Source organism: Microcebus murinus, chromosome 7 (genome assembly GCF_040939455.1).
Source record: "Microcebus murinus isolate Inina chromosome 7, M.murinus_Inina_mat1.0, whole genome shotgun sequence".
NCBI classification, from domain to species: Eukaryota; Metazoa; Chordata; class Mammalia; order Primates; family Cheirogaleidae; genus Microcebus; species Microcebus murinus.
Window position 1 is genome coordinate 55,881,521 of NC_134110.1, and position 144,179 is coordinate 56,025,699.

The 144,179-nt window shown below is 35.2% G+C and overlaps 1 pseudogene; it reads right to left on the reverse strand.

The window, feature by feature from the left end:
• Positions 1-7,394: 7,394 nt before the first annotated feature.
• LOC142871963 (phosphoglycerate mutase 1-like) lies at positions 7,395-91,746 on the reverse strand (annotated as a pseudogene).
• Between the last annotated feature and the right edge of the window lie 52,433 nt (positions 91,747-144,179).

Genomic DNA, 144,179 nt, shown 5'->3' on the forward strand with positions numbered 1-144,179 from the left:
ACATGGTTTCCAGTATGTACATGTTCTGAATCCCCTGTCTCTATTCATACACATGCTTTCAATCATGATGCATAAACCTTAATACAAAAATCAAATTTTACTCTTAAGTATTTCAGCACCATAAATGGTTTGCATAGCCCTGTGGGTCACCAACTGTCTTAATTTACAGAAAGCCTATGTGCATTTAATACTTGCTGGACATTCAAAGCCAAAGCTAGTCATCATTGGTTATTTACTTCTCTTTTTCCTCTACAGCAAGGGAGAAAGCCAGATTCCCATAGCTGTTTCAACCCTCCCCCTCCTTAATGGAGAGAGAGAGAAAGCTTCTGCCAAAGCAGATTTTGTGCAGCTTTCCCTGCTTTGGAGCTGCCAGCTTTCCTAAGTACAGAATCAGAACTAATACATCATCCTTGAACTTTACATTTCTGATGTGCCCTGACATTTGGACTAACCTAGGAACCAGAGGGATAAAGAAGCAGTAGATGCTCCTTCTTTAATTATTTATCCTTTATTTTTGATCTCCTTTTGCAGTTTGGAGCAGTTTGCTGGCATTTGTCCATCTGAGGCACAAAAAAGGGAAGCCTAGGGTGGTCTTCCTGTGGTTTGGAGAGGAGGCAGGCATGCATATGTTTAGACTATCCTGCAATTAAACACTTTCTATATTTATCAGTAAAAAAAAAAAAAAAAAGAATTGTGATTAATTTCCAAATTTTCAAGTGGAAATATCAGGAACTAGGTGAAATTTTGAGTGATCAAAAACGATGAAATTTCTAAAGTATGACAATACATGGAAGGGAATACCCATATTTTCCAGCTCTCATTTCCAGCAGAAGCTATCTTCTTCCTAGTGAACTTCTGCTTAATTCTTGAATTGAATTTGAATTTTTAGCTTGTTTAATAAGAAGCAAGGGCCCTGGGTTCTGAACTTCTGCTTAATTCTTGAATTGAATTTGAATTTTTAGCTTGTTTAATAAGAAGCAAGGGCCCTGGGTTCTAATCAGAGCACCAGACATGACTGAGAATTAATAGAATTTCAGCTGTGACTACATATTGTCAAATATCAGTGTGAGTCTTAAAAAAAGAGAAAAAGTGTGCAAACAGCAATAGGAACTTTTCTGAAACTCTCTCAAATAGTTAAGCTAGATAGATATTTGAGAAGCAAATGTCTTAGTAAAAACTAATCAGTTACCTAGATGCTAAGGATGAGCTTCAAGATATCCCCCATTTATGTTAAAAATATACCTAGTGATCCAGGGAAAAGGATTATCTTTCTGTTTTATTAAAGAAGCTGCTATCATTTTGTTAACACCACTCTGGATTGCTTAGGCCACCCAGAAGTAAGATGTTCCAATCACATCTTCCCTGTGGAGAACTCCCTGAGATAAGAACAGACCTGTTTTACCAATTATCTTTCTGGGAACTGACAACTACAAATTTAACTTACCACATTAAGGTGCTATGGCAACAGTTGTTTTGCAATAGTAAATAAATATTAAAATTTAAAATATTTAAATAAAACAAGTAATAAATAATTATGGCATGTATATTTCTTTTCTGATGTTGGAAAATATTTTTTCACTTAAACATAGCCTGATTTGAGTTTGTTTCTGAATTCTATTCCTGCAGGTAATATGGAAGAGAAGGTGCCTCAAAGCTTGCCCATATTTCTTCACTTTACTTCTACTCCTCTGACATATCTCAACCAAAGATAATTCAAACTTTTTCAGGTGTGTACAACCAATCACAATGTTAATCTTATAATTTTATAGATGGAGATGTCTATAGCATAAGCTCTGGAGCCAGGTTACCAGATTTGAATTCTGCTTCAAGCACTAAACTAGACATTTAGTATATTCTTGGGCCAATTATCTAACTTCTGTTGCCTCCATTTCCTCATCTGTAAAATGGACTAATGACAGTACCGACCTCGCAGGGTTGGTTTTGAACAGTAAGTGAGCTAATACACAGATAGTACTTAGAACATACTGAAGCTGCCACATAGTGAACACTAAAATTTTCATTCTTAATTTCATCTAAATGTGTTATTTTACAGTAGAAAACTGAAAAGTGAAGCTAATACTACTAAGTTGATCTTGTAATTTATTTTATTTCACCTCTTTTACCTTGTGGATAATTTATGGCCTATAAGTTTTCCTCTAGCTATCCTAATGCCAATTCTTTCCAATGTTCCTTAGAAAGATACCTATTCTCAGAGCCCTGAAAATATCATATTTCCATGCCGTTTTATTTCAATCCTGTGACAATTTGCAACTTAGTTATATGCAGTCTTAAGACACCCTGAAAATTCATCACTTGGGCTTGACTACTTCAGTATTTCATTCCATTTGATAACTAAACACATGGAACACTGCATAAATCAAAGTCTAATTTCTCTCATTTTAATTGTAATATGTTTCTCACCCTGTTCTACATACCTCACCATCCTTTTTAGAGAAATCTAAGCCTGTTAAGATTGAAATGGTTCTACGTTACTTTACAACTCCTTAGGTTAATAAAGTATAATATTCATAATGTTAGAAATGTTAATCATTAGTTAAGTGTAGCATTGATTTTTATTCTTATTATGTGATTTGTTCTGATTTCCTACCAGTTTTTCCCCAGCTAACAGCTAAAAAATAAAACCCTGGAAATATGGTGCTTTTTTTTCTCATGCTTTTCTATCCCACACCTCTGGACCGTTGACTAAACTTTGCAAGTGTTGGTTTCGTAAGGAAAGAAAAGTGCTTATTATAACCCATCAACTGGAGTGAACAGTAGGCATTTTTAATCTGAGTAAAACCATTACAACTGAGAGTGCAGTTCCAAGAACCACGCATAAGCTCCTGAGAATCCTGGCTACGCTGTCAGACACCTATCTTTAAATTGCCTCCTGCCAAATGATGACTGTGGCCTTGTCACCCTGGCCAGCCCCATAAGTCTCACTCACACTCCTCCTAATTGGCAGGCCCTCACTCTGGGCACCTCTATGGCCCTTGTAACATTTTTTAGGCAGATAACTTGACACTGTAAATTTGGCCGGGAGCCTGCTACTGTGGGGTTTCTTTACAGCCGCCTTCAATGGTCGTGTTAGTTCATTCCCTTGAAGTTCCAGCCTAAACATTTTGCAGATTACATTCCAGGGCAGAAAGATGTGGTTGCTTGAATGGGCTGGCCAGCCTCTTCACCTGTTCAAAGATGCAAGATTTGGTTACTGCATAAAGACGGGCTGAAGAGGTGTTTTCCATGGGCAGGAAGAGGAGAGAGAAGACTTATCTCGTATCAGTTTTTGAGGACTTGAGGAAGCCTAGAGTGTGTAGTGTTTGGTTTCCGACACAAATGTGGCATGAGGCTTGGGAAATGTGATAACAGCTTTTGTGACCTTTGGGTCTGGAAACAGTTTCACTGATTGAAGTCATATAAGTTCAGCTAAATTTGAATGTGTTGTAAATATTTATCTGGCAGCCTGACATATAGTTGTTCCTGAAATTATGGGGTAGAGTCTTATCTTTCCTAGCATATAATTTTTGAAATACTCTCCTGGATGGTGTTTAAGATTATAAATATAACTGAGTTATTGTTTGATGCTGAGGTTTTCTCAGGCTTTAAGCACTGGATAAAAGAATAGAGAGTGTTTTCTGGCAACTTTGTTTTCCTAAATATACTGGAGACTGCAATGAAAATCTGCTTAGAGACTAAGCTTTGGTAAAACATAAACAGTCTGCTCTAACTAGAGCAATATATTTTCCCTCACATTTCCAGAGACACTGGTATACAAGAGCTTATATCCAACAGGTTTTTTTTTGTGTGTGAGAAAACTGTTAGTATGCAGCATTCCTTTCCAGTGAATTATTCAGCTGGATAGCAGGAAAATTCACAGAAGACAAGCTAGTCTTCCATTAAATAGTCCTTTGTTGCTTCAAAAGCTACTCTGAGCTGGCCCCACCCTCAGACACTGCTGCATATAAAACAGCAGTAGCACAAATAGACCAGAGCAAGTGCCTTGACAGACCTTCCATCAAATATACCACTCATGCCAATTAACACCACATCTCTACCAGCAGGCTAGTGCTGTTTGGGGAGAATGTGGGGAGAGTCAGCGGGACGCCAAGATGAAAAAGGAGTGACAAGAATGAAAATGTCCAGGGTTAAAACTAAGACCAAAGCTCATGAGATGCAGTCACTGTTGATGGCTAGGCCTTGTCCTTATTGCTGTGGTTGCATCAATTATGATAGCTCATTTAATTATTTAATTTCCTTCTCACAGTCCCAAGCATTTCTACCAGCTGAGACCACTCCTAGCTTCATTAGAAATTCCCAATTTGGTTTAGAGGTGCCATTGGAGAACTTTACCATCTGTTCCAAGAAGACAATCGAGCATGTGGCCAGCTAATACATATATAAAACTACCACAATGAACTCTTTCTATACATGTCTATAGCTCTGGGATATAAACAGCAAAGCCTTTGTCGTGCTCTTGATTCCATTTGCAGTGTTTATATTGGACAATCACTCATTAAAGTGTATTGTATATCATGTTCTCAACAAGTACTGGTGATAGAAAAGGTGAATTAGCAATGGACCTTACTTTCAGATAACTCACAATCTTATAGAGGAATGAAGTTGAAGAGGATCTCTAATCCAACTAACTATGATATAATTTCAAATATAATACACTAGTGAAATATATTTGAGACACGGTCCAGTAGTAATGTCATTAAATGTCTTAGTTGAAGTTGGAGTAAACTTTAAATCAACAATAGTGAAGAAAGACAAAGATAGTCATTATAGGTGCATATAGGAAATGGACAAATTCCTAGAAACACACAACTTCCCAAGACTCAGGAAGAAATAGAACTCCCGAGCAGACCAATAATGAGCAAAGACATTGAAGCAATAATAAAAAACCTTCCAACAAAAAAAGCCACAGACCAGATGGATTCACAGCCAAATTTTACCAGACCTACAAAGAAGAGATGGTACCCATACTGCAGATATTACTCCATAACATTGAGAAGGATGGAATCCTCACCAACTCATTCTATGAAGCCAGTATCACCTTGATACCAAAGCCAGGAAAGGATACAACAACAACAACAACAACAAAAAGAAAACTACAGACCAGTATCCCTTATTAACATACATGCAAAAATCCTTAATAAAATACTAGCAGACCAAATTCAACAGCACATCACAAAAACAATCCACCATGATCAAATGGGCTTGATCCCAGGGATATAGGATGGTTTAACATATGTAAATCCATAAATGTGAATCACCATATAAACTAAAACAAAAACAAAGACCATATGTTCATCTCAATAAATGCAGAAAAAGCATTCAAGAAAATTTAGCATCCTTTCATGATGAAAACCCTTAACAAACCCTCAACAAAGCATGGAAGGAACATATCTCAAAAGTGTAAAAGTCACATATGACAAACCCACAGCTAATATGCTAAATAGGAAAAAGTTGAAAGCATTCCCACTAAGAACTGGAACAAGACAAGGGTGCCCACTTTCACCACTTCTAATCAACATAATAATGGAAGTCCTAGCCAGAGCAATCAGGCAAGAGATAAAAATAAAGGGTATCCAAATCTGGAAAGAGGAGGTCAAACTATTGCTTTTTGTTAACAATGTGATCTTATATCTAGAAAACCCCAAAGACTCCACCACGAGTCTCCTGGAATTGATAAATAAATTCAGCAAAGTCACAGGTTACAAAATCAATCTGCACAAATTAGTAGCATTCCTATTCACCAATAACAATCAAGCTGAAGGCCGGGCCCAGTTGCTCATGCCTATAATCCTAGCACTCTGGGAGGCCGAGACAGGTGGATAATTTGAGCTCAGGAGTTCCAGACCAGCCTGAGTAAGAGCGAGACCCTGTTTCTACTAAAAATAGAAACAAATTAGCTAGACAACTAAAAATATATAGAAAAAAATTATCTGGGCATGGTGGCGCATGCCTGTAGTCCCAGCTACTTGGGAGGCTGAGGCAGGAGGATTGCTTGAGCCCAGGAGTTTGAGGTTGCTGTGAGCTAGGCTGATGCCCTAGCACTCTGGCCTACACAACAGATTGAGACTCTGTCTCAAAAACAAACAAACAAACAAACAAAAAATCCCACAAAAAACAACAATCAAGCTGAGCATCCAATCAAAGACTCAATACAATTCAAAATAGCTACAAAGAAAATAAAATACATAGGAATACACTTAACCAAGGAGGTGAAAGATCTCTACAAAGAGAACTAAGAAACACTGAGGAAAGAAATCACAGATGACACAAACAAATGGAAAAACAAATCAAGCTCATGGATCAGTAGAATCAATATTGTTAAAATGTACATACTACTCAAAGTGATTTACAGATTCAATGTAATCCCCATCAAAATCCTAATGTCATGTTTCACAGATCTAGAAAAAATAATTCTACACTCTGTTTGGAACCAGAAAAGAGCCCAAATAGCCAAAGCAATCTTAAACAAAACAGAGATTTTAATCTTATTATAGAGTTATATTTGGCAAGATGGAGTGTGTTATGCAATAGACTGTCTAAAATAGCACATTTCCATTTAGGGTCCTCTATTCTGTTTGCTTTAAGATTAAATAAAAGTGTGTAGTGTTTCAAACCCAGGGAAAACTTACAATATGCACAAAAGCAGATATTAAAGCTTCGGGGAGGGAAGATCGGTATGTGGCACTTGTGTTTATACTAGTCTCTTCCATGCCTACTATTAATACAAATATGTAAGTCAATCATGGTCTCTTACTTAATGAATCTAGATTTATCCTTAGACTCCTTACTCTAGATAGCCTTCCAAGGAGTCACTGCTAATCAATCCTAGTAGCCATAGTAGGTGAAACTTATGTACTAGCCCAGGTACAAGTATTCTCAGATTCTAATATGGAGATCATTTTATTTGCAGACTAGAAATTCTTGGGAGTGGATTTAGAGTTCCTGCCTTTCACCAACTCCGTTTTCCAAGTATTTCAACTCTACCATCAGAAAATATGCCGAATAGCTAAATAGGTAAGAATTGTATAGATTTTTAATGAAAGAGCTCTATATTGCCACAAATCCTACTCCGGGTCAATTTTATTCTCTATCACAGCATTATGGAGCTCAGAAAGTTCACACTGACTCCAAACCATTGTGTTCATATGTGTAGATTAAAAATATAATAATAATAAATAGAAGTAAATCTAATGGGATTTAAATTACTTCCTTACATATTGTTATGGAGTCAGTTCAGATTTTATGAAAACTCTAATTGTTAGTGTAAGCAATCATTTTAATTTATTTACAAATTAATGCAATCATGTATAACTCTTCTAACATGCCTGTTCTAGTTAGGATAGCGTAAGCTTTGCTGGAGTAATGAACAACCCAAATTTTGGTGGCTTGAATGACAGTTTGTTTACTTCTTTTCCACAGAAATCCTCTGCAGATCTTGGCCACTCTGGGAGGCAGCTGTGCTCTCTGTGGTGGCTGAGCATTCCTCCCTTCACATCAACACAAACGTCCACGGCAGCCTCAGCAAGGGAAGACAGGGGCAGAGTGGAGAACTGGAAATTAAATGGCTTCATCTGGAAAGGATATATGTCACTTCTGCTTACTCATTAGGCAAAGCAAGTCACAAGATGTGCCTAAGTTCATGAAGACAGACAAATTACACAAGCTTTCTATTATGTGCCTGCCAGAAAGGAAAACAGAATATTAGTGAATAGAAGTAATATCTGCCACGGTGCCTCAAGCCTTTTTTGTCTTCTAAACTTTTGTCTTAAGATAAATGTCGCGTAGGGAATCTTAAAGTTTGAGATTCAGACAATGAAGCAGAGTCTGTATGGTTTAAATCAGGGGTCCTCAAACTTTTAAAACAGGGGGCCAGTTCACTGACCCTCAGTCCGTTGGAGGGCTGGACTATAGTTAAAAAAAAAAACTATGAACAAATTCCTATGGACACTGCACATATCTTACTTATTTTGAAGTAAAAAAAACAAAAACGGGCAAAAACACCCACCTGTGGCCCACAGGCCATAGTTTGATGATGCCTGGTTTAAATAGTCAAATACTTCGTTAATTGACATTAGGTGGCTCACAGACTCTCTGAGAAGGTCAGAGAGTCAAGCTTGGAAGATCCAAAGACAGGAACAATGCCCAACCGTGCAGTATGAGACTGTTCACACGGAGAAGTGCACTGCTGTCCGTACTGGGAGAGGAGGTAGACCCATAGCTGCCTTGCTGATGCTTGTGTCTGGACACTAGCATCTCGGTCACTGCTTCCCCCAGGCCTCTAAAAAAAAATAAGTGCTTTAGCTACACCCTTGCCACAAAGTGAGTTCTAAGCAGAAGTGCTGTGTAGGGGCAACTCATGCTTGTGAGGCTATATGCCCTTCTCAGTGGCAAGGGAGTACAGGAAAAGTGAGATCAGGTTTCTTTTTTATAGGAAAGATGTTCAAAAAATGCTGGTTGTCCACCAACATGACAATTGTCCATCACAGTACCCCCACTGTGGCTACCACTTTCTTATCATTTTGTTTTTTGATATTACTAATCTTTGTCATATATAAAGAGAAATATGACATCTTAGTATAAAATCTATTGCAAATTAATATTTTCTTCAATCTCTTTGTGTATAGCTATCTTCCCATTTCTACTACTTTTAATGCCCAACATGGAAACAAAATTTTTCCTTTTTTGTCATCAATATACTAGCTAGAATTTTATGTGGAATACCTGGTTCATATACAGAGAAGACATTCAAAAATGCTTGGTGATTTTTTATGGCTGAATAGTACTCCATAGTATACATATAGCACATTTTATTAACCCACTAATGGATTGATGGGCATTTGAGTTGATTCCACATCTTTGCAGTTGTGAATTGTGCCTCAATAAACATTCTAGTGCAAATGCATATGCAAGAGATTTAAAGTTTAATATGTATAAGCATTAACTATATTCACTAATGGTGATTCTTGTATGAACTTGCAATCAAGTTATTAGTAGTAGGTAAAGAACTAGCCTAAATTATACATTATTATATCAACCTTTTATTAAGAGGATGACATTAAGCTAATACTAAACATACAATGTGATGTGAGTTATTTAATAATTTATTCTAAGGCTACAACTTTGATTGTGTCATTTTAATGTATCAAACTTTGATTTAATAGCATGTTGAGTGATCTCTTGCAGTAATAGGGTTGAGGAAAATTTATGAGAGTTTATGGAACTTCAAGGATTTTGATTGAGTTAATCACAATGGGAAATTCATCACCTTACATTTATCACTAAGATATACAGAAAAAACACCACATAAGAGCGCATATAAATTACTGATAATCTCATAGAGTTATCTGTTAACAGAGTTTCATGTTCAGCAGACTCTTACCTGTCTCTTTGGAGCTATTTGAGGAGACATTTTGGTTATTTTTTTATCTGGGTAAGTACCTTCACCTTCGGAAGTTAAATCAAACCTTTAATAGCTATAAAGAATGTTCTTAAATGGCAGCCAATGAATTATAGTGATCCAGAATATTGCTGAGGGGAACTGGAAGACAAGCTGAAGCATTCCTTGGTTGTCAGGCCCTGTGAGTTCAGATACTACTGTGAATGCTGTTGAACTATAAATGCCTGGGCACATCACTTAACCTTTCTGTGTTTCCATTTTCTTATCTGCACAATGAGGCTAATAATACTGATTGACCTCATAACATTTAATTAGACCATTGGGAAGCTCTTTGAAAACGTTAAGTATCATTTGTTGGCACTTAGCATCATGAAAGGTTTGTGTTTTTAACACACTGTGGTTTGAGGATGTGTTGGTACAACTCCTGCCAACTTCTTGTTTCTCCACCATATCTTTTCTGAGCTCTCTTTGAAGTCAATGAGAATTAGGGTGATTGGAGGCACTTAGCAGAGGCTTCAGGTATGAGAGTGTGTTCTCTAGCATGTTTATAGCAGGACTGTCCTTTAAGGAGAAAATGTTCACTTCTCAATGGAAGAGGAACTTGATGGCTTCTCCATGATTTGTGGGTGGGTAAATTAATGATTGCTCATGGAGCTTAAGCCCTAGAGGAGGAGATTTTTGGCAAAGATACCAAAAAAGTTTAAATTATTTGAAAAAAATTAATACACACACTTTTAGAGAACATAAATAATAACTTAGGCTCCTCTAGGGGAGGATTAGGCCCTTTACTTTCTGCACAGAGCATGCAGTTGCTATCCAATATCTGCTTGCTAAAGAAATACATGATGAATGGGCAAAATTACTAGTAGAATATTATGTGATAATTACCTTATTATATAACATTAATGCAGCATCTAGAATACATTTTTGTTACCTTTTATGCACTTCTTTTTGTGTTCTTTCCTACATTATAGCATTAACCAGAATGCTTTTTGTTACCATTTCCAGAAATGTAGAAATGTGTTGTATGACATACTTTTACTCAAAGCTAAAAAAAGGAGGGAGGTAGTCCCATTACACTTTCAAAATTGAATATCTTTGGAAATATCACCATACTGCCACAATAACCTTTCTAAACTATTTCAACAGCCTTCTGGTTGGTATCCTGATTTCTAATCTTGTCCCAGAACCATTTCACAATCTATTGTCATACTAATCTTTCTCAAACATCATTTCATCATGCCACTTGTTTCAAAAGCTTTCAGTGGCTTCCTATTTCCTATCTTACCTTCAAAACTGTGATTTTAAAACTATCTGTTAGAGGATGAATTGTGTCCCCCCAAATTTCATATATTGATGATACCTTGTACCTCAGAATGTGACCTCATTTGGAGATGAGGACTTTAAAGAGGTAATTAAGGTAAAACGAGGGCATTAGTGTGGGCCCTAAGCCAATAAGACTGGTGTGTCTTTATAAGAAGAGGACATTTGTACACAGGCACAGAGAGAAGACTGTGTGAAGACATAGGGAGAAGACAGCTATTTACAAGCTAAGGACAGAAGCTTCAGAAGAAACCAACCCTACAAACACCTTGATCTTGGAGTTCTAGTCTCCTGAACTGAGAAAATAATTTCTGTTAAGTTACCCAGATACTGGCATTAATAATAATATTTTGTTATGGTATATTTAACAGACTAATACACTATGTACAACATGGAAGCTTTGCATGGTTTTACCACCTTAGTTTTATAAGGGTAACTTAAGTTTTAGTCTCCTGGTTAAATCAAAGCCATTATTTTCACAATTTATCTTTGCTGTCTGTTATTACAGTTTTATAGGAGGCCACACAATTCCCTGCAGTTCAAAGGAAGCACATTGAAGAGGAGACAGAACACATTTTTACTGACCACAGGACCTGGGCATGTCATGTTTGCTCTCCAAAATAAGGAAAATATACCTGTTTTTCCCACTTGGAAGGTCCATAGGCCAGGTGTGCTGGTGTGCGTTTGTAGTCCCTTCTACCTCAGGCTCACACGGGAGGCTGAAGCAGGAGGATCGCTGGAGCCCAGGAGTTCTGGGCTATAGTGCATTATGTCAATAGGGTGTTTGCACCTAAGTCTGGCATCAATATGGTGACCTCCCGGGAGTGGGGACCATCAGGCTGCCTAAGGAGGGGTGAACTGGCCCAGGTCAGAAATGGAGCAGGCCAAAATTCCCATGCTGATATATTGTGGGACTGTGCCTGTGAATAGCCACTGTACCCCAGCCTGGGCAACATAGCAAGACCCAGTCTCTAAAATATATATATATATATATAAAAATATATATATATTTAAAAAAAAAGGTCCATAGGCTTTCAAATAATATGGTGCATATGAAAGCATTTGGAAAATTGGGAAATGTCAGATTCTGACTTTCCAAACTCTGTTCAACTTCAGGTATCAAAAATCTTTAATCTATATGCTCAGTGCCACCCTAATCTGGAGCCCAAATCTGATTGTGTTTTAGAAGCCCCATCTATAGCAGCAGGTCAAATCTGGACTTAGCTTTGCTGATGAAGTTCTCTATGAGCTTGAGGTAAGCTCCTTGTGTGCCTGTATCTTCTCTTTAGTGTTCCTGGTAATGATGGTTCTATGCATATTTCTTGGCTTCAGCCTTAGGTGTTGTTCTGTATTTAAGATCATTGCTAGAAGTCAGGCCTTGCTCCAAATAAATAATCTGCTTGTAGGTATAGGGCATTCCCCCAGTGCTTGCCAGCCTGCCAGAGGGTTAGATCCTTTCTCTGGACACTGACCAAGTTCTGGGGCCCTGCTTTAAACTGAAACATCTGTTCCAAAGAACCTGACAGTACCCTGACATGCTTTTTGATGACACTTACCATCCATAAGAGCAGACCCTGTCTCTGAGTACCAGCCTGAATCAAACCCCAGCCTTACCAGACCTCCTAGAATGATTTAGACCTTGACCCCACTCTTACAGAGCTAGCCCCATAGCTAGCTTAAGCCCTTATTGTATATTGTATTGTATATTGTATATATCATACCTGTTTGGCCTCATGCACTTACTGCTATTGCTGTAATAGTGTGCTCCATCACAACATACTTCAAGCCTTAGTTCCTGTATGGTCCTATACAAAGATAAGGAAATCTTATTTTATTATGGAAAACCGAAACTGAGCTCAGTTTTTATTTCTTCTAAGAATTGTTCTCTGATTATTCTCTCATAAATATTTCCTTTCTTTGAACTCTTAAGTATTTTCGGTCTGTATTACAGAATTTATCCCTTAATTATGCAATTTATGTTTTATGTTCTTTTTGTGAATAATTTCATGTGAATTAATTTTCTTTTGACAACCAGATTATGAAGTCTTAATAATACACTTTTATTGAGTATATATTCTGAGCAAAATATAAAGTCTTAAATAAAGTTTCAAAAAGAAAATACCCATTTTTCTCTTGCACAGTGTTATTTATGCTTTTTATAAATCCAATTTTTAATTTCAGGCTACACAAGTACATGTTGTCATATCCTTTTTGGGATGTTTTAACATTCATGAGTTTAAAGTTTAATGTAATTAATTTTGTCAGTGGTTTTTCACTTTATATTTATTCAAAGAAAAGCCTTCATTTTCATAAATTCATTTGAATATTTAAATGCATTTCTCTTTGGTGCTCATGTTTTATTACCTTAATTCTTTAATTCACACAGTACATTATTAAATTTGTAAATGCATGCACATACTGAATATGCATAGGAAAAGACTGGCAAGAAACATCAAAATGTTAATATGAGTATGTGATCGTGTCTGGGAAGTGATAATTTGTTTTCTTTCTACATTTCTATATATAATTTCATTTCTTTAACTTCAGTTCCTCTTTCATAATTAAAAAAATATTAATGAAGAAGTAACTGAGACATTTTGAAATCTACCCATTTCTGTGCTTTCTCGTACTGTTATATTTTAAAATATTTTTCCTGAGCTTGTAGTTCACTGATCTCTCTGTATCTATATATATTTTTATTATATCTTTACTAGCATTTCTTAAAATGGACCAAGATAATTGTCAAGTTTAAATAAATGGGTAGAGAGGCTGAAAAAATAGAGACAGTAACATTTCAATAATCTAAGCATTTTGTTTTAGTCAGTATAGATTCTGCTATGGTAAAAGGGGGGAAAATGTACCCCCATAATTCTGTGTTTAAAATAATAAAGGTTATTTCTGGGATCACATTATATGTTAATCTTGAGCCAGCAGGGGGCTCAACACATCATAGTCACTTAGAGGCCTGGGTTGAGAGAGAGGCCACCATCTCAAACTTTATGGGTCACCTTGCTGAAAGAGAAGAACTCAGGGAGAGTCTCTCTCATCTGCAGTTCCATACTCAGTCTGGAAGGTGACTTGCATTCACAGCTTGCTGTCAAAACCAGTCTCTGGGGCCCAGAACAAGTGAAATAGGGAGTGCAATCCTATTATGAGCCAGAAGGCAGAGAAATAGAAATATTTGATGAATAGCACTAATCCCTGTTTATCTGAAGATTTTGCAAAGAATATTTCAATGTAAATCCTCAAATACTGTGAATTACATCTTGCATTAAAAAATAGGTAATTTTTTATTGAAAACATTTTTATTTGTGTTACAAAAATAGTGATATATTGAGTGTCTTTAAAATGGTATTAAAGCAAAACTAGAGATATAATTAGTTATGGAAGTAATAGTTTGCAAATCCAGATTGTTATATATTCTGTTTACTTAAAATGAGAAGGTGGTTAAGGATATTATTTTGTCATTATTTTCCATTTTTTATATAGTCAACTAATTTAAATAATTAAGGAAAAAAGATTGCCTTTTATGTAAGCCATTTGATAGACAAAACAAAGATATAGTAGAACATTTAAACTTTTAGAAAGAAATTGTGATGGAATAGCCTTATATTTATCATTGGCGTAGCCAGTTAATTTAAAGAATTGCATGAAGAGATAACGTAAGAAGAAAATTAAATAGTTGGATATAATAAGAAAAGTATTTAAAATCAACTAAGGATAAAGCTAGTTTTCTGAGTCACCTCAATTATATCTGTGGCTTTGAGAGTCAACTTTTAAAGGCTAGATCCTTTAAAAGATTCTCCAAACTGAGTCTTCATATTTTCCCACAACATAAAGGGAACAACTTAGATAAAAATGTTTAGAGGAAAGAACCCAACATGTTCTTTTCAATAATTTTCCACTGAAGTGTTTTCAGTGACCTTGTCAAAATAAAATAAATTTTGTACCTATAGGTTTAATAAAAAATAATAAATGACTGTATCATTTGGTTCTTTTTGCTGCTAAGTAGATGTCTTTATCCAACCTTAAGTCTCTGAAAGCATTTTTTTCCAGGGAGGATAATTGTATGAAATCATTTATAGGCTTTAACTGTCAAAAGTGCTGTCATTAAACCACTAATGTACGTCTATAGGGAAAACATTCTCTCGAGACCTGCTGCTGTTCATAAACCACTTGATCTGTGGTCTCATATTTTATATTTTCAGCAGAACAACTCTTGTATATTATAGTTCCTATTTCCTTAGAGGTGCTCCATTATTCTCCATTTCAAGTAGAGTCAATGCCAAACTTTCTGATGTATTCATTCCTCTCTTTTTGACAATGCAAAGTATGTAGGTATCAGTTTACACTGCTTTGTTAACAGGAATCATTCAAGGGCCTACACTTGACCTCCCCCGAACACACACGCGCGCACACACACACACACACACACACACAACAAAAAACAAATATCAATTCATTGAGAAATACTTGCATTCAGATTTAAGTACTTGCTAGTTGACAAATTAAATTAAGTGCTTGCCAGTTCACTAAATAATAGAAGTTTTGTATTACACGTTATTCCTGAGGGTTAGATAAGAAGTCATTTCAAATATGAAGGGAGAGAAATTGTAGTCACTTGGTAGTCAAGATTTCTTTTTTATATTGTGAGATTGGAAGATTGATGAAGTGTCCAGGAATGGCAAGAGATGGTTCCAGATGTCAGGAGCTGCGGCGAAGATGACTGTGACAAGGAGAATGGCAGAGTGGAGTTCAAGCTCTGGATACTCGGAAGAAGGTGACAAATACTATGGCTTTGATACAGCAGATAGATGAGCCTGTACTATAGAGAATATTGAAAAGGAGGGAGATTATCTTAAAATGGATTTTAGAATTATTGGGAAACCAGGTCTTCATACTTCTGGAAAATGCAACTAGCATTTTTTATGAGGATTCAGAAGCCTTGAGTCTCTTGGAGTTTGGGAGCCTCTGAGGATCACTGAAGTCATAAAAGAGAGTCTTTCAAAAACTACAGCAGACGCGAGGATAAGGAAAAAAGGTAAATGTGAGTCGTGTAAAACTTCCATGGTGGATGGTTTTATCTGTAGGATATAATGCCAGAGAAAAATGTTAAGGGAGCCTTCAGGATAACGTCTAATTTTATAACAGAACCATCAGGTACTAGGTATACAGTATTGAGGGTAAAGGAAACAAAAAAATAATTACATTGATATCAATCAGGATAAAGATGATGAAAAAATGAATAAAATATAATTAACCTACAGATTATTATCTAGTGTTTCATACAGTACAGAAAGACAAAGAAAGAAAATCAAGGACTAGAATAATGGTTAATATAATGCATTCACTATATTGACTTGTTTGAAAAAAAAATTTAGAGTTGTAACTGTGATACCATGTCAGGTCTGAGGGAATAAAAAAAATTGCAAAAAATGAACCATTTCACATTTTAACTGATGGAGGCTGTTGCTGCATAGTTAAATCAGTGCTGAATTTGGATCAAGAAGAAAAGAATTCATATCCTGACTCTGACACAAACCAGATGTGTTATCAGGGATAAGTTACCCTATATGTGTTCATTTCCTCATCTGTAAAAATGAGTTATAATTGCAGCAGAGACTGCCATTATACATCAATATCCATTCCCACTTTCTTCCATAGGAATCAAACTCACAATTTTTAGCTGGCAAATATGTTGTCCCAGATAGAGATTACATTTTCTATTCTTCCTTTTTAGATAGGGGTGTCCATATGATTAAGTTCTGGATGTAATTTGAAGGTCATGCAGCAGCTCTGAGGAACCTTCTATGTTTACCTTATAGTTTATTAAGAATTTTAAATAAAACATTGGGTAAAAACTACAGTAGTACCCCCTTATCTAAGGGGTATATGTTCCAAGATCCCTAGTGGATGTCTGAAACAAAAGATAGTACCAAACCTACATATGAGGGCTGTCTGGAAAGTATCCAGCCATTGTTAATATAATGAGAATGGTTAGCACGACATCTGTGTAACCTGTCAGCCAAGGTGAGTGGACTGGAATGTACATGTGTGAATAATGCCAACTACACAGTACTAGTCAGTGGGGTGCTAGACACCACTGAGTGACCATGTGCACTGTGTGGCTGTTGCATTCAGCATGACTGAGTAAAGCAATGAATTTGCAACAAATTTTGCGTTAAGCTTGATTATTCCTCTGTGGAAACTATTTTCCGGGATGATGCAATGAATGCAGCGCAAATAAAAGTGTAGCACAAATGCTTCAAAGATGGTCAGGAATCTGTTGAAAGTGATCCACGTTCTGGAAGGTTTGCAACAAGCAGAACACCTGAGAATGTTGAACATGTACAGGTTAGGTTAAGAGACTGTGAGAACTGTGTGAGGTCCCAAGATGGCTACTTTGAAGGGGATTGAGGCATCATTGTCCTATCTACAATGTTTCTTTTATCTTCTTCAATAAATGTCTCTATTTGTCATAGTATGTGGTTGGATACTTTCCGGACAGCCCTCATATACTATGGTTTTTCCTAAACATACATACCTATGATAAAGTTTAATTTATAAATTAGGCATAGTAAGAGATTAACAACATTAACTAATAAAAAAAATAGAGCAATTATGACAATATGCCAGCATCACTACTCTTGTGCTTTCAAAGCCATTATTAAGAAAAATAAGGGTTACTTGAACACAAGCACTGTGATACCATGATAGTCCATGTGATAACCAAGATTGCTACTAAGTGACTAAGAGGCAGATGGCATAGACAGAATGGATGCACTGGACAAAGGGATTACTCATGTCCTAGGTGAGACAGGGCAAGATTTTATCATTCTACTCAGAATGGGGAGCAATTTAAAACGTATGAATTGTTTATTTCTGGAATTTTTCCATTTAATATTTGTGGACCATGGTTGACTGCCAGTAACTGAAACCATGGAAAATGAAACCACACATAAGCAGAGGACAACTATACTATCAAAATTTCTGGCACATAATGGTAAGATAACAAACTGTAGCTGATTGAGTGAATCCATATTAAACAAAAATATTTTAACATGAACTTAGACTATCATTAATATATAGCTCATTGTTGTTCAGATCTAAATAAAAAAATAGTCTATTTTCAGCCTGGACAACATAATAAGACTCTGTCTCTACAAAATAAGTTTAAAAATTAGCTGGGTGTGGTGGTGCACACCTGTAGTCCCAGCTACTGGGGAGTTTGAGGTGGGAGGATCACTTGAGGCCAGGAGTTTGAGATTGCAGAGAGCCTCAATCAGGGCACTGCATCCAGCCTGGGCAACAGAGCAAGGCCCTGCTTCTAAAACAATTTTAAAAATTAAAAAAAATAAGCCTATTTTGAGATTACTTGAAATGATTAAGGAAGTGGAATAAATGATGCAGAGAAAAAATAATGAAGGCAAGAGATAAGCTAAATCACAAAAAAGTCAGCTGTCACCTCTTTTATAAAGCCTTCTTTGTTCACCTAGATAGAACTATGATATTTTCCTTTTTGCCTTGAAAATACTTGAATCACAAACTATGCATTGCTGTTCCATTTTATAACTTTATGTGAACATGTCATTCAACCTAGCAAATGACATCGAACACCTATTCTGTGTCAGGCACACGTGTCTCATAGGCCCCACCAGCTAATGAACTCCTTGAAGGCAGAGCTCATTCTGTCTGTAGTTATCTCTGTTCTCATTTAGGGCCTGGTAGCATTCTCAAAAGTACTGATTAATGAACAAATTCCTGTAGTTTTTTTTAATCAAGGACCAAAGCTCCTTCTAGTTTCCTATTTAATTCCATTCCATCCATTACATTTTGCAAAGGGCTTTAGTTCTCAGTCTCAGGATGACTTCTATACTTCCAGACATGAAATCTACATGCCAGACCAGGCAAGTAGAAACAAAAAATAAAAGCAGAGTTTGTGATACTAGCTGAATCTGTCAGTTTTTATTAGAAATGCAACGTCTTCACCAAAGCTCGACCTGGAAATTTCTCTTTACATCCTCATTGGCCAGAATTAGCATCCAGGGAACCTGAAAGATGGAGTATGTTTAACTGGACACATTGCTAATCCAACAAGTTAAAGGTTCTGTAAGCAAGGGAGAAAAGGAAAATGGATTTTGAGTAGATAACTAGGAATATCCACCTATGCATCCATTGTAATTTTTGTTTATCTTAATTACAGCATTAGGCACAAAAGACTGTTTACTTCTATACCTGGCTCTCTGTAAGATTATTTCTCTAGAGTCCCAGACAGGGCCTCAGCAGGAAAAGGGAGGCATACAAAAGAGGTATTTGGAAAGAGTGTAAAGAAAGAACTATTTATAAAGACTTGGACAGGATTACAGGAACTAACTAGAGATGACGAAACACTCAGGATTACCAGCAGGGTGGCAATTATTACCCCTAGACCTAAAGGGGCAAGAAAACCAACTTCTAACAAAACAAAACCAGTGAGAGTTGAAGCAGCAAGAGCTGTGGCTCAGAGTAAGGATTCAGCCTCAGCCAACTTGCAGCCTGTGACATAAGGATCAGGAAGAATAAATACCCTGACCTCTCCTCTTGTTTCTGCCAGTACCTCCCACTGGGCAAACCCAGATGACAGGAAACCAGAGGACAAGTATAGCCCTTCTGATATTGTCTTTAGAGGTCAGCCTCTTAGGGCTCAAAGCAGGATGTAGAGGGGCAGAGGTAAATTTTGAAGAGCAAACAGAGAATGGCCAGAGCAGGTGGGGATCATTTCTGTGCTCTAGTATCTAGTGCAGTGCCTGGAACATTGTAGGTGCTCCTTAAGTATTTATAAAATAGGTACTGTTAAATGAATTAAGAAGAGATAACTACTCTGCCACTGACATGTGACCTAAGAATTTATAGAGCTTTAAATATGAGTTTGGAAGGTACATTTTGGCTCTTGGAAATAAATGCCTTTGGGAGCATTCCAAATCACCAAGTGTCTTCGAGGCTGAATGCTTGAATGATTCTGTACTCAAGGAATATACTGAATAGAATCTAGGATGTTCATACTTCTCTCAGAAACAAGAGGACTTATCTCTAGTAGGCACCTTTAAAAAATCATAATAAATACTTGTAGTGCAGAAATTGCGAAACCCATATGAGCTCAGCTGGGTGACACAAGACCCCCATCCTTTTTCCCTTCATCCATCTTTGCTAAATACATTGGGGAAATTTTATATTGCATGTTGGTTGCTTCACCATGAAAGCCAAGTGACTGAATGCCCCTTTCATTTTTGAGGAGTTTGGTAATCTAAGCTACCAATAGGTCGCTTATAAAATTTCCTGTAAGTAGCTGTTTGAGATCTTAGGTGAATGGAAGGACAAAAAAGTGTGTCCTCTTCAATAGAAAACCAATGATCCACTTGAATTACCGCGAACTTTGCAAAGGATCTTTTTTTTTTTCTTTTGTCTCAGTTGGTGAGACATTTCCTTTACCAAAGAAGCCAGTTTGGTTGAAATAAAATTTTGATGAATTGTTTGCACTGTGGCAGCAAAGCCCAGGTTTCAAGTGGTAGGAAGAGAAGGAACAAGGAAAATTGCCTTCTTTCGGAGTTGGCAGCTGGTAAAGCTGCCAGAGGCGCTAGAAAGAAGACACAAGTTGGATGGATATTTATGAAATTGTATGCTACAGGGCATGTGGCAGAGGTTGATATGAAATCCTCTTTTCCCTCTCCTCTACAAAATCTTTATTAAAATCTGGCTCTCTCAGAAATGTGTTTGGTGCAAGTAGATTCTCTCAGGGGGATGCAAAGAGGTGTTGACTACTGGGAACTGCTGATTTTGAGCCAGTGTAGACATGTGAGATATACTGGCTTTGCTGTATTCATTTTTGAACTATGAGGAAAAGAGATACACACTTGACTGATTTTTTGGAACTGTAAACCAAGTGCAGTAGTCTGAATTTTGACTTAGAAGTCTGAGTGGGCTCTAGAAAATGGTTATGGATAATTAACAAGTGTTTTGATGATTCATCTATTACTACTGTGGTTACTGCTCAATCTGGGTGTGGGAAACAAGAGGAGTACCAGCCCTCACGGCTAGAATGGAGGAGGATTCATTTCCAACTGCATACTTGAATAAATTCCTATTTTTCAAAAAAAAAAAATCATGTTTTTGAGAATTTTCCAGTATGAAACATACAAAATGTGTCATGTAATACTTTACCTAAAAACACAGTTGTAAGCACTTAATACAGACTTTTACAGATATGCATTGTAATTTCTCTTACTAATATATGTATATTATTTCTGTTATTGCCAAGTTACTGCTATAAAAATGGTATAGGGAAATATGTTTATTTTTAAACTGATGTAGTGTGTTGGTACTGTGACTGTATATAACTGTTTATGAAACAGTAGAATGGTTCTAAACCTTTATAGCATTGGTTTTAAATTCCTTGAATTTTAAAATTCCTGAAAGCATTCATTTAGTTTTCAAATGTAGTACAACATGAGTAACCAAACATACCTATTAGATTTTACCAGTGACCATTTAACTGTTCCTCTGTAGTTGTTCATGAAACATGAGAGCCCAATGAAGGGGTTCAGGTTTTGAAGAAGAAATATATTCTTCTTACTATTAAATGTTGGAATACATAATGAGTTACATACTTGTTCCTAGGAGGACTAATCAGGGTTCTTAACAAAAAGAAAATGTCTTTGACCAAGGTCTAGGCTAAAAGAAGGTCTTTAACTTGTATATTCAGTGCTGGGTTGTATCTTTCTTTAAAATTAATACACAGGAAACTGATACACTTTAGTTCCTACACAAATCAGGCAAAATTCAAGATAGAAGAGTCTACATAAGTAAGGGCTTTGCTTTCACCACAAAGACGTGTGTGCGCAATTAGCTTTGTTTAATGTGTATTTAATGTGATTGATGGGAATAGATGTGACTAAAATAGCACAAGTTAAAAACCATCGTAGCCATTTAAAATTTAACTTAAAATAAAGGCATTTACTATAATTCTTTTGGGGTAAGTATGTTTAGATAAACTATTTTCAGCATGATTAACCTGCTATGTAGGAAATTGGTTTTTTTTTCAACTAGTGTCATTTAATTTCCTTAAGTTTAAATATCTCAATGTAGTAAATATATGATACACTATGACACTTTTTTTTTTTTTTTGAGACTCTGATTCTTTTTGGAATGCTTCCCAGAGTCTTCTGGAAAACATTTTTTTTTTTTTATATCTAAGGACTTCTCATTAAATAGTTGTAAATATAGAAAATGTATTGCAGAATAGCTCATTGTCTTTATGTCAGGAGAGTTATTTAAGAGAAGGTCCCACTGATTATTTAGTTCATTGCTTTATATCAACATGAGTTCTGAACATCTATTAATGGAAAGTAGGTCCAATTAGATGACCCTTTTAATATTTGTAACTCAAATCTTGTCCCTACAATTTTATTGTACAGATACCAGAGCCAAAAACACAAACCTGCTAACTTGTAGCAGATTTACTCATGTTTCTCTTTCAATTGAATGCATTGGTTGAGGCCAATAATTTTTTTGCTTTCCATCTGGAAATCAATCCATAAGCAGCATCCTTATCTTCTTTCTGAGTTGGAATTCTTTCAACTTTTCTTTTCCCTAATTAGCAATGGAAGTGAAAGTGTTCAAATAAATATATGAATCCATGTGACTCCCTGTGAATTAAGAGAACTGAACGAAGACTGGTTCACTAAACCCAAAAGTCAGACTAACTTAGATTGGGGTGGGACATTTAGGCCTGGACTAATGTAAAAGATGAAAAAAACCAACCAGATTTTCCTGGTCTTACACACAATACAACACAGAACACTTTACTTCTGGTTGCCAAAATATGTATGTATTTCTCCCCACCAACAGTCAATTCTCTAGTGAATACCAACTGGGTGTCCTCTAATTCATTTCAATTCTTACACTATCTACTAAGCACCAAATCCCACATGTTAAAGATTCATTTCCACAAGACTGCCCCCAACTTCAGATGCCAATCACAAATAATAGATTGTCACCTATACTTCTGACCAACAAGCAAACTCTAATTGGGAGTTCCTGTGACCCCCTTCTTGAATTCCATTAACTTTCTAGGTTGGCTTACAGAATTGGGGGAAAAACTTACTTATTAATACATTTATCAGCTTATTATATTGACAAAGGATATGATGAAGGATACAGATGAACAGCCAGATGGAAGAGATACATAATGCATGGTATGGAGGAAGGGTTGTGGAGCTTCCATGCCCACTCTGGTCAGGTTGGCCTACCCTTCAGGAGCCTGTTTAGCAACACAGAATGTTTCCAAAGCTTGCCCTTTTGGGTTTTTATGGAGGCTTCATTATACAGGCATGACTGATTACATCATTGGTTGATGGCAATAAACTCAAACTTAAGCCCCTACAGAGATTGATGGGTAGGGCTGAAACTTCCAACCCTCTAATTTCTATTGCTTTCATGACATTAAATTGATAATTCATAGCAAATAATTTAATTCATATATGACAAAAACTATTTTAAGTTTTGCAACTATTTTCATTTATTTGTTTAATCATTCATTCACTCATTAATCATTTGTTCTACATCTACCTGCATATAATAAGCATATACAAAAAGTAAAGATACATTTTATTCTCTCTAATAGCATATGGTATAGAAAATTGGTGATAGAAAAGTAAATCAATAGTTATAATACAGTGTAGTAAATGTGATACAAATAGACATAGTAGGTTATAAGGGTATCAAGAAGGTACATTGTGATATTCTAATATAATAAAAATATATATTTGGATCATCCCTTCTGAGGACAACACCTTGGGAAGGACTGAATTTTTTTTTTTTTTTCTATTTGGAGGTTTTTTGGAGGAAAATCAGAATAAATCTGATCAGATCATTTTGTTCTGAAAAAGACGGAACCTGTGTGTAGAGCCTTTCATACAACAAGCACATGGAGTTTCAAAGTGGCTGACTAGATGTAGTTAGTATTAACACAAGCCTCTTCCATGGAGTGGGACCATAATAGCAAGTGGATATTCACACTTCGAATAGATCCTACTGGGATTCTACAGAAAGGTGACTAGAAACACTGAAAGCAAATAAAGAGAGGGAAGCGAGGCAGCCTGCTCAGCTAGGAATGGCTGGGAGCCAGAAGAAGTGCCCGGATGTGAGTAAAGGGTAAGTAGAGACCAACCCCTCCCACCCCCCCTCTACAATCCCACTGTGGACTTTTACAATCCTAACTAGGGAAGAGTCCCTTGACCCCTGTGGGCCTAGAGACTAACACAGGGGACTGCCTAGAGATTGCCCAGAGGCATTGCTCCAGAGAGAGCACTCACACAGGGTCCCACAGCCTCCTGAGCAGCTGCAGCTTGGCACCATTTTGAGAGCCAAGCACCCAAAGGTTTATGTCCTACCTTGGGGCTGATGCCACCACTGCAGCCACTGGGCCAAGGAGGTAAAAGGGAGGACAGGCACTTTCACATGGTCTGAGGACAGATCCCACTACTAATGCTGCAGGCTGCTGTGGACCAAGGGGCAAGCAAACCATGTGCTCTACAGTTGCCTATCTATGCTGTTCCTGCTGAGAGTGTCCCTGCCCTTCCCAGTGCCAAGGTCACAGCCAGAACTATTTTTATTCCCAGCTTCCAAAGGTCTTCATCCTTCCCTGTGGCCAGACCTGATGCTGCCACTGCCACTGCTAGGCCAAGGAGGCAGATGGGAGGCCAGGAACTTTCATGTGATCTGAGGACAAATCCCGCCCTCACTGCCACAGGCTGCTGTGGAACCAACGTGCAAGGACACCACATGCCCCACAGGAGCCTGTCTATGCTGCTCCCACTAAGAGTGGCCCCACCATCCTTGGTGGCAGGCCTGAGGCACAGATGCCACTGCCCCCACCTGAGCATTCTGCCAGTGGCCTAGGAACCACCCTGCCTTTGCCTACCACAGTCAGCATCTGATTACACTTTTAGGGGGCCTGAAAGCCCTGATCCCTTCCCCTGGTACTTGAGCAAGTCCAGAATCCTGAAACCTGGGGATTGCCCAGCCAATCTATTGGCCCCACTATTGGCAACTAAAAATTCCTTCTGGCACCTGAGGGGCCAACCCAACTTGTCAATACTGCCACAGGTGACACTCATTCACATGTGCTACAGTGGGGCCAGGGGACTGTCTGACCCAACTTGTCACAGCCACTGCCAACACCAGCAGGAACCGCTTGGGTTTCAGTGTTTCGCTCCACCACTGCTTCTGCCATGGCCCACATCACACCCACTGCCTAGGGTACTAAGAACCCACCATATGTCTAACCCACTGCAGCCACTATTGGCATCTGAACAAGACACCTGGAGACCAAAGAATCAGCCTACCTGGGCCCACTAACACCAAAGGCAGCTACACTACTCTGGGACTCAAGAACAGCCATGTTCAGCCCACTGATGCCACCACTGGGGCCTGAAGATTGGCACACCTGGCCTCCCAGTCCCCAACAAACTTTGACACAGCTTCCAATAATAACTGCACCTTAAGCCATCAAGGAAATTGCAGATGCCACTGACAGTAGTTACAACTGAAGAAATCATACAGAGACTAAACTAATGAATGCACCCAAAGTCAAAGCCAGAGCACCCTAATAAACCAACAACATATGTACATCTTCAGGAAAAAGCCCTAACCTACAAAAGCAAATTTAAAAAATTGGAAGAAGTGACTGTACAGTAGGTATCAATGTAAGGAAAATGTATCAACACAAGAAAAATGAAAAAACAAAGAAATATGATACCTCCAAAGGAACACAATAATTCTTCTGCAACAGAACCCAGTCAAAAAGAAATTTACAGCATCCTGGATAAAGAATTCAAAATACTGATTTTAAAGGAGCTCAATGAGATACAAGAAAATTCTGAAAAACGATGTGAAATCAGAAAAACAATTCAACATAACAACACTGAGGGTATACAGTGAGAAAGAACATCCTCTTCAATAAATGGGAAAATTGAGTATCTGTATGTAGAAGAAAGAAACTAGAATCCTTTCTCTCTCCATACACAAAAATCAACTCAAGATGAATTAAAAATTTAAACAAAAGTCTTGAAACTATAAACTATTAGAAAAAACATAGAGAAAACACATCAAGATACCAATTTGTGCAAAGATTTCATGGCTAAGACCTCAAAATCACAGACAACTATGACAAAAATAAACAAATGGGACTATATTAAACTAAAAACTTCTGCACAGCAAAGGAAACATTCAACCTTTGGGTGAAAAGACAACATGCTGAATGGGAAAAATTATTTTCAAACCATTCACCTGAAGAACTAACATCAAGAACATACAAAGAACTCAAAGAACTCAAAAATACAAAAATAAAATAATACCATTAAAAAGTGGGCCAATAACATGAATAGAAATTTCTCAAAAGGAGACATACAAATGGCAAACATTTATAAGAAAAAAATGGTCAACATCACTAATCATCAGGGAAACGCAAATTAAAACCACAATGAGTATTGATTTTGTATCCTGAGACTTTACTAAACTCATTTATCAATTCCAGGAGTTTCTTGGTTGAATCTTTGGGGTTTTCTAGATATAATATCATATCATCAACAAACAGTGAAAGTTTGATCTCTTCTGCACTTATTTGGATACCTTTAATTCCATTTTCCTGTCTGATTGCTGTAGCCAAGACTTCCAGCACTATGTTGAATAGAAGTGGAGATAGTGGGCAGCTTTGTCTGGTTCCAGTTCTAAGTGGGAATGATTTCAATCTTTCCCCATTCAGTATGATGTTGGCTATGGGTCTGTCATATATGGCTTGTGTCATTTTTAGGTATGTCCCTTCTATGCCTATTTTCTTAAATGTTCATATCATGAAAGGGTGTTGAATTTTGTCAAAAGCTTTTTCTGCATCTATTGAAAGAATCATGCGGTCTTTATTTTTGCTTCTGTTTATGTGGTGAATTGCATTTTTATAGATTTACGTATGTTGAACCATCCCTGCATCCCTGGGATGAAGTCCACTTGGTCGTGATGGATTATTTTTTTGATAAGCGTCTGGATTCGGTTAGCTAAGATTTTGTTGAAAATTTTTGCATCTATATTCATTAGGGATATTGGTCTGTAGTTTTCTTTTTTTGTTGCATCCTTTCCTGGTTTTGGTATCAGAGTAATATTCGCTTCATAAAAGGTGTCGGGGAGGTTTCCGTTCTTCTCGACGTTGTGGAATAGTTTCTGCAAGACAGGTACTAGTTCTTCTTTGTAAGTGTGGTAAAATTCAGGTATGAAGCCATCTGGACCGGGACTTTTCTTTTTAGGGAGATTTTTAATTGCTGTTTCTATTTCAGCTGTTGAGATTGGTCTGTTCAGGGAATCTATTTCTTCCTGGTTGAGCCTAGGGAGGCTGTGTGTTTCTAGAAATTTGTCCATTTCCTCCACATTTTCCAGTTTGTAAGCATAAAGATTTTTGTAGAATTCATAAATTATATCTTGTATCTCTTTGGGATCAGTTGTGATATCTCCTTTTTTATTCCTGATGGAGCTTATTAGAGATTTCTCTTTTCTGCTTTTCGTTAGCTTAGCCAATGGTGTGTCAATTTTATTTTTTCAAAGAACCAACTTTTTGTTTTATTAATCTCCTGAATAGCTTCTCTGTTTTCAAGTTCGTTTAGTTCTGATTTGATCTTGTTGATTTCACTTCTTCTGCTGGGTTTGGGGTTGGTCTGTTCTTCTTTTTCCAGCTCTTTGAGTTGTTTCATTAGATTGTCTATTTGTGATCTTTTTGTCTTTTGGTTATAGGCATTTATGGAGATAAACTTTCCTCTCAGAACTGCTTTAGCTGTGTCCCAGAGGAGTTGATAACTTGTCTCTCCATTGTCGTTTTCTTCATAGAATATTTTTATTTCCATCTTGATTTCTTCATTTATGAAGTAATCATTTAGTAGGAGGTTGTTTAATTTCCATGTTTTTGTGTAGAAATGTGAGTTTCTGTTAGGGTTGATTTCTAGTTTTATTCCACTATGATCTGAGAAGGTACATGGTATGATTTCTATTTTTTTAAATTTCTTGAGATTTACTTTGTGTCCTAGGATATGGTCAATCTTAGAGAATGTCCCGTGAGCTGATGAGAAGAACGTATATTCAGTGGATTTGGGGTAGAATGTCCTGTAGCTGTCAGTCAGACCCAATTGTTCCAGGGTTTTGTTTAAGTTCATTATTTCTTTATTAATTTTCTGTTTGGAGGATCTGTCTTGTGCCATCAGTGGGGTGTTGAAATCTCCGGTGATTATGGAGTTGAAATTAATCCATTTGCTGAGATCCAGTAAGGTTTGCTTTATGAATCTGGGTGCACCTAAGTTGGGTGTATATATATTTAAAATTGTTATCTCTTCTTGTTGAAGTGTGCCCTTCACCATTATATAATGACCCTCTTTGTCTTTCACTACTTTTGTTGGTTTAAAAACTAAATCGTCTGAAATTACCACAGTTAGAATGGCTATTATCAAAAAAACCAAAAAATAATAGATGTTGTTGAGGTTGTAGAGGAGGTAGAGGTTGTAGAGGAGGTAGAGGAAGGGTATTCTTATACACTGTTGGTGGAAATGTAAATTAGTACAACCAGTATGGAAGAGAGTGTGGAGATTTCTCAGAAAACTAAAAATAGAACCACCACATGATCCAGCAATTCCACTACTGGGTATTTATTCAAAGGGAAAGCAATCTATGTATCAAAGGGATTCCTGCACTCACATGTTTATTGCAGCACTATTCAAAATATCAAAGATATGGAATCAACTTAAGTGTCCATCAACAGATGAATGGATGAACAAAATGTTGTATATATACACAATGGAATGCTATTCAACCATAAAAAGAATGAAATCATATAATTTGCAGCAAGATGTATGGAACTGGAGGTCATCATGTTAAGTCAAATAAGCCAGGCACAGAAAGACAGATATTGTATATTCTCATTCATATGTAAAATGTTTTTACCAATAAAAAAAGCATAAAGAGAAAAATACATGTATATATTTGGTCTCTGCCCCTGGTTCCTGAGACAGAGCTCCTAAAACCCTTGTAGACATGGGTGCTAGGAGAATTTTTTGTTCTAATATTTGTTCTTTGACCCTGATTCATGACACAGGGACTCTATTTAATTGTGGTTAACATAAGGGAGACATGCTAACCATAAATGAATATTTAATAATAAATGATATTATTTAATGAAGATTTACCAATATCAGGCACTGTGTTTAGGACTCTAGATGCATTACAATATTTTTAGTCTTCACTACAGCACTTTGGGGCAGGGGTTACTGTTATTTTCATTTTATAGATGAGGCAGTAGAACTAAAAATTTAGACTCAGGTTTTTTCAATTCAAAAACTGTGTACCTTTAACCACTTCAGTGCCTCTTTCTAACTTTGCTGGATTTGGTACCTTGCTGTCCAATGAGTGGTAGTTATCCTATCATTGTGAGACTTTGGATTTGGATCACCATTAATTTTACTTTCCAATGAAAAAAAATTTAAAAATACATAAAACAGAGCACTCTTTTTTCCCTAGATAAGATCAAGATTTGAAGCACACACATATAGATAGAAAGTTTCAGATATTAAAAAGAAACAAAAATCAAAATGCAGCTACTCATATTTTGTGTAAATGTTTTACACTTTGGAGATTTTCACATACTACAGCTAAATGAGGTACCTTTCTAAGTTGGCACATCTGGAATAGACTGTCACATTTGATCCCTGTATCCTTTTATTTTCACATATTCTTCCTCTAGTTCAACCAAGTGAGTAAAGGAAGTAACTTAATGGAGTGTGAAACAATTCCATAAACTCATCAGTTCCTTCTTTTTGTTAATTTTTTTGGATTATTTACAAAAAAAAAAAAGAAAAAAAAGAAAAAAATTCTGCCTTTAAATTGTCATGTTCATGCCAAAGTCTCTAATTATTTTTATACTTTGAAGTACAGGAAAAAATAGTTTTGAAATTACTGCTTTTGAAAATTCAAAGAAATGTAGTAGTCTAAGAGGTGTGCTATGCTGAAAGGTCAACTACTGGCAAGGTGAAACTCAACAGATTAATGTTGCCACTCAGAAGAGATTTCCCTGTATATTTTGCCTTTCCTTTTAAGTCCACTATCTTGATTTATCCTAGCATGTTCAAGAGTCTCCCATAAACCACCCATGAATACACAAGATTCCTTTAACCTGAAATCTGATGAGTGTATGGAATTGTTTCACATTCCATTAAGATAGCCTTTTTTTTTTTTTAAATTTCAAAATATTATGGGGATACAAATGTTTTTGGTTACATGGGTTGCTTTTGTTAGGGTTCAGTCAGGGCTATTTATAAGTGTGCCCATCACCCAGATAGTGTTTATTGTACCCGTTAGGTAGGTTTTCACCTACCTCTTCTTTCCCCTTTCCCCCTGCTTGATTTCCACTGAGTTTTACTTCCCTCTGTGCACATGTGTGCTCCTTGGTTAGTTCCAATTTAATAGCAAGGATATGTGTTTTTTTTTTTTTCCATTCTTTAGATACTTCACTTCAGATAAGGGTCTTCAGTTCCATCCAAATTGTTGCAAAAGGCTTTAATTCATCCTTTTTAATGGCTGCATAGTATTCCATAGTGTACATATACCACATTTTACTAATCCACTCATGAACTGATGGGCACTTGGTCGATTCCACATCTTTGAAATTGTGAATTGTGCTGCAATAAACATTTGCATTCAGGTGTCTTTCTAATAAAATGATTTCTTTTCCTTTGGGTAAATACCCAGTAGTGGGATTGCTGGATCAAATTGTAGGTCTATTTTTTAGTTTCCTGAGGAATCTCCATAGAGGTTGTACTAATTTGCAGTTCCACTAAGTGTATAAGCATTTCTTTCTCTCTGCATCCACACTAGCATCTATTGTTTTTGGACTTTTTTGTTTTCTCCTTTTATTTCATTATATTATGGGGGTACAAATAGTTTTTGGACTTTTTAATAAAAGCCATTCTAATTGGGGTGAGGTAGGTGTTATCTTATTGTGGTTTTAATTTGCAATAGTGCATGAGAGCTTTCTGAGGATTCTCATAAATGAAGAACTTGAACCAGACAAATGGGAAATGAAAAATGAATACAAAAGTACTGTTGATGAGTACTAAATCTTTACCTGTAGATCTATCTAAAACACTAAAATAAGAATGGGGATAGAATGACAGAGCAGGGAGTGTATGTTATATAACATGGCATTGTATAACAAAATTATAGCAACAAAATTTAGGAGTGGAAGGAGAAAAGAATTTTAAGTAAATTATTTTTTCTCATTTAAAATAACTGTGGTGGGAGGTGTCAAGCTGACAAGTTCAATTAATAAAGGATCAAAATATTTCAAACCACAAATTTGAATACTAAGAAAGATAATTTAATTGATTAAAATCAGATGATGGAGGATAAAAAAGGGAAGAAGACAGGGAATTGTGTACAGTAAAAAATTAATAGAAACTAGGTAAGTAAATGAATAAATAATAATAGACTAAACAGACTACGACAACTAATAATAATGTCATATCAAGAGAGAGCTAAATTTACTTATTAAAATAAAAAGGAGTTTTAAACCAGATCACATTAAAACCCAATTTAATGTTATATACAAGAGCCACACCTAAAACAAATGAGTCATAAAGGCTGAAAATAAAAGAATGGATAAACATATACCAAGCCAGTGAAAACAAAAGAAAGCGAGAACTGTAATCTTACTATTTGGCAAATTGAACATAGGCCCCAAAGTATTAATAAATAAAGTAGTATAAATAAAGAAGGGAATATTTTAATTGTAAGATGTATAATTCTAAGAATGTATAATTCTTAGAAGTTGTGAATGCCTGGACATCAAATAATGCAGCATAAATATTCACAGAGTGAAAAATATAGTATAAGGTCAAAAGATAGTCATAGTTTCTTATATTATGGAATATAAAAATAGCTGAAATTTGTAGTAGAAGATTTTAATTAATCTTACATAATTCATGACAACTGACTGGAAGAAAAAGAGAAAATTATTTAGAACACCTAAGTAACCACATAACCACATACTCACATACCCAAACACACATGCAACTAAAAAACATGTTTTTTTAAATTTCCAAACACCTCTGTAATAGTAACAAAAATTAACCATATACAACTCCACAAGGAAAACCTAAATAAATCCTAAAAAGTGGAAACAGCACATACAACATTCTGTGATCCCAAGACAAGAAGACCAAAAATCATAACAAATGGAGAAAACCTAGGAAAAGGGGTAGAAAAAGCAACTAAGCAACAAGAGAAAATATAAAACTTCATCCCAACAACTCTTATATCAAAAGAATACCCAAATGGAAATTGTAGAATACCTCGAAAAACTGATAATGAAAATACTACATGTTAGGCCTATTGAGTACAGCGCTAAAATTCATGCTTTATGAGTTTTATACTCAGGTGAAAATTCATGGCCTTAAATATGTTAGTAGTCAGTAAAAAAGAAAATAAATGAAATAAGCACCCAACTCAAGATATTAGAATAATAATAACAAAATAAACTCAAGAAAATCTCCAGGAAAATTAATTTTAGAGGCAGAAATTAATTACTTAAAAAGCAGAGAAATTAATGCTAATAAGTATATATAAAATCTGTTTTTTGAGTTAAAAAGGTAAAATAGATGCAAATATACCATATGAGAAATGATAAGGAAAAATTAGCTATAGAGGAAATAAAAAGAATATTAAAAGATAATCAATTCGAATCTATACAAATATATTTGAAACATTCTTCCAAATAAATATAATTCACCAAATTATTTTTATGACTTAGGTATCTCATTAATACCAATAAAGAACAAAGTTATCGAATAAAAAGAAAACTATAAATTAACCTATATTATGAATATTGGTGCAAACTATTAACAAAGAGAATATAGTAATACCTTAACTTATATATAAAATCTCTAGAAGGATATATTTTCTGTGAGGAGGAGAACTGGATGGTGGAGGGACACTATTTTTTTTCCATATTTTGTGAACTCTGAATCAAATGAATGGATTAAGTATTCAGCAAATAATTCTCCTCAAAAAAGTGGGGAATTAAGATCAAACTTGTGTTTTTTAAAGATAAATATTTTTATTCAGATAGCATTAAAAGCTTTCCATAAATATTTTTGCTGACCAGCATTAATGAGGGATGAGCCCTGCATTTGTGCAGATCTTAATTGGTTCAGTTAACTTTAGATATGCTCCATGCTAGTTCTTGAATTATTGCCCTCAATTTGCAGATGAGAAAATGAAGGACAGAGAAAACAACAAAGCTGAGAGCAGGACATAAATGTTTTCCTACAGCCCCTTTATCACTTTCCATTTTACCATCCAAGTACTAACCAGGCCCTACCCTGCTTAGCTTCTGAGATCAGAGGAGATTGGGTGTGTTAAGGGTTATAGGGTCCTAGACTCACCATTTTGACTGCCACTTAGTATAAGAAACCTGGGCAAGTTTCCTAGCTTTCTCCTTTAAAAAATAATAATGTTGTTGTTATTTTATTTTTAAAATTAGGATAATGAAAGATTTTTCGAAAGCTTTTATAAGGATTCAATTAGACGATAGATATAAAATGATTAACAATACACCCTCATTAAGTAGTGGATCTTATCTGCTTATGCAGATAAGGAAGAGTCAGCTTTTGTACTGGGACATTAGCTTTTGGAAAGATTCCTTCAACAAGTATTTATTAGACACCTACTTCATAGTAGGTACTATCCTGGGCCCAGAGGATACAGCTGTGACTGAAACAAACAAAAACTCATGGAATAGAATTCCTTAATATGAGTGATATCAGTCAAGCTTATCATTTTAAAATTTCTACAGTATTGGGCTACACAGCACGGAGAGACTCTCACTTCTCCAGCCACCTCCCCATCATCCTCAGAGAAGAGGAGACAAGGGCACTGGTTCAGACCTCAGTGGCTGTACTTCTGACCTTAAGACCCTGGCGTGTCATTCGTCACAGAGCCTTCTGGAATCACTGACATTCTGATTCTGCTTGTCCTGAAAGCCAATCCCTGGCATCAAGTTAACCTCCCAAGGGTGTACTTTAAGAACAATGTGTCTCTACCATAGAGTAAATCTCATTTTAAACTACAACAAGGGGAAATAAAAATTAAGCATACTTTCTGGCCATTCAGTGTTTGTAATACTGGATAGATGCTATGAAAGGAAGAACACTTACTTGAAATGAACTTAGGATCCATTAGATTAATCAGTTGCTGGGATGCAAAATACCTCCTCTTGTCCAGAAAAACATTAGGATTCTGTAACTTCCCTTGCATGTTTCAGTTGTGCAATTTAAATTATTCTTACAGTTAACCAACACAACAAAATGTGCCTTACTCAATACTTCTTTCTTGAGACTCTTTGACATTTCGTTTGTATAATTTAATTGACAAGGATAAATTGAGCTGGCAAAGGAGTTCTATTTCCTTATTCAGGGAGCATCTGGATTTAGGTCAGTAGTAAAGAAAGCACCCAACTGTGTAACAAGGGTGCATTTCCAACCTGTGCAGTAAAGGAGGAATTTCTGAAACACAATATGGACATTATCTTGGGTTATTATGCATAAAAGTGAACTCATGTCCCGTTTCTTACATGATTTCAGACATTATCAGATAAAGAAGTACCTAGATTCCCAGGGTGCATTTGTAGAACTTACTTACAAGGAACAAAAATGACAAATATGATGGTAAAACTTCCCCCAAACCCTGAAACCAACAATCCTAAGCTCAACACTTACCCATGAATGCATTCATTTTTTTTTGGAAAAAATAGTGAGAAATAAAAATTCTGGCATAGAAAGTTTTAGTCATGGTCATTTCCAAGGTCTGTACTGCCAGCCCTTTTTCCTTAAGTAAATTACTCTGAGTGAGTTTTCTGTAAACAATTACAAAGATGCTTATCTTTGGTCAAAGTTTCCTTTCCCTGATTCAAATTTTGCCATTGAAATGACCTTGTCCACGCAGAAACCAGCAATCTCCTATTATGAGGGTAACATATCTTTTCGATTCCTATTGATCACTCCCAAAGATAAAGCTTTGCTAAAGACTTTGGATACATATTAAGGTAGCATTTTAATGAAGTAAAGTTTTCTCCCTCCCTGTTCATTTCAGGTTTACACAATATAGTTGAGGAACAAACTTAGATTGGTATAACCAGATGAAAACTGTCCCTGGCCCACCAAGTGGTCTAGAAAATTTTACTCTGCACCAAGCAGAAATTCACTCTTAAAATCGAAGGCATCATAAGGCCAAATGATTTTTCATGTGTCAAGATTAAACAAGGACATTAAGCATCCTCTAAATTAAGCAAGAATATTTTGCATTTAAGGCAAATAGTGGGTAAATGAGAAGTTGGGCAACATTTTGGGTAAAGTCGAAAGCATTTATTCTAATAATTATAAAATCTTGGTAATATATTGATTCTTTATTCTAATGACTGATGGCTTGAGTTGAGTGCCTACAGGTTGTATTTTAAAAAGCCAAATCCAATTTGTATAGTCAGGATGAGCATACTTCCTCTGATAATAATAAAGAAATATCACCAATCAAAATGTTAGACAACAGTAAGTTACCAATGATAGGAAAGTTAGCTTTTTGACTGAATTTCTGATTCCTGCAGAGGTAGTTGTAATCTATTTGATTACATACATTGAATAAACACAGCATGTTATTTTACTGAGTATCTTAACTAGATCTTTCTGCCTATAATTGCAATGGAAATTAGATACCAGAAACAAAAGATATTTATATTCTTATTACCAGTTTCAAAAATAGGTATGAAAGAAAGATAATTTAACAGATTTATATTTATTTATCTAAATAGTAGTATTTATTATTACTTTTTAAAGCTCTCTTGTATTAGTACAAGAGTGGCTATAAGAATCATTTATATACTACATAATAATAAAATTTCATTTGAATGAAAAATTAAGATAATAAGCTAAAAGCTTTACACATTTAGCAGTCCATAAAGGCCTTATTTTGTCAGATCAGACAATAATCAAATCCAAATCATCTTTATAATAATCATGAACATACGTTTTGAGCACAAATACCTTGAAAAATGGTATAACATTTTTCAGACTAGTCTCTTTCATTTTCCTCACATCACATAATCATAACACAAATGTATCTCATAGAGAAATAAAAATATCTCTTTTATTATGTGCAGAGATAAATTCTTTGATGTTAAAGAAAATGTGCAAATAGCTATTTGAATTTGAAAACCATTTTTATAGACAATGATTGGATGTGCTGACTAGTAATTGCTGCTAATAACTTTGTCCCTAAGAAATTCAATTTGCATCTCTTTATGTTGATATAATTTCAAACTCTTTGAATTGAACATCGAATATGTGGATACTTTTATTTAATATGAGGACTTTTGAGTGATGTCATTGTAAAACATCTCCCTTAAGTAGTATCATTTAATACATCAGTAAAATGTTTCAGTGTAATTTTATCAGTCTTTTCTTAAAACAATTATGATATAAATAGCTTATCTTTTTGCTGAATAGCTTATAAATCTGGGCCTGGAGCACTGTTAGCTTGTATCAAATTTACAGGATCCAGAGCTTGATGCAGACCATCTTAGGACATGAAGACACCCTGATCCATCAGCAAGATGACCTTCCATGATGCACAAGGCCAGCCTGTACTTTTAAATCATATATTTCATTGCTTTGTTTCTCTTGATACTATGCTATCAATGGTTTTCAGTTGTATAAAGTAAGTCACCAGCAAAAACCATTTCTACAGTACTAGCCTCACCTTTACAAAACATGTACCAAGGTCTATTCTTGGGGAGAATCTTTAAGATTGTTAACAAATATATTCATTATATTGTTGAAATCTATTTAAAGAATTTAATATTTGAGAAGAACAGTTTTTAAAAGCATTGACATAGTCATTTTCCTTTCTATAAGCTAATTAATACTTTCTGAGTAATTAATCTTGGGGATTTTTAATATTCTATTTTCTTAATTAAAATGTATAGTTCAGAAGATGGAATGATTTAAAATGAGCACACTTAAGTTAATTAATGGGTATGTGAGGGGTTAGGAATTCTAGAGAGTGAAAACAGATTTGGGAAGGGGAATGATTAAAGCACTGAGTATTAATACCAAGGAATATTCAACCATCAAAATCATGTTTTAGAAAAATATTTAATGATGTGGGAAACATTTATGATATAAAATTAAGTGAAAGACGAATACAGAATGTATATAACACAATTCCAAATTCTAAAAGAGAAAGATAAACTAGAATATTAACAATTATAATCTTTGGGTTGTAGGATGAAGGGTGATTTTTATTTTCTTATTTATACTATACCTCATTTCCAATACTGTGTAGTGGTTAAGAATACAGACTTAGAGTTATGTCTTTGTTCTACCTCTTACTTGAATGAGTTAACTCCTGGGGTGTTTTTTTCTTCCATGTATAGTATCTACCTTCCAGGGTTCTTGTGATGTCTAGATGAGATGCACATAGCAATGCTTAGTACTGTGCCTTCCATACAGTAAGTGCACAATAAATGGTAACTATTATTATTATGCATTTTATTAAAACATCTGCAAAATAAAGATTTACCATTTTAAAGGATCCCCAAATACAAAGGATATTTTTTAATATAGGTGATAGCAATATGGAGATACCTTACTGCAATATGGAGATAGCAATATGGAGATACTAGTTGAACTAGTTTTCAGTGCCACCAGCAGTGTAGGAGTGTTCCTATCTCTCCGCTTCCATGCCAACATTTATTGTTTGGGGACTTTTTGATAAAGGCCATTCTTACTGGAGATAGGTGATATCTCACTGAGGTTTTGATTTGCATTTCCCTGATGATTAGAGATGTTGAGCATTTTTTCATATGTTTGTTGGCCATTATTCTGCCTTCTTTTGAAAAATTTCTGTTCATGTCCTTTGCCCATTTTTTGATAGAGTTGTTTGATTTTTCCTTGCTGGTTTTCCTGAGTTCTAGATAAATTCTAATTATCAGCCCTTTATCGGATGTGTAGCTTGAGAAAATTTTCTCCCATTCTGTGGGTTGTCTGTTTGCTCTCTTGACAGTTTCTTTGGCTGTGCAGAAGCTTTTTAATTTGATCAGGTCCCATTTATTTATTTTTGTTGCTGTTGTGATTGCCTCATCTATCCATTTATTCATTCTTTCTCTAAACATTAGTGGAGTCCCTTTAATGTGACATGCACTTTGCAGATGTGACATACATGCCTCTTTAAAGTACAAAGGCAAACCAGAAAGACAAAAGTCCCTGACCTCAAAGAACTTACTGTCTAACCAGAAGAACCATACAATAAACAAATCGACAAAATGAAAAGTAAATGCCCTAAAAGAAATTAACAGGATGATGTAAAAAAAAAAAAAAAAAAAGAGTAGTCATTTGTTGGGTGGGAATAAGGATACTTCTGATAGGATAGTCTGGAAAGCTTTTGAGTTGTGACCTGAAGGAGCAGACAAAGCTAGCCAGAAAGAGCTGGGGGAAGAAATTTCCAGACACAGAAAACCACAAGAACTTAGAGAAAAGTCATGACTTAATATTAAATGAAATATAAATGCTAAACTGATTCATTCATACTGTGGGACACAGTCAGAAGAAATTAATTCGATTGACATGCATCAACATGGATAAATCACAAAAAACACAGTGAATGGATAAAGCAAGCTATAATATCATGCTCATCTCAATACAATTTATAGAACCTTTAAAAACCCAAAACAATGATACATATTTGTTATATGCATGTACATAGAGTATGAAACATATGATGATAGATAACAATGTCAGGATTTTGCTTGCTTCTGTAGAGAAAGAGGGACAGAATAGAGAGCAGGCCTTTATCTAAAATGTTTGTTTTTTTAAAAAATTTTGAAGCAAAAATCTAAAGTGAAGGGATGATGACCTAGGTGTTTAAGTTTTTACAATTTTATGTATATTTTAAAGGTTTAAGATCATAATGTCTGACAAAACAGAACACAAATGGTGTGAACCTAATGTTAAAACTAAATTCAAATGCTGAGAGTATGATCCTGTTATTTAAAAACTGAAAATCCTCAAATGTTATTAGTGATTATCTAATGTGTGGTGAGATTATGGGTGATTTTTGTTTTTATTCTTTGCTTCAAATAGCAGTATACTGCATGGATCAAGAATGTAGGAAAAGTGGCCAACTAGGGAGAAGTGAGTAGCTGTACTGTGGAGAAAGAATGGAGAAGATGAAGGCATTCCACCCTTTTGGTTGTCAGGACAAACTTACATCCCCACCCTCCAGCATGACTCACTAGTCTATTTTTAAAATAATCTTTGTTTATTTTTGTAACAACTTTATTGATATAATTGATATAAAATAAACTGCATATATTTAAAGTATACAATTTAATATGTTCTGACTTATGTATATTCTCATGAAATCATCACCACAATCACCCCATGAGCATAAACATCAGCCCCTAAAGTTTTCATTATGTTCCTTTATAATTATTCTCTCCTATCTCTTCCCCCCTCAGCACACTGATCACTTTGTAGACTTTTATATAAATGGACTCAGAGAGTATGTACACTTTTTCAATCTTGCTTCTTTCACTCAGCATAATTATGTTGAGATTTCCAGCTATTGGGTATATCAATAGTTCATTCTTTTCATTGATGAATAGTATTCCATTGTATAGGTATACCACAGTTGTTTCTTCATTTAGCCGTTGATAGACATCTGGATTGTTTTCAGTTTTGTACTATTACAAATAAAGCTACTATAAAATTTCATGTACAAGTCTTCATATGGACGCATTTTTTCTTTCTCTTGGGTAGTAAATACAATCTATTTTTAAATGTCCAAATTAGAAAATCTCCTGTTCTCTTGAGATATAAGCATTCTCATGGTGAAAATGTTTTCTGTTAAATTAGGCCTAAATTTTCATTTTTTCAAATCGATTCATTTAATTAAATTCATCCTGTCACCATTCCTATTTATATTTGACAAATATCTGTTGGCTATCATCATGCTTTTAGTCTCCACTTTGCTAAAAAAAAAAAAAAAAAAAAAGAACCTCAGGTTCAGGATTCTTGATATTTACTTTTTTTTTTTTTTTTTAGCTGAGCCAGTCTTTTTAGTTTTTTAATCTCATGGTTATTCTGATTTAACTTTTCTTTTTTTTTTTTTTTTTTTTTTGAGACAGAGTCTCACTTTGTTGTCCAGGCTAGAGTGAGTGCCGTGGCGTCAGCCTAGCTCACAGCAACCTCAAACTCCTGGGCTTGAGTGATCCTTCTGCCTCAGCCTCCCGAGTAGCTGGGACTACAGGCATGCGCCACCATGCCCGGCTAATTTTTTATATATATATCAGTTAGCCAATTAATTTCTTTCTATTTATAGTAGAGACGGGGTCTCGCTCTTGCTCAGGCTGGTTTTGAACTGACCTTGAGCAATCCGCCCGCCTCGGCCTCCCAAGAGCTAGGATTACAGGCGTGAGCCACAGCGCCCGGCCTGATTTAACTTTTCTAGTTTTAGATGGCTTGTCAATTGCAAAGCCTATAAACATGAAAACTGGATAAAGAGGGTGGTTTTTAATGCTTCATCATATATACATTTTGTTTTTAATTCTACTATTAATTCTGTTCAATTCAGCAAGCTTTTACTGATTGGTTTCAAGACAGTTGTCATGGTCAATAGCAAGGTGAATATAGCAGATCGGCAGAGTGAGGTTATAGCAAGAGCTTTGATGCTGACAGATCTAGGATTGAACCCTGGCTCAGTCATTCTCAATCTTTGAGGTCTTGGGAAAGTTGCTTCATGTACCTAAGTCTAGTTTCTTCATTTGTAAATGGAAAATATGATAGTACCTCTTTTACTTAGTTGTGAGAATTAAATGAAATAATGCAAGTGGGATGTTCAATATTTCTTCTTACTTCCCTTTCCACCAAAAATGATATAGTCTATCATCATGTCTATGATGAAGTACAAACTTATCTGGACCTTCTGTGGACTTACACTAGAATTTCCCTTGAGTTTACCATGCCAACTATGCCCTTCTGCTGGATGTATGGGGAAGATTTACACTCTTGGGTCCTTAAACATTGAAGTGGCTTCTGAGACTGTAGATACAGTCACATTCATGATCTTTTTCAACTTTCATTAATATCATCTATTCCTCTATTTCTCCTACTCATTGTTTTCTTGCTTTCAGTTAATAAATAATAAAAGTTAATAAAGAAAGAACTTGGATGTTAATGGAAGAAAATATCTTTGAAATCCTGCCATCCATTGATGAACTTTAATTTGTTTACACAATTGGAAGCTGTCAGGGTTTTAGGGGGTCACTAAATAAACTCCCTCTCTCCCAACCAAGTGTAGAATAACATTTGGAGTTAAGTGCAGGAATCAGAAAGATGCAGCACAAAATGTCATTTGTTCTGTTCAATTGATAAAGCTGATTACAGAATATGCCTTTAGTCTGCAGGGAAACAGGTTGTTAATCCTTTATCTTATAATTAAATTTACCCCCTTCCCCAGTACTGGCAAGATGGACAATCACAAGCTTCCCCTACAGGAGCAGATTTCTAAAAGCACAGATGGGAGCAGAATAGAAAACACTCTCTCAGCCACCTGGCAAGGCTCAAGAAAATAGGTTGAATGGGGCATGTGGTGATCTGAAACCCATTTTTGAAACTCCCCAATCAGCTTTTTGTTTCTCCTTCCTTCAGAGGAAGGAGTAAGAAGTGATGAAAGAAAATGTTAGTCTAGGCAAAGCCCTTCCACATGGCACAAACATCCCTCCTTTGCCCCAATAAGAGTTTGCTACAGGCCATGGACCACATAGCCTTTTAGAATCAGGGAATGATGAGTTCCTGTCACATTAGATGGTCAGATGCATTTATGTCCCTTGGAGTTGGGGTCCTGATTCTCTCTCCTTTTCCCTCAGCTCTGGGCAGATTACTCAATAGCATACAGTGCACACTGACATGAAAGTGATTTTATTCCTGAATAAAAAGGATATGGCAAAGAATAGAGATGGAGGAATTTGTCCTTGCTTGTCCTGCCAGGAGGGAAAGAACTAATCTTAACAAAACATTTCTCTACTTTCAAGGCTTTCCCTTGGCATTGGAGGAGGCCTCTCACTTATTTTTATATTCATTGAGAACTTTCAAGAAGGAGCATGTTTCTTTTCCCTCTGTATGTGAAGACAGCATTTCAGTTTTACACGACCACTCTTTTAAAAAGGGAAACAAGAAGATATAAAGGTTTAAAACCTGCCAATTTCAACATTTGAAGCTTCCCTGCAGTTTGCTCTGCTGAAGTAATTGATATCAATGGATTGCAAACTGGCTACGTTCTGAAGAAAGGATGCTTGTCTGTTAAGACATTGTTTCTCTGTGTTGGTTAAGCCATCTGACTTCAGCTTTATCTTAATCATGTTCCAGAACTGATATTCTATAAGGAAGGTTATTCCTAAAAAGTGCTTTAATAAGAAACAGGAAAAGAATCAGTGTTTTGATCAAGAGTTACTTGGAATTTTCCTTTGTGAAGCTATGATTTTTAAGTTTCAAGATTTTGGAAATAACTATCAAGCAAGGATAAACATGGATTATTTCTATCCTCTGAGGATCAAATGAGAAAAATATAAATATTACCGTGATACATCAGTTGGTATCAAATTGAAGAATGAGAGTGTGAAAGAGAAGCTCAATTCACAACACATATTTCATGATATCTAGGCAGAGAGAGAAAACATGATTATTTTAATATAAAAAACAGGGGTTTTTTTTTGTAGTTTTCTTTTTTCCTTCCAATTTTCTTGCACAATGATTGAAGTGATAGGGAGATAAATTTTTTTTTTTTTTGCTAATTTTCTGAATCTTAGTCAATAAAGAAATGTGATCATCATGTTCATGATAACTACTTTCAGGGATTAAAACAGTGTCAACTCTTTTCTAAAATAAATATCATTCATTATCCTGTCTGACTCTCCCCCTCTCTGTCTCATACATACACACATATACACACAGGCAAACAACAACAAAGTATATAAATTGTTACCATGAGTATAAAATGGCTTTTATTTTATTTATATCCACCAAAGTATTCTCCATTTTGTTTCCATGGTACATAGTATTAATCCAGGCTCATGGCATTCATATAAATACAAAGAAGATCTGCACTATGTCTCCTGATGTCACATTATGCTTTTACTAAGGACGAAAAATCACAACTTGATATATAGTATTAGTTCATTCATCAATTAAATAAGCTTCATCTAAAATGCTTCAGTAAGTTCTAATTGCTCATTTATAAACAGTCTTTGGCAAAAGCAGCATCTTGGATGACAGGCATTAATGACTTACTAGAAGTAGAAAAAAAATTCTGATCTTTTAAATGATTCAAAAGCAAACAAGTCTCAGGTTTTCCCCAGAAAAAGAAATATGATCTGCTTTAATGTTTTCTGTACTGACTAATTGTTTTAACTATAAGAAAACATTGATTTGGATAATTCAGAGTCACTTATGTCATGGGTACTTCCCCAGGCCAATTAAGCCTGGGAATTTAGTTGGGATACAAAGTAACAAGTTGTCTATTTTTCTGTGGTGCTGCTCCATCTTCTCTAGGGTCTTATTTGTCTCTAGCTACCAGATGATCCTAATTAATCTTGGTTCCCAACTTGTGCCCACAGAGACCACATGCCACAATCTGAACAGCTTCCTAAACTGTGTGGCTATTAAAGAGATTTTCTCCTGCACAGCTAGGAGGCTTCAGCCTCTTTATTTCTACCACTGGCACTCTTGCTCTTGCCTGAGGGGAAAGCTCTTGACCACAGTACTGTCCCTTTGCCTTTGGGACAATAACAAGGTCAAGGATGCAGCCAAGATGGCCTCCTCACCTTTCATTTCACCCAGGCAAGTACAGGTTCCTTCTCTCCCTGCAACCAACAAAGGAAGACCTGGGAAAAGTTAACTTGCTGGGCTCAAATGAGACTGAGTAGTATCTTGAAGCTATTACTCCACTCCTAGTACTTACCAGTGGTGGGATCCAGAAGATCCCTGAAAACTATTATTTTTCTTCCTTCCTCTATCTGGATACTTCCATGGAGTTCAGGCAGCTGTTTTGATATAATCAAAACAGGCTATTATCTTTCTTTGAAGCAAAGTATTACTCCAGCTAAGAGAAAACAAATTTTCTAACAGAGATGTCATTGATTCTCTAATGAAGAGTCATGTCTTCCTAATGTTCTTGAATAACAGGAAGATTATATTTGGTACACTTCACTAGCAGTGAAGATTGTTTAAAGATTGGAAAAGCTCTCCCATACTTACAGAAGGAGTTCCAGTAGCAGCTCAAATAACACCATGCCATTTGTGACTCACAGAACTCACAATGGAGGAGAAACAGAGAGAAAGTAGTCTAGATGGGCTTTTTTAAAATTTTATTTTATTAATTTTTGCTGTTTATTTCAGAGTATTTTGAGAGTAGGGACACTTTGGTTACATAAATTGCCTTTGCACTACCCAAGTGTGTCAATCCCCCAGTCAACACACACCAAATCCATTAGGTGTGGGTTTACCCATCCCCTCCTCACCCCTGGACCTGCCTGACACCCTATGAACGTCACTTCCTGTATGTACACATTAGTGTTGATAGATTAGTACTAATTTAATGGTAAGTACATGTGGTGCTTATTTTTCCATTCTTGTGATACTTCACTTAGAAGAATGGGCTCCAGCTCCATCCAGGATAATACAATAGAAAATTCATCATTTTTTATGGCTGAGTAGTACTCCATGGTACTCATATACCACATTTTGTTTATCCACTCATGTACTGATGGGCATTGGGTTGTTTCCACATCTTCACAGCAATTGTGAATTGTGCTGATGTAAACATTTGAGTGCAGATATATTTTTTACAAAATGTCTTTTTTTCTTTGGGTAGATACCCAGTAGTGGGATTGCTGGATCAAATGGTAGTTCTACTTTTAGTTATTTGAAGTATTCCCATACTACTTTCAAACCTCTTGGATTAGTGCTCTAATCCAAGTCTATAAATTCTACTCTACTCTACTCTACTCTATAAATTAGTATAATTTATAGAAATTATACTAGTTTGCAGTCCCACCAGCAGTATATGAGTGTTCCTATCTTTCTGCATCCATGTCAACATTTGTTGTTTTGGACTTTTTGATAAAAGCCATTCTCACTGGAGTTAAGTGATATCTCATTGTGGTTTTGATTTGCATTTCTCTGATGATTAGAGATGGGCTTGTATTTTAGTCAGTTTTAGGCACATTCACTGAATTGCAGAGAAATATTATTTAAATGGGTAATTGAAAATCCTGGATTTGAATATACTTTGGGTTCAGTGAAAACAATTCAATTCAGATGCTAAGATGCTATCATATATTTGAGCTACCACTATGAGATATTCATATGTTTTTATTTCTTACTCATAGTTGTTATAATTTTTGATCTTATTAAATTTATTTATTTTAACATTATTAAATTACTCCAGTTCAATTTATCAAACTTTGAATTTATTAACACTATTTCTTAGTGATCTTATTAATATTAAAAATATGAGTACTACCGTTCATTAACAGCATTTATTAACCTTGCTAGTACTACAACTGCTAATTCAAGCAAATATTTATTGTATTCACATTATGCACTCAGTTAAACACTTTATGTGCATCATAATTTAATTGCCACAATAACTTTTAAGTTAGGTACTGTTATAATACTTATTTTACAGGTGTGAACTGTGCAACTCAGAGAAGTTAAGCTATTATGGTCACACAGCTATAAAGAAGTGAAACAAAATCTGAGACTCAAGTTTATCTGCCTGACTCCATATTCTGAGCTCTTAAACCACTACATTTTAATGTACATATTATGTATGTAAAAAATTAATAGGCTTAGTTAAATGTATCTATACATTACTATGTACATATATGAATAATAACATTTGTTTTCACCTTGATTCTGAGGTATTTGTTTATGAATAGTTGCTATATTTGCCACTTATAAAATTGAACCAATAATCCATCTTTTTTAAATAGGTAAACATAAACCCTAATTGAATGCAGAGATCAAGATTTTATATAGTAAAAAGATCAATTAATTTTCACTTAATTTTGTGTCTTTTTTTCCTACTACTAGTAACAGATAAAACATGAAGAAAGAAAGATAAAACATGAAGAAGAAAATCACACCCTTAAATTGTCTTTGAAGATTTCCATTGTATCTTTTTCTCTTTTCCATCTCCCTTCAAAGTCCTTTGGCTATCTTATCTAAATATGCTTGATTGTACATATTTAAAAAGAATTAGCAAATGTCAACAGTAGCTGTATGTTCCCAGCTCTTAGTTCTTAGCACTCTGCCTGGCACATAGTTGATCCATAAATATTTGTTACATTTTATGGAAACATAATCTAAACATGGAAATAAACCCTTCCATCATAGCTGTAAATAGACAAAAGTCAATCTCTTTTAGAAAGCACACTAATATTTATTTAAATATGCTTATTTATTTCGAGTATATTTTTAGAATTAGTTTAAGTAAATATCTCTAAATAAAAATTTAGAGACAGTAAACAATTTATTTTATTCTACCACTTTGCCTTCAAATAATGTATATGCAATACAATTTTAAGGTAGTCAATGTGTAATAAATCTGGCTCCCTTGTTAGCATAAATCTACTTCATTGAAACTTATGAGAATATGCCCAAAGTTACTTTATTTGAGTTTATTTGAAAGTCACAATGAATTCTATTTAGTCTAAAGATCAAACATTTGGATATTCTGATTTTTCTGTCGTATACACATGCCATTTTTGGTCTGCACGTACCATTTTTTTTTCCTTAGCTAAAGACCAGAAATGGAAAAGGCAAAAATACCGTGAGAACAGCGGTTTTCTTGTGGTATTTCCAGCTCATTGGAAGTGGAGTATACTGGAAATCACAGGAGACAGGCCTTTCCCAGGGGGCTCTAAGTCCAGAAGCACTAATCCAAGAGGTTTGATTTATTTAAAGCAATCCTTTTAGGCTCATCTGTCACTAGTCTCAAGACCCTGAACAAAAACCCTAGCAGTCCAAGCAATTATACACGAGTTCTGGCAGTTTTCTCCCCCTATGTGGAGTAATTGTCCAAATGCACAAACGTTCTCCTTTCAACAAATATGTAATGAGTTTTCACAACTCTGAAAGATAGGTCTCCAAGTATAGGTTCTCTTTTGATGTTCTGTGTGGAGGCTTGGATCACTTCCTGATCCCAGAATGGAAAATGAACTCTTTCAAATCATTTTAATTCCTTCCTCTTTCAATGTAATTATTGTGAGATGACACCATCACTCCCAAGACTAGGTTAAGACATGTACAACAATTTGAAACACCAGGGATGTGAATAATACATTTGGAGCGTCTTAGTCACAGGTATTTCTTCCAGTTCCAGTTGTTTTTTTTTAAGTATGTTTTTATTTTGGCCAAAGGATAGCAATTGCAGGCCAAAAATATATAGGTGGTAAGAAGGAAATCAAATTTATTTTAATAAATATTTCCCAAGCACCTACTCTCTGGCAGGTTCTGGTGATTCTAAAACGAATAAGACAAAAGTAGATGACGTTTGTAAATGCTTATTGTTTTCCAGGAGGTCTTCGAGGCCCCATACATATATCGTTCCATAGAAGTCTAACAAAAACACCGTGATGTGCTCATGTTGACCTATTTTACAGAGTTTGGATGCAAAGAAGTTAATTAACTTGCTTTAAGCTACAAGTTAAAAAATGGTAGCACTACAATTCAAACCATGCCCTCCATCTTTAGAAACTATGTTTTAAATCATATTCTCCTATAAAATATTGATATTCCAAGGTGAGAGATTTGCAAACTAATAGCACAATATAACATGATACGAGCAATAATCAGAGTAATTGCATATGAAGTAGCATTTTGAAAGGGTGGAGGGTAGAAGAGAGAGTCAAGGGAGACTTCAAAGAAGAAATGATATTTTAGGGAAGATAGAAAGGTGGAAATGGAGTTCACCAAATAGAACAGCTTAGAGCAGGGTAGAGGGAGAGGACAGGGAAGCTCCTTCCATGAGAGATATATTAATGCAGGTGCAATGCATGGAGGCATGGAATAGCAGAGTGATATTCTAGAAACTACCAATGATGTGGCATTTCTGAAACGCCAAGCATCAATGTGAAGGGAGTTGGCAGGAAGTGAGTCAGTCTACAGGTGTAGGCAGTGACAGTGGAACTCCTACGACATGCTAAGGAGACTGTATTTAATCCCAGAAACCTGTGTTTTTCAAGGTTTCTCTTCAGTGCACCTGTACAGACAGAGAGAAGAATAAAGCCTGAGGTTGTGACACTATAGCCTACATAGCCTAAAGTCTTCATATGGTAAAAAATTATGAAGCTGATGGTTTTGTTTAGACTGATGTGAGTTTAATTTCAATTACATAACACAGTGATGTTTATTTTAATATGCAAATGTTTTAAATTACTTCTCAATCAGGAAAATCAGTGCTTTAGGATGACTTGCATGCTTCCTTTGTGAAAAAGTGCCTTTTGACATACCTTGTGTTTGAGAAGCTCAGCTGAATATATTGGAAGGGCAAAAGGCAAGGTGATGATATAATCACATTTGTCTCTTAAATGACAATTTTGGAGGGGCAGAGAGAAGGGAAAAGTCCTCCAGACCAGACTAGAGGTGATGAAGGCCACACCAAAGCAATGACAATAGTGGTGAAGAATAGAGAAGCGATTTTAGAAACATGTTAGGATAATTAGCATGGGATAGTTATCAAATGAATGTAAGGGATAATACGAAGAACAATATAAGGATAGGGTGATCTCATCAACAAAGATGGAGATTGAAGAAGAAGGGCTTTCTTACAACTCTTAAGAACTTCATTATAAGGAAGTCTCAAGACAGAGACTCTATATCCATAACAGTTAAGAACATAAAATTCTCAACATTTCACATTCAACAAAATCTCACTATATTTTTCTTGAATCTTTTTTTCATAGATTTTGAAGGTATTTCCTCTTGAAATTTGAAAATAATACATACTTTAAAAAAACTAGAAATTTCAGGATTATTTAAAAATAATAATAATTACTTTTTAAAAACACAGAAATGAATAAGTGCTGGTGAGGATGTGAAGAATTTGGAAATCATGTGCATTACTGGTAGGAATGTAAAATGGTGGTGCTGCCATGGCAAACAGTATGGCATGGTGGTTTCTCAAAAAATAAAAATAGTTAATTTAATAGTTAAATTAAATAATTAATTTTAATTATTTTAATAGTTTATATTAATAGTTTAATAATTAATTTATTTAATAGTTAATTTAAATAGTTAAATTAAAAATATTACCATGTGATCCAGCAATTCCATTTCTAGGAATATATCCAAAGAAGTTGAAAACAAGAACTTGAACAGATATTTGTATATCTATATTCATAGCCATATTTTTCACAATAGCTGAAAGGTGGAAGCAACCCAAGTGTCTATTCATCATGGATAAATGGATAAACAAAATGTGGTATGTACATACGATGCAATATTATTCAGCCCTAAAAAGGCTAAAGACTGAAAAAGCTTTAAAAAATGCTTATTTAAGAAACTTTATATTTCATTTTTCAAATGTGCTGGTATATGAGGCTATGATAAAACAAAAAAAGTCAATTTTCCTGAAATTGTTATTAAATGATAAAGCACTTCTCCAATAGTTACTGAGGTTTTCTTTATCATGAATTTTAGGATTGTTGCAAACTTTGTAAGGAAAGCCTTACAAAGTACTTTGCATATAATTAGTGCTTAATCTATGTTAGTTATTATTATCTCACTGTAATTTGGCAAATATATATATATATATGAAACAAATCTGTGTTGACTCCACCATAATGTATTTGGTTCCTACAATTTTCAAGAACTTTATTACAGGGTAGTATCAAGGCAGAGACTGTATAGTTAGCAGAGCTCTTTCACATACCTTATTGATTTCCTTTTGATCCACACAATAACTCTATGATAGAGGATGTTTCTCCTCCATGGAGATGAGGAAACCCTTAAAGGTCACAAACGTTTTAAGGCAGAGACTTGTACCTTCAGCTAAAAGCATCAGATTTCCAAATTCATTGCTTTTTCCAATTTATCATGCTGCTTTTGGGGACAGATTCCATACTCAGAATGAGCTATTGTATCAAATAGCTTAGTAAACTGTGAATACTATCTTTTTATTTAGGAAAGTATGTATTCTAAGCATGAAAATAATCTATCTGATGCATCTAGGGCAGTCCACATGCCCATAACTGAAATATCTCTGTCTCCTGAACTGTGAACAGGGGAGAGTAAAGAGACCACTAAAATAATGTATATAATGTAGCAGGTGCTTGATTTATTCCTCTATAAAATTCCAGGAGGATTAAGGAGGCTTATTGTGAAAGTGGTGTCAAAAATAATTATGACACCTGACTCAAAACAGACATTCTTCAGACTTCTTCCTATCTTGTGGGAGTTTTCTTGGAAGCCTGCTCTCATCACAAAAAGGTGTTATGAGAGAGAGATTTTTCTCTGAGCAGCCAAATAGTACTGAAATTCCCAGAGGAAGAAAAAGTGTGTTTAAAGCTTTTCTTGGTTGTTAAGGAGTAACTGAAACTTTCTTACTAAACATAAATTAGCTCTTTCCATCTTTCTTGTTCCAGTTTGTCATGTTAACCTTTTTACTATAAATTGAATCTTTCAACTGAATCACAGATGATAAAAAAATTATTTTATGTTTAAATCATTATTAATCATTTAGAATTACGATTACATAAGAGTGCTATATTTTGACTTTAGTACCCAGATTTAGTCATTTCTTTCTAAAATGTTTTCCATGTTTCCAACTTATTGAGGAAGTTCAATCATCAACTTTAAAATACTATATTCAAAATAAAAGTTTAAGTCAAAACCTAGATTCTTTTTGGAAGCTTCCACATGTAGTTGGAAATTTTTCCATTTATTAGGCAGATTCCCAAAACCTGAGTGAATTTCAATTTAGCTCCCAAAGAAACCTAATTTATAGAGAAAAATTAATTAAACCATCATATAAATGAGATTTAAAATGTCTATAGTTGAATTAAACTGCAAAGTTATAACTTCTTAACCTCACAGAATATATTGATTTACATAGCTATGTTACTTATTTACTGTAGTGGACAGTTGTTTTGGTTTCGTTTTGATTTTGCTTCTTAGATTGCTTTCATTCTTCTTTTGGTACCAGTAACACTGAAAAACCACCTCCTATTTTCCATGTGGCTCTGTTATTATAAATTCTATCTCTTGCTTCAGGGATGAGCATGTATTCAAACTCAGAGCATCTTATTCTCCTTACCAGAGTAATTACTTCAATAATGAGCATGTGGTCTAAAGGTAATGTCGTACAGTAAGAATTTTGCTGAGATTTCAGGGAGAGAAAGGAACTCTCTTATACTGGGCTTGTGAGAATGCAGACATTGACCTGTCAGCAGCTATGCTGCCACCAAGAGCAGTCTGGGAGTGAAGGTAACATTCAAGAAAGTAAACTTTCTGCTGTGGAAAGAACGTGAGTACTGATGACCTTGTTCAAATCCCTGCATCAAGTTGGTATGGACATTGGCCTTTTGACCAATTGGCCAAACACTGATTGCGAATTCTTATAAAGATTCTATAGTATAAAGGATAGTACAAATTGGCAAATATAACATAGAGTGATAAATGTTAGATTAGGTGAAAGTAAAGTGCTTCAGGGGAAATTCAGAAGGAGGTGATCCATCCTAATTGAGGCCTAATTGAAGAGAAGAAAGTAGTGAATATTTGGGAGAAGGAGGATGGTGAGTAGAGGAAAGGATGGGTCCTGACCAAGAAAACAGCCTGTTCAAAATGCCAGAGACCAGAGTAAGGATATTCAAGTAACATCAAGTAATTCAGTGTGGCAGGACTATAAGTTTTGGAGTCACGAGAAATCAAGCTGGTGGAGTAATCAGAGGCTGGATGAAAAAGGTTCTTGAATACCATGTTTTTAAACAGAGATCTGGTGTTTTAGAAACATGACTCACAGCTGTGTGAGGACATGATTTGAGAGGCAACAAAATTGAAAACAATAAAATTTGTTAGGGGAGAGATGATGACTATATGGTCTGAGGTAGTGGCTATATGTGTGGAAACAAGCAGAAGTATTTAAAACACATTTCAGTTATACGAATAGTCAGGTCTTCTGATTGATTGGATATGGGGATGAGGAAGAAACCCAGGATATGTTGGAAGAGATTAAAATGTGACATGAGCTTTGGTAGTTAAAGTTCTCCTCCAATACTAAGATTCTGCTCTCTGTGAAAGAATTGCTCCTTTTTTTTTTTTTTAACCCACTATTACACTCTGTTAAGAAATTGTTGAAAAAAATTAACTAGGAGGCCATTAGGCTGAGAGAGCTTTAGCACCTTTGTTTCCTACATATGCAAACTGAAGCCTAGTGTAAACAGTGAAATGAAACTTAAACTGAACCAATCAGAACCAATCAGTTAGCAGCCAGCTAACTTTGAAGTAGAGATTTTCCACCAGATCATACCCAAATATAGCAAACCTCTAGCCAATATGGCAAATATGGCAAACCTCTGTAAGATAATGACCAATATCTAGCCAATATGGCAAATATGGCAAACCTCTGTAGCCAATCAAGTCATTTCTTACCTTATTTCCCGGTTCAGACTATAAAGACTCACTGTCCATGCTGCTGGAGCAGAGCTCTCTGAACCTCTTCCAGTTTCGAGTACTGCCCCACTCATGAATCTCAAACTGTTAAATTTATTTTGTCTAAAGTTTTCTTTTTAACAAAACTTAGATGGGCCCACCTTTCTTAGATGGCTGAAAAGAAGGTATTGTATAAATCTATAATTTAACATACAGCTTTCCCCCTCAGTTTAAAAACCAGCTATTCTTGGATCTTTCCTTGAGAACTTGTACAAAGCTTCTCCTGTCTCATGTTACGGAATTGACAAGGGCCAATTAAAAATTCTAGTACCTCTCATTGGCTTTGTCAGATGGGATCTGACCATGAAGCAGTATATTGACCATCTGCAACCTGCCACCTTCTCAGACCACATCACCTTAAATTTTTTAGAGTTTTTTTTTTAAAACTCTTTATTATTATAGCTAGTACTTCCCAAATTCCAAAGACAGTATTTTCCATAGCCATAAACTGGAAGAAAAATGTCAATATCTTTAACATTCATTTCAGGAACTGCAGGACTCAACAACTCTTCAACAGAAAGCATCAGTTGACCATTTATAAGACTTGTTGAGCCTCTGTCCTTAGCATCCTCATCCTGCCATGCCAAATAATCCTAAACTATTATCCGTGATGCCTACACAGTCATAATGAAGCCTTCACATTTAAAGGCTCATCTTAAACCAATTTCAAAATCCCAATTAACATCCTAATTTTGGCCTCTGATGGGTACTAAGACTCTGCTGAGGTAAGTTCTCCCTTACCACAGTAAACAGTAAACTCAACTTGGCTTATTAACATGTTTTGCTGGTATTGTGGGAAGTCAGCATTTTGAAACTTATAAAATTAAAACTCAGATAAAGTTCAATGAAGGTACTATATCAACTTGGGATTGTCAAAAATATGAATTCCTATGAGTAATGCCGGGGGAATCTGAATTTGTAAATATTCAGGATTATTCCAATATGAGTGCTCTATGCACTATGCCTGAGAAACACTGGGTCTAAGCAGACATAAACATGAAAGAACCAACTGTTTCCTTAGCAAGATGTATAATTTCAATAATTATAAAATTAAAAACCTCTTACCATAGTCTAAGAATATTAATTCTTACACATTTGTATAACTTTTTCCTTCTTGTTGGAAAGCTCAAAACACCACCTTTAGTCACTTAAAGCTCAACACATTGTTAAAATTGAAAAACACCAGAATGTTAAAAATAAAACACTTAATTATCATCTTATTTCAAACAATGTATACATGTGTGTGTAAGTATGTGTGTGTGTGTATAAATATACATATGAAATCATCTGGACTTTATCCTTAATGAGACATGTACCAATGGAAAATTAACTGTTTGTTATTTTTTTTTAGCACCAATATTTGTCAATCCAGTAGTGTCCTTTAAAAGAAATATAGTGAAACTTTCTTTTATCAACATTTTGCTATTCGTCTTGTGTTAATCAGGCCATGGAGGCCCATCAATCAAAGACTGCCCTGGGTTTGACTCTCAACTTGACTTTATTTTATCTCCCTGGCTCAGGTTTCTTATCTTTAAAGTGGGAGAAATAATCGCTACAGGACTGTTTACAAGGTTGAATTTGTAACATAATAAATACATAGTGGACACTCAGCATGTTAATTTTACTTTTCTTTCTTACCTTGATTTCCCTTGTCTGAAAAGGAAAAGTAAGGATTTGGTTTTCTTTTCCCCCAAACTGATGCAAATATGATATGAGGGTAAACTTAACTTACTAGTTGTTGAAATATTTATGTTATCTAACTTCATATGTCCAAAGATTTTGTTGTTATTGTTGGAGGGAGGTGTTATGTGTCTTCAGTTTTACTTCTTAAATGAAATCTGTTAGCCTGAGTCTTTTAAACTTTCAATCATTCTGCCCAACATAACACTATTTGCTAATCTAAAATTATTTTATATCTCTTAGAGTGGGTTTTGTTTATGAACTCTCAAAACACTGAAGAAATAAGGTAGCTTTGATAATGTTCTACATTCATGTAAGTTTGATTTTCTTTGAAACTAAATAAATCTGCTTATTTCCTTTAGTTTGGACTGCACCTGTAAATTGAAAGCCTGTGATGATTAACTATTTACCATTTCAATTTGGGTTGAGGATTGTTTTGGTAATTAAAACCAGATGGCAGAAGCTGGAGAAAAATGTGTAGCAGCTGATTAGTGGAAATAAATGAATTGGAGATATTTAACTTACAGATAATAGATGGGTCAAATGCAGTTTATACTTCATTGTGTGTACTTTGAGAGCAATTCCAAACACGATGTTTGATAATATATCAAGAAGTAGGTGTTTGTTCTTCATCTTCTTTTGCTCTCAGTCCCATTACAGAATGCTCACTTTCCTTGTATAGCACGTGTACTAACACATTAATTTCAGCTCAGCTTGGTTACTTGGGTCACCAGTGGCCTCTTGATAAGGATTTGCTATGCCTGGAGGATATCTCAAGGCTGAGCAGTATGTATTGCTTAGATTTTTCTTTATGAGGCTTGTTACTGGCTCTCAAACCCAGCCTTCAACCAAGGTCAGTGACCCAATAAAGTTCATCTGTCTGCCTAACAATTTTCGTCCCACTGCTGAAAACAAAAGCCTTCATTAAGCGAAATGAAGTTGTTCAGCAAGTTAGACATGTTTTAAACATGTTTATGGGCTAATGTCCATTCCCTCTCAGACCTCACAATTAAGATTCTAATCCCCACTCTCCTGGAATTGTGAAACAATTTGAAGGATGGAGGTGCCTCTCTAATTTCAATAAACCTGTGTTAAGAGTTATGTGCCCATAAAGGTGAAAAAATCCAGCCCTACATGTAAACCCACCAAAGCATTGAAAATTCATGTTCCATGAATGAAAGTCACTAAAAATAACCAAGTCTTTTTCTAGTTTTTAATCATTCTCTAGAAAATGTCTGCTGGAGTAGAAAAAGTGAGAGAATAATAATAAAAAAACATACCATAGATTTTCCTTCTCAAGGCAGTCATCCTTTATTCAAGAATCCTATTAACTTTTTGGGACTAGCTCTATTTCATTTTTTGTAGATTTTTTGCTTTCATAAAGATGTTGGCATGTGATACCAGTTCTATTACTAAAGATTTTGTAAGAACCAATATTTTATGGGTTGAATTCTACCTCCCCAAAAAAGATTCGTTGAAGTCCTAACCTTCTGTACCTCAGTATGTGACCTTGTTTAGAAATAGGGTCTTTTCATATTTGACCAAGTTAAGATGAAGGGATTAGGGTGGGCCTGATCCCATAACTGCTGTCCTTTTAAAAGGGAAATTTGGACAAAGACACACACAGAAGGAAGACAATAAGAAGATAAGTATGGGTTAGACTCAAGCAGCTGCAAGCCAAGGAATGCCAAGGATTGCTGCCCACCAACAGGGCTAGGAGGGGGCCACGAAGGATTCTGATCAAAGTCACAGAGGGAACGTGGCCCTGCTGATTCCTGAATTTGGGACTTTTAGCCTTCAGCTTTGCAAGATAATACACTGCTGCTTTTAGCTGCCCAGTTTGTGACATTTTCTTCTCGTGGCCATAGCAAAATAATACACTATCCATTGTCCGTCATGAAAATCTTTCCTTAAGAAACACATCTGGAAGAACAGATTAATAATACAATATAATATTAATAGTTTATCTATTATATATTTATTAATAGTTTATCTAAAATATATTTATATTAATAGTTTATCTAAAATATATTTATTAATAGTTAATTGATATTCTTTTAATCTATATTTTAATGTTTTAAATGACAAATTTTTTATTAATACAAAAGCTACATATGTTCATTATGGAAAATGTTAAAAATTGAGATAAATGATCTGAATCAGTTCTTGCCCCATAAAGTCTATTTTGAAAAACATACTATAGATTCTCCTTCTCAGGGCAGTTATCCTTTAAGAATTTTATTGACTTTTTGGGAATAGTTCTATTTTCTTCTTTGCATATTTTTGCTTTGATAAAGAAGTTGGTATAGTTAGAGAAGCTAGGATGAACTAGTTAAAATGTTGATCCTGCCTCTTTCTCATTGGAACCTTTCAATGGATTTTCATCTCTCTGAGAGCAAAATCTATAGAATTATATAGACCTGTGATCCATATAAACCATTATAGCAACAGTATCAATATCCTGGGGCTATTTGAAAATTGCTGATGTCTGGGTTACAGCCTAGATAAATCCAGACAGAATCTCCCAGGGTGCAGGCTAAGTGCAGGTATTTTGAGAATCTCCCTACATGATTCTAAAGTCCTCCCAGGTGAAGAACTATTGCTGATCATAATCTCTCCTCCCTATTCCTGAAACCCATTCTTTTTACTGCTGTTATCTCTTTGACCTCTACCTTCCACCCTGTCTACTTTACCCAGCCGCATTAGCCTCCTTGTATACCTTTCCAGCCTCAGGCATGTCCTCAGGTGCTCCCTGTTCTTTTTTCACTCTCTCACAGGTGTCTGTCCACGTGACTGGCTCCCTCACTTCTTTCAGGTCTCTGCTCATGGGAAACTTTTCCAGTGAAGACTTTTCTGACCTCTTTAATAAAATATTCCCCCATCCCATCCCCTCTCCTGCCCTAGTGTTCCTTTCCCCACTTTCCTGCTTTATTTGTCTTTTATATTATTTACCAACTTATGATATATTATTTCACTTGTTTATTATTTGTCTGCCATACCTGACTTGAATGCAAGCTCCATGAGGGCAAGGACTTTGTATTGTTCACTGCTATATCACCAGCAAAAGATGTGATGAATAGTAAGCACTTGATATGAATTGTGATAAGGTTGGGGAATATGCTGACATGTGAAATGAAACCATGTCCTCATGGATTCACGTAGGTTTTCATTCAACTCTGGAATTAAATTTACCTATCAAGACTATGTTGATCATTTTATTATAATAAACTGATAAAAAGTAAACTGAGACATAATAATATAATTTTAAAGAATTTATCTAAGCAAACAATTCATGAATTGTGAAGCTTCAAACCAGAGGTGGTTTGGGGACTCTAATAAGGGAATACAAGGGCAAGGTTTTTATAGGATGAACTTTTGAAAGTAAAGCAAAAAAATTGATTGGTTATATTTATACAGTAGCCTTATTTGGTCTATCCTGCTGGAAAGTCCCCAGTCATATAACTCTGAGTTAATTGGCAGCTTTTGATTGGTTGAGTTTAAGTTTCATTTTTTAAAATTGATATTTACAAGAAACAGCCCAAATTAATTTCACTTATATTTGCAAATCAAGCCAGGTTAAGGTCACTTATGAGGCCTAACTGGCTTTGTCTGCTTAGGGATTCTTCAGGCCTGATCTCCAATTTAACTTACTTTAACAGAACAACGAGAAAATTTCATGAATTCTGAACTATCTTTAGTATCTTCCTGACATTTCTCTCTCTCTCAAACATTTCCTTTGCTTGATATTTTAACCTTTTGCTTTTCCTCCTACTCTGAAAACTCCAGATCTGTCTTCTTTATCTTCATCCTTTACTCATTTCTTGAATATTGGTGTTGGCCCTGTTTTCATTACATCCATTCTTGAATGTTGTTTTCTGCCCCTAATAGCTTCAGTGATTTTCACTTTGGCTGCCCTTTAGAATATCTTGAGAGTTTTTAAAAATACCAGTGACTAGTTTCCACCTTGGACCAGTTGAATAAGAATCTCTGGGTTGAGGTTCAGACATTGGTTTGAAAAACTCATTGGATAATTGTAATGGGCAGCCAGAATTGACAATCACTGGTAGCTATGTAAAACTTCTGAGATCACAGTTTGAACTTTTTCTCTATTTTTGAGACAGAGAGTAAAATAAATGAGGTATACGTTGGCAAGACAGAAGATGGATTGTGGAAATGACAATCAACCAAGAAAATATTGGAGGGAAGCAAAACAGTTAGCTTTTGCAATACTCTAGGCAAGTGATGAGAAGTTGAATTTAGAACACTGGTGATGGGAATGGAAAGATAACAGATTATACTGACACTAGGGAGGATTTTTCAATTATCTATTGCTGTATAACAAACCACCTCAAAATTTAGTGGCTTAAAAAAAGGCACGTATTAATTTTACTCATAAATGTGCAATTTGGCTAGGTCTCAGTGGGAATGGTCTATCTCTGCTCCATGTGTGGTTCAAAGGGGTCTGAAGGATCCAATTTTAAGATGGCTCATTCACATAGCTGTCAAATTGGTTTTGGCTTTCACTTTGAAGCTTAGGTAGGGCTTAGGGTCTGAGAGCTTTGATTTCCCTTAAAATGGGCCTCTCCATAGGCTGCTTGAGCTTCCTTATGGCATGGTGGCTGAGTTCCAATAAAAAGCATTTCAAAAGAACAAAAAAGAGGTGAATTGTATTTGTATAACCTAATCTCAGAAGTTGCATAACATTGCTTCTGCTATATTGGTTGAGGCAGTACAAAACCCAATTTAGATTCAAGGGAAGGGGGCATAGACTCATATCTTGATAGACAGAGTGGCAAGGTATTAGAAGAAATATAGGAATAGGAGATACTGGTGTGATCGTCTGAAGAAATTACAATCTTCTACAACTTTGGGAACTGAGTGGAAAGGGCAAAGAAAAGTGAAGAAGGAAGAGCAAAGGCCATTTAAGCAAAACTACTTTAAATTGCTTTTTGGGTTGCATACAACCTTACATTGTATGCTTATTAGGATTATTACTCCCCCAAAAGTAATACTGCTATTAGCTAGGGCTGTGAGGAAATGTTTGTGTTGTATGTTCCTAAACCCTAGGGTGTAGTTCATTTTATTTGCTTTGTTTAGCATCTAGATAGGACATTAACACTGGATAATGCTTTGGAAGGGTGATAGTTTTCTGAAAGCTTTCGGAGAACTTTGATGTTGAGGCTATTCTTGCACATTCATTCTATTAAAGTTTTGGCTTAATGTACAATGTACATGTCAACTCAAACACCTGGTATGGGTAGTAAAAAAAAAAAACAAAAACAAAAACAAAAAAAACCAAAACCCCAAAGAAAACCCAAATTTAAAACCAATTACTGAAACTTTGAAACTTGGATGCCTTTGTTTTTAAAAGAAAAAGTCCATGGTTTCATTTTTAAAGAAAATAGAAAGCCAATCCTTCTAACTCACTATTATTATTTTAAGGGATAGTACAGAGAATTTCCTGAATTAACTCTAATTCATTTTCAATTATATGCTTCCATGTTTGAGAATACAAAATGGGTCTAGTGAATCACCTGCTTGTCTAAAGTAAATTTATTAATTGTTAGAAAAAATGGCAGCTAGAATCAATTTGAAAAATGATATTCCTTTGGCAGTTTTAGGGTCAGCTGCAATAAATATTTACATGATGATGGCGATTATGAGTGGTAGCTAAGAGAATGTAGACAGAACACTGTTCTGGGTTCCTTTTGGCTCTTTTATCCCCATTGGCAAGCACTCCAAAAGAAGGGCTCACACCCAGCTCTGCCTTGTCCATGTGAATTCTTGGTTTACAAAGTCTCATAAAGCAGAATAATGAAGGGACGGGGATTGAAAAATCATTTTTAATGGTTTCATTGCAAGGCTAAGTTTATTAAACACTCTGGTTGCATATTTTTCCTAGAATGAATTACTCACTTTGCTGCCTAGATTTGTTGTTTTCACCAAAGTTCAAGCTGTGTGAATCATGTAAAAAGGATATAATTAAATTTATCAGATATTTTAATATTAGGTAAACTGTAAGCGACAAAGCACTATGGACATATTCATTAATTTATCAGGTATTTACTAAATGCCTACAATGTGCAAAACACAGAACCAAGTAAAATAAGGAGCTTGATCTGATTTGGATCAAATTTGGATGCAAAAGTTGATCTTATAACCATCTTTTTTGTTAGTCCAATACTCACTTTCACTTAGCCAAGTTTACAAAGCTGCACATTGCTTACAATTTGACTCATCAAGTGGTGGGATTTTATTGCTGCTTTCCCTTTTCTCAGTCTTTTCATTGACTGTCTGAATACACATCATAAAATCAGCACCATTGGCTTTGAAGACATTTATTAAAACAATGCATTTGAGAGAGGAAATTTTATGAGACCTGTGGCTTATAAAGTCCTTGATCTATTTGCTCCAGATAACTGGATCCTAATGTTTGTAGGGAGGACAGGCCCTGATGCTTACAGGGTGGGATAAGAGAAGTTGTAAACATCAATTGCATCTTGGGTGCACAGCTCTGAATGTCTGTAGTCCTCACATTTATTACTTTTATCCCTTGATCTAGGTTCACCCAACATAAAATTAAAAGTGTACGTATGTGCTAGGTAGCTCTCTTGGAAGAATACCCTATGTCTACAACAACTACAACTTCAAAGCCATGTTTTCTGTATAGCTAAAGTTGAGTGAAGATGTGTGTGTATACTTTCAAGATCTATACATTTTATTCATAAAAATGTACTAATCAGTATTTACCAAAGAAAAAGTTGAAGAATACTGATTTTTGTGAGCAAAAATAAAGGCTCAGGAAGAATTTTTCTTAGGTAGTAATCTTATATTTACAAGAAGTTTGAACATAGTAAAATAGATTTTGGCTGAGGACCAAGGACATTTATTAAGTAACTTCTACATCCTTATGAGGCACTGGGTAGTCATTTGAAAACCAAAGATAAATAAAATTTGGCTTACATCTTTGGAGGAGTTGTGGGGTTTGGGATAGGTCAAAGAACTTGACTAAGAGGTAAAGAAAAATAATGCATTAGCACATATTCTATGGTAGCTGCCTACAAGAAGGAGTTCAGGAAGGTGCCATGAGGAAGCATGACTAGGGATTTTCTGGGCAGGCAGGCCAGGACATTATGTTCCAGGCAAAAAACAACAGGGACAAGACATCATGGAGGGAAAAGACACATGTGCAACCAAAGCACCAAACTTCAGGAACCTATAAGAGAAAGCAGCACAAGACAGAAGAAGGCAGCTTGGAGACTAGGAGAGTGTGAGACACCAGGTGGAGACTGGAGTGGCTGGAGGATTAACAGCTCTTAAAAAATCAAGAAGGAGAAAATATCAGTGGCTATTCAACAACAAAACAATGATATAATTTCCAAATCAGCTTAGTCAGGGGCAGCCTTGCAGAGCAGTTATAAGCAGGTCCACAGAGCCAGACTGGTTTACATCATCTGTGTATCAATCCTGGTGGGTCTCGGTTTACTCAATGGTAAATGGGGATGATAACCACAGTGTGAGTTGGTACTATGAGGATTATATGGGTTAACATACAAGCACATGGAACACTGCTGACATACAGTATATGCTATCTAAATGTGATTACAGATGGAGGTTTACATCATTGACATGCGCACAACAAGAGGGCCAGAGGGATGACATGACGCCTACTGTACTAGTAAGGCTGTGTGTGATCAGGGAAACAGAACCGCTATGGGCGATACAGAGTAAGAGACTTACAATAGTGATGACATTATGCACCTTACATGGGTGTTGGTTAAGCAGTATACCTAGTTCTACCTCTGCATTTGGAGCAGGGCCAACACTTTGGCTAGGAAGATGGATGACATGAAGCAGGGGAGACAAAGTGAAGCCTGGAGGTTGTATCAGTCTCTCAAACCTTTAGTGATGCAGGTGACTTGTGGGAAAAGCTAGTGCCATTCTCTACAGAGCTGCACTTGCTCCTGGCCCAGGATGCAAAGAAGATGAAGGAGGAGATCTGACTAAACCACTGGACATGCACGATAAGGTGTGGCTCTTGCCAATAGGGGAGCCAGCAGTTCAGAGACAATGTGTGTGAGCTGTCACAACACCTGCTCTGTGTCACAACACCTGCTCTGTACCAAACTTCAGAGCAGAAAGATGGCTACTACCTCACTTCTGCCTTCCAATTGTCTCTTGTGGCTGACACTAACCACAACTATCCAGGGAAGGGAAATTTGAGAAAGTGGTTCCAGTTGAGGTACTCTGGTATAGTATAGTGAGCCAGCCTGCACATTCAAACTGGCTGCCACACTGAGTAGGACCCATGCTCTGATCTTCCCCTACACACCCAGTTTGAGCAATCAGAGAAATAACAAAGGCTCCCACTTCAGTATTGAGACATATTGCTAGTAATGGTGACAATTTATTGAGTGCCCTCTGCACCATGTCATAAGTACAGTGGGCATTCAATAAATATTTTACAAACTCCATTTGTCAAATGATGAAAACAAAGGCTTAAGGAGGTTAGATGCAAGCAAACTCTGAATAAGGAAATCCTCTGCAACTAAACTACCAGGGAGCAGAGAGGAAAGCAGTTGTCTTTCTGGGGAGCCCAGGCCATAAACATGGAGCATTGAACATACCAGAAGGCTGGATTTCTCTTCTGCTTTCCCCATCTGCTTCTCCTATCAGTTTCTTCATCTTAGTAAACAGCAACCCTGCCCAGCACTCTAGCCATAACCTAGGATTCACCCTAGAGCGTTCCTTTGCCTTATCTCCTACATCTAATTTGTTAACAAATCCTGCCAACTCTGCCCCAGTACTTATTCTGAACCTGTCTATTGGGCTCTGTTACTGTCATTTTCTTCTAAGTCACTCTCTTTTCTTGCCTGGACTACTGCAGCAGCTTCCTACCTGATCTGACCCTTTCTGCTCTACACTCCCCTCCCTAAACCATTCTCCAAGCAGAAGTTAGAATGACCCTCAAAGATGTAGATCATATCACATTATGCTGATGTCGCCCTCAAGGAGTCTTAGAAACCCAGAGGCCTAAAAGCCCTAGCATGGTGGGACCTTCGCCTACCTTTAGAACCTCATCTCCTGCCCCTCTCTTTGTTACTTAATATGAACTTCTTTTGCTTTTTACATACGTCTAGCCTGATCTCACCTGAAGAACTTTGCTCTAGATCAGTGATTCTTAATTCCAAGAGGTTTTGCCCCTTATCCCTTAGGCACATTCATCAATGACTTGGTTGTCTTGACTTGGGGAATGCTACTGGCATCTAGTGGGTAAGGCCAGCAATGATAGTAAACATCCTATAATGCACTGTTTTATTGTCTTAGATTATCACTACCCAGCGATTCTTGGTGTTTGAATTATTGTGTGGATCTGGATATCTATATCTTATATCTATTAAGATATAAGCTCCATGAAGGCAGGGGCCTAGACTGTAGTCTAGTTCCCAGAGATATGCCTACAACACCATGGGTGCTCATTAAATATTTGTAACAAATATTTTTTATTATGGTAAACAATTCCCACTCCAGCTTTTACAAGCTCTGTGAATTTGGCAAGCTACTTAAATATTTTGATCTCCTGCTTTCTCATAGGCAAAATGAGTTTTTAAAATATTAACCATCCAGAGTGTTGTGAGAAGAAATGAGATAACATATACTAATGTACCTGGTATGGAGCTGATACTTATCTAAGCAATAGTAATTCCCTATAGTATTTGACAGTAGACTATGTAACATTATGACAACATAACAAATCATGCTTAATTATACAGAAAAATATTTGATTATTTAAAAATCAACTTTCATTTCCCATGAAGAGAGAAAACATAAAGAGGTTAAAGGTATTGGCTTTGGCATCAGATTCACTGGGTTCTAATCCCATCTGTACCATGGACTAGCTGTAGGCCATTGGGCAAATGACTTAACTTCTCTGTGCTTCTGTTTCTTCATCTGAAGCCTGGACTATTAATAATGCAAGCACCTCACAGAGATCATAGCTTGGGTTCTTTCAAAATACTGAGTCTGAAAAGAGGCATCCTGTGTGGGTGTTTTATCTTGGAAAGGAAGGAAATCAGGCCTGACAGAGCCAGAACCTGATGTGGAAAATGGGCATAAGTTCTACAGGGCCCTCCCTGAGAAACTGCAGCTCAGGATCATCTGCCTGAGAAGAAGAGGGGGATATTTACCCATTAGCTCCCTGGCCCCATTGATCAAGTGATGCTCAGAGGATATAACTTCCTTGCACTTCCAGGTTTTCAAGTGTGCTTGAGTGGGATTACCCCAAATGTCCCACCTAGCAGAGGCACAGAAGTCTGGCTGAAAGCAGGAAAATGTCCCACCTAGCAGAGGCACAGAAGTCTGGCTGAAAGCAGGAGAAAGGCAATGTGGCTGACATGAGGTCCAGGGGGCTTCACCAGCACAAAATGGCCAGAGCAAAAAGACAGGCTGAGAGGATGAGGACAAGGACATTCAGCAATTGTAAACATTAAAAGATAAGTATAGCACTTAACCACAGTACCTGGCACATTGGTACTGTTGCATAAGTATTATACTGTTTTATGATTATTGTTTTATATTAAAAGTTCCTATTCACCCCCTCTTACAAGGATTGATGATGTTATTATGTGGTATAAAGAATTCTGCATTAGGATTTGGGAAACCTGGCTTCTATCAGGTCCACCTGATAAACTGTGCTTTCATTGTTTTCAAATATTCTGGGTGCCTGTATAGTGCAAGGTGTTGAACTTTTGCAACAGGCAATATAAAATGACTATAACTAGTCAGCTTTTAAAAACTCAAAATCTATTGGGGGAGATAAAACAAGCATATATACAGCTCAAACATAAGTCAGAAGGTAATACCACATTTTATTTATTTTTAAATGCATATCCCTACCCCCTATACTCCCTGATTTTAATAATCTCTAAAATCAGGAGTATCTTAATAGATGTCATCTCAGACTTGGCAGAATACAGTAAATTTCACCAGAGAGATGGCAACACAGTTCCATGGGAATCAAAAGGAGATGGTGATTATCTCTAGCTGGAGATTTCAGAGAAATGAGGAAATATGTAGAAAGTGACAAAAATAGTAGATATATTAGTCAACATTAGGAAGTGCCCATGGTTTTCTTCTCTCTAAAATGAATGAATTAGACTAGACTGTGAGTCCTTCTATTAGGAATTTGAAGTCATGGTAGATATGAGAGACTGGTGCACCTACCATAGTCTCTACACCTGTTCCTCATGCAGAAGTTTATCTGATATGACAAGAAGGAGAGTCATTTGACTGTGGGACACCCATGATGCTTCTAGGTGCACCCAGGTCTGTCAAACTCCCATTATAGCTATGTCAGGCTATTGCCAGTGTCTTTCATTGTCATGAGACTGTAAACTCTCTGGTGTAAACTCCATGTGTCTAAGGGATGTAGAGTTATACCCACATACTAAGAACGGTGCTTGGCACATCAGTAGACCCTCAGTGGTACTAGCTAAATCAGTGTTGAAAGCCAATAAATCCTTATCAGTGCCTACTAATACGTTGCTTGAATGACCAGCTAAACTTAATCATTTAGGAAAATGGAAGGGTTGGTAAGTATTTTACCAAAAGCAGCTTGGGTCCTCCAAAACAAGATGATATGATCCCTTTTATTCACTTTAATAAACTCTAATTTTTGTTTTCAGTTGTGACTGAAAAGTTGCAACTTGACCTTTTTACCTATAGAAAGCAAGAACCTGGTTAATCTTTTTGGAGTATCTGTAACTATATGTTTAGACCAATTTGGGCCAAACTTGGAATGTTCAGCAAGGAAAGAATTGATGTTAAATTCAAGGTACTGCACAGGGCCAGCCGTCTTGGTGAAAAAGGGAAGAGAAGTAACTCTCATGGCTGATTTTTAAAGTAATTAGTTTCACAGCTTCCATTTTTGGAAAAAGCATTGGGGATAGCACTGGTTCAGAAACAATATGATGAGACAGCATTAGAAGAGAAAGAAATTGTCACATTTAACTTGTGTAAAATGTTCAGAGATAAACCAGCAATCTTTCCCGTTGGTAAAACAAACAAGCAAGAGCTGGTGAACTAGACCCGAGGAACCCTGCCAAAGCGAAATCGCCCACGGACACGTTGCAGTCTCTTGTTCATTTCTATTTCATTTGGTTTTCCAATACCTCCATCATCTTTAATCAAGCATAAAATTAAACTGGGAAGCAATATTTTCTGGTTTCTATTCTATTTTTTTCATCCTCATCAGAATCTAAAATTATACCTAAGCAAGTATTCATGTTGAGAAGACAATGTTCTAAAGTCTTCTAACCATGAGCATGACTGTACGTTCTTTGGAAAAATGTTTTAAACAAACCAATGTTATCACTATTCTTTTTTTTTTTTTTTTTTTTTATTTTTTTTTGCAGTTTCCCCTTCAATGTTATCACTATTCTTTTTATAAAATATTATTTATCCTTTGATTTAAGTAAATAGTTTGAAAATGTTTGGAGCTGTTTTGAAAAGATCCTCAGTAACTGGTACACAAAACTTGAAAATTAGTTGCCCGTGATGCCAATGTGGCACAAAAGCATTTTGTTTATCTAGCAAGGGTTTTTCTTTTTTTAATTGGTCCTTCATTAAAAATTCAGTAGATTTTACATATAAATTCAAATTTATGATCTTCCTTGGAAAGATTTAGAAGGTCTGCTAAGCTAGGACTCTTCTACCCACATTTGTTTATTAGGAGTCAACAAATATTTCCTGAGTGCCTACTATGCACCAGGCACTATGTGGGTCAATTGCCTGGAACCTTGCAGCAGCCACTCCTTCTAAGTGACAAGGTGGCTGATGTATATGTACTCAAGTGGCACAGTCCAAGTCACTTAACTGAGGCTTCCTCTCAGCAGGTGTTTATCATCACTCTGGCACAGTTGGTTTTCTCATACTGAGGAAAAGAATCTTTGTATCAGCATGTAGCAGAGACAGCTTCTAGCTGTTCAATAATTATTTGTGCTCTTTCTTTCACAGAGTAAGCTGCCATTAGAAAGTAGCTTGTTAACTGTGTACTACATTTCATTGATTTCTTCTTATCTAAGTGATGTGACAAATTCTCATCAATGGAATGTAAGCAGAAATAGGAGGTTTCATTCTTGAGAGGGCTTTTAAGAAAACAAATAAGAGTCTCTTCACTGCTTTTCCCCTGTTTGAAGGCTGAATTGGAATATCCTAGACCTTCAAAACTGCAAGATGGAAGGAGGCCAGGTCCCCGAGTTCCACGTGGAAGAAAGGCATACCCTGGATGCATACACATGCAGTGATCAATTCTTTGGGGTTTAGCATAAACTTAGGTAAGACATCATGCCTTTTGCCAAAATTGGGAAATCTAATGAATATTCAAGAGGTTGATGTGTTTCAAAAGTGGAAGAGAGAACCACCTGTCCATGGCAATAACTTATAATATCTAACTGACCCATGTAGGTATTTCAGTTTGAGAACTCTTCCTTAATGAAACAGTTCAGATTGTTGGTTTTCCTGTAGCAACCCTATTGCTAGAGTAAATTTAGTCATAAAATTCAGAAAGTTGAAAATAAACTCTTAAAATTTTAGGCAAAAGGAAATGACCTGAGAAAATAATTTTCCAACATTTCATATTCACAATTTTACCTATGGAGGGCTATAAAGTATAATAAAATTAATGATTCTTATAATTCAAGGAGGTCTAGAGCCATCTCACTTTAACTTCTATATCCAATGTGTGAATTTCTCTCAATTTTTATGTTTGTGTCCTGCTTCTTTGTAAGTACTTTCAGTGATGGGGAGTGCTGTACCACCCAAGACAATTTCACTCAACGGTCTTTGTTGTTAGAACTTTCTTTATCATTTTAGATAAAAATCTGTTACTAATACCTATCACCAACTATAATCAATTTTTTTTCTCAAATGCCTGTGAAGTTACACAGGATAAGCATGATTTCTCTTCCATATGCCCATGTAATAGCCCTATAGTTATTGGACAGTAGATGTCACATGTCCTGTCTACTACTAAATCCTAATTTTTCCAGACTGAAGACTCTCAGTTCTTTCAACTGTTACATATATTTATTGTTACATTAAGTGTTACATAACAATTATTGTTACATATATTTATTGTGCCAGGATAATCCTGACTGGCTCTTCTAGAAATACTCCATGAATTTCTAGATATATTTTTAATTATAGCCTATTTTTATTATCATTTTGCATTTGCTTTAGGCAATCCTCATCAAACTGTTGAAAGATATTTGAACTTGTCAGTCGTATATTACAGATCATTCTGATAAGTACAGCACAATATTTGCTATCTGTTGTTTCAGTTTAATTTATTAATCTTTCATCTGACAGTTTGAAGTATTTCTAAAGCTTTCCTATATTTCAGTACTTAAGAAATCAAGAGTTTCTGCAGGTTTGGTTTGAGGGGAAAATCAATTTGGTCTTCATGGAATCATATATATATATATATATATATATATATATATATATATTTTTTTTTTTTTTTTTTTGAGTTAGGGTCTCACTTTGCCACCCAGGCTACAGTGCAGTGGCATCATCATAGCTCACTGTAACCTCAAACTTCTGGGTGTCAGGCAGGGGAGGGGGTGGAGGGGATGGGTATATTCACACCTAATGGGTACGGTGCTCATCGTCTGGGGGATGTGACATACTACAGTGCTAGCATTTGGGTCACTGCTGCTATGAGGGTGTTAACACCTAGTCACCAAACCTATCGACATCACTGGCAGATGGAGCCATCATAAAAGCCCTCCTAGTTTATTTGGGTTACCTTCCAGTACTGACAAGTGGGCAATTACATAGACAGAAATTCTTCCTCCCTCCCATTGACCCTTACATTACTAAATGTCTGTAATTTCCTATGAACTTCTAAAGCTTTCTGTATTCTAACTTTGTGCAACTTGAGAAAGATACTATTTTATTTTTCTATATATCTGATAGGATGCTTCATGGCTGTGATCATTCATAAAAGTTAGTGAAGCAAAAATAAAACTCTCATCTTATAACTATATATACTTTCCTAAAAGAGAAACATCTTATCTTATCTAGCTCAGATAATTTATTTCTAGACCAGATTAGACTTCCTCTGAAGTTTCTTCAAACAAATGTAGGAATTATAATTCAGTTGAAAACTCTATATTTCAAGCTTCTTTTTTGTCCAAGGGTTCTCCCATTTCTTCCTGGTTCTCATTTCTTAGGATGCTTGAAATTCTGTAAGGTGTACTATAGTGTGTCACATTGGGTGGGTGGGGTGCTCAGCTGGGCCTCTATGAAATTTCATGGCATAAGTGGTCCTTCGAACTTCACCCCAGAGAGTCTTTCACATAATTCATGTCAAGGTCCCTCTTGGGGGCTGATGGGTTGACAAATGTGCCCAGCTAACATGTGTAGCTTCTCATAAGTCCATAGAAAATTTAGGATTCTCTTTTGTACCAAATTTAATTTTAAAGAATACTGTGGATGGTTCTTGCTCTTTCCAGCCTAGATATACCTTTGCCCATATCATCTATGATCTCCCTCAGATGGATCTGAAGATTCTGTTGTCAAGTAACTCCAGTCAAGGTTGCTAGTCCTCTGGGTTCTGAGCCCTTCCCTCAATTTCCTGGAGGGCTGTCTTTTGTGGTACCATCTCTTTCCCCCAGTAATTGCCCAGGGAACAGGTAGGGTAATACAAACTGCTCTATCAATTCCCTCCACTCTCTGTTCATTTCCCTTTACAGATGGGAAAGATACCAGGTTTTTAGGTTTGAATATTTTCCCTAATCTTATGTCTGGTGCACTGCCTTTCAAACCAGGTAGTTTAAGCCATCCTCATTCACTGGTGGTCTATGGGGGGGGGATTAGAGAGAATTACAAAGATGTGGTCAACATATGACTCAGGTTGAAGCCACAACTACCAACCAGTTACATGCAGTTATCAAAGACAATTTTCTCTAGAGATTTTCTTAGTCCTTTTTCAAAGCATAATGGCACTCTGGAGAGTGGTGAGATTAACAAAGTAAAGATTTATGTTTGATGAAATACTTCTTTGATTAAAATGTAGACTTGAGGAATCAACTCTTGCAATTGTGCGTTCTTTTTTTTTTCCTTTTATTTCATCATATTATGGAGGTACAAATATTGTTAGGGTTATAAACATTGCCCCTGCCCCCCCTCCCCCCATGTGTCCAATCCCCAGGTGGTGTGCACCACGCATATTATGTAAGCATATACCCCTTTCCTTCTCCCCCCTCCTGCCTGCCCACCACCTGATAAAAAGTTTTTTTTTTCTTTATTGTTTTTTTTTTGTTTGTTTGTGACATTTTGGTTACATTGTATATCTTTGCCTCTCCCTAAGAAGGGTTAGAGTTATGCCCTTCCCCTCCAAAATGCTTGCCACATCCCTAAGATTGGGTCCCTCCCCCCCCCCGCCCCCCAGAATCTCTGGTGAGCACTGCCACGATTTGAAAACCATAGTTTTAATTAGTCAGTACCAATTTGATGGCAAGTAGATGTGGGGCCCATTTTCCATGTCTTGTGTCGTCTCACTTTGGATAATGTGCTTAAGCTTAATCCAGGATAGCATAAATGCTGCTAGCTCAGTCATTTCTTTGTTACCCAGGCTAGAATGAGTGGTGTGGCAACAGCCTAGGTCAGCCGCTCACAGCAACCTCAAATTCATGGGCTCAAGTGATCCTTCTGCCTCAGCCTCCCAAATAGCTGGGACTACAGGCATGTGCCACCATGCCCAGCTAATTTTTTCTCTATATATATTAGTTGGCCAATTAATTTTTTTCTATTTATAGTAGAGACGGGGTCTCACTCTTGCTCAGGCTGGTTTCGAACTCCTGACCTCGAGCAATCCACCTGCCTCGGCCTCCCAGAGTGTTAGGATTACAGGTGTGAGCCACCGCGCCCAGCCGCAATTGTGCATTCTTGAAAGATAATTCTGGAAACTATGTTCCTCTTTTTCATCTTTTGCAAAGCTACTTATACAGTTTTATAACTCAGGTAAGTAGAAAATTAACCCCATCTCTCAGTCTGTCTGTCTATATTTAGTAAGCCACTAAGTATGTGGGGATATAAAAATGAGACCAAGTTCTTTTTTTTTTTTTTATTTCGGCATATTATGGGGGTACAGATTTTAAGTTTTCAATAAATGCCCTTTCCCCCTCCCCCCACAAGTCTGATTTTCCAGCATGACCATCCCTCAGATGGTGCACATGTCACTCATTATGTATGTATATACTCGCCCCCCTCTCCCCTCCCCCCTCCCCAATACCCTATTACTGTAGTACCTATGTGTCCACTTAGGTGCTACTCAGTTAATACCAGTTTGCTAGTGAGTATATGTGATGCTTGTTTTTCCATTCTTGGGATACTTCACTTAGTAGTATGGGTTCCAGCTCTAACCAGGAAAATATGAGATGTGCTATATCACCATTGTTTCTTAGAGCTGAATAGTACTCCATGGTATACATATACCACATTTTATTAATCCATTCTTGGATTGATGGGCACTTGGGCTGTTTCCACAGCCTTGCAATTATGAATTGTGCTGCTATAAACATTCGCGTGCAGGTGTCTTTTTTGTAGAGTGCCATTGGATCTTTTGGGTAGATGCCCAGCAATGGGATTGCTGGATCAAATGGTAGATTCACTTGTATCGCTTTAAGGTATCTCCATATTGCTTTCCACAGAGGTTGAACTAGTTTGCAGTCCCACCAGCAGTGTAGGAGTGTTCCTCTCTCTCCACATCCACGCCAGCATTTGTTATTTGGAGACTTTTTGATAAAGGCCATTCTCACTGGAGTTAAGTGATATCTCATTGTAGTTTTGATTTGCATTTCCCTGATGATTAGAGATGTTGAGCATTTCTTCATATGTTTGTTGGCCATTCTTCTGTCTTCTTTAGAAAAGTTTCTGTTCAAGTCCTTTGCCCACTTTTTAATAGGGTTATTTGATTTTTTCTTCCTGATTTTCGTGAGCTCTAAGTATATTCTAGTTATTAGCCCTTTATCGGATGCGTAGGATGCAAAAATTTTCTCCCATTCTGTAGGTTGTCTGTTTACTTTCATGACTGTTTCTTTGGCTGTGCAGAAGCTTTTTAGTTTGATCATGTCCCATTTATTTTTGTTGCTGCTGTGATTGCCTTTGGGGACTTCTTCCTAAACTCTTTGCCTAGGTCGATGTCTAGGAGAGTGTTTCCAACATTTTCCTCTAGAATTCTAATAGTTTCATACCTTAGGTTTAAGTCTGTTATCCAGCGTGAGTTGATTTTTGTGAGAGGTGAAAGGTGTGGGTCCTGCTTTAGCCTTCTACAGGTGGCTATCCAGTTTTCCCAGCACCATTTATTGAAAAGGGATTCTTTTCCCGAGCGTATGCTTTTTTGTCTGCTTTGTCAAAGATTAGATGGCTATATGAGGATGGTTTTATATCAGGATTTTCACGTCTGTTCCACTGGAGACCAAGTTCTTACCTTGAGCCAGGAATGGCTTTTACATTTTTTAAAAAGTTGTTAAAAAAAAAAAAAAGCATATGCGACAGACTGTTTGTGGCTCACAAAATCTGAGATAGTTACTATCAGGCCCTTTACACGAAAATTTGGTGGACTCCTGTCTTAACAGAGATTACTATCTATTCACTGATGACATTGCTATTTTATTATATGAATATGATATTTTCATATTCATTTTTTATTTTATTTTTATTCCTTACTTTGTATTTATTGTTTTGTTACTTTTGTTACTGATATGCATTAGTCTTTGACATTGTGAGACATTTTATCTGATTATCAATAATTTTTCTGTGATTTTTATACTCTGTTCATTAACTTTTGACCTCCCCTTCTTGCTATACAAATCTAGGCAGTTCTTCAATTTAATTTACATAATCATTTGGGCAAGATAAAAAAAAAGTGTGCAAAGAGTACATTAAAATCATCAAATTGATTTCCTACATTAGATTCAGGAATTATTTAGACTTTATCAAACAACTGTATTTAGTAAACAATTATGAACTTTTCAAAATCTTTTTATATGAATGGCTTGTTATACTATTTGCCTTACATTGATTTCTTAATTCAGTTAAAATTATCAATGTTTAAATATACATGTGTATGTAGATAGAGATATAGATGTGGATAGATAGATATATAATCTTTCTTTATCCAGAAACATGTAACATAAATATATTGGCTTGTCCTCAAGGTGACTTACTGCTATATTTCAACACCGTCACCTTCAATCCAGTGTATTTCACTATATATTTTCAGAAAGAGTAGAGTCACAGCCATCTAATCTAAACATTTTCTCAAGGTATTAAAAAAATATTATTTTAAAAATGAAGTGAGTTTTAAATACTTCTATTCAAACCACAGTTATATTAGAATTTCCTGAATTTGAAAGGTCATGATGGATTATGCCCTTTTTAGTATGAAAGGAGTCAGAATTCAGAGGTGCTTTGGTATGTCAGCTTTGTGTACATAACTATTCAAACAACCCTAAAGCCTAGACCAACCCATATGATTTTCTTTACTACTTGTTACTACTTGAATTATTCTAATTCTTGTCATTTATCTATTGATTATACTATTATTTTATGACATTTATTATGCCAAATAGAAACAGGAACACCATAATGATTAAAACATGCTAAAACATGTCAAGTGATTTGCACGAAGAATATTCCTGCCAACTCCAAAGAGGACTAATACGATATTACAATTCTTTCAACTCTGCAAACATGTCAATCTCTTTCCTTCCACAGGGGCCTTTGTTGCCCCTCTCCTGGGATGCTCTTTCACCAACCCTCTGCTCTGCTGATTCTCTAATTTTTCATGGGAAGTGTGAGGTCAATTCATGGTATCTGTGATTACTAAGATTAGATTCACCTCAACTCATATCCAGAAGTTTCAGTATGCAAGAGTAGCAACCATTGGTGTATTGTTTCTTACTTTGTGGTACAAACATTTAGATGACTTACATGCAGAGATTTTTTTTCCAGGTTATTTGCTGTTTGTTTCTTGATCTTGTTTCTAAAATGAGCAGTATATGAAATTCTCTTCCATAGTATAAACAGTGGCAAGACAGTTGCTCTTCCAAGTGGCAATGCCAGGAAAAGTTCCTCAAAGACACCAGTCATAAGTTCACATCATATATTACAGTGCAGGGAGTAGCATCCTTTTGTAATCCTGAGAATTAGGGAAATAATGTAGCAATGATTCTTTTATAAATATTGACATAAGATTTTGGCCTGAAACATTGAAACTATATCCATGACAAAACACTTGGTATATGTACCTAGGATCTGAATGTGAGTTTTGAGTATAGTTATAGTTAAATAGTACTTATAAATTTCACAGTTTATAGCTAATAAATAAATTATGGATTTAATTTTGGAATCAGTCCTTTGACTACGATATTGCTCATGAATGACAATAAAAGTCTTTTTATATGGTATTGAATATGTTAATCTTTTTATCTTTCTATGTTTGTACATGTATATTTAATTTTCTTTAAGTAATCATTTTTGAATTAGTCTTCTATATATGTTTTTATGACAGCGGCTATCCTCTCACTATTTAAAATGTCAATATACTTATCTGGTTATATGAAAATGTCACTAATAGGGAGAACAAAGCTATCACAAATTCCTGGTGATCTGCACATTATGTTTTTTATATTAAACTTTGCATATGTAACATCTCTTCAGCTATTCCAACAAATTGCTGATAGAGATAAATAAACCAACAGTGTCACTGGTTTCTTTATGTACCAGCTACCTCACCCCATGGTTCAGCCTAGGGGTAGAGGGTGGGGTGCAGTACGAATAGTCTAAATTCTTTTTGGGAGAACATTCTCAAAGCTATTATCCCTCCAAGGTGTTTTAGAAGTATATTTTGAAGCATAAAGAACAAGAAATTATTTCTTTGTATCAATACTTTGTTGTAATATCTCTACCCTGAGGAAATGGTTGGCTCATTATATAATTTAATGGGTAAAAGCCACAATATAAAATGGAAGTATATGAATAGGCAGGTGATGGGTGTATGCAGGGGGACATGTTTGATTTTATTAAAAAATTATTTCAGGATATTTTCCTCACTTTGTGAACTTATCATACAATAGCTTATTTTTTCTTTTTGGCAACTTTATTGAGATGTAATTTACACACATAAAATTCATCCTTATAGGTGTAAAATTGAATAATTTTTATCAAATGTCTAGTCTTGTGCAATCATATCTACAATCCAGTTTTAGAACATTTCCATCACTCTCTAAAATTCTCAAAAGTCAGTTGTAGTACATGCAGCTACATCCCAGCCTGAAGCAATCACTAATCTGCTTTCTGTCTGTATATATAATTTACCATTTCTGGATATTTCATATGAATGAAATCATATAATATGTAGGTTTTTGTGTCTAGCTTCTTTCACTTAGAATAATGTTTTTGAGATTCATTCATGTTGTTGCATATGTCAGCACTTTATTCTGTTTTATTACTTAATAGTATTCCATATTGTGGATATACCACATTTTGTTTATTTATTGACCAATTGATAAACATGTGAATTGTTTCCAGTTTTTGATTATGAGGAATAAGACTCCTATGAATATTCACACAGAAATCTTTTTGTGAATGTATGTTTTCATTTCTCTTGGGTAGATTTCCATGAAGGAATTTGCTGGTTCATATGAGAAGTTTATGGTTAACATTTTAAGAAAGTGCCAATCTGTTTTGCAAAGAGGCTGTACTATTTTACTTTTCCACCAACATGTAAGAGGGACCCAGTTTTTTCACATCCTTGTCAACACTTGGTATTGTTTGTCTTTTAGTTACAGTAATTGTAATGTTTGTGTTATCACATGTCATTGTGGTTTAATTTGCATTTTCCTAATCTTCTTTGATGAAATATCTACTCAAATCTTTTGCTTATTTTTTAAATTAGGTTGTTTGTCTTTTTGTCATTGAGTTGTACAATTTCTTTATTCTAGGTACAAGTATTGTTAGACATATGGCTTTCAAATAATTTTCCCAGTCTGTGGCTGGTCTTTTTAATTTCTTTTCTTTTTTTTTTTTTTTGAGACAGAGTCTCCCTTTGTTGCCCAGGCTAGAGTGAGTGCCGTGGCGTCAGCCTAGCTCACAGCAACCTCAAACTCCTGGCTCAAGCAATCCTCCTGCCTCAGCCTCCCAAGTAGCTGGGACTACAGGCATTCGCCACCATGCCCGGCTAATTTTTTGTATATATATTAGTTGGCCAATTAATTTCCTTCTATTTTATAGTAGAGACGGGGTCTCGCTCTTGCTCAGGCTGGTTTCGAACTCCTGACCTCGAGCAATCCGCCCGCCTCGGCCTCCCAGAGAGCTAGGATTACAGATGTGAGCCACCGCGCCCAGCCTAATTTCTTAATAGTGTCTTTGGAAGCCAGGTTCTTTTTAAAATAGGTTGTATATTTGTTACCTTTTCTAAGAATACTTTGCCAGACCTTGACATTTTATCTAACCCAAGGTCACAAAGGTTTTCTCATATATTTTCTTCTAAAAGTTTTCTCTTTTAGTTCTTATATTTCAGTTTAAGATCCATTTTTTATTACACATCTCTCCTTTATTACTCTGATCTAGAAAACAGATTCAGTATAGCTATTCCCAAAATGAGTACTGGTCCAAGTGGCAGGCCTAAGCAACTGAAACATGATTCAGAAATCAGATACAGTGAAAGACACACTTGGACATGATCAAAAGGCATTTCACTGCCACAAAACAAGGTGGAGGAGGGAATCTAAAATACACAACGAAATGAACTCCCACCCCTTACAATTCAAGGCGCTTATCCCAATTGGTGTGAGGAATGGCTTATTTTCTGATGACTACATGTGGGACGATTTCAACTGCCATTAGATATACCAGAAAGGTTTTTTGTTTTATATTACTTATATACATATATTTTGTAAAAGTAAATACAATACATAAACTTAATTCAGGATTGATCTCAACCTTCTGGAGATGGCTCCTGTGGGGTCAAGGAGGAAATAGTTGTTTTTTAAATCACCAGGCAGGTTATGTTCATCTTGCACTGTAAAGACTGAGCGTCGACCCCCTCCCCCCCTCAAGACAGTGACCTGACTACAGAGTACAGGACTGGCTCCTGGGAACACAAAGAGATTCTCTTGCTTCTTCTCATTGGTCATGCCTTAGCATGGTTCCTCCCTATCCCCTACTCAAGATGGTCCTTAATAAATAAAGCAGTAGCAAAAGCCCCGGAGTTACTACCTCACAACTCTATTGGATAAGAGGAGCCTTAACCTTAGCTTGGACTGAGAACTCAGGCCCGAGAGGTGCTATTCTGGCTAGGTTGTACGAAGGGAGTGGGTGCATAAGACAAAATAGCTAAAATGAAAATGGGAGCCACAGGTCTTCATTTGTAGCTACAACTTAAAATGCCTACAGATGTGGTCAGTGTGACATGTGCAGGGTAGAGGTGCTGAGGAATGGGATAGACCAGGAGGGTGTTGCTCACCTTAACTTCCTGGCTTTGCTCTCAGTAGCCACAGGAAACATGGAAGCATGGCTTTACGTGAGATCTCTGCATTCCTTCAGGAACTGCGTGAGCTTGAAGGGCTTCGAGTTCTTGTCCAACTCATAGACAATGGGAATACCGGTCGGCAGGTTTTGCTCCATGAGGGCCTCTTCCGACAGACCCTCCAGATGCTTGACTATGTCCAGAAGGTTGTTGCTGTGGGCTGCAATCCATACCTGGGTGATCTGGGGAGGTATTACTTGACTTCAGAAAGGTAGAGCTCTGGCAGACTTAGGAGAGTAGCTGAACATCGCTGAGCTCTGCATACCTGGCGATCCTTACTGATGGTGCCGTAGAAGGCGTGGCCAGGCTCCATCAGAGGCGGTGTTACACCTCACGGGAGGCCTCCAGATCTTTACCCGGGCCTCGCCAGCCATGCTTGGCAGCAGTTCCTGCTTTTTCGAGGTCAGACTGCCATAGTGCCACTCATTAAGGCATAACGTCCTCACTACGAGCAGCTACACCTGGTCGCTGGCATCCAGTACTGTCCAGAGGGTCCGGATCACTGTCTTCTGCTCTGACGTGAAGCAATGTCAAATTCATAGCCAGCATCTCTCAGTGCCTGCCCGCCAGGTCTCCATCGTTTCAGCCGCTGAAGCGGTTCTCCAGGTTCCAGGTGCTGTCTGCATGGCGACAGGCTGGGGACGCCCTGTCGTGTGGGACGCGCCTAGATTCTGCGTCTCAGCTGGCCCCGCCCTTCCCTGGACGCGCATGCGCCCTCTTGCCCCGTGCCCTCACGCTCCATTTTGATTTGGTTTTTGTGTGTGGTGTCCTATACAGTCTATTTTTTTGTTTTGCAAATGAATTTCCAATTTTCCCAGGACCATTTTATTTTTTTAAAGCCACTATCCTCTCCTCATCGACCTGACTTGGCACCTTTGTGGAAGACCAATTGAATGGTAAGGGATAATTTCTGGACTATCAATTTTATTCTTTTGATCTATTCTCTCTCTCCCCAAATTATGCTAATACCACACTATCTTAATTATTATAGTTTTATGGTAAGATTTGAAATCAGGTCGTGTAAGACCTCCTACTTTATGATGTTTCAAAATTGTTTGGGCTATTATAATATTCTTTACATTCCCTTACCAATTTTAAAATCAGCTTGTCATTATCTACAAAACAGACTGGGATGTTGATAGGGGCTATGATGAATTTATAGATCGATTGGAAGAAAATTAAAAATTTTACAATAGTGAATCTTCTAATCCAGGAACATTGAATTTCTGTTTCAACATTCTTAATTTCTCTCCACAGTGTTTTATATTAATAGTTCTCAGTTTACAAGTCTTCATTTTTTTTTGTTAAATTTATTTCTATATTATTCTTTTTTGATGATATTGTGTATGGAAGCATTTTCTTAGTTTCATTTTCATAATTGTTCATTGGTGATGTTAATTTTGATTACTCAAGCACCCTATGACTTGCTCACCCTCGAGAACTCCCAGCCAAATCTCTGGCTAGGTTTCTAGTCCATTGCTTGCTTCAAACAGGCCTGAGACCTCCACCGGGACCTCAGAGTAGCGGAGGTGCTGGCGGTCATTCATTGCTTGCCACTACTTTAACTGTCAACACTTCATAGCAAGGGAGTTCATTCTGGTGTTATCAACAAAGCTAAATGGTTGTTTTTGACGGTTTTTCCTGGTTTTCTGTCAGAATGAAATTTGGAGACAAGTTATTTTTATATTATTTTTTCTCCAAATTAATTTCAGTATTTGAAGGTTGGCTACTTTATATCTAGCAACTACTTTATACTTAGCAATTCTTTCATACATTTTTTTCTTATTTATAACTTCATGTCAGAGGTGACTTTGCATTTTATTATTTTATTAAATAAAATTACTGCAAAAATGTACAATATTTCATGGATGTATTTGTAATATTTGAAGGACAAAAGTAGCTGATGAATAACCAGAAGTAACCACATGCTAAAGTCATTCACTATAAATTAGATGAGGTCATTTATTAATACCACTTAGGTAGTGCTGCTGGCATTTTTTAAGTCGTTTGTTTCTCTTTCCAAAGTTTCAAATTTGTTATTTAACTTGACTGTTTGCAGAGCTATCATAATTTCAATATTTATTCTCAAAATGAGGATTTCCAGGTTCTTAGCTATGTAATTGATTCATTATGTGACTTTCCTCCAAAATCCACGTAAATGGATATAGATACTAAGCCAGAACTATTTATACAAAATTTATTTTACTTCAGTATTTTCACTTTCATTCATTGAAATTAATTAATATAAAATCTTTAGGCCAAAGTTTTTAATTCTAGAGATCATAATAAATAAAATAATTTGCTTTATTCTTGATTAAATTGTAACCTCTTTTCAGATATCACATTCTTTTAAAAATAATACTAACAATACTCTGCACAGTACATTATATATAGTAAATTAAATCTATATATTCTTTTCTCCACACAACTTTGCAATGGAAAGTACCACATGTTCCATTATGAAAAACTGAAAACAATAGATAAGATTGAAAGTACCTAGATATTAAGATAAATATATAAAAATTAATAATTTTTCCCCATCTAATCAACAGACATTTATTCAGTGCTTACACTGTGCCTTGCACTATGCCAAATGCTAGGATGGTGCTGAACACAACAGGCATTATTTCTGTGCTGAGGGATTGTTTCATAGGTAGGCAGATAATCAGCAAATAATAAATAAATAAATAAATACCAACCACTGAAATACCACATATACTCTGAAGCATCAGAAAATAATGCAAAAACCTACTTTAATAGGATGGTCTTGAGGAAAGATTTTTTACTTTCATCCCCACTGTTTTATTATTTAACATTTATTTTTTGTTATTTAAAACGTTTATTTAGAATGCTTTCTACCTTACAGAAAAATTGCAAAAATAATAGTACAAAGAACACCCTGTGTGCATATTCTTAGATTTGTAGGATACAATATTTACGCCCTTCTCTTTATCGTTTGTTTTCTTAAATGTAAGTAACTAATTGTATTTATCTTTCTATCTTCTATATATAGAAGATGCACTGTGTAATGAAGTTTCAGTCAGTGGTGAACTGCATATATGGTGGTGGTCCCATACAATTTTAGTACTATACTTTTACTGTACTTTTTCTATGTTTAGATATGCAAATACTTACCATTATTTTACAGTTGCCTACAGTATTCAGTATAGTAACATGCTGTACAGGTTTGTAGCCTAGAAGCAATAGACTATACCGTATAGCCTAGGTATGTAGTAAGCTGTACCATCTAGGATCGTGTAAGTACACTCTATGATGTTCACATAGCAATGAAATTGCCTAATAATGCATTTCTCGGAATATATTCCCATCGTTAAGCTACACAGGACTGTAATTTGTTTTTCTGAGTCATTTAAAGGTGCGATCACTCTATGGGCCTTTAGCCTTAAATAGTTTACTGTGTATTTCACAATAAAAAGTTTTTTTAAATATAATCACAGTACAGTTTCAACTTGAGTAAAATTAATATTGATGAAATGGTTTTATCTAAATTACCATTTGTATTCCTTTTTTGGTCAATTGAACTAATAATTTCCTATATAGAATTTCTTCCTCATTTTCCAGTACAGAATTCAGCCTAGGCTCAGGTATTGCATTTAGTTGTCATGTCTCTTCACCTTACTTTCAACTGTAATATCTCTATAGAATACAGTTCTATTCCTTCTTTTTCTTTAAATAAGACATTGCTCACTTTGAATTTGTCTGATGTTTCCTCATGATTAGTTTCAGGGTATGCACTCTCTACCAGAATAACGTACAAGGAATGTTGTATTTTTTATAGGCTGTCTCCTCTGGAAGTACACAATGTACCATCTGCCCTCACTGGTGGTGCTAATTTTGTTCACTTGGTGGAGATAGTGAATAATTTCTTTACTTTGTAGTTACTGTTTTTCCCCTTTGAAACTAATAAGCAGTCTATAGGAAAACATTTTAAGACCATCTGAATGTCCTTCTTTTTAGTAAAATAGTCCCCTGGATTTAGCATTGATTGAAGTTTCTTTCCTGGTTCAATCTTTACTGTAATAGTTGCAAAATAAGGATGTTCTACCTCCACTGTTCCCTCCATCTGTTACTACCCTGTTCCAGCCCAGAAGTTAGCCATTTCTCCAAAAACCCTGGTCAATAGCTTTATATAGAGTAAAAACAACCATTTATTTAAAAAAATTGGCAGTTGGATTATAAGATCATCATTTAAAATAAAAAATACATGTAATTAAAATTACCCCCTAAAATCTCTTAGGAGGGCCACAATATCTTCTAAATGCTAGTAAAATATGGAGAAATAGAAGGAAAAGGCCTTCATCTTACTAAGTAAAATTCTGTTTAAAAATCGAGGTGTGGCAAGATAATAGACTTAGGTATAGTACTCAATAGGGAAGGCTAAAACAGACTGAACAGCAATTTTTAAAAAATGACCAAGCATCATTTATTAATTTATAGATTATTTGGTGAGTAGTAAAATACTGGGCTTTTTTCCCCATTATACAGGATTTATGTAGATGGATTAAAGAGTTAATGTCAAAAATTAAATGTTAAATAAAAAGGAAGTTACAGATACATATATGATTGGTCAGTATTATCAAGGACTTTTAAAGCATAAAAGCAAAAGAGAAACACTAAAATAATATTTATTAAATAATTATTGAATTTAATACATTTTATATATTTCTCTTAAAGTTTTTTTCAAATGTATATTATTTCACAAACCTTGGAAAGTAGGATTCTAGTAAAAAGGAAAAACACCAAATTCACATATGTCACAAATGTCTCCATGGGGCCTATACTTTCTGTGCCTTCTTAGCTTCACGCTCACTATCTCTTTTGTTCATTTTATCCCAGGTGCCTAGAACAGTGCCTGGCACATAGTAGGGCCTGGTGTTTTCTGAGTGAATGATTACCAACATGAATGCATTGGAATAAGTGATTTGTGCATGTCCTTCCAGCTGCAAAATTGAAACTAAGGCTCTCTGACTTCAGGCCCAGTACGTTTCCTGTTATGCCATGTCTGTCATCTGAAGGCTACTTCAGATAAAGTAGCTGAACCCTAGTATTGGCTGAGATGAGCATCTGTAAACATGTTTCATTAATTCCAGCCTTCCTTTCCTTGTCCTAGCATTAGTTTATATACACATCCTCTAATAAATTGGATGCCGAATGGCCTGAGGACCATTTCAATATTTCAGGGAGAATGTGATTGTAAGCCTTTTCCGATTTCTAAACATCTTGTGTACTCACACCCTTGGGGTAACTATAGTTTAGAAAAAGAAAAAGAGAATGGAAATTACTTTGGAACCCTGGGAGCAGGAATGCTACTGTTTCTGTTCTTTGGCTGCTGTGAGTAATGATAATAAAGAAAAAGAATAAGGCTGCCAGCTTGGACCTGAGTAAGTGTACTGGGGAACTCCAGGCTAGAGGTTCCTACAAAGATATTAATCTGGAGTCAGCTTGAAAAAGTAGCCACAGTGAAAACATTTCACAGTTCTTTTTTGTGTTTGAATAGAGGAATAATTATCATAATAGTAATATTGACTACTGGGTTTTTTTAATCACAATTTTTTCAGGTTAGAGTAAATGTGAGAAATTCTATCTAGAATTTTTTTACACATTGAAATATCTAGCTTGTATTATTCATGCCTAATTTTTGTATTTCAGAAGTGAGGTTCTACAGAACATATACCTAAGTATATGCTACCTTTACCTTCTTTTATTATAAAAGCCAAATGCCATGAATATAAAAATGTTACTGACAATATTATGTTTCTTAATTCTCGAAACAATACTGCTGAGCAGGCATTTTTGTGCCCCATTAGCAGATGAGAAACACGGGTCGCAAAAACTCAGGAAGCTTGTCCAAGGAATCCACACTTATTAAGTGGCAAAGCCAGAACTCATATCCAGATCTGGATCTGGCCTGCTCCTGACTTCTCATGGTCATCAAGTGTTGATTGCCATGTGGTAATGAATTTAGGCTAAGAACTCCAAATGTAGTTATTTGTTTATTTATTTTTTTCTTCTCTGTATAACTTAGAGATACTTAAGTTTTATTGATAATTCCTTATATAAAAAAATTTATTGATACATGACAATTGTCTATATTTTGGGGGTACATGTGACATTTTGATACCTGCATACAATGTGTAATGACCAAATCAGGGTTATTGGGATATCCACCACCTCAAACATTTATCTTTTCTTTGTGTTGAGAACTTTACAATTCTTGTCTTCTAGCTATTTTGAAATATGCAATAAATTAAATTATTGATAATGATAATTTCCCTAATGCACTGTTGAATGCTAGAACTTATTCCTTCTATCCAGCCATATTTTTGTATCCGTAATTCTTTTGGATATATGGAAGCACACATCCATATTCTCTATGTGTTTGTTATTGGCCCTATAGATCACACATACATCTGACTAGGGAAGAGAGAATAAAAGGAGAAATGCTATATATGCTGTATAATTAAATACAATTATTTAACAGATACCCAAGACAGAGACATTTTATAACATGACTACCTGATGTTCCTAAAATGCAGAAACTTATGAATTATAAAATGTCCTTAATTCTCAGTTAACTCTGTGCTAACTGAGATCTTTCTGTCCCCTGAAACGTCCTCTTTAGTAGGCAGAATAATGCCCACTGACTAAAAGATAACCACATTCTAATCCCAAGATCCTATGAATTTGTTACGTTACATGGCAGAGGGACTTTGTGATTAAAATTAAGATGTGATTAAATTAAGGATTTTGATATGAGGTGATTATCCTGGGTTATCTGAGTGGACCCAGTGTAAGCACTAGGGTCCTTATAAGTGAAAGAGAGAAGTAGAAGAGTGGCAGTAAGAGAAGGAAATGTGAAGTGGAGTGGTGGAATTTTGCAAGGGACCATGTGCTAAGAAACGTGGGCAACTTCTGGAAGATGGAAAAAATAAGGAAACAGATTCTCCCCGTGAGCCTGCAGAAGGAACACAGTTGTGATGACTCATTTTGGATTTTTGAGCTGAAAAGCTAAAAGATAATAAATTTGTGTTGTTTTAAGCCACTGTGTTTGTGGTAATTATTACAGCAGCAATAGGAGACTCATATAGCTTCCCACTGCAATTGGAATAAAATCCAAAGTCCTCAGCCTTGCTTCTAAGGCCCTTCAAGATTGGACCTTGCCAACTCTCCTACCTGCAAACTGAAATTTCAAGTAAAATGCCTAAGGAAATAGAACTCCATGTTATATGCTCTGCCCTCTGGCAACAATTTCTTAGAATTGTCTTGCATAAATCTTGCTTCTCTGGCTTCTGGCCTTGCTTTTTTTTTGCCTCAGTACTTTTTTCTCCACCTGATGATATTATCTTACAAATCACCTCTTCCCTTGTCTCCATTCCATCCACAGCACAGCCAGGCTAATTAATACTCATACTCCATACTCAACTCAGGTTTTATTCCTGTAGGAAGCCTTACCAATACCATCCTTATTCCCGAAGTAAGCATCTCTCCTCTCTGCCCTTTTAATTTTGCCTCCACTCCAATTTGTCGTCAGGGTTCTTTATTATAATACTATATGAAGCAATCTATTAATACTTTTATCATCCTGGCTGGAGCATATGTTCGAGAAGTGTAAGGACTGAATGGGTTCATGGTTTTGTCCTGAGGGTATACATTGCATATTACATACACGAGGCCCTGTATGTAATCAATGCCCATGACATGTTTGCTGAATTCTAGTGTTTTGGAAATTTGCATGCTAAAGGAAACTGGGTTATTTATAAAGGAGAAAAGACCTCCTTGAAACCAGTTTTGGGAAAAGTAACCATAAGTAAATGAATTGATTGATGACCTATACGACTATCTCTTTCTTAGCACAACATTTATGCTTTCGATAGACATAATTTTTATGCTTTTATAACAGAGAAGATATAACATATGAGATTATGAAATAATTCACATTCTACAGCCCTTTATATCTGAAATATGAACATTTCACAACTGATGCAACTATGTATGTATGTTTGTAATATATACAAGCAACTATAGAACATTTCTCACCTACAGTTTTGAATTTCTTTTCAAGATTTGTTTTTATTTTGGGAGCATGTATAGACAGAGCATGTATAGTTCCAAGGAGATGTAGAGCCTTTGTCCTATCACAGTATTAAAGATGACTTTTTAAATAGGCTGGGAAGTTAACGAACCACTAAGAAAGCTAACATCAGTGAAGAAAGGGGTTCCACATCGGGAAAGGACTAGGATCTGCCGCTAAAAAGTTGCCATCCTCACATTTGCTAAACTAGAAAAGCGAAGAGTAAAAGAAACCACACAGAACTTTTAAAAATAGTTTTCTGTTTAGAAAATTTAGGTTATATTAAGCCTATAGTTTCAGCTCATAAGAACAATTATATTAAACAGATGTAGCCTGGAATCAGGGACAATTTGCTTATCAGCTTTGCTTATCTGAGTCTGAGTTAGGTCCTCCAATGTTTGAAAAGCTTTGATGCCTCAACATGATGTTTGCCAAAGTAGTGTCTATAATGAGCAGCCAAATTCTCCGTATTTCAGGCTCTTTCTTTTAAACTGCTTTTGAAGGGGACTGTCAAGTGTTGCATGCTGTTTGTCAGTTAACACTTGGGGAGTGAAATTCACAAAGGGCACTTTATGAACCTTCACAACAAGGATATCTTTGCCAACACTTCAGAGCTATTTTAAGTTTTGGAGTTGTAAGTACCTCCCTCTTCTTAAAGGTGATAGTAGCCGACCCAGGACGCCTGGGTTTTAAGTGAATTTGCACTTTCAAGACCAGCTAGCACACTTTGGGATTTCATCTGCATTATATGTCCAAAGAATTGTGTCATTTGTTTATGGATCTTCCTTCATCTAAAAGGTTTAATAATGATGATGAATATAAACAATTTATTGCTTATTAATTAGCCAGCATTGTAATCAACTATCTGCATGAGCTCATTGAATACAAACTAAAACCTAGAGGTAAATTTTATTGTCCTGTTTACAGATGGGAAAATTGAGATTCAGAAGGTTTAAGTAAACTGTCTAATGATGAAATAAAATTCACGTGGTGAAATTGAATTTGTGCTCACGACTGCATGACTTCAGATCACATTACTTATTTTTCCTTATTCTTAAAAGAATAAGGCTGTCAAAGGAGAGAAAAGAAAAAAGGTGTGTGTGTGGAGCAGGGTGGGGGTGGAGGTGGGGGAGATCATAACAAGTACTTACGTGCCAATTAAATTCTTTCTTTTTCAGCAGTGCTTAGGGAATATCATGTTAATATGTGTGTGCAGTGCATATTGTGTATGTGCACTTGGGTGTATATGCACGTGTGTGCTTTCCCGTATTCCAACATTCTTGTGTGCTCAAAATGGTTGTTGCTAGTACTGGTAATCTTCTGTCATTTATCTTGGGATTTTGAGATGCTTACATTTTCTGTCACTTTTGTAATCCATCTTGTTGGGATATATTTGAAAGTCTCAGTTTCTGCAGATTGGAGCTGGGAAGCTAATAGGCAGCTCCTTACTCCTTTCATTGCAAGCTAACCACAGACTACTTTGTACATTGGTGCTTTTGAGAATAATGGAAAAATAAAGAAAAACCAAGAATAAAAGCAAATGTCTGAAGACTAGGAAAATAAGCATCAAGCTCATTTTGGAGACAATTGTGGATTGGCCTAACTTTACAATGCCTACACATTTCCCTCTGCTTTTCACTCATCATCCTCATTAATTTCTCTCTTCATTTACTAAACAGATGAGTAGCAAGGAATACAATAGCATTAAACCAGGACAAAGAGGCCCCTTTCTCCCCAATCCTCAGTGTTCCTTTCAGAATAAGCACGTTTAATGACCGGAGGTCCATTTCAATTATCTTGAGCCGAGCATTTCTACCTCAGTAGTCACTGCTTTCAGCTAAAGGAAATGCTTGTAAGGGGTAAAGATCCAGTTAACTGACCACTTGGAAGAGAATTAATCTGCAGGAGGAAAGGGTGCACATTTTGCAAACTTTATCTTTCCTGGGCAGAACTGCATTATGAAGTGCTGGCCAGGCACTTCCTTGCCTTATTTGGAAGACAAACTTTTTGTGTACTCAAAGCTTCCCTTCACATCTAGAGACACATATGTCCTCTCCAGCACCTGTGTTTCTCTCCCCTTACCTGCTTGTCCGTGGTAATTCTTTTCAGAACTGCTGTACTGTCTACCTACCTCTCTTCTTGGCTTTATCTTCCAAATTAGCTGCCTAATTCATCTTCTTAAAGTACAGATCTGATTAGGATAGTTTGCTGCTCAAAAAGCTTTAATGGCTTAGCTTTATCTAAACAACAAAACTCAGACTTTCTGGCTTAACTTTCAAAACTTTCTCTGACCTGGCCCTATTCTACCTACCCAAACATTTTCTGCTTTCCTTGCCCTTGCCCTTGACAGTCCCTTTAGCTTATACGGAACTAAAACTTTGCTTCCCCACAATAGAATGTAAGTTCCTCAAGGTCAGGATTTTTGTCTATTTGGCTGGCTTCTGGTAGGCGCTGGATAAATATATGCTGAATTGATGGAATTAATAAATGACCCTTCCCACATTGACCTGACTGTAACCTTGCTTATTTCTTCCCTTCTCCATGAATAAATATGCAGCCTTTGTTCTTCTCCAACCTTCTGATAAACCAATCCTTCCATTAAGCAGTATCAGATTAGCAGGAATAAATCTCTTCCTTCTGTGAGTACCAATAATTTTTTTATTCCACCAATTCTCAATCACATCTTTTTCTTTTATCTTTCAATTATAACTATTTAGATATATATCTTATTTATTTGACTAAATTTTAAGCTCTTTGGGCAGAATATGCATCTAAATTATTTTTATCTTGTCTCCCATTTCCCCATCATCCACCCATAGTAATGATCCTAAGATATTGCCTTGCAGGTATTAGACAGTGAAAAAAGCACGTGGTTATGAATTTTATATTGTCACTCACCATTCTGTTAAAATACGTAGTAAAATCGTGCAAAGATATGTCATTTAGTGCCCTTTTCTTATATCATAGTCAACCACATTTTAGTGGAATAATAGTTGTTTCATTAATAGTTTACTGGATTATTAAATATACTGGTAATGGACTTTTCTTCAGCATTTTTGGAAATAAAAAATCATTTATATCCAAAGCTATAGAGTGTACAATACCAAGGGTGAACCCTAATGTAAACTATGGACTTTGGGTGATATTGATATGTCTGTGTAGGTTTGTCACTTGTAACAAATGTACCACTCAGGTTGGGATTTTGATAGTTTGGGAGGCTGTGCATGCATGAGGCCTGAGGGTATATGGGAAATCTCATACTCTTTGCTCATTTTTGCTGCGAACCTTAAAGTGCTTTAAAAAACTCATAGAAATAAACAACCCATTTACTTACCTGTTTCTTTATACTCTCCTACCAAGTAACTTAAAAATACATGCACACAATCATTCAGAGGAAATCTTAATTATAACAATGGCTAACATTTTTGATGCTTGAGCTCATGCCAGCCATTATCTTAAGTCTTATATTATGTGAAAATTAAGCCCTATTTTAAGATAAAGCTTAGAAAAGTTAAATAACTTGCTCATGTTAATAGATATTAATTGGTTCCCGACGAAACGATCTAGAAAAAAGAAAAATAAAATAAAATAAAAAATAAAAAAATAGATATTAATTGGTGAGTCTGGAGCCAAACTCCAGTAGTGTGACTTGGGAGCTCAATATCTTGAGCACAAGCCTGTTTTCAGCAAGTCATCTAAGTTGTCTGGGGTTCTTTTCCTCTGGTTTGGCCTCTAATAACAAAACTTTTCCTCCAACATAAAGTGAAGAGGAGTTGACAATGGGAAGGTAGTAAAATATGTCTTTGCCTTTGTTTTAAGTTTCCTATATATTTTAGGGAATGGAACAAAACAACATTAACACTTTATCTGGCTGAGGTTAATCTCATATTTATGTATTTCCAGAGCATTTACAAATAGATGTGGCGACACTACACTAATTTTTAGAACAATCATATTTTTCTGTGTTGCTGTTTCTACATTTTACATATTTAATTTTTTTATTGTTTATAGATATGATCTCTTAGGGAGGAAAAAAAAGAGCAAAACCAAGAATAAATGAAGTAGAGATCAGTTTCCAGCATTTACAAAAAGCAAGGCACTTTTATCTAATAAGATAGATGCCTTCTAAATTATAGCTCTGATTCCTGACTGGGTTATTGTCCTCCAGGGCCTGCTTCTCCAGGGAAGAGCATGTTTTTCTGCAGGCTCCTCTCCCTTTGTTCCCACCACAGAAGGTAATAATCTATGTAGAGGAATTTTGGCCTTGGCTAAAGGCTCTTTTCAAGATGTATTGATTGTAATCAATTGAAGATTGCCGAAAATAAGATCCGCATGCAGCCTTTAATGAGTTGAAGTCTAGTTTCATGGTCTTGAATGTAAATTATAGTGAGAGTTGCAGCACTAGATTGCCAAAAAGAAACTGTAGAGTAGCCAGTGTTTACATGGTTCTCCTTTTTTTGTCTATTTTCCTTCACTCCTCCTTATGGTTTATACTGTATGTTTATTCATGCTATTGATATTTGATTATTCCTGGGTTTGAAGATGGATATTCTTTCACAAAATCTCCCTTCTCCAATAAAAACTATATGGATTGCTAACTATATGGAGGGAAAGTATTCAGTAGGATTCTATGAGCTCAGATACTCTATGTCTAGGCACCTGTTTTCCCTGAGACGCTACCAGTGTTATCGGTGAACAAGGAACATGCTGCTTCTTAAAACACTATCAAGGAGGTTTTGTTTAGATTCTCTTCCAGGAATAGAAGTTGAAGATTAAACATATTGAGGTTGTTCCAGCTCCAGGGAAAAACAAAAGTTCCTTAAAGCTGCTTCCTTAAAATATGGCACTGTCTAAATTGAGTCATTGTATTACCCAAGTGCAATCTAGTTTTCAAATGTAAATACAAATAGGGGTGACAACATCCTCATAATTTGAGTACAGAGACTTTACAACCAAATGGAGGAAAGACTGAATCTATTGTTTTATCTTAAAATTAATCTAAATTCTTCATCTTTTAAATATTTTGTATTTTTAGTGGTTCCATACATTCCAGAAATTAAAAAAAACAAAAACCCCCAAAACCAAAACAAGGCTGTAGTTCTATTTATGGTTTTTCTCACTCATCCAGAGCCAGAAATGACTGAAAGTATCTCTAAAGTTTTATTTCTTTAATACAGTTTCTAGAGAATGATAAATATTTAGCCAAACACAGAAATATTCATTTGGATGTTTCAAATATACTGATGTTTTGTAAACATAGAAACCAAATATAGTTTTGGGTTGTCATAGTTTTGCAATAAGCATTTGTATAAATTGGGTTTTGTTATTCATGTACTAATTTATTTGTTCATTCATTTATTTGATAAATATATATTCAATGCATACCACGTGACAGGCATTATGCTTTGCAGCTGGATGCTGAATAGTGAACAAAGTAAGTGTGATTCCTGCTCTCCTGGGGCTTATAATCTATTGAAGAAAACAGATATTAAACAAAAACAAATAAATGAAATATAATTACAGAAGGATAGAAAATGAAAGAGCAAGATGAATATAAACACCTATTACCATATACAGGTAGATATAGAAGCATTTTCCCACTTATTTCTTTTATGAGAAAACACAGGTAGTCGCTATTTAGTGTGAACATTTTGTTATCTGGCCCTGCACTGTTACAATCATAATCCACTATTTTGCTGCCACCTTCATTCTCTCCATAAGCTACTCTGAGTGTTTTGGGCTTGAGCTTCCCTATTTCCCGCATGATCAAGGGAATTCTCACTCAACAAGATGTGAAAAGCCAAATCAAAATGTCCTCTGACCAGTCAAGACTGATGTCTTTTTGACTGGCTACCAACTTTTCATGTTGAGTGTTGCATGCATCTCTGCAGATTATCCTCCTCTATTCACCTCTTTGTGGTCCACTTTGTCACCTGCTATTATCTGCTTACTTCCCAGAGATTTTGCTCCTACAAGCTTTCCTGCTAGTCAGGTTTTTTTCCTGTTTCTATACATATATCTCAATGTCTGGCATGATCTTCACACTTTTCCCAGTCACCTTCCTCAGCTCAAACTGTCTACTTGGCAGACAAGCACTTCGGAACTTCATATCTACTCTTTCTCATAGCACTGACATAGTCTTTTTTTGGCACAGATGTCAACAGGTAGGATCAAATGGAAAGAGGCGTGAAAGGTTAATTCCCCAATATCAGCATCAACTATAGGAAATGTATTTGCAGAGTAACAGCTAAGTGGAGCTCCTTGAATGAACAGTACTCCGCAACAACTATTAAATGAGAACATTTCTGTCACGATGAAGACAAAGTAAGGTTGTTTCAATGTCATGGGTCACTGGGTAAAGAGCAGAGAAAGCCAGCTCTTTATCCTAACACAAGAGCCTTTCAAACATGTGAAGCCAATGTTATAGACTGTAAAGGTTTAACCAAAGAATTGCCAAAAATCAAAGGATAATTTTTCAAACACAATTATTAATCTCAATCAAATTCCTAATCAGACATGACCAATATCAATCTATCATCATATACAAAGACAAACACAAATTATATTAATAAATGTATTTACATAGATGAGGAATAGAATTATTATTTATATCATTTGAGAAATTGTATCATCCATGACTTTGCTTCCAGAATAGAGGCTATGTAATAGATTTTATTTACATCAATGGATATTTTTAAGAAGATTATAAAGTTGTAGGAGAGAAGGCATTTTTTTTTTCTCATCATAGATTCATGGCTAAGACTCCTATAATAAAAGATTAGATTAACAAGAGAAAAACAAATAAACTTATGTAATGTAAGTTTTACTTAACACAGGAGCCTTCGGAAATGAAGCCCCCTCCCAAAACAGGGGAAATTAGGTATTTTTATAGCTAGTTGTTGTGTAGAAGTATGATTAGAGGACAAAATGGTATAATCCAGAGGTAATAAACTGTGGGGGCAGGGTGTGGAATTTAGCAAGGCCTATTTGTTCAGCTTCTTCTCTGTGTTTCTGTATCTTCATTCCTTTCCTCTGGGTATAAGGAGGACCCCTCTGGAATGAGAGTCTGATGACCTACTGTAGGGGAAGGTCAGAGAACTATTAATATTTTATAGTCTGCTTCAGGGGAGAATGGTGGGAGAAGGTCAGGAGGACCTTCCTGCTTCTGCTGTTTGCTCAAATTCCAAGGTGCCATATTTGTGGGTAGCATATTCTGAACCCTATCAAAATGGACATATTTATTAGTCTAAGTTGAAAATAAACAAAACCCTAGACTCTTTTTTTCAAAATGGCTCTCTTCCAGATTTTCTTTAACTCTATATTTTAATTGAGAATAATTTGCAATGGAAAGGACTGCAATTAAGCATGAAGATCTTTCTTTATAAAATATTTAAAAGAATTTGTTTAATGATTTGTTTATATTCACCTTCAACAATTATTTTAAATGACTTATGAAAATCATATATATCAAGAAGACATAACTAAATAAATGAGAAAAAGGGTGAACAGAAAAAAAACAGAAAAATAAAGCTGAAGCAGGGGTAAAGTTAGTGTTCATAATAATGGATTAGACTGGAGTTTCCTAGTAGAGAAGACCTCATGTGAAAGAATGATGAGGAACATAATTCATAGATTTTAGTAGCTCAGGGGATCACAGTTATTTGTGTACTGAAACCCAAAGAATGTTCTCCTGAGCAACTCTAAAAAAAAATCCCATAGTGTGATGGAGTGAACAATATACTTCACAAGATTAGTTCAGTCAGAACCACCGAAAATGTTACATATTATTGTCTTTTAGCCTGCTATTATATATTAGTATAACATTGCTATTGTAACAAATTAATACAAATTTGTGGCTTAAAACAGCACATTTTTATTATCTAATAATTCTGGAGGTCAGAAGTCTCAAATGAGTCTTATGGTGCTAAAATCAAAGTGTTGGCAGAGCTCTGATCCTTCTGGAAGCTTTAAGGGAGCGACGGTTCATTGTCTTCCAGCTTCTAGACTCTGCCTATATTTCTTGGTTACTGGCCTATCCTCTGTTTCTGTCATTAGATCTCCTCTGATTCTAAGCCTCCTGTGTCAGTTTTTTAAGGACCACAGTAGTTACATTGGCCCCATCTAGAATAATTCCCAGTCTCAGGATCTGCATGTCCCTCTGGCCATGTAATGTAATATATTCCAAAAATTAGAATATGGCCATCTTTTGGAGGTGGCTAATCAGCCTACCATACATGCCTTAATGTAGGCAGATGATTGGATGATAAAATGGCTGTATATGTAGCTCTCTGGTATTCTTCAATATACAGAAAAAAACTGAGGGGAGTTCAGAGTACATTCATACTTTATTGTAATGAAAGGAAAATCTGTTCTGGCAGCTCTGGTTTTCATTTTGATGTTAAGTTGTAGGTGACTGCTCTGAGCTTGTATAGCTTATCTTAAGAACCATCTCTGTTTTCAGAGTCAAAGGCCAAGAAAACAACAATAAAAGCTGCAAGTAATTTTCTATAAGTTAGTCTGCATGGTGATAAAGAGTGTAACAATAGTCAAAAGCAATAGTTATGCTTAAACTGCTGGTCCACATGGAGATCACTGGCTTAAGAAGCCCAGACTTAAAATTTATCAAAGTAGAAACTGGCTTTACATTTTATAAGGAGTTAGATTGATAGGTTTAGAGAAAATACCTAATAATCTAAAATATTTGCTGCTTTTTAAAAATTTTTTATTTTGCAAATAAGCTTATTTCTCCTGGCTAAACAGATGTTTGGAGAGCTGAACTTTGGTATCTCTGTCTCACGGGTACCTCCTACCTTTGGAAGTAATTCATTCAAAGTTCACAAGCCTTGCTGTCTAGGAAGGATAGTATTTGCATAAGATGCAGAGTGATAATAACCATAAGAAATGATCACTATGTGCCCCTGAAAATTGACATCCTCTTTCCTAGTCTTACTTTTACATTAACTTAGAGATGTAACTGGAGGAGGGTTAACTTTTGGCCAACATTTCTGAACCTGCACCTCTCAGGAGGCCATGCAGGGAAATGACCAACCACAATCATCGGCAGATCTATAGACAGAAAATGTGAGGTACTTAGAACATTTAGTCATATTCTGTGACAACAGAAAAAGTCATTAGACAAATTCAGGGATAACAGGAAAAGTCCCACCAGATATGTTATTATTATAGATAGATACGTTAATCTTTATGTCCCATGAAAGGATGCATTAGTTTGATATGCCTGTCATAACAAAACACCACAGACTGGGTGGCTTAAATAATAGAAATTTATTTCTTCACAGTTATGGAGGCTAGAAGTCCAAGATCCAGGTGTTGGCAGGCCTGGTTTCAATCTGAGGTCTCTCTCCTTGGCTTGTAGGTGGCTGTCTCCTCTCTTTGTCTTCACATGGTTCTTTCTCTGTGCCTGTCTGTATCCTAATTTCTTCATATAAGGACACCAGTTGTGTTGAATTAGGGCCCACCACAATAACCTCGATTAACCCTATTTTTTCTTTAAAGATCCTGTTTCCAAATATAGTCACATTCTGATGTATTGGGAGTTAGGACTTCAAGATATGAATGTTTTTTTGGGGGGAGCACAATTCAGCCCACGACAGTAGTAAGTTATCAAGTAAGTTGGTCATAGGTAATCACAGGAAAAGAAGTATTTAGCAGCTGCAGTCACTCTGGATTTTTGTGTGAGGGTGTTGAGCACTTCTACCTTTTTCCTCACAGAGTAATATATCAAATTGCTATCTCTCACCCTTAGCCACATCCCATCATAGTCACTTGTACTGGTGCATAGAATAGATCAATCAAGACCTCAGGGTTTTCCAAGCTGGAAATGGGTAGAGTAAAATACACTTTTATCCCATAATCCACATTATAAAGACAGGGAATTTCCTTTTGGAGAAAGTGTTCCATAAATTGAAGTCAAAAAGAGAAAATAGTGGGAAGAGAGAAGGAGAGGTTTTAGCACTTGGGTCTCTCATCTCTAAGACAGGTCCTACACCTATCTTTGTGAAATGTTATGTTTGTCAGTAAAATCCCCTTTTTGGCACATCCTAGTTCAACTTGGATTATCTGTCACTTGCAGTTGAAGTGTCCTGACCACTACTGCTGCTGACGTTATTGACTTCCTCCCTCTACCTCACTTGAGCATGTGTGTAATAGCCATATCCAAATGAATTGCTCCCAAGAATAACGAGTATTTTCAGTATGCCCAAGATGTGCTATAGTTTCTACTTCCCATTTTTCTTTAGCTAAGCCACTGGGGCACACCTGGTTTTTTTCAAAAGCTAAGTGCCAGACTTAATTTTCTGCCATGGTGGATTTAATGACAGCAAGAGTTCTATAAAAATCAAATACTTGTTTTATCTGGTACATGGCCATCCAGCATGCAAAACTCAGGTGATGAGATACATTTCATGGATTTGCCACTCCTCTAAAAGGCCTTACTGTCATAAATTGTGAACCAGACAAGTTTATAAACACAATTACAATTAGAGGAAGCTCAGCTCCAACGTTCTTACTGTTTTTGCGACTGATAATTTATTAAACAAGAAAATGTAATTTGCTTTTCTTTAAGAAACAAAATTGATAATATCCTATAAGTTTTGCATTTTCATCTCTTTTGATAAAAGGTTATCAGTGTTTTACCTTCCTTGCTTTCTCTCTGTCTCCTACCAGTCCTTAGATGTTTATCACCTTTTATAACATTTGGATAAATGAGTAAGTTTAATATATGTATGTATGTAAACCTAGATATATACACTCAAAATATATAAATGTAATTCATTTATCTGCATCTAAGATCATCATCATCATTTATGTAGTTGGTTTATTATTATAAATCTGAGATGGGCAGACTTTTTCTATAAAGGGCCAGATAGTACAGAGTTTAGTCTTGCAGCTCAGTCTCTATAGAAACTGCTCACCTCTACAGAAACCACTCACATCTAAGCACTACTCATGTCTGCCATTGTAGTAGGAAAGCAACTGTAGACACTGTTCCAATATAAAACTTAATTTATAAAAACAGGGAGTGATGAGCCATATTTGGCCTGTGGGCACTAATTTGCTCTTCCCTACTATATAGTGTCACCTTTATTGTGATATTTTAATTTTGTATTTCCAATTCCATATCCCTTTTGGCCAGAGGATATATTTACCCAAATACCCCATCATTAACTCAGTTTTATTATGGTCAAAATTCAGTGCACTTTCTTCAAAACATAATCCTCTTTTAAATTTTTCTTTACTTAAACATCATGTACCTATTGACTCATCTCTGCACAACAGGTCCACGCATCCTATTGAGTTTTACACTTATCCCTCATTTTTATTCCCACAGTCCCTACCCTAGTCTGGTCCCTATTTTCTCACAAATAGGTTAAGGTAAAAATTTTGTAATTGTTTTTCTTAACTCATTTATTCTTTTTAGACCCATTTCATGGGCCATCATAAGATATATTTTCATAAATCACCAGTGTCACCCTGTCTCGCTCAAACATTCCCAGGGTATACTCCTCTGTTTGGTGTATACTAAAACTTCTATCATCTAACTTAAGTACACCTATTCCAGGCTGCCTTCCCAAATTATATGATATTAATACCCTGTGTCATTAGATTGATCTCATTTATTCATTCATTTTATAAGTCATTACTAAAAACCCACTGTCTGCTAAACATTATACAAGATGTTGGAGACAGTGATGAGAAATACAAAGTTGCCCTCATGGAGCTTATGGTCTTGTAAGGAAGACACACCATTAATTAATAACAAAATATTGTAAGCAGTGTTATTATGGGGAAGTAAAATAATTGTGAGTTTATTTAACAGAGGGACCTAATGTAGTTTAGGTGAAAAGTAGTCTTCTCTTGTAAGTAATGTTTAAGCTGAAACAGAAAGAGTGAGCAGGTAGATTTTGGAGGAGTGGAGGTAGGTGGACACAGAGGATGATCCTGTTCTGAAACACCTGGGAGCAAAATAGAGAATGGGATATGAGCAACTGGAACTCCTGTTATTTATAGCTGTAGAAGCAGCATGGTGAGAGAAGAGGCTGGGACCCGAACAGGAATTGGTGACTGACTAGATGTGGGGATGTGAGGAAGAATGGGGTTCAGGGAACATCCCTCCCTCAGTAAATACTACTTATTTGGAAAGTTTGACCCCCATTCCACCAAAAATTCAAATCCTGCTAATTCTTTAAGAGCAACCTCTTAATTAACCCAAGATAACCTTCCTTCACTGCTCAAATTCACAACAGTGCCCTTTCTTTGAACTCCCACAGCATCTATTGTCTGTTTTTCTCCCTTGGCATTTCCACAGATACTATCTTACACTACTATTTATCTCATGTATCTGCCAGATTGTAGGATATTATAGGATATGTGAATGATATCTTGTATTATTTCACTTCCTATTAAGTTTCTGGCATAGTTCCATGTACCCAGTAGATACACATTAAATATTTGTGCAGAAATGGACTAATGAATAATGGGTAAACACATTCAGATTTAACAAAGAACTCATCAAAGGACTTTAGAAGCAGATAATGTCATCCTGCAATTTAATGTTATCGTTCTTCTCAATTCTGTTGATTAGTAACAATGCCCAGGTTTACTGGCACTGTGATCTCTCATTGTTTCATTTGTACTTGGTCCTTATTACATTGTCTACATTTTGCTTTTTCAATTTATTCCATTTATTATCACTCCTCAACTATGTCTCTCATGTTTCATTGTAATATTTAATTTCATATTCATTTTCAAGCTTTATTACTTAACATATGCAGCTATCTCTTTGACCTTCTGTTCACCCAGATTTTTCTTTAAACTCTGCCAAAGATCTACTCTGAATTGATGTCTTTTCCCATTGAGATTTGAGCTTTGGAGTGTATGTCTGCAGACAAAATTCAATTCTATAATAGTTTTACAGGATATGGGCAGTCCAGGCATGTTCCCATTGCCTCACAATGTCAGAGGTGAGAGTTGAAAGTTGTGAGCAGATGGTAATGAGGTAATGCTTCAGGGTGTAAAAATCACTATAAACTAGAGCATATGTCGGAAGCACAAATGATTTCTCCTAGGCATTGTTTCTCAGCTTTGTGTCACAGAATTTAAATGTTTTCAGCTATATTTCCCAACACAGTTTGAGGACTATAATCACACTTCTTATATGTATGTAAGTATGTGCTTTCCACATTGGACCATAACTATTGATTTTGAAAGGGTCATTTAAGAAAGTCACATATAAACTTTATAGTTGGAGCTTAGTTTAGTTACCAAGCTATAGTTACCATGATCATTGGACTAGTGGATCTATCATAGAACTAGAACGAAGTTTTATATGCAACTCTGCAAATATGTGTATGAAAACATGTATTTTTACATATATAATATACATAATATACAATATATTAAAAATCATATGAAATCAATAGAGATGAAAAATTTTAAAAGGATTTAATAATTGACTCATTATTACCTCCCATCAGTTTCTTCAAATGTATATGGAAATTATATTCTAAAAAATGATCTTTCAATTTACAAGCTATAGTCATGGTAGAATCAGAGTTAGAAAGAATCTTTATCGTATTTTGATACTTTCTACTTCTGCAAACCAGGTTTGTTTATGGCTCAATTTTAACCTTAAATTCAACCAAAACCATATTCTTTGAGTAAGAGAAAATGGATTATAGAAAGAAAAATGCAGAGAAAAGCACATAAAAATATACTTTCTAAATATGTGCTTCCATTAAGCAAGAACTTCTCTATTTTTAAACTTGGGCTTTTTTTTGTTGTTGATTGGTTGGTTTTGATACAAATTAATGTCCTATATACTGTATCACTTCTGGTTTCTCAATGGTTAACAGTGGACAGTTATTTAGACTTCTGATATGTTTTTAGATCTGGATTTTGTCATCAAGCATATTTTCTCTCCCTTTCAGATTCCTGTTGACCATAAATTTAATAAGCACATATCTTTGGCCCAATTCAAATGATTAATAAATATGTTGACCTGATTCAAATGGTTAAAAAATATGTTTAACAAGAGAGCCCAATAAACATTAGCACAGACCCACCAAGCTGACATTAATTCATTAGCCATGACCCCTTTTTTATGTTTGCATTGTCATGTATAATCCTGTCATTCTAGATAAAGCATATCTTATACTACATTCCTGTATGTGAGATAAAATAAGCAAAATTTTGAAGGAAATTTGCACATTATGATCAAAACCAACCCAGTGTTATAGCTATCCGTAGTTTTACTTTTTAATTCTGTGCCACTCCCTTTTTTCTCCTCATAGCCATAGCATTGCTTATTTGAGGAAATACACCTCTTTCTTGAATCATACAGTTCTAGTGGGATCTGCCAACCAGTACTTAGTTCCTTTCCTCTTCTTTGCCTGAGTCTTAGTCATAGAAGCTGATTAAAGGCCTCCACTAGGATATTTTTGAACAGGAGCTGAAGGGAAGAGCCTTTTTCTTTTCTGGGGTTACATGTAGGTGAGTAGAGCCTGGAAGTTCCACTATCTTTTTTGAGACTTTTTTCCAAAAATTGATTTAAAAGACAGAAGTTGAAACAGAGAGAGAAGCATTTTAGACATTAGTGAATGTTCAGATGGTATTTCAATTCCTGTTTCCAGTTTTTCTACTTTTCGTATTATTTGTTTACCCAACTCAATGGATTCTCTGTTTTGACCTAAGGTAGTTAAGTTAGGTTTTTTCATTTGTAACCAAAAACATACTGACCATAAATTTAAGAACACTTCAACAAACATCCAAATATGAGGAAATATTTGTTGCATAGGCATTTTCAAAGCTGAACTTGAAAATCAGCAATGTATATAACTCTGTAAATGGTAGGATCCTTTGAGGGGCTTTCTGATTCTTACATATATTACCCATCTGCCTCCAGTGAGCCTTAACTTCTGAGTATCTGTACTAGTCAAGGTTCAATACCAGAAGCAGAACCATTAGGAGATATGTGTGTATGCATATGTGGATATCTGTATGTTTAACCAATTTATTACAGAGATTTGACCTAATGCAGTTGTAGGAGCTGGCCAGTCTCTGTGAAACTGTTATTGTCATGTCTGATGGTGCAACTTGAAGTCCTAAGGAAAGGCAGAGAGAAGGACAGGTGGGTATAAAGTGCATGAGGGAAAGAATAAGCTGGAAACCCAAAAACATACAGTGGGAAAGAACAGGAACAAACCCCTGAATTTGGATGGAAATCCTTGTCAGTTCTTGTTGCCTCTAACCTGGATGCTATGGGTATTTTGCAAAGCTCAGGGTTCTTCTAACTCCTAGTTGGAAATGTTGAGGGACAACAAAAGGAAGGTTGGGAGTTGGTGGTCTGGCTGCTACCTCACACTCATGAGTTGAGCCAAAAGATAAGCAGCAACATAGGTGAGCAACAAAATAACCACTTCTTCACTTCTACCTTGAAAAATCTCTCTCAAGAATTTCTCTTTGGACCCTTTAAGAAAATATAGAAGGAAACACATTCTATTAATAAAATATGTAAATCAACCTAGCTAAGTTGGTGCCTTACAAAGCCACCACAACACCAGAATCATTGAAATAACATATTCTAAAGAAGGTAAACATGCACATTGTGTGTATGTGTTAGGAAGGAAGTGGTAGTGTAAGTCTACAATAGGAGGAGTAGAAAATGGGTGTTAATAAAAAGGCATATTAATAAGGCAGAGAGCTAAGTTATGGCTATCTTTCATACTGGAATATCATGTTGTGGAGTGATTTTTCTTTGTGTGATGGACACACCTTATTCATTGATGCTTTGATAAATTTTTTTTCTTTAATCTTATAACTACAGTGTGTTTTTGGAAGAGTGACTGGGCAGCCTCAGAATTTCCTACAGAAGTATATTTTACCTTCTAGTAAATGTTGGCATTTCCCATGCTATTCTCTTCTGAATAGTATAAATAGAATTTTATGATCATGGTGTTTTGTTTGATTCTGGGATGGGTACTTTTGGCCACAGTTTGGATATTTTTAATGTCTTAAATCTATTTTAGTCTGCTCTATGTTTGATAAAACATATAGCCTGAAGGGATTTTCCTTTAACTTACAAGCCATGTGCTGTTGAAAGGAAACTCAATCCATATATTTCTGATTCGTTTATACTTAAATCATTAACATGTTGTAATGTAAGAGGACTCTCTCTGTCTTTAAAATAAGCCCCTTTCTCTTAAAACAGAAAGCTTTGTTTTTCTAGGAGTAAATGATCTTGGAGGCCAATAATCTAAGTTCTGTTTGAAAACTAAACTCCATGAAATTAGGGTAGGTTCTTTCTCTATTGGTAATTTTTATGTCAGACCTGTCAATCTATTAATATTTACTTATTTTTCATAACATATTTAGTTATTATTTTTCTCTCATTTTCTTCATTTTTAGTTGACATTTAATTGTGCATAATTCCTTGCTTCTTTTCAATCTAATTTTACTAATGCTTTATTTTGGGACGAGGATTCTCCATTCACATTTATTTATTTTTAAGGATTGCCATTATTATTATCATCTCATCATAATCTTTATTTAGATGTTCTACTTGCTTAAATCATTATCAAAATGCTTTTATTTTTATTTGCTTTCTAATTCCAGAATACAAACTTCATCATTGCAGAAAGGATATCTTAAATTTATTTTTAAATTTAAATTATGTTGTAAAAATATTAAATCTGTTGATTAAAGTAACTATAGTATTTAAATAATAATATTTGAATTTTTTAAGTAAAGTTCATATAGAATTTTCTCACTAATACTTTTTCAGAATTTTTTTCCATATAGTGTATTGCTATAATTTCAATGGAAAATGAAAAAGGATCAAATATTATTCTTTCTGAAGCTTTTTTTCTATCCAAATCCTGAGTTTAAGATTATATTATCATGATGTATCATTTTCTTGAAGCAAAAAAGACAAAAAAATCCCCAAAACCTACAAATAAAACCTGGAAATATATTATCATAAAACAATATATCTAATATATGTTTAAGAATTGAACTCCTGGGCCCAAGCTATCTTCCCACCTCAGCCTCCTAACTAGCTGGGACTACAGGCTCCAGCCACTGCACCTGGATAGTCTTCTTTGATACACACATACATACATATATATATACTTTGTATGTACACATGGATATACATGTGTATATTTATACATACATATTATAGACACATGTATATACATATACCACTTTGTTTCATATATACATATATTAATATATACATGTGTCTTTTATATATGTACATGTGTCTGTATGCTATACATATATAAACTCTCTAAAATTATATACATATGCTGATTTTAAAAATTAATACACACATCCAGCTAAATAATTCAAACAATAAAAAAGAATATTAAATCCATCTTGTCTCCACATGTTTGAAATGGCACATTTATCCTGTAATGCCTTTCCATATGCATGTTTTTGCAAGACCAGTGCTTTAACCACTGAGCTATGGAGCCCATTCGTATATGCATGTTTTTGGATTCTGATCTGTTCTACTGATTACTTTTGTCTGATACTAAACTACTTAAAATATTATAGCTTTATAATAAATATCATTATGTAGTAGAGTGAGTCCCCATCCCTTATTATGTTTTTAGAATTTCTCACCTATTCTTACATATTATTAAAATAATTTTAACATATATTTAAAAATAAACTTGCCATATTTCAAAAATGTTACAGTTAATAATTTTACTGCTGTTAAATTGAGTTTATAAATTAGAAAAACACATTACAATATTGCATTTTCTCTCAATATTTTAAAATTACTTGTGTGTAGCTGCTGAACATATCTTGTTAAATTTATTCATAGTTATTTTATCTTCTTGTTTCTACCTTAAAAGATAATTTTCTTCTATTTTATTTTCTAAATTTTTGGAAATATATATAGTATTTTTCAATAGACTGCTTGTAATAAATACAGGTCGAGTATTCCTTATCTGATATGCTTAGGACCAGAAGTCTTTTGGTTTTCAGATTTTTTCAGATTTTAGAATATTTGCATACACATAATGAGATATCTTGGGATGGGACCCAAGTCTAAACATGTCATTTATATTTCATATATACCTCATACACAGCCTGAAAATAATTTTATACAGTATTTTTAATAACTGTGTTCATGAAACAAAGTTTTAATTGCATTTGTAACTTGTCACGTGAAGTCACATGTGGAATATTTCACTTGTGGCATCATGTTGGTGGTCAAAATTTTTCTATTTTGGAGCATTTTGGATTTCAGATTTTTGGATTAGTGATGCTCAACCTTTATTCTTACATGTATGATTACCATGCAAAGGAGTGAATGAAATAAAATATTGACTTTGGTTGTTTTCATATACATATTTATTACAAAAATTTTTTACATATATGTATGTTGCAGACTTTCTAAATGTTAAATATTATGTAGATACTTACCAGTTAAATGAATGGCTTTTTTTTTTTTTTTCAGTAGCTGTTTGGGAAAACTCATTGTTAAGTTTACCACAGTGGATTACATAAAATACTAGATTCTCATTATAACTTACAGTAATTTACATTCCGTTCATTATAGATGCCATAAGGACTAGAAATTTAGAAAGCTATACTTTCAATCACCTTAAAATGAATTTTCTCCCAAGAAATATAGGAACTCCCTCAACTCTTTTATTATCTAGTATAAATTAGAAAAGAATTATGTCATCAAGAATTTATCTGTTTTCTTGTCAAGATATTTAAAATTTAATAACATCAAGTGTATGAATAGGAAAAACAATTAGCACATAAAATTCTATTAATATTTCTATTGTTACTTCAAAATCTAATCTTTAAAAAATGATTTATTTACACTAATCTGCTTTCTTTACTGAGGAATATTTTTCCTCTTCAATTCATGACATTGTATTTTTATCTCAAAATTGTATTTAAGATTTTTATATAATTCATAGTGACAATAAAATTTAATCACATTTAATATACACTAACATTTGTATTATAGAAAAATAATTTTACATTGAGATTTTTCAAAATGAGTCTCATTAATTTAATTATCCTTTCATATTATTATAATTTACTCCTGTTTGTAAATATGCATCAAAATGAAAATATAAAAAACATAAATATTTCAAAATCACAAAAATGGCTAGCTAAAAAGTAATTGTGAAAGTAGGTCAAGGCTTGAGGGGGAAAATAAAAAGGAATAAAATATTATGAAATAGACATAGAGTTTTCATTTTCTTATGCCTGAGGGTATAAGACAAATACTATGACAGTGCTGATTTAAAATTTTCATTTTGCTTTTTGGAAATGTTTTGGGAATCAGTGGAAAGAAAATCTCTGGATAGCCTTGTGATACATTAAAAGAAATAAAGACATACAAATTTAACACAGCAGAGAGAAGAAATCAGATCATTTTTAGTCCCTTGTCATATTTTCACATTTAATTTCTCTTTCATTACCAGAAAATGTTACTTTTAGAATAAATTAATAATTCAGTCTTGAATTTCTGTTGTCCTTCAAGAAAAGAATAACTATTAGGAATAATATCATGCCTTTATACAGTCATAAAATAAATTGAGAAACTTATCAATAAGTAAATCATTCAGATTATATTTGAGAACTTGATACGAATATTGAATCAGTTATTATTTTTTAAAGAATGAAACAAGACACAACTTCTCTAATTGAAAGCATATGGCAATAGGAGAATAACTACAAATCTGAACTTCTAAGACATCTGAAACTTTGAAACCCGTATACAAATAAATTAGCACAAAACTATTAAGGAAACCTAAATTAATAGTAATTAGCAATTTAAAATTATATACCTTTTAAAAATTTTATTATGATGCAACAACTAAAGAAGGAACAATTTAAACATTAATCCATGTTGCTTTTGTTTTTTCCCTCTGAATTTTTATTGTAAGTTTAGCATTTGTTTTCTTATAAAATTATAAAAATTATTATTTGAATTGTACTGCTATGGAGGATCTAAGAAGCTTAAGTATTTTTTCTTCTGTAGTGGGCTGGAGTCATCTTTTAAAGTACAGTGGGTAATCTCAGTTCTTCTAACAGCTTTAAATTTTAAATAAAATTATATATGCAGAACTGATATTATAACTGCAAGAGAGGTTCTCTTGTTTCTCTAGTTTTTTAAAAAAATCTAGTAGTTATGCATAGTTTAATTCCAAAAACTATTTCTTCAAGAATTTAAATACAAAATGTTTTAAAAATAAAACTGAGTAAAATTGTATTCATAGATCAACTAATTACAACTGTGTCGAAGACAAAGTATTTAAATGGGATATATGCATTAAGAGAACTAAGAATATCTAGATGTGGTAACAGTCTGACTTAAAGAAGCCTGGGTGATAGATTATATTACAGGAGAATGAAAGTCTTTCCTATTATAAAAACCTGGATTGAATGTTTACAACCTATATTGAAACTCTTACAATATGTAATACATGCTGAATACATTTATAGATTAATGCTGTGCTAAAATTTGCTATTCAATAAATAGTTTGTATGCTATTTTTATGTTCTGATCCTATTATGAAGGCATTTCAGAAGTCTTTTGAAATTAGCTTGGTTGGAGACAAAATAAGAAAGAAAGAATTAGCAAATATAAATTTACAGTCACAATAAAATGATTTTTATTTACAATTTTGCCATTATCATATATATAGCTAAAAAACCATGATGTAAAGATCAAATATAAATCTGTCTCATGAATCCTTGGCACTCCAATATGCAGTTATGATACAGGATTATAGAAATTTAAAACTGTGAAACAAGATAATAAAACCCTTTCATTTTACAGATTTTATATATATATATATATCTGTGAGATAATGTTAAATTCAAGGAGCAAAAAGATGAGAGGAGAGAACTAGGCAGAGATCCTGTAACGGGGAGCTTTGTTCGCTAAAGATTTTTATTTTATTTTATTTTGTGACATTTCAAATGGCACACAAAAAGCTCAGGCTTCAAAGAATAGAACACTGTGTGCTGTCCTTCCATCCCTCAGATATCCCTCTTGTTCAGGGAAGAGTTTGCTGTTGGTGGAAGCAAAGATCTTGTCAGTTGGATCCACTTAGGTCCATATAGCTATCTTTAAAAACAACTGAGAATGTTTTAAAATTTCATACCTTGTAAAGAAGAAAAAGACTTGAGAGTGACAAAGCACACTATAGAATGTGTACAGTGTTGATATATGGGAATGAATTAATGCTATTACACAGTGTTACAAAGGGGAGTATCAGAGAGTTAGCATTGGCTGCCTGCTGACTCACCTGGGTCTCATTTGAAAAGAGAATTGGGCAGCTGGTAGGATTCCAAAAAATGTAGAAATTGAAAGAAAAAAATCTAGGCCCAAATGGATAAAACAAGACCATAAGAAAAACTAATAGAAAAGATAGAGCAGGGTGGGATATTAGTCTTTTTCAAATTGTCCTAGATATTTCTGTTTGTTTATTCTTCCATAAATTTTTTAGAATCAGTCACCAAGTTTCTTCTAAAACTCTGCTTGGCTTTTTAATTGAAATTATATTTAAATATATAGATTTGTTTGGAGAAAATCGGTAGCTTGGTAATGATAGGGTGAACCATAAACATACTATATCTTTCCATTTAATCAAGCCTTCTTTTTTTTCCTTTAATATAATTGTCTGTTTCTGAGTCTATTTTTTGCAATAGCTAACTGTATCTATATTTTCTATTATATTTCTTATTTATTGTGAAGATAGGAAGATAAGGATATTTGTATGTTGATCTTGTATCAGTCACTAAGTCTGTCCATTCATTTTCCAGGATTCTGAAAATAGCAATTTTGTTTCTTGAACTCTTTTTTACTTTCTTGATTGCTTTGCTTATGATGCTTAGGGTTATATTGCTCAGTAGTGGTAGTAATAATCATCTTTGACTTATTTCCAAATGTTAAAAAAGAATATTTCTAAAATTTCTCCATTAAGTACAATGCTTGCTGTAAGAGTTGAGAACTATCTTTTATTTGTTTAAGGAAATTGACTTTTAAGTAATTTTTCTAGGAGCTCAGTGTAATAGGGGGTTCAATGTCACTTTTTAAAAAATCTGTGTTACTTTTCTTCATTTTGGTTTTTTAATGAAGTAAATGACCTCAATGATATATATGCTGCTATTGAAGAACTCTGGCATTTCTGGTTTAAATACTGCTTGACCACAATGTAAGAAGATTCAATTACTTGATATTTTAATTATTTAGAAAATTTACATTTATGTCAGTAAGTGAAATTGGCATATAATTTTTGTTTCTGTTACTTCAACAGGTTTCAATATATGATTAAACTCTTCTATTAATATAAACCTGACAACCTTCCCTTGTGCTTATTTTATAAAATATCTTATATGAGATAAAAATTATCTATCCCTTAAGAGGTTTTTAAGATGTACTAGTAAAACCATCTTAGTGGCCTTTGTGCTTGAAGGTGAGGAAAAGGACAGGTTTTTGTTTACTGTTTTTAATTCCTTGGTAATTAATGATCTATTTCTTTTTGTGTCAGTATTTTCCAAAACTGTATTCATTAATCCATATTTTTAAGTTATTATATAATTTTTATAGTAGTATTATATTATCTTTGAGTCTTTGTTTTTTTCCCCACAGTTATTCCCCCTTTTATGTTGCATATTTTGTGATGGCTCTTTTATTTTCAAGAGTAATAATTTACTTTTGTTTGTCTAATTTACAAACACTTTCAAATAACTATCTTAAGTTGTATTTGTGTGCTATTATTTTTTTCCTTTAGTTATTTCATTTATTTTTTTATTATATTATTTTTTCTTATTTTGGGAGGCTTACTTTGTTCTCTTTTTCCTGACTTCTTGATTTGAATACTTTTTCGACTTATTTTCAATATTCTTTTGTTTTTCAATAAATATGTACAAAACTATAAATACTACTTTAGTATATTTTATATTTTATGTCTTATTTTAATTTAGCTATAAGTATTCAGTTATAATTCTACTCCCAATCCATGAACTGTTTTGGAGCATGTTTTAGTTTTTCCAGGAATATGAGATTTTAAAAAATTATTATTTTGTCAATATTTCTTTTTTTTTTTGAGACAGAGTCTCGCTTTGTTGCCCAGGCTAGAGTGAGTGCCGTGGCGTCAGCCTACCTCACAGCAACCTCGAACTCCTGGGCTCATCTCAGCCTCCCGGGACTACTCGGGAGGCTGAGATGAGCCCAGGAGTGTGCCACCATGCCAGGCTAATTTTTTCTATAATATATATTAGTTGGCCAATTAATTTGTTTCTATTTATAGTAGAGACCGGGTCTCACTCTTGCTCAGGCTGGTTTCGAACTCCTGACCTCGAGAAGTCTGCCCGCCTAGGCATCCCAGAGTGCTAGGATTACAGGCAGGAGCCACCGCGCCCGGCCTATTTTGTCAATATTTCTGATTTACAATGTGGACCAAAAACATAGTGTGTGTGTGTGATGTTGTTTAGCATCTAGTGTGCCCTTCTTCTAGTTTTTCTTTATAAATTCTGCAAATCTGCTTTAAAATTTTTGTGTTCTCTATTTTTGGGGTTTTAAAATGTCCTTTCTCTTTCTCTCAATGATTTATACAGATCAATTATTATGTTATTCAAATCTTCAATATTTTTTTGTCTACTCAACATATTAGTTTTAAAGAGAGATTTGTTACTATCTTTAACTAAAAGTACTGATGTCCATTCATCTCAACAATTTATTCCATGCTGATTAATATGTTTCAAGATCCTGTATTTAATGATACATAATTGCATCGTGGTTGTTACGTCTTCATGATCTATCATTTCTTCTATCAGTTTATAACCTTCCATTTTGTTCCTTGTGATTTTTTTGGCCTTAAATATGTGTTTCCCTTAATATTAAAATTGATTCCAAGACTTTCTTTTGGTTTATATTCACCTGGTATATCCTTTTCATTATAGCATTTAACAAATATTGAATGTGCACTGTAAGTCACTGTTATAGGTTATATATAAAAAGAAATAGGTGATGATCCTGCTTGTTTGAGCTTATATGTTAGTATGAAAAACATATAATAATAGATTAAGAAAAACTAATGAAGTAAAAGCATATTATATGTCAGGTGATGATAAGTGCTACTGAAAAATAAAGCAGTGAAGAAGAAAAATGGTTGCAAGGATTGGCTGAAATTTTAGATAGCGTAATTCAGAAACCCTTTGTTGTATTTGGGTACCCAGAATCCCCTGTTGGAGGCTGAGCAGCCGCCATCCACAACCCCTACTCCCCATTATTATGGATGAGAGGAATGTTGCATAAGCACCACCTGGATAAGAAATAAACTGTATTACATAGTAAACAGCAAAAGGATTCCCCCAGAGAAGATCTCAGATTCAGTTGGGAGTTAAATGAGGAGACATGATGGCTTCGGGATTTTATTATAGATTGAGATGATGCCAGGGTGGAGATTCAGAGTCTTATTGCTCAGATGTGGGGCAAAGAAGAAAAGGGGACTTGAAATCTGCCAGAAATCAAACATCAAAAATGGGGACTTTATCTGTATTATAGCCTCACTGGGAGAGAGCTGGGGGGGTTGAGGAAAAATCTATCCTTTCAAACTTTCTCATCCCTTTTGTTACATTATTGGATCGTTTTTTAAAATTCAATGTGAATATCCATGTCTTGATCAACAAACTTATCCCATTCCCAATTATTATTATTTGCATTACAGAGGACTTATTTACATATATTTAATATTTTGTGTTTTGTATTTTTTATAATTAGTTTTATTTTTTCTTCTTTATTATTTTATATTAGGTACAAGTTTTCCTTATTTCTTCTGGGGTTTATCTTTATCAAAATATTTTCTTGGGCTATATTGCCCTATTTGTTTGAAGTTTATCAAATTCTGTGTATTTCTCCAAACAAAATGTGCACCACAGCACACTTTTAACCTCTGGTTGCTTCTTTCCAGACCACACGACAAATTCAAACTTTCCTCCTATATTGATATCCATGGTATCTTAGTCTGTTTTACGTTGCTGTAACAGAAAACCTTGGAGTGGGTAATATATAATGAAAATAAATTTATTTCTTACAGTTCTGGAGAGGCTGGAAGCTCAAGAGCTTGGTACCAACATCTGGTGAGGGCCTTCTTGCTACATTATAACATAATGGAAGACATTACATGGCAAGAGAATAATAGAAAGCGAGCCAGAGAGAGCTTGCTTTTAAAACAAGTGATTACTAACCTGCCCCTAGAGAACATTAATCCATTCAGGAGGGCTCTTACCCTCATGAACAACAATAATCAGGCTCCACCTCCCAACATGTTTACATTGAGGGTTAAGTTTCCAACATATAAACTTTTGGGAGACACATTGAAACCATAGCACATAATATCTTGTGATATTTTAATGTGAATTTACTATATATAAAACTATAGATTATGTGGTTTTTTCCTGGCATACAGTGTATGATAATATTTGTTGATAGTTGAGTGAATGAGTATGAAAGCATTTTCACACAAAGCCAGAGAACCAAAGTGTTTAAATGAACCAGAATCACACACAAAAGCAACATAGTCCAGTGCTCTTTTCTTAATTACATTAAGATCTTTAAACAGGAAAACAAAATAATTTATTGTTCATCCACACAAGTTTTACAGAAAAATAAAATGGTACATTTATATTTATATAAATGTGTTTTTACATAATCTTCAAAAATCATAAACTTTGACTTGTAGAACTATGGCATAGCAGGAAAAGAATGAGTAGAAAGAGAAAAAAAAAAAATACTGTTTAACTGCCTTTCCCTAAGTGCCAATTAGGATCTTAGAATATTTTAGGATTGTAAACTCCGTTTACACAAAAGCAATTTTATGCTGCATTTTGCTGCAATTAGATAGCCTATCAGATTTAGCAGCTCCCTCCCACATCCTCCCATGGATCTTTCCACATTGCCTTTTAATCACTTACTTGTTTGTAAGATTGTCTCCCTTAATAGACCACAAAGTCTTTGTGGAGTGTGTCTCTCTTGTTTCCTCATTCAACAAACATTTATTGAGTTTTGTCTGTGTGCCAGGCACTGTCTTATTTATATTTGCAGATCCTAGTCAGCTATGACATAGGTACTCAATAAGAGTCTCCAATGAATCAATGAATCCCCTCTGCCTCTAGTTTAGAACATTTCATAGCAACTGGGTCATTTATCTTCAGTGTATTCATATACATTTTGCTTAGGAAAAGTTTTGCAGACTTACACTAAAAATTCAAATGTCAATTTATTCCTCTGTTTATTGAACTAACATCAACAATTGTATCTATTATTTGTATATTCATTAATACATTTGAAAAAATATTCACATGCAGAGTAGTCAATAGAGTTAATGCAATCCAAGTGAAAATTTTGGCTGACATTTTGTAAAAATTGTAAAAAATTGATTCTAAATTTCTGTGGCATGCAAAGGATCTGGAATAGCCAAAGTAATATAAAAAAAAAGAAGTAAAACTGTAGGAATCATATCACCTTGATTTCAAAATTTATTATAAAATCATAGTAATCCAGATATAATAATGATAGATAAGTAGATTAATGGTACAAAAATAGATTCATACTTAATTGATATATATTAATATTTGACAAATCCCCATCATAATTCCATGAGGAAAGGAAATTTTCCACAAAAGAAGCTGACATAGCTGGATATTTATATGGAAGAAATGAACTTTTTTTCCTGACTCAAACCAGAAACAAACATTTAAGAGGGATCATGGATTTAAACATAAAAGCTAAAACTATAAAGCTTGTAGAAGAAAGCAGAGGAGAATATTATTGCAATCTAGGAATAGGCAAAGAGTTCTTCAAACCAATAAAACATAAGACATAAAAAAAGAATGTTAAATTAGATTTAATTAATATCAAAGACTTTTTCTCATCAAAAGACACTATTCATAAATAAATATTAAGACAAGCCATAGATTGGGAAAAATATTTATAACATATATAACATATATATTCTGAATATATAGAACTATATATAAGTATATATCACTATATATATATTTGAATTTCTATGACTAAAAATAAAAACAATCCAATGGGAAAAAATACTTTAACAAACACTTCACAAAAGAAGGTATATAAGCAGCCAACCATCTCATAAAAAAGCCCTCACCCTCATTAGGCATTAGAAAAAACACACATTAATGTCATGATGAGATACTAGTTCATACCCACTAGAATGGCTAAAATGGAAAAAAAAAAATGACAACACCAAATGTTGGAAAGAATGTGGAAGAGCCAAAGAATGTGGAAGTTTAAGATGTTACAGCTACTTTGGAAAACTATCAGTTTCTTCTTAACCATAGCAACCAAGCAAGCAATTATACTCCTAAATATCAAGATAAAGGAAAATATCTTTTCATACAATAATACATAAGGCAGCCTTATTCATAAGTGACAAAAACAATATACTGCCAATATCCTGTCCCTCAACAGGAAAATAATATTAATAAGTAAACAAATTGTAATATTTCATACAGTGGACTATTAAGGAACAATAAGAATAGGAGATAGGAATTAAGTAATTAAGGAATGGAAAATTAAGCAGCAATAAAAAGAAACAAACTACCGATTTATACAACAACGTGGATGAATCTCAGAAACAGTATTCTGAACAAAAGAATCCAAACACAAAATGGTACCTACTTTGTAAACCCATTTATATGTAGTTCCAGAACAAGCAAAACCAATTTATGGTGAAAGAAATGAGCATAGTGGTGGTCTTTAGCACTGGAGGTTAGAGGGTGATGATGTTGTAGGACTGACTAAGAAGGGGCATTTTGGGGTGATAGATATGATCTATATTTGCTATGCAAAGGGGTTTACTGGGTATATGCATTCTGTAAAAATTTATCCAACACATAACAGCCATGCATTCTGTAAAAATTTATCCAGCATGTAAGAGCCATGCATTTCGTTGTATGTAAATTACATTTGAATTGAAAGAACTAAAAAAAGTTTCATAGAATATCTTGTTCCTTTTCCTAAAAGCTTTTTATAAAAAGTAGGTATTAGTTTTTTTTTTTAACGTATTATGGGGGTACAGGTGTTAAGGTTACATATATTGCCCATAGTTTTTGTTTTTTTATGTTGAGTAGATATAAGAGGTAACAGAGACATCAACATTTAAATTTTTTGTCCAAAACCACATGATCCATAATAGACATTTTTATTACTGTTGCTTGTTGACAGAGCTCTGGTTGACTATAGGAAAGCCAGGAGCCTGTCTGCCCTTCCTGTGCCTGGCATTCCCATATTAGATTAATTCTGTGCTACTGAGAGAGACATTAGAGGTAGAGGCACAATTTATTAATAATTTTTCAGCTCTCTTTAATCCTAGAACCTCATCTGATAAAATACTGTTTTTTTTCTTTGTCATCTCAATAATTAAATTTTTTTGCTCTCCATTGTGATAGGTAACATCAGGTAAAGGGCATTTAGAAGCAGAGGAGAGGAGAAGGGACAAACTTAACTCCAGATCTAGAAAAAATTTATTTTTGTGAAGAAAGTAGCAACTTGGTTAAGTTGAAATACAGTCATTCAGTATATTTTTAGAAAATTATTCCTGTCCTATATTCATGTGTGCAGATCATCATTATTGATACATTAATAAAATAAAATTCATGCTTAAAATTCAGGTAAGCATGTTAGCTAGATACCTAACATAGGTCTGCATTAAAAGATCTGGAAAGTGCTAAAGGGGCTATAACACAATTAAAAATGATAGATTTGGCTTTTACTCATTAAGAGAAAGATTTTGAAACTGATGTGAAATTTTTAGATTGCAAAAATAGAAATGATTGTGTAATGATACAGTTTTCATAGATAATTCCCTTGATACTAATTTTATTGTATGAGGGGAGAATTATGTGATGTTTCAATTAAATGAGCAATGGGGAAAAGAGATGAATTGTGAAATCATAACTAGCAAAGGTCTGTTTTTAAAGCTCGAATTTCAACCACCCTTTTTAAATAATATAATGTATAAATGATGCTCAAGAACAGAGCTTCCTGTCTAGGTTTGTGTGGCACTGTGCTAAATTAACTGGCCTGGCTTTGATGAAAAGAGAGTATTTGTTTTCTTCTGAACCAGACATATAAAAATTATATCTTAGAAGAAAAATATGCTGAGCAAATCAATCCTCTGGACTTCAGAGTTTAAACCACTTTGTGAATCTGGGCCTTTCTCTCAAGGTGACTACATCCAGTCTGGCAGGAAAAGATGTAGGATTACAAATGCCTTCAGCGTACTGCCTGAAGTTAAGGAGTTGATCTTGATATTTGATTTCATCCTTCTCTCCTTTGTGTCATGAGGACTGAGTTTTCTTCTTTATGGATATTATAAAATAAAAAAAAATATTGCCAATGCTTCCTAATTAAATAAGAAGTACATGACTTCTAAACAAAAGGATGGTTGTAACAAGATAAGTAGTATAAGGTAAGTTCTCGGCTCCTTTTTGGGGATTGTCTGAGTCTTTCTATGGCATAGCCAGAAAAACAACTATCAAAGGCCAATGATACATAGAGAGAGTTTTGTAGTCTCGATAGGGGTGACTTCTTTGTATAGGTCATTTTTTATAGTTTTGTTAGGATTGGGCTTGTTACAAATTAAAATGATCCCAGGTCACTTATGCACTGGTTAGTATGACCATATGACTTAATTGCTTCTCTTCTCAGCAGTCAAGAAGGGGACGGGGAGTTCAGTGATTGATTTAATGTTAGTTAGTATTGGATTGGTTGCTTCCATTGCAAGCTTATTTGTCACAACAATCTAGCACAGGAGATACTGTAATTTAACCTCTGATATTCAGATCATAGGAATTGCCCAGGGGTACAGGAGAACTAAACATCTTGGTTCTTTATTGTCTGCTAAAATACCTGATCATTAATCTCTCAGGATGGAAATAAGGAGGGACATACCCACTGAAACACAGGCCACCTACTGAGCCAAAGGACAGGATAGACATACATGTTTGTAAATTTCAGAATTACAAGTGCCAAGCCTTGGTATATATGTGATATGTATGTGGTAATCCTTAAAAGTGGCTTATAGATCTCCACAGAAACCATCGCAGCCACAGTGAGAATATAGACTGTGGTCTGACCATGAGGTTGAAGGTCTTACTCCACATAGCCAGCTCCGACAGTGCCCCAGGCTATACTACCTGTATCCTGCTCTTCCTCAACCTGCAATAAGGAAGATTTGCTTTCTTTAAAATCTATTTCTCTTTTCAGTCATCACAAGAATCCTTCATTTCTTGGTCACAAATATAATTTTTAAAAGTTTTTCAGGCCAGGCGCAGTGGCTCATGCCTATAATCCTAGCACTCTGTGAGGCCTAGGCGGGCAGATTTCTTGAGGTCAGGAGTTCGAGACCAGCCTGAGCAAGAGTGAGACTCGGTCTTACTATAAATAGAAACAAATTAATTGGCCAACTAATATATATATAGAAAAAATTAGCCTGGCATGGTGGCGCATGCCTGTAGTCCCAGCTACTTGGGAGACTGAGGCAGCAGGGTTGCTTGAGACCAGGAGTTTGAGGTTGCTGTGAGCTAGGCTGATGCCACGGCACTCACTGTAGCCTGGGCAACAGAGACTCTGTCTCAAAAAAAAAAAAGTTTTTCAGATTACTTATACACTAATAAAATGTACATCTTTCATTGAAATTTTATTTTTTGAAGAGTCAAGAGATTGGACCACATGGCCTCTGAGTACATCAGTATCCTGCTTTGTGTGTTGATACAGAGTATTGATCTCTTAAGGAAGACTTTCTTGGTAAATTGTTCATTACTGCAGAATGATCAAGAAGCCAATCTCCCTTAGAACAAATCGGGGTAATCTTGAGCAAGTTACTTAAACTTTGTAACTATAGTTTTCTTTTTTGACGTTAGGATTAAATAGGAAATAATATATATATATATATATATATATATATATACATATATATGTGTGTATATATATATATATATAAAGCATTTTGCTTATAAAGTTTATGGAACCTAGTAAATGTTCAAGGAAGATAGATATTGTTATTCTAAGTTTTCATTCAGATGTTAATTAAAACTTAGATAACAATTAGAAGAAATGGGTAAATGGTTAAAATAGCCTCTGTGTACTCCTCTTCCCCTCTCCAGCCAGTTTCTAGCATCATTTTCATAGTATTTTGGAAAAATAAGAGTGTTTTTTTAGAAGCGAATAATATTTTCTTTATACTCTAAAATGTAATAATACTATTTTGGTGAAAACACAATTTAAATTACTCAATGTATTAATAATTAGCAAGAAGCCAGTTTTCATTTATATTTAGTATATATCCAGACTAGATCCTTTCATTATTTACACAGCCTGGAATCCAAATATTGAGCATCATTGTTTATCTATTAAAATGGTGAAAAAGTGTTTCCTTTGCTTTGTCTAATCCCAAGCCTTTGAATATTTTGAAACCATACATGAGTCAGAACTGAACATTAGCTGCACATTTGAACCAGAGTAAATGCTGTAGCATTATCCTTCTTATTTAGAAATATTTGCACACTTTTTTCCCCCTTGGCCTATTATAAAACTCATTAAGGTAAAATGGCAAAATAACTATTTAAATATACAGAAGATTCATTGATCCATTCAACAAATACTAAGTGATACAGTAGTGAAGAAGCCACAGTCTGTGTCTTTTTGGTGGAACCTGACAATATACAGCTAAATTAATAAGTATATGTTACAAGTCTAGGTAGTGAAGTTAGTAGTAAGTACTATAAGAGTAAAGCACAGTAAGAAGAGAATGATCAAGTGGGAGGAAATGGCTACTTTGTCTAGGGTGATTATGGAGGACTTTCATAAGAGATGGCTTTGGAATAGACATGTAATTGAAATTAGCCATGTGACTATCTGGAGGAAGACTTCTCAGAAGATAGAATAGGCATAAGCCCCAAGGGAAAAAAATGAGTTTAACTTGTCAAGGCCAGTGTGGTTAGAGCAGAGAGAGGGAGAACGAGAAGGGAAAGCCATATGGTTTGAGTGGCATGCCAAAGTGCTGAAAAAAGAAAAAAAAAAACACCCAAATTCCAGGAAACTTTAATTTCTTTCTCTAGTTTTCCATCCATTTCAGGTCTTAACCACTTTCAGTGTTCCAGCATGATTTTCTGTTTGCAATACTAGACTCCTTTTTTCTTGAGACTGACAATTGATTATTTAAAAATCACCAGGAATAGTGGAAACTACTAAACTGATCAAAGGATTTTTCTGTTTAAAGAATTACTTATACATTATCACTAAACAGTCCTCTATTTAAAAGACCACGTTTAGACTTCTCATTTGTTGTATCAATTCTCTTAGACAAAAACTTTATCCCCATATATAAAGACTGAAGTATCCTGAAATCTGGCTGTGTTTTAATTTGATTATGGCTTGTCTACACACAAGACACAAAGTGTATAATTGAGACAATTATCTAAATAATTAAGGGCAAATAATAATTTTGTCTTAAATATACAAACAATTATCCAATTGGGGAATTGCAAAGTTAAATTGCCAACTGGGATTCTTACAGTGGTATTTTGATGATTTAAGCATAGATGAATTGTAAACATTAGGATTAAATTTCACCTGAAAGAATCTTATGTTTAAGATCTATGGAGAAATACACTTGGTGGAGTGTATTTTGAGTTATATTAAAACCAAAGACTCATAAAAATGATTTGAGATAGTTTGCTGAAATAAAAACTGGGTCTTCACATATAACAAGTGTGTGAATAAAATAATTAGCTAGAGGTTTAAAGTCACAAATATATTTTTCAAAAATTTTCTGATTATTTCTCAGTCATTTATTCATGCTTTCAACAAATACTATTTGAACTCCTACTTTGTGTTAGTCATTGTGCTGGGTTCTATGTTTACAAAGGAGAACAAAAGAGTCTTATCTTGCACCTCTTTGGGCTTACAGGCTGCTAAGGAAATTGATGAATAATAATAACTAAGTGCCACTCCTCAACTCTCCATAAAGGAGAGGTACTTCTACTTCACTCCAAGGATGGAAAGGATAAAAGGATCATCTGATCTCATTCTTTCTCTAAAAATTGAGGGACTGCCTCTCGGATGTATTTTCTGTGTTGAGGAAACAGATCAGGAGTTCAGGTATATGGGAGGAATAGCTTAAAGAAGGAATGATTGATATTACCATGTGACTCAGGTATTTCTTTTTTCAACTATTGGTTCAACACTCAGCTGTATGGTTTACAGAACAGCACTCACAACGTAGTGGATTCCATTTAGAATTGAGGTGTTTGCAAAGGTAATGTCAAGGAAGGAGAAGTTTTGAAGCAATGAATCATAGATGTTGTGGAAAGAGAAGGAAGCAGTGACAGAGGAGAAAGTAGAAAGATCTGTGAATTGGAGTCTAATGAAATTGAAGAGATTTCTGGGAAGGGTAGAAAGCTGTGGTCTCAGAGTAGAGTGGAGGCATTTTTAATTTCAGAAGTGGAGTGTTCCTGGGTAGAACTGTGAAAAGAATAAGAAGTGAAGAAAAAGAGAAGGTAAGAAGTTCAAGATTGTTGTGTTCAGGATGGGATGAGTCATGCAATAGATGATGACATTTCTCAGAGTAGCAGGAAATAAATAATTTTAGTGGGTGTCAAAATTATATTTAATCAGGAGAAGTGACCAGGAAGATGATAGAAGATAATGTCAGAAATAGGTGAAGAATGTTTAGCCAATTGGCAAGACCTTCAAGGTAACAAATTATTCATTTATTTATTTATTTATATGAAGATGGGAGAGTCAGAGCTGAATGTGATTTGGATACCCTGAAATGTGTATGGGAGAAAGAGCATCTATACTTGAGCAGATATTAAGAATTTGAACCAATCTGAAAGAAATGCTCTGTAGAGAGACAAGTAGTATAGAGGAATTTATCTAACCATGGGCAAATAAACCCATACAGTGGATGTGGGCAGTACCATGGTCTTTGTGGACTGAGCCTTGAAATGGACTAGGTCTCCAATTCCTTAATTTACTTTATTTCATAGGTATAGATATTGCATGAGTATCCTATTCTCAGCATATCATCTGATTTTCAAATGTCTTGGGTTTAATAAAATCCAAAGTGCATTTTGCCAAGAAAATATCATCTGAGATTTTAGGCATGTTTATCTTAGGAGAAATGTAATCCTCACATTTATGATTCATTTACACTTAAATTCAAACACTGTTGATAGAAACCCATAGTACATCCAAGATAGTTCTTGTCATTCATGTATCATTTTTAAAGAAGTTTTCTTTAAGTTATGTAACTATGAAGATTAAACCATATCTAATTTGGAAAGTTAAGAGATATGACTTCTTAATTTAGGGAATGACATGACCCCATTTAATCATGGACCCACAGAACTACAAGAGACTTTGGGAACCATTGAATTCTCTCATCATAGAAGAAGAAACTGAGGGGCAGAGGGGTCGGCTGACATATCTGCAATCACCCTCTACTCCAGAGAAGAACCGGAGCAAATAGATTAGGTGGTACTTAATCAGTGCTTCACTTTGAGCACACGAGCACTTAGCACAGTATCTTAAACATTACAGGGGCCAAATAATGTTTGTTTAATGAATGTCATTGGGACTCCACCTCTTAGATAAATGTGATTTAGTTTGCCATTTGGCATATCCATTAATCATCCACATATGAGGGGCCCCATAGTGGGCTTTGTACCAAATTGCCTTATTAGACACAATTATTGGCCTCAAGAAGATATTAACTCAAAAATAGCAAATGAATAAAGTGTTCAACTACTCATAAGACTTATTAGGTTAATATATAAAGACATAACTGTCATTTTTGTGGCTATTTGTGTGAAAACGTCTATGAATAAAAATGGGTACATTAAGTGAGTAAAATACCTCTTTTCATTTCACGTGCATGGGAAATGGTTATGGAAGAGAAGGGCTTAAGGAGCTCTTCATTAGTACTGCTAGAATCATTGAGCAGGCTAAGAGATCTAAGAGCAGGAGGTAGAATTTAAGGAAATGGAGCTAGTGAGAAGGTTTGTTGCTGTGGAGCAAAGTGTGGTGAAGGACTCCTGGGAGTGATAGTGAGAAAATGAGCTGATGGAAAGAAGAAATATTTCAGGAACTCCTGGAAAAGGGCTAGAACTTGGAAAGATTATAATATTATGGTTCAACGCTTGTGAAGTTTAGCTGTATAAGCTTAGACAAGGCATTTAATTATTTTAAACCTTGGTTTCTTGAGATAATCTTACAAATGCAGGTAATCATGGTACCTACCTCATATGTCTATTGTAAGGATTGAATTAAATAATGTTTACTCACTCTGCATACAGATCAAGTTGAACCTGGAGTTGAGGCATTTGGTGAAATAATGAATTCTTCTTGGTTCTTTCCTAGCTTAGTGATATTAGCTCCTACAATTCTTTTTAATCACAGGTCTCAATTAAAAAATTTTCATACATGAATGTTCTCCATGTGCCTATTCTTTTCTGGGAGCAAATTTTCTTAAAGGAACCTCTTCTAGTTAGCCCACTGGTGTACTCTCAAGGATAAAGTCATCAGAGTTATTTGTGATAACCATATTAGAATGAGACAAATCCTGGTCTTTTACTTGGGTGTAAGTACTGGGCTAGCAGAGTTTATGTCAGAATGAGGTCATTCTGACAACATGTCTTGGGGAGAAGAAAAGTCTGGAAGGCCTGGAAGAGTAGTGATTTGCCAAGGAGGAAGGAGTGTTAAAGGGTCTCGGAATGGGTACTGGTATTGCCAGCAATACCCAGGAAGCTAAAGGAGAGGAAATGGCTCTGGCCTTCCACCTGGTGGCTTTATAGACCCTTTCTAGCCTCATTTGGAGGGTCTTGACCTGGCTTTGAATCCAAGCACCTCTTGCCTCAGGCACTCTGAGCATCCATAGCACGTACAAGCAACATTCCCCATGCTATTACTGACGGTTTGTGTAGCATGCAGTAAGTAAGGCTTCCCAGCTGCCAGTAGCGGTGTCTGTGGCCACACTGGGCACTACAGGCCAAGGAAATTTAACTGCCCTTCCCTGTAGATCCCTCAGCCAGATGGTTAACAGCTTTATGCATAGCCCAGCTCTGGCCCTTCTCATGCCTCCTCCAGTCTCTCTCAAAGTCCAACCTCTCCATCCACAGCCCCAAGTCCAGGGGACTGGGTTCTAGATACCCCCGAGTCCGCCATGCTCTTGCTTTCTCCTTGCTGTCCCTTGCTGTTCTGGCATCCTGCTTGTGCACATGTGATTAGTGGGAAAAGATATGGAGTTGGAAGACCTAGGTTTGAAGGTAAAGTCTGCATCTGCCACTTGCTAGCTGCATGGCCTGCATAAATTACTTAATATTTCTGAGCCTCCATTTCTCAATCTGTAAAATAGGCATAATAATACAAGCCCTAGAAGTTGTGAAAATTAAATGACATTATATGTTACAAAGTACCTAGCACAGTGTCTGATATTCAACCAAATTTTTAATATATGTCCCTGCTCTCTCCCTTCCTCCTATCATTTACACCATAAGATACATTAAAGCAATCTTCAATCTTCAATATTAGATTAAAGCATTAAAGCAATCTTCAATATTCAGGGATGAAAATACAAAACCAAAAAGGGGTTGCAGGAGAAGGGGGAAAACCCTTAATCATCTAAGGGAACAGGAAAAAGAAGCTCATCAAAAAATAATTCACAAAGGACTATCAGTTATTCTTATTTCATGTTAAGTGACTACAGACATTTTGTAAACTCTGCATATCTAAAGCTGTCAGATGATGGGTGTATCAGTTTGGAATGATTCTCAGGATCACATCATAATTGGTAATGCTGACAGAGTCAGGCTAAATGGTGGAAAATCAACTTCTCTTCCAGCCCTATAATTTGTGAAATGATCAGGACAAAAAAATGGAGAGAAATGAAATTAATATCTGACATGGGCATGGTAACACAGCACAGTGAATAATCATGTTTCATAATGTCATAGAGCATTAGAAAGATATTACTGGAATAATTTAGATTTCTAGATTTCTGCAGTGCTTTCTTACTGCAGAGCTAAAAGTGTCTGTCCTGTTGTCTAGATGGCTTCCCTCAAATGTGGGGCTGTTTGGAGAGCTGACCTTAGTGGTACAATCCTTCCAGATAGCTTTTTTATCATTATCTTACTTGCCATCTCATTTTTACCACATAGGGTTTCACCTCTGCAAATAAACCTGCAACAAAATAGGCTGCTCTCTTTATTGGCTAATTGAATGATAGACAACAGGTGAGGTTTATTCAATTAATTAAATAGCATACTAGTTTCTTAGACATATTCATCACAGGATCACAAACCTTATTTTCAACATTTGGCAAGATGTGTACATGGTCTAAATCATTAAAGAGTAGTAATAGTTTATGAAATTAGATGTTTTTGTACAATTCAATTCTCATGTCAAATCTCAAGAGAATGTATAGTTTGGGGTAGTGAGTTCTTTCTTCGCACCCCAGAAATCCAAAAATTCTATTGATTTACTTTGATGTTCACTGATATGATCATATTAATAAAAATAATACTGAAACAAGATATGTATGTGTACACACACCTACACGCGCATGTAGATATACAGGTGGAGCATCCCAAATTAGAAAATTAGAAATCTGAAATGCTCCAAAACCCAAACTTTTTGAGTGCCAACACGATGCTTAAATGCTCATTGGAGCATTTGGGATTTTTAATGTTTGGATTTTGGCTGCTGAACTTGTAAGCAAAATGCAAATATTCCCAAATTTAAAAAAAAATCCAAAATCTGGAACATTTCTTATCCCAAGCATTTTGAATAGGAATACTCAATCTGTATAGATAGATCTTATGTTCAAATAAAGATGCTTTTAAACTGAAACTAGAAAATTATTAGGGAAAAAGAACATGTACAACAACATAGTTTGTCTATCACATAAATTACAAAAAAGCACCTAGAACATACCCTGTAGCTAGATTATGCATTCCTCATGGACACTAAACTGCCAACTCCTTGAGGAAAGGATTTCTAGTCCATCCTTTTGCATTATGCAGAGTGCAAAAGTTTTTATTCTAGCATTGGAATTGTGCCACCTGCAGTGAAAATTGTTCTTAAGTAATTTTTTTTAGTTGAATGTGAAGTGAAATCCCCTTTGATCTAACTCTAAACTGAAAGTACCATTTCAATATGATAGGTATAATATATTCATCATCATTTATAATCTGGACTTTTTAGTCTGGTATGAAGTTCATCTTTAATCTCTGGACATATAAGGGTTGTCTGAAAAGTATCCAGCCATTTAATATATTTTTGTTATATTAAAAATGGCTGGATACTTTCTGGACAGCCCTTTTATTCTATATTTGAGGGTCAAGCTTCATATGTTTTGTCTATCTATTGGTAAAGTGCCTACATTTGCATGACTACATTCTTTTATCCGGGTCACTTTTTAAAAGGCATACTATATGTTAGATATTCTGCTGGAAATTTGCAGTTCATTGGTGAGTGAACTGGATAAGAGCTGTGGCCTTCAGAAACTTACAGGTCGAGGGGCTACCAGAAAATACAACACACTCAGAATTTTCCTAAAGAAAACAGAAATAATTACAGGTGATGCTTATGAAGGGTTTACTGTGCACTAGGCGTTGTTTTAAGTGCTTAACAGTTAACAATTTTAATCAGTAACTTTAAGTCAGCATAATTATTAACTTCATTTAACTTGTGAGAAAACTGAGGCACAGAGTAGTTAGTAAAATCCCAGTGTCCATGTAGCCTAGTAAGTGATGGCTCTTGGATTTGAATGCCAGCAGCCTGGCTCCAGCATGTGTCTTTTTTTTTTTTTTTTTTTTTTTTTGAGACAGAGTCTCGCTTTGTTGTCCAGGCTAGAGTAAGTGCCATGGCGTCAGCCTAGCTCACAGCAACCTCAAACTCCTGGGCTCGAACGATCCTTCTGCCTCAGCCTCCCGAGTAGCTGGAACTACAGGCATGCGCCACCATGTCCGGCTAATTTTTTATATATACATCAGTTGGCCAATTAATTTCTTTCTATTTATAGTAGAGACGGGGTCTCGCTCTTGCTCAGGCTGGTTTTGAACTCCTGACCTTGAGCAATCCGCCCGCCTCAGCCTCCCAGAGAGCTAGGATTACAGGCGTGAGCCACCGCGCCCGGCTCAGCATGTGTCTTTTTAACCACTTGAAGATACAACCTCAGAAGGAGCAAATTATTTCAGGCAGCTTATTTTTCTTGTAGCTAAGGCAAAAAAGAAAAATAGTCATATAAATAGTTTTGTACTTTTGACAAGAGGAATCATATGCTGAAGTATTTTTCTTTTCCTGGAGCTAATCTCAAAACAATTAATAGCATAGGGTTTACCTAAAACCATATTGCTTGACACACTGGACAATGGCTTTAACTCTAATAATACAGTAGACACAGAAATGCTGTTTAACCGAGCGGTTCTTACAGTAAAACTCCAAACAAGCAGAGGACATCATATCCTTGCACTTCTTTCCTTGAGCTTATATGACACAAGCATCGTACTGGGACAATCTAGATGATGAAGTAGCAAATATATCCATTAGACTGTCTCTCTTAAGTATCAGATGTCTGAAGATTGCACAGGTGCTGAATTTCACTCAATTTGCAAGCAAATCCTCTCATAAATACCTTAATTACAGATATTCTATATTGCTGACTACCATGAGAACCAGGTAAGAAGGAGAGGCGAAAGAGGCCTTCTCTGGGGGAATTGAACAGCTGTACTATTGCCTACCTACCGCACAGAAAAAGGGCCAATTTCTTCCATTATGGAAATCAGCAGCATTCTTTCTTAATGGCTGTTGATTCTTCATTTGCTGCTTCTTTCAACAGGCCTTTCTGGGCCAGGCCTTTTTGCTAGATGTTGAGTATACAAACATAAATAGGCCAATTGCAAAGTTTCCAATATTACTGAATGCCAACAATTAATTTTCTCCAAAAGCTTTAAATTATTTTAAACTCTTACACTAGTTATTGGTTAAGAATTGAGACTTTCACAACACAGCATGTGACTTTAACCCAAAACCCAGGGTTTCTAAATCTCAGCACTAGTGACATTTTGGGGTGGGTAATTCTTATTTGCAGAGTGCTATCCTGTGCATTATAAGATGTTTAGCACCATCCTTGGCCTCTACCCACTAGATGACAGTACTACCACCACTCTTAGTTGTAACAGCCAAAAGTGCCTCCAGACATCTTCCTGGTTGAGAACCACTGCTTTACTTTAACCTACAAATATTTTAGAGCAAGTGTTAATGTGTTTATTACAAAACAAAACAAACAGAAAGCAATAGCAAAAATCCTCAGGATGGTGTGAGCCAAGCCTCATATTTTATGAGTTACAATATAATGCACCCCTAAAATGATGTGCATATCTATGGAACTAAAACATATAATTTACTATTTAGAATTATTTTAGGTGGACCATTTAAATATTAGCAAATGCTTAAGCCATACATCAAGCACAGATTCTTTCTTTAGGGTGAATTTTTCTCTTGGGAGTACCATTCTTTTCACTCCCCATCTTGGTTATCATACATGCCTGAAAATTTTTGAATCCCAAATTTTAACACTGTGAGTTATTTTTCCACCCCCTCAAAGATATCCAAGATGGTATGAATCAAGTGCCATACACCCAATGTCTAGTTAGGCTCAGCTGAGATTACCCATTAAATACATTTACCTGTTTTCCACATCAGAAAAACATACATCCAAAAGCCTAGTAAGATAGTATCCCACTTGTAAGTTCTTTGTAGCATTAGTGAACATTCAATTGACATTTTTTAATATTCATTTTTAAATTATCTTTGCTTACCTTTTTCCAAAAAGAATTTAAGGTAGGCTTCAAAAAGTCACACAATATAAACAGATAAAGAAAAAAAGAATGAGTTATTTAATAAAAAGGGAAAGCAAGATTATGAAAAACGAGCTGAACTGTGGTGTGAGGTTAGTATTCAAGTTCATGTTCTCTAAGTTGCTAAGGTTAGAAAACAAAAGAGAGAAAAACCATGACCAGTTACGTAATGCAGGGCTTCAAAGACATATTTGTTCCTCCAGAGAAATTCAACTATTTCTGCTACTTGGTCATAGCATAATTTTACCTGCAGATTCTCCTAAGGGAGACAGGAGTGATGTTGTCCTGAGCCAGTTTCAACTATTCTACATTTACATAACAATGAATACAACAGTGAGCTTTGAAAGGAGCTGTCTTATTAAGGCTACCACGGTGAGGTGATAGTGTAATGTTAAAGATTACTTAAGTAGAAGATTATCCATAGGATGTTCAAACAATAGGGTGTTCAGACAATGCAGTATTAAACTCTGCTGGCTTAAACAAGGGCAGAAGTTATAAAATAAAGCTAGGATAGTTAAAAATAAAAACAAAACAATTCAGTGTCCTATAAATAAAGTGCACCTAAATAGACAAAGTAAGTCCCTTGGAAAGGGAATATCTTAAAATAATAACCAAAACCAAAATAAAACAATCAAAATAAGAGCTTAAGGGTTTAAAAGTACCATATCATAAAAAATTACGTACAATGATCTAAACCTGAACAATTTTAAAGAAGATATAACTAGCATTAACCATATTTTATCCAAAAACAATATTGGTGAAGCATCAACAAAATGTATTTGAGGTATGGATCTTTCTGGTATATCTTCCAATGTAAGCTTGTGTAAAAGGTTGAAAATTCCCACAAATTCTTTGCTATTCCTCCCATTAAGACATGCGGTCTAAGTTTATGTCAGGGGTGACTTTCATGCCTAGTATAACTGACAGAATTTTAGAAGCGATGTTCTGGGACCACCAAGGTTAGGTCATAAGAAGCCTTGCAGCTTCTATCTGGGCTTCCTTGGGACACTCTCTGAGAGTCCACAGCTGCCATATATAAAAATCCCAACCACCTTTAGACTCCATGCTGAAGAGACCATGTGTAGATGTTCCAGCCTCAACTAACCATCTCTCCCAAGACATCAAACTTACAAACTTACGAGGGAAGCTATCTAGGACCCTTTAGGCTAGCCAGTCTGTCAATAACACATGAAAAGAAGAATCACTTAGCTGAACTCTGACTGAATTCCTGACCCACAAATGTAAGATATCATAAAATGGTTGTAGTCAAACCACTAAGTTAACAGGAGGGAGTTAACAATAGGTAACAGGAACAACTTGTAAACATATATACACATAGGATTTGACTGCTTATATATCTATAAATCAGTTAAATTCAAAGAGGTGGCATATCTACTAAAATCGATAATTTTGGTTTTGAAGCTTTGATGTCTTTTTTGTTAGAGAGGACTGATCTTTCTTTCTTTTCTTTCTTCCTTTCTTTCTTTTTTTTGAGACAGAGTCTCACTTTCCTGGGCTAGAAGTGCCATGGCATCAACCTAGCTCACAGCAACTCAAACTTCTGGGCTCAACCAATCCCTCTTCCTCAGCCTCCTGAGTAGCTGGGACTACAGGCATGTGCCACCATGCCCGGCTAATTTTTTCTATATATATTTTAGTTGGCCGATTAGTATCTTTCTATTTTTAGTAGAGATGGGGTCTCGCTCTTGCTCAGGCTGGTCTGGAACTCCTGAGCTCAAGCTATCTGCCCACGTCGGCCTCCCAGAGTGCTAGGATCACAGGCGTGAGCCACACTGCCCCGGCCTGATGTTTCATTTTGATGGTCTCTTTTAGTTCACATTCAAGGCTTTGATAAAGTCTCTCTTCTTCCCTCCATTCCTTCCTCCTTCTCTCCTTCCTTCTCTTCCTCCTTTCTTCCCTCTCTCCCCACTCCCTTTCTCTTTTTCTTTCCCAACTTTGACTTTTTCTATTAGGTCGTGCTTGGAAAAAGTAAGTTACTGCTAATCTGACCATTACTTTTTGTGGCTTTATAATAAAGACCATGCATATATATTAATATGGTGGTTATTTGTACATAAGCAAGGCTGAAGTTAGTCTTATTATAAATATTTTAAAGAATCCAAAATTGTTCATTATTTTCATCCATCTTTTAAAAATTTATGGTAGGGTTATTTTAATTCTATACAAGTAGCAGACTATTTAATATCATAATAAATTCTATTTTGAAGTGATGCTAAGAATTAAATATAGGAACTATCTGGTTGATTTTTTTTCTTGTATCTTAGTTTTATTTGTGCAATTGTGTTTACTTTGTCTGATGATCCAGAATTTTTTGATAAAAGACTTCTCTAAAAATAATAGAATTTCAAACCATCTTCATGTGAACACCTCAAATGAAAAAGTTAAATATGATTCTCTTGATTCATGTCTTAGCCTGCTTACATTTTAAATTAAATTTAATTTTGATGGCTCTTGAGTCTCACCAAAATATTATAAATCTGTTTTTAATGTTTTCTTGAATTTACTTAATTATAAAAAAATGAGGCTGGAATGCCAATTTTTGCTGCCCTTTGGATTGTACATGTATGTCAACTTTTTGTGAGACATTTTATATTTGAAAACTTAGACTTAAGAATCTATTATGTCTTTTTTTCAGTCAGTCCAAAATTTTTACCCCTTAAGCACACATGATACTTAAACTGCTTAAATACAAGGGTGCCACCGGTGATTTAATGTAATTTTAACGTGGTTTTCTGTGAGTTACATTATAAGATTACAACTGAACTTGTATTTCAAGTCTGTTATAAAGACTTGAGAATTATATCTCATTCTCTACCATAGTTCATCAGTTATACCTTTACTGTGAAATTAGCTTATATAAATTATGAATAAAATTTTTGGTATATGGACAAATACAATTAAAATATCTTTGCAAAAACACGTTTAATTGTGCAGATGTCTTCCTTCCTTTTTGTCATATTAATGACTCCTTTTAAAAGGAAAAATTCAGAGCTGCCTAAAGATTAAAAAGATTCAAAGCAATTTATTTTTGATTATTTAGATGCAATTCAGTGATTTCTCTTAATTGTTTATAAATCCCAAACTAAGAATACACACACACACACACACACACACACACACACAAATCTTGGCCTAATGGAATTGCATTGAGACTTTGCCTAAAATTTTCCTTAGAATAATTTAATTGTCTGTAAAGAGAGCCTTTTTTGGAGAGTGACTGTAAATGGTTTACTAGGACTAAATATAATCTGTTAAAGAAGAAAACCCATCATCAGAGCTTTAAAAAAAACCCAGCTATTTTCACGGTCATGATTTTGTTTCTAATGAAGAGCAACCTCCCAAAACCATCTGCTTTGACATTCACATTTCTAAATGTTTAAAACTTTAAGCTCTCACTCTCATGAAAATATGTGCTCTAATTTTTAAATGTTTAAATTTGTAGAATAGTATATTTAATTTTGGCACAACTTCAAAATCACTGGTTTTTATGTGTATTGTATTGCTTAGTATATGTAACAATAGAGTGTTAAAGGGAATAACAAAGAAAGTCCCAAAGCTATCATACTAAAACTGACATGGTCATAATTAAGGCCACACTTGAATGACATAGTTTATGTTCTTTAAATTAATTTAGGATATCAATACCTGTTTATTATTCTAATCTGCAACATGTACTAAATGCCTAGGATGCACAATTACAGCATTTGACACCCAGGATACATCAAAGTGAATATAAATTCACTAATTAATTGATGCTTTCAACAAATATTTTGTGAATACCAACACATGCAAGAAACCTTCCTATGTATTATAGGGACATCATAACTCCAGTTAATACACAGATTTATTTTTAAAGGAGGACTGATTTAAGCCCTGCCAGTGTCTATATTCACCATGTGTCATGGAATATCACAGTTTACTAAAAGGGTGATAAAGGGACACCCATTCTGATGCTACTACCTAATTGAGAGTTTGTAACAATTTCTTTTCATGGCTGAATTTATTTGATCATTAACATTACAAAGGTCAAATTAATTATGATCTCATATTAACCCTTTGCACTTGTTTGCTTTTTTTCTCGATTCTTTTATTCTACTCGGGATTTAATTTTTTAAATACCCCAGATTTTACAAAGCGCGGCAGTAGAATAAAAAACTGGAGTTTCTTTTCATACAAACTTATTTATTTGTATTTTTAATATTTCAAATTATTGATACATTCAAAGAGTAATTTTAATCTCTATAATTTTTGCTAACCCTCTACATCCGAGTGTAAGGGGTTAATATTTGGAATTCTACCATTTGGATTATTGTCCTGAGTCAAAATAGGTTGTTCATATGAGTAGATGAGGAATCTATATTTTAACTTAACAAAGATAATGTTTGGACCATACCAATTTCCCAATTCCATCTGAATATTAGTTTTAGTAGGCAATCTTATGTCTTAAATTGATCTCTTAGGAGCTGAATTGTAGGTACTTTTTTTTAGACATGATATTTTTGTGGTGAGTATTTAAGATAGAGGGATTTCTCCATCATTAATTGTAGATAACATCTTGGTGGAAATAACACATTTTCATGAATAGAGGTGCTTTGCCTTTGGTTAGTCCACTGAGATGGAGGGACCTAGAGAATGAGTTAGGGGCTTAGAGATTATTGGAACACTGAAGTCAAAATTTGTTTCACTGATATAATCTAGTAAAATCAATGGTAATTATATTTTTTGAAAAATATCAAAACAAAACATATAGATAATTTAATATTTTTTCTAATTTAGTTAAAATGTAATGTTCTAAAGAGTTCCCCCCTCAATAAAAATTACTTCAATACACTTCATTGCTACAATGAGTTAATTTTACAAGTAAAATGATTTCAGCTTAATTAGCTAATACTATTCTCTTTTGATAGCACTCACACAATAACCTTCTTGTCTTCTTTTGAGGAACTTTGGGGATTACATTTTGTGGTTTTAAAATCCAGCATGTCTTACTAAGAATACACTCTTTGCCTTCTTTGCTATTTGCTGGGTGAGACAGTAAGTAACCTTCCTGGGGTTTATTCTGCTGCCAGTAAATCTTCTCCAGTAACCAGACACCGTGATTTGGACTCAAAAGATTTACTCTTAACATGTGGGAATTCATGTTCAAATCTATCATCACTTCTCTTATTGGTGCTACATTTGTGTTCTGTGTCCTCTGGTGAACTGAAATAACTTCAGTGCTCTGTGTGAAATGAACAATGAGACAGCTCCTCTAAATCATGTCTTACATTTTGTCAGAAAACAGATACAGAGGCACAAAAGGATGAACAAGATTCTTTATCTAACTACCTACCTCTATGAGGACTGCCTTTTCTCTTTCTTTCATTTCTTGTTCTAGCTTCCAAAATGGTTTCTGCTTTTCTAAGTCAGATGATGTTTTTGACCTAAGGGTTCCATGCCTCTCTCCAGATACACCTCATCTTCTATCACTTTTTCCACCCTCTCATCTAACTGCTTGCCCTGTGTCTGTGGTATACACAATATATTTCTATCATAGATCTCACCACTAGCTTAAACAATTTATGGAGCTGTCTTATAAATTTTCAGAAAATTGACTTTTCCTTCAGCTTCCCCATCCCCAGTCAGTAATATCAGCATTATTATTGCACATGGATTCTAAAAGATTCAGATAGCTCTCTTTCATCCTTTCCCCACCAGGCCCCCTCTCCCAAGGATGTTACAAAAATCTGCCAGTTTTTCACACAGTGTTTCTCTTTTCTTCTCTATCCTCACTACCTCACTTCCAATCTTGGCCCTTTAATACACTTGTATACTAACCCCAAAAATTCTGATGTTAACTTCAGTATTCTTCCTACTATACCTATCTGTTTCTCTATAAAATAAATTTTCCCTGAAAATATAACATTGAAATGCTCATTCTCAGTGGTCCTCTGTTCCCAGGCTCTCTATGACTCCTAGTAGCCAGAGAAATCTCCTTGGGGCTACACTGAGGGCAAATTGTTATTATTCCTGGTACATATCCCATAGTGCCAGTGTCTATTTCAGAACTAATCTCAGGCTCACTGCCTGCCATGAACAGTTGGCACTACCTTATTCAAGAAAGTTATGAGGTCATTTGATTAAGGAAAGAATAAGGTAGGAAGGTAAGGTAGAAAAGGGAGATAAAGGGAAAAAATTTTGATATAAACTCATCACAAGTACACTGAAGTCCAAATCAACTGGACCAAATTATATAAGAAGTGAATTTTGAAAATATAATCAAATTATGATAAAATCATTAAAATAACTTCTGATAAGATAAATTTTGGTTGGCTTTCTAAGCCACCCCACAATATAGGTTTCACTCATTAAATGGCTGAAATACTCTTTTTGCAATCAAAGTTCTGCAACTCTTTCTGCAATCAAAGTTCTGCAAAGTTTTCCAAATTTATTTACATTACTGTATTCTAGCTATATTCTACATTATAGATGAAATAGATTTCTCTTGGCTAAACTGGGGGTCTGAACAACAGTTACAATGTCATATTCTTCATGATATTCATTAATTAATTCATTCACTTAATAAACTTTCTTAAGCCATTCCTATGTGCCAGTCAGAGCACTAATAATCTATTGCTGTCATAGCCCTCAAGGAAATGACAGTTCTAAACTGAGAGGCATCTCTGTAAACTGATGATTATTATTCAATTTGGAATTTGCATTAAAAGCAACATTATCATGCAGTGCTCTGGGGCACTAAGGACAGGGTCTGCTTAATGGATAGCTTAAAACTTGTCTTGAAGAATTAATAGACATATATCACAAGCAGAATGGTATAGAAGGCATTCTAAGTCCCAGGAACAGCACATACAAAGCCACAAAGTTCTGAAAGGCATGGCGTTATTTAGGAAAGACCAGGAGAAGTTCAGAGGAGATAAATGATGAGAAGTGATGGGAAAGGTAAAAAAGAAAAAAATGTTTGTTAGATCCTTGATTGAAAAGGTACTATATTAAGGAGGTTGAAATATTTCTAGAAGGGGTTCAGTGATGTTTAGATAGGAGAGTGCCTGGATCCAGTTTGTTCTGTAGAAATTCTGGGACAGAAAGATCCATCAGAAGGTGCATAGAAATGCCCAAGTGAGAGATGACGATGGTCTTATTTATGACTGTGGTGGCAGAGTTGCAAAGGAGGATATTCATTCAAGAGACATTCCTGAAATCAAAGTAACAGTTTGATGGCCAATTAGAAAGGCAGTGGCAGAGGGCAGCTTGGGTACTGCAGGAAATAGAAATAGAAGAGTTGAACATGCTGCAGAAATTTGTGTTTGAGGAGCTTGGAAAATTTTTGCTCATGGAATATGAGATAATGAGCTAATTAGACATAATGGATAATTAATAGGTGATGTTTGAAGTAGAATTACAGTTTTAAATCCTAGGAGCCCACACCATTTCCTGAAAATCTCTTCCAACTATTAGTCTCTCTTTTTACTTTTTCCATATCTTGGATCCCAAAGGATAGATTGGTTTTCTTCTTGTTCTCTAATGTCCCTTCTAGACAATGGACATTTATCTCAAGTCAGCATCCGTTTGAAATCCAAACAGAATGGCAATCCCTTCCTTGAGCCCCTCTCCATTCCATTTGGACAGTTGTATATCACTTGTCCATTTTAATTAAAACTTATCAAGACCCATATCTAATATGATGTATGATTTTGAAACCTAACATAAATACATAAACAAATGAATAAATGAAATCTCTTCTTCCTGAACTCCGGGGCTTGCTTCCTTTTTCCTGTGCTTTTAACTGTGCATGAGTTAGGATTCAACTAGAGAACCAAAAACAGTAGGAGCTATGTAATATGGTATAAACATATATGTTATATGTATTAAAGGGTTAATTACAGAGTATTGACTTGCACAATTATGGGGGCTGTTTAAACTGTCCCTGTAAGGCTGCTTGTGTGTCCAGTGCTCGCTTGCACACAGGGCTAGCAGTTAGGGAGGGAAGATCAGCAGGAGGCAGGAACCTTATAAGAGTGGACTGAAATCCATGTTTGTTCTTATTGCCTCTCACTCGGTGATGTGGGTATTCTGCACACAAACTGTGGCCTTTCTCAGAGAGCCAAATACACGTGCCTAGCCAGCTGCTGACTCATGCCAATGAGGCGAGTTAGCACATCAGCAAAAGTGTGCATGTTACAAAAATGGCTGCTGCATCCCTTCTAGCCTCCAAAGTCTCCCCTCCTGGGCTTTTTATCATGGCATCATATTTTTATTAGTCTGTTTGGGCTGCCACACAAAATACCACACACTGTGTGGCTTAAACAACAGAAAAATTTATTTTCTCAAAGTTTTGGGCACTGAAAGCCCAAGATCAAGGTGCCAGCAGGGTTGATGTCTAGTGAAGACTCTCTTCTTGGGTTGCAAATAGTTGCCTTCTTCCTATGTGTTCACATGGCCTTTCCTCAGTGCAGGGGTGCAGAGAAAGAGGGAGAAAGAGAATATATACAGACACTCTGGAGTCTTTCCTTATAAGGACACTAATTCTATTGGATTAGGGCCCTACCTGGATGACCTCATTTAATCTTAATTACTTCCTTAGAAGCCCCATCTCCAAATGCAACCGTAATCGGGGATAGGGCTTCAACGTATAAATTTTGGGTGATACAAACATTTAGTCCATAGCAATATTCTACAATTGTATGTACTTTCACACAAGCAACCAAAAAGGCCCCTTGCCCTTCAATCATACTAACTTTGTCAATTACTAGAAATTACTAGAAAGCTTAACTCTGCTGGAGAAAGCAATAGCATTTTATCAGTAGATGCTCCTGAATATTTATGCTGTCCAAACCCCACTGGCTCTTCATTGTTCATTTTCTAATCTTTTCTTTTCTGTAACGATGACAAGCTACTGTGTCTCTTCCAGCCATTCTTGCACTTTCCAGACTCTCAAATTCCACCTCAACCTTTTGACTCTCAGACTATCACTATGTTTCTTCAGCTCAGAGAAGATAGCTCAACAACATTATGCGAAATCTCTGAAATTCTTTTCCTTCCCTGTGGCCTCAGGGAAAGATATCCTGAATCTTTTTGTAGGTTCTTTTCCAAGAACTGGTGATGGGACCTTAATACATCAATGTTCTCTTCTTCCTTTTGTATCTTCAACCTCTTCCCCTCCACTAATTTCTTTCCTTAAACTTACAAACATGTTCACATTCCTTCTTTTCCTTAAAAATATACATATCTAGAGCCTTGCCCCCATCCTATTTTTTCCAACCAGCTTGTACCACAACCACTCTGACAAGTCTTAACAGCAAATAGCCTCCTACTTAGTATATCTAGCAGCCTATTCTCTGTTTTCATTCTTCCTGGCTTTCTGCAACATGTGGGCAAGTTTATTCCTTAACACTGTCATCTTAGGTTACTCCCCAGTCTTCTTTCTGTCTCTTCCTACTTTTCCCAGCCTCTAAATGTAGGCTTCTCTCATGTATGCTTTGCCATCATACTCTAAGCTGATACTTCTGTGATCCATCTAAGACTTCAAAGAGCTTTTTAATAAGAATAACTAGAATAGCACTGTCCAGTATTGATATAATGCAAACCACGTATGTAATTTTAAAATTTCTAGCAACCACCTTACAAAAGTAAAAGAAACAGATGGTATTAATTTTAGTATACTTTATGTAACTCAATATATGCACAATATTATTATAACATGCAATTAATCTAAAAAAGTTATAAATTAAATATTATACATCCTTTTTTTTTGTATGATGTCTTCAAAATCCATTGTGCTTTTACACTTAGAACACATTTTGATTTGGACTAATTTCATTTCATGTGCTTGATAGTTTCATGAGGCTATAAGCTCCTGTCTTGGACAGCACAGCTCTGGAATCTATATCCCTGACCTCAGTTCTGAGTTTTGGAGCTGGAATTCCAGCTCTTACTAGCATCTTACACTCAACCTCTTACTTATACAGTCTATCAATCATACTGGTGGTGACTATCTGTAAAAATACCAGGCAAAGATTTTACTCCATTGCTCACACACATTTGTGGCTCTCTATTACTTATAGACAGGCAGAGTGATGAACATAAATATTAGAGTCACAGAGAATTAGGTTTGAATCCTAGCTTATTATGGACTGAATGTTTGTATCTCTCCCAGATTTGTATGTTGAAATCCTAAACTTCAGTGTGATGGAATTAGGAGGTAGGGCTTTTGGGAGGTGACTAGGTCATAAGGGTGAAGCTCTGATGAATGGGATTAGTGCCCTTATAAAAGGGACCCTAGAGAGCTCTCTCCCATCTTTCTGCCATGTGAGCATACAACAAGAAGTCAGCAGTCTGCAGTCTGGAAGAGGGCCTTCACCAAAACTTGACCATGTTGGCAGCCTGATTCTTGAATTTTCAGGCTCCAGAACTATGAAAAGTAAATTTCTATTCTTTATAAATGCTCATTCTATGATACTTTTTGTAGCAGCCCAAACTGACTAAGGTATAGCTTCACTGTTAACTTGCATATAATTTGGAATAAGCAACTTAACTTTCATGAGATTCTGTGGTTTCCTCTAAAACAGAGGATGGATAATACTTATCTTTTGAGTTTGTTGATGTTATTATTTCTTACACAGTGCATGAGCCATACTAATTGCACAATAAGTGTAACTGGGCCGTTGTCATGACACTCAAGGTTCTCCATGACATGTTCCTAATACTCCTTCCAAGTCTTAATTTCCTACTCTAAAATCCAGCCACATCACTACACTCTCATGCATTTACGCCTTCATTTTTTCATTCTTTAAAAAACATGCCTACTCTGACCCAGGTTCTATGACTAAAACTTCCCTTAAAGAGTTCATTTATTTAATCATTCAGAAAAATATTGATTAAGCATATACCATGTGCTAACTACCTTTTAGGTGATTGAAATGAATTACTGAACAAAACAAAAAATATATTTGGTGAAGAGTTTACATTTTAATTGGGAAAACAGAAAACAAAAAGTAAAATAATTAATCAGAAAATTATATAGTATGGTCAAGTAAGTGCTATGGGGAAAAAATAGAACAGAGTGAATGAGATCAGCAGTAGAGGGGTGGGAGCCTCTTACCCACTGTAATTCCCTCAGTATAGCAACTTATCTTATGCTTCCTAAAATAGTGCATGGTGTGTGCTTTTTAGCATAAGAGATATTTAATAAAGAACAACTGAATTTGATGGAAACTAGAGGGGGAATGATACCTAATTTCTAACTAAACAATATAGACACGAGTTTTATGAACTCTTTTATTTAAATTGGAGCATCCTTGATTTTTCTTCAGCAAAGTTCTTGGAATTGCCATTCTATTGGGTACCTTTGTCTCCCCAGAATTTTAATTCTTTAGACAGTGTATGGGGAAATAAATACAGGAATGGGGTATGGATCCTATGTTGATTGAAACTGGGAACTAATGTAACTATGGATAGATTTTTTTTCTGTCTTAAGTTATATCATTAAATATTATGCACAAGAAAATAGGGGGCTGGTAGTCCAAAATTTTGGGAACTTTTGAAGTAAGCAAAATCAAGCAGGCTTAAATATATAAATGTGTGTTATACTCTCCAAAAAGACTACTAAATATAATACACAGCATTTCTCAAACTTAATTAATCATAAACCTCCCTTTATACTATTTGGAGGGGTTAGAGTTTAGGTAAATGCAGATTTGGAAATGGCGTTCTAGAAAAATGGTAATGCAGGCAGAAGTGCTTAGACTATAAATAGGATGGCCATATAATTTATAATTCAAGGAAGATATTTTTTAGAATGAAATAGGGCATTGTTAATAATTATGCCAGGAAGGCAGGCATGAACCAAGCTTGTCCCGTGGAAATTGGAACATATGGTCACTCTATCATAAGGCACTGTATCTACAGTTCATTGTACATTCATATCTTTCCCCACATACATTTTCTTCTTAGTTTCTTCAGCTTCCTTGGGAGATGGTTACAAGGAAAAACCCTACATGAAAAGAAGTAACAGCTACACACACCTTTGGATGAAGTAATGTATCATAAGAGAGATAATTAAGAATGAAGATTTTGAGGAAACATATGCTTAACCTTTTAAAGCAAAATAAAGAACTATCATACCTGAAGCTACTAACTTAGTGGGACTTTTCACCTTAAGAAATTGTTTTGGTACCTTTCTAGATATATTATGAGAGAGTTTAATTTTAGATATATTGATGTATTTGTGTCTATGTTTTATATAGGGACCGCAATCAGTACCTATGAAGTTTGTTTTTATTTTTTATGGACTTGTAAAATTTTACAATAAAAATTAAATAATAAGAGTATAGTGTCTATGAAACTCAACCAATTAAATCATGCTTTTCATGAATGGATGAGTATTCACTGATATATTTAATTTTGTATATCTCACTGCAAAAATCACTAAACTAAGAAATGGATCAAATTCTAATTTCCTGCAACAAGTTCTATTTCTGTTCTTCATATAAACAAACAAAGCCAACCAATATCTTACTATTCTCAAAATGGAACTCAGTACTCCTTATACTAATTACAGCCTTCCTTCAGCAAACAATTTTTAAACACAGCGTCTAAATTCAGCATCATTGGGCATTAAAAAAAAGAGAGACAGAACCTTATTCAGAAATGCTTCATAAGTTAAAAGGGACAATATTTTTATAGAGCTTTGGATAAATATTTTATGTCTCTAGGAAGGGAAGAGTTCTAATTTTATTAAAGAACATTTTGTCTTCACATCCCCTTCCTAGTTTAATAAATAGAGAAAGCTCATGATGCAAGGGCATGAAGTGCCTACATAATCAGCAGATATCGTTATTTTAGGGAGATAATAACATTAGTAACATTAAAAGAAATTCATTATTAAGATGAAAACTTTTCTGAGTTGGAAAGCAGGATAATCACATTATAGCTTTTTTCTGAAGCAACATGAACATCATAATTTGCATTCCCTGTGTTTCCATCTATCTAGTAGTCTGATTGTCTCCAAAAGAAGCAACTGGCCTTGACATGTACAGACAGAGGGCATGGTTACCCCAGCAACAAGCACCATGGACCACATGTGACCCCTCTCCAAAGAGTGTCTGTGGTTCCTTTAAAAAACAAAACAAAACAAACAAAAAACTGCTGTCTTCTAACTTAACAACAAAATAAAATCGCTGCTTTTTAACACGGGAGAAAAATATAATCCCAACTTATTTTTGCTTCTTTATTTGTCAGACTATGTTAGTGTAGATTTGAGATCGGTCATCACCACTTCTTTGTGTCAGTTCCATCACCATGAGTAATATAATGGAATAGGTAACTATAATGTGCTAAACCTCTTTCTGGAATTCACAGTCTGAAGGTCCAGCAGAGGGAGCCCACACATTATTGTTGTTTTCTAAATGTCAGTCTAAAATGATGATATAATTTTATTTTACATTTTCTGGTAATAGAACTCTTGGTGTTTTTGCATAATATATCCAGCAAAGTATAAATATCCTAATATCAATTTGTTATTGTGTCTATTTTTTCTTAATGAAGTGCCAGCATTTCTTAGTTTATGTTTATATAAGTAAACACTTTCTAGGTTTATTTTGTGCAACCAATTCAAGAATACCCAATGGGAGTGATATAACCTTTATTTCAGATTTCCCAAAGTTTTTAGCCAGACTACAGATATCCAGGACACACCCATGAAAAGTGATGTGGAATAGTTTTATAATTGAACACAAAAAACATGAGGAATCCCTAGCTGGTTCCATAAAAAGAACCCAAGTGGTTTACACAGCATTGTTTTCATGTCAAGAAAGATGTCTTTGAAAATGACATGTCTTCCTTAGGAAGCTGTGGGATTCCAAGACCTGCCTTGCTCCCAGAAGACACATTGAGATTCTGAGAGTTGTTCATCAACCAAGGAATAATCATTTACTCATTTATTCCTTTAGAAATATTCATTAATGTACTTCTGTATTCCAATCATTGTTCCAAGTTTGGGGAAGAGGAGCATAATAAAAATAGCTACCATTTATTGAGTTTTATCATGTGATAGATACTGCGCTATATTCTCTTTCCTAAGTTTTACAACAAATTTATGTATGAAAAACTGCATTTCAGTTTTTAAATAAATTGCTTATGGTCCCAAAGACAAAATAAGTGACAGAGGTTGAATTTGCATGCAAGTCTGCAAGACCCTTAAGTGCACGCTGATAACCACTGTGAATTATTGCCTTCCTAGACTCAAGGGATTCATAGCCTGTTGACTTCAGTCTTGCCTTTACTAAAGCTAGGATTTCTTGCCTTTAGTACAAAGAATTCTAGAGAAGAAAAGAAAATCAAGTGGACAATATTTGAGTGCTTACCATGAATCAATCACCATGCTAAATGCTCTACATGTTGCATTTAATCTTTGCAGCAGTCCTAGGAGGTATGTTTTATTCCCCCATTACAGATGAAGAAACTAAGGCCCAGGAGAGTGCATAATTTACCTAAGGTGATATCATAACCCAGGGTTTGAATCTACATCTTTCTGATTTTAAAATCTTCACTGTCATGCTGCCTTTACTTTTTTTTTTTTTGAGACAGAGTCTCACTCTGTTGCCCAGGCTGGAGTGCCGTGGCATCAGCCTACCTCACAGCAACCTCAATCTCCTGGGCTCAAGCAATCCTTTTGCCTCAGCCTCCCAAGTAGCTCGGACTACAGGCATGCGCCACCATGCCTGGCTAATTTTTTTTTCTATATATATTAGTTGGCCAATTAATTTCTATTTATAGTAGAGACGGGGTCTCACTCTTGCTCAGGCTGGTTTCGAACTCCTGACCTTGAGCAATCCGCCCACCTTGGCCTCCCAGAGTGCTAGGATTACAGGCGTGAGCCACTGTGCCCGGCCTGCCTTTACTTATACAATTTTTTCTTCCGAAAATAAAAAAGTTTCTCAGGTAGTTATTTGGATTTAGCTCACAGTAAGAAGTATTTACAAAAAATATTTCTAAACCTCAATGAAAATAATCATTCACAGTTAAGTTTTTTGAAGTGTATATATGCTTATATTAATTTTTGAATAAAAATAGTTTGTTTTGCATTCCTCAGATAATTCAAGCATTAACTGTTAATTAAAACAAAGAATCACATAGAGTGTAAGAATTGGAATGGGCCTTAATACTCATTCTAATTCCCTTATTTAATGATTGAGAAAACTGAGATCCAGAGAAATTGTAACAGAACCGCCACTCTAACCCAGGAAAGTAAAATTCTCTTTCCCTCTTTCAAAAAGAATTCAAGAATTTAAGATGAATTGTTTTAGACACAGATCTGAACCTCAAGTTACCTTGGGTCATAACTTGATGTTGAGTTTAGCAAGCTAAAATGAGACCAACACTAAATTTTACCTATGGTGTGAAAATTAAAATTATTTTTATCCCAGTTTTAAAAGAAAATTGATTCATGACGGAGAATTTAATAGAATTTGATTCAAAATTCTTTTGAGATCAACTAATGGGCCAAAGACAATAAAGTTTTCAGAGCTTTTATTTTGGTGAAATAGCAAGGTGAACCATACAATGAATATTAAAATATCAACTTCAGAGACAGTATGGTTATAATATTAGTTTACTATAGTAAACAACTAATTTTAGCTATATATGTATATGTAAATGTATATTGTACATTTTAATTAATTCTCTACATACGATATTTAAAGGCTTCCTTCTGTCATTTGCAGATGGACTGTTTCTAGATATAAGTTTTAAAACCCACACATTTTGACAAGTATATACATGTACACACAGTTATTTTTAATTTTATTTTTTAATTGACAAATCATTGTACATATTTGTGGGATACATAGTGATGTTTCAATATATATAATGTATAGTGATCAGATCAGTATAATTATAATAGCATATCTATCATCTCACACATTTATTATTTGTGTTGGGAACATTCAATATCATCCTTCTGGCTATATTTGAAACCATATTTAATATTATTGTTAATTATAGTCATTCTACAGTGGAATAGAACACTAGAAATTATTCCTACTATCTAGCTGTAATTTTGTACACTTTAGCATATCTCTCTCTATCCCTCCCTTCCTCCTACTGTTCCTAGCCTCCAGTATCCTGTGTTCTATTTTTTATTTCTATGAGATCAACTTTTTTTTAGCTTCCACATATGAGTGAGAACATGCAGTGTTTATCTTTTTGTTTTTGGCTTATTTCACTTAACATGATTTCCTCCGATTCCATTCATGTTGCTGTGAATAACATAATTTCATTCTTTTTTATGGTGAATAGTATATCATTGTGTGTATATAACACATTTTCTTTATCCATTCATTTGTTTTTGGACACCTAGGTTGATTCCATATCTTACCAATAGTACATAGTGCTGCAATAAGCATAGGGGTACAGACTTCTCTTCAATATAATAATTTTATTTTCTTTGAATAAATTCTCAGTAGTGGGATTGCTGGATCATAGCAATTCTATTTGTAGTTTTTTGAGGAACCTCCACACTATTCTCCATAGTGGCTGAACTAGTTTACATTCCTACCAAGTTTATAAGAATTCTCTTTTCTCCACATCCTCACCAGCATTTGTTGTTTTTTGTCTTCTTAATGATAGCCATCCTAAAAGCATTTGTTATTTTTTGTCTTCTTAATGATAGCCATCCTAACTGGGGTGAGATGATACCTCATTGTTTCAATTTGAATTTCCCTAATGATTGGTGATATTAGCATTTTTTCACATTTACTTTTTGGACATTTGTATGTCTTCTTTTGAGAAATGTCTTTTCAGATCATTTGCCCATATTTAAATCAGATTGTTTGGTTTTTGGTTGTGTTTTTTTTTTTTTTTTGTTTTTTTTTGCTGTTAAGATGTTTGAGTTTGTTATATGTTCTGGATGTTAAAATCTTGTCAATGAGTAGTTTGCAAATATTTTCTCCCATTCTTTTCACTCTGTAGATTGTTTCCTTTGCTGTGCAGAAGCTTTTTAGTTGGATATAATCTCATTTGTTTATTTTTGCTTTTGTTGCTTGTACTTTTGCTGTCTTCCTCATAAAATTGTTTCCCAGACCAATGTCCTGAAGCATCCACTATGTTTTCTTCTAGTAGCTACTCACATAGTTTTTAAAGCAATCTATTACACTTTTGCCCTGTGTTTAGAGTCACACCAGCAAACTTCATAAGCAAGAACAGGCTGGCAGCAGAGTCCTG